Source organism: Octopus sinensis, linkage group LG22 (genome assembly GCF_006345805.1).
Source record: "Octopus sinensis linkage group LG22, ASM634580v1, whole genome shotgun sequence".
Lineage (NCBI taxonomy): Eukaryota > Metazoa > Mollusca > Cephalopoda > Octopoda > Octopodidae > Octopus > Octopus sinensis.
In genome coordinates, this window is record NC_043018.1 from 5632287 (window position 1) to 5756956 (window position 124670).

Consider the following 124670-nt stretch of genomic DNA (forward strand, 5'->3'; position numbering starts at 1 on the left):
ATATACATACACACAACAGCAGGGTTGTATGTTGTGATTAAGATATTTACTTTCCAAGTATGTGGTTTCCAGTTCAGTCCCACTGTGTGACACTTTGGGCAAGTGCCGTCTTCTATAGCTTCAGACCAACCTTTTGAATGGATTTAGAAGACAGAAACATGTGTGTGTGTGTGTATGTATGTATATATATATATATAGTACAAAGATAGGGGTTATGAATGTAACCCACTATGGGATATTTATCCAATATACTGTTGGTAAAGTACCCAAATTCTTAATACATAAATGTTTTTAATTGCAATGCAATTCATTTATTGTATTAAACGGGTGAAGGTAAAGAAATATTTTTACTGTAAATTTATAATACAAATAAGAAAATATATATATATACACACACACAGCTTCTCCAGCTGTGAGGTCAGTATACAAGGTTGACTTGCTCTACACACATCACTGAGAATGTGTGTGTACCTGTATGTGTGCATCACTAAAAACTGAGAATGTGTGTGTATCTATGTGTGCATCACTAAAACTCGAGAACTACCCAACTGATTTCATTCAAATTTTGTACATGCCTTACTTAGAGTCCATGCAGTGTCACGGGCCAAAAAAATTTTCAAGCAGAAATTGATATCCTAAAACCATGATGCTACCTAAAAAGCATTGGCGTGGCTGCCGGTACAACATAAAAATCACTGGTCATGGTACCATGTGAAAAAACACCCAGTCTACTTTTGTAAAGTGGTTGGCATTAGGAAGGGCATCCAGCTGTAGTAACCAAGCCAGAACTGACTATGGAACCTCGTGTGGCCCCCTAGCCTTACCAATTCCTGTCAAGCTGTCCAATACTGCCAACATGGAAAACAAACTTTGTTGTTGATGATGATATTTTATTTATTTTATCTAGTTTCAGCTCAAGAGCTGTGGCCATGCTGGGGCACCGCCATTTGGTGTTGCTACATGATTTTACTTCACAAATGCTTTTTAGCAATTGCTATTTGGTGCATGAGAGTTTGATGCAGCTGCCCTCATCTGCACCTCCTGCCGTGAAGTTGGTTCATCTGGGACACCTGACAGGAAGAGATCCAGTTTTATTTTAAAGATATCTGCATCCACCCCATGCAGGTCTCTCAGGTTCTTTGGGAGGATATTGAAGAGCTGTGGGCCTCTGAAGCCCAGGCTATCACAGTATCTTGTCCTACATCTTGATGGTAAATTTTCTATGTATGAGAGGCTAACAGCAACTTTTTTTTTTCAGTGGACATAAAAATGATGTTGATATATGCCCATACATGCTTAGCCTTGTATATGTGTTTTTTTTGAGGAACACACACCGAAAAGAATATCTATTAACCAATTTAATGCTGAGTTTTATTCTCTAAAATATACACCTGCAATGCATAGAAAGTAACAGAACGGAATTAAATTAAATTTTTAAAAAGCGATAAGAAATATGACAGATTTCATCTTTACTTTAACAATCTTGAAAATTTAGATGCAAGATTTAATGTTAGATGGTAGTAAGTGGATGAAATATGCATATATATTAAATTAAATTAGAGATAAAGTGGTTTTATCTCTAATTTAATTTAATATATATTTATACTATAAAATTAGATTTAATGCTAAATCTAATTTTTCCCTGTAAGTTTGGATTTACTCCCTAGTATTATTATTAATTATATATATATATATATATATATATATATTGTGTGGAGGCGCAATGGCCCAGTGGTTAGGGCAGCGGATTCGCGTTTTCAATTCCCAGACCGGGCGTTGTGAGTATTTATTGAGCGAAAACACCTAAAGCTCCACAAGGCTCCGGCAGGGGTTGGTGGCGACCGCTGCTGTACTCTTTCACCACAACTTTCTCTCACTCTTTCTTCTGTTGGCCTGCTCGCTTAGAAGATATGTCATGCTAAGAATTTCTAATTTTTGAAGACCCCATAATAGGTAAGCAGCAAAAAATTTAATGTGTATTCTTTGCATCCTTATTTGTCAATTTCAAATTCAAGGTTCTAATCCTACCATGTTACAGAGAAATGATTATCTCTCTTGTATTAACTGTCTACTAGAGGGCACCATGTGTTTTAAAAATAACTTCTGCATGAAAAAAAACGGCATAATATTAGCTTCAAGTTTTGGGCACAAGGCCTGCAATTTCAGGGAGGGGATAGGTCAATTACATCAACCCCAGTGTTCGACTGGTACTTGTTTTATTGACCCCGAAAGGATGAAAGGCAGAATCAACCTCAGCGGAATTTGAACTCAGAATGTAAAGACAGGCAAAATGCCACTAAGTATTTTGCCCAACCTGCTAAGAATTCTGCCAGCAGAAACAACATGATATTAACCCTTTCGTTACCGTATTTATTTTGAGATATTCTGTGTTTCTTTCAATTACATTAAATATAACAAAGAATTTAGTAAAATAACTTGGTTATCATTCAGCTAGTGTTAGGAACATAAATTGTGACTAAGGTTTGGTAGAAGATTTTAATTCAAAACAAGACATTTGTACTCAAAGCAAGAACCGGTTTGGTACTTAAAGGGTTAAAATGACTATTTCAAGAGCAGAGAAGTAAAATATTTCTAGGATTTATTACAGATTATTATTATCTTTTGTTTTGTTGTACAGTGTATCACAGGTACCTCAGTGTTTAATTTTTTCTTTTTTTTTTTTATAGAATAGATGAACATTTCACCTCTTTTCTGCTTGCATTCTTTTTTTTTTCTTTGATACATACATACAAGACAAGTAATGAAAATAGAAATTTATTTATTCATTTATTTTTTTTTTGTAAAATAAAAACTAAAAAAAAAGTTTTCAGAGGAAAAAAAAGAAAAACAGTCGTAAGTGAATAAAGCAGAACAGGGAGGCTGGTGGGGCAACATAGATTGCACTGGAATGAGTTAGCATTTTCACCCTTCTAAAGTCGATAAATTTATAGAATGAGACAATTCTATTTGGACACTGATGATCTGACACGGCTGACTGGACATTGAAGCTGTTTGGGTAACAGCACTCTTTGGCACTGGAGGCAAACCTATGCAAGTCGCACAAAATATGTACATACAGATAGAAAGTGTAAGAGAATGAGATATTACAATACAGATACAAAACCAACTTTGCAGACATTAATGGTTCTGGGACCTTTTCTAATCCTCACCACTCTACCTGCATTGCATTTAATTTATCATCATTTAACATCTATTTTCTGTGCTTAATTCATCATCATCATCATCGTTTAACGTCCACTTTCCCTGCTAGCATGGGTTGGATGATTGACTGAGGGCTGGCAAACCAGATGGCTGCACCAGGCTCCAATCTTGATCTGGATGCCCTTCCTAACACCAACCACTCTGAGAGTGTAGTGGGTTCTTTTACATGCCAGTCAGGCGGTAGTGGCAACGACCTCACTCAAATCTTTTACACATGCCACTGGCACAGGTACCAGTAAGGTGATGCTGGTAACGATCATGCTCAAATAGTATCTTTTACGTGCCACCGACATAGAGGCCAGATCATGCTCGGATGATGCTCTTCATACCCTACTAGCACGGGGCTCAAGTGCCAGTAAGGTGACGCTGGTAACTATCACGCTTGAATGGTGCCTTTTGAGTGCCACTGGCATGGAGCTGGTTAACCGCTCTGTCAATGATCATACTTGTATGGTGCTTAATTATTTAAATTAATATTTAATCTTTTAAATGAATTAATATTTAACTATTTAAGTAAATTAATATTTAAGACAGCTGTGTAAAGAAGTGCCAAGCTCTAATTGTGGAGGGTACTTGTGGAAGAGGTAGACCCAAGAAGACGTGGGACGAAGTGGTAAGAAAGGATCTTTGGTCACTGAGGAAGTGAAAAGGGACCGGGAGATGGGGCTATTTGCTGCACTTGGTAAGATGCATTAAGCTAAGTAAAATCAATGTCTTCCACATATACAGGCTTGACCTTTCAGGTGATGGGGCCTCATAAAAAGGTCCCATGCCAGTACTGTGCAAATGCATCCATGCCGGTGGCATATAGAAAGCACCTAGCAACACTCTTAGGCTGTTGGCGTTAGGAAGGGCATCCAGCTATGGAAACTTCTTACAGCATTCACCCGGGGTGGGTTGAGCTGGCTTCATTTATCCTCAATGCTGCATCTCTCACAAACGCCGACCAGGCCTGGCGATTTGAGGCTAACGACCACGTGATCTCCAACCACTCCCTATTCCAGCGGTGAACGCCATAGATATGGGGGCCTAGGTTGGGTTCCAGATCAACCATGACAGTCATCAGCCAGGTTTTTCGTTGTCCACCATGCTTTCGTAGATGAATTCTCTTGGTTGACGACGGAGGGTATGACCCAGCCAACGCAGACATCTCGTTAGGATGACTTGTCGGAGGGAGGTGATTCTGCACTGGTGTCGCACCAGTGTCTCCAACAATTCAGTGTGACACCAGCTATGGAAACCATGCCACAACAGACAATTGGAGTCTGGACAGCTCCGTGTCAAATCATCCAACCCATGCCAATATGAAAAACAGATGTTAAACAATGATGATGTTGAATATTTAATTAAGTAAATCTAATATTTAATTTAGAGTGTGTTGATCAAGGTGATCTCCCTTGGTTCTGAAAACAGTTACCTGTAAAGGCTTTGATACCAAAGATTCCAGAAAATCCAAGTTATAGCTGTATGTTAGTTAAATATGATTGACATAAGCACTTTCCTCTCCTCAAACGCATAAATGGAAATATACTCACACACATAAACAGCAAGAGGTGGGGCGTGAAGGGGAGAATCAGAGAAACATTAAAATGTCAGATGTCCAAACAAGTTGGTGTCAAATCAGCAACACTGAAATAGCTGTGCCAAAACATATCCATAAATTTAGAAGCAATTATATATTGGAGGTTAATCTAATTAAATTTAGCTTTTTTTAAGTTAGAAATTATTATTATTATTAGTGCATAAGACACACATTAGCCATGAATTTTTAGCACTGAACACATGGTGATGAGCCAAAGTCTATAACCATAATATTGTGACTGTTGTGTCTCTGAGCAAGGAACAGATTCTGCTTGACTGACAAAACATACTCCTACTTCAGAGATGAGTGATAAACAACAGGCAAAAAAAAAATGGCTCAAACAAAGAATTGTTTAAACTATCCTGGCATGACTGATCATTATTGCAAAATATATCTACATCCATTCTCTGAACCATGAACATGACATCATCTGCCAGACTGACAAAATATACTGCTACTTCACAGAAGTGATTGACAACAGAAAATAGGAATGGCTCTGCCAAAATATTCTATCCAAGCATGACTGATATCATTATCATCATTTAACCCTTTCATTACTGTATTTATTTTGAGATGCTCTGTGTTTTAAGTATAACAATGAATTTAGTAAAATAACTGAGTTACCATTAAGCACATAAATTGTGACTAAGGTTTGGTGGAAGGTTTTAATTCAAAACTTTTGAAAACAAGACATTTGTACTACAGAGCCAGAGCTGGTTTTGGCCAGGTTGGTAATGAAGGGATTAACATCCAAGTTCCATGGTTTGACAGGATTTGATGTGTCCAAGGACTGCACCTTGTTTGAATTGTCTGCTTTGGTATGGTTTCTATGCCTAGATGCTCTTTCTAATGCAAACCACTTTACAGTGCATACAAGGTGTGTTTTCATGCCACTATTGTAGTTGTAATACCAGTGCTGGTGGCACATAAAAGAACCATCCGAATGTGATCATTGCCAGCGCCGCCTCGACTGGCCTCCATGCCAAAAAGCGCCAACCGATCGTGGCCGTTGCCAGCCTCACCTGGCACGTAAAAAGCACCCACTACACTCATGGAGTGGTTGGCATTAGGAAGGGCATCCAGCTGTAGAAACACTGCCAGATCAGACTGGACCTGGTGCAGCCTCCTGGCTTCCCAGACCCTGATCAGACCGTCCAACCTATGCTAGCATGGAAAGCGGACATTAAACGATGATGATGAGAAATAGCGAGGTTGTTATACAGTTCAGAAGATTGTCTTCATTCCTGATCTTTCTCACCTTGTGTTTCCTCTACAGCAAGGCACCTGTATTTGTCTCTATAACCTTTTCGTCATCACCTCCTTCAATGCCGTCTCCCCGGTTTTTGTCTTGCAAGTACTTGGTAACCCTGTCAGTGCAGGTGCCACTTAAAAGTACCCAGGTGGTTGGTGCTTGGAAGGGCATCCAGCTGTAAAAACCCTTGCCATGTTTGTGCCACATAAAAAGCACTAAGTCCATTCAGCTGAGTGATTGGTGTTAGGAAGGGCATCCAGCTGTAAAAACCCTGCCAAAACTGACCTTGCTAGTGCTTGTGTCACGTAAAAAGCACTAAGTCCACTCAGCTGAGTGGTTGGTTGGTGTTAGGAAGGGCATCCAGCTGTAAAAAGTCCTAAGTCCACTCTGCTGAGTGGTTGGTTGGTTGGTGTTAGGAAGGGCATGCAGCTGTAAAAATCCTGCCAAGACAGTCACAGATGTCTAGTGCAGGCTTCGGCCTGAACAGCATGTGGTACTGTTCCACCCATGCTAGCATGGAATATAGACATTAAATGATGATGATAATGAAGACTACAATATTTGGGTCTACCTTACAGAAAGAAGTCACGTAGCAGTTATCTCAAAGATATTCATCTACTTAGGAAGCTGGTGAAACTGAATTACTAAACTAAATGCTTTACAATATCTAGTTTGGGTTTCAAATCTCAAAGTGAGTAGCCAGTAATACATTTAATTTACTTCATTAAATATAAAAATATACTTCCTTAATTGAGAAATTTAAGTGTGTTTTTTTGTTTGTTTTTTTTTTGTTGCTTTTTACGAAATCAGGAATGGTGGATTGACAGATGTGTCAGAGCATTGAAAAAATAGCCTTAGTGTTTGTTCTGGCTCTTTAAGTTCCGAGTTCAAATTCCACTGAGGTTATGTCTTCATTTTCCTCCCAACTTTTTTTTTTTTTAGCCCTAGGGCTAATAAGGCCAGTTACTTGACATGTAAGTGACCAAGATCACAACACTGCACCGGTTGGGAAACTAGTTCATTATAAGATTGAAGGCCAGCAATTTTGAGGGTAAGGGACAAGTTGACCACATCAACCCCAGTGCTTGACTAGTACTTTATTTTATTGAGCCCTAAGAAAACGAAAGGCAAAGACTCCTCTGGAGTTGCTAAAGTATAGTACCAGTCATATACTAGTGTTGATGTAATCTATTATTCCCCCGCCCCATATTTCTAACCTCAGGTCTATGAAGTTATTATTATTATTATTATTGCTATCAGCAGAGTGGAAGAACTGTAATATCACACTAAATACTTTGCATCATATAATTACATCATCATCATTGTTTTAATGTTCACATTTCCATGCTAGCATGGGTCACACATGATTCATTGAGGCAGATTTTTCTATGGCTGGATGCTCTTCCTGTGGCCAACCCTCACTTGTTTCCAGGTAAGGTAATGTTTCTACACAACCGGACATGTTTACACGGAAATGAATGAACTACTTGTGCGACAACAGGAGACCAATGTGTATGATACACAAACTAATAAGTGTATGTGAACGTGTTTGTGTATTATAAAGAGATATGCTCAACAGCAAATGATGGGTATATGTTGAAAAAGTTATAGGTGGATGTCACTCTTGGTTCTAAACTCTTGTCAGAACAAAAACTATTTTTGAAATATATCTGAATTTTAAAAAAAGGTATTCTAAGGCATTCTCCAAGACAAAGTCTTCAAGTAGGCCCCTTATAATCTAATGGATTTCACCACTGGTTCTAATTAAGAATTACTTTACAATACTAAGAATTACTACAACACAGCTGCAGGAGGGGCTGTGTGGTAAGTAGCTTGCTTACCAACCACATGGTTCCGGGTTCAGTCCCACTGCGTGGCACCTTGGGCAAGTGTCTTCTACTATAGCCTCAGGCCGACCAAAGCCTTGTGAGTGGATTTGGTAGACGGAAACTGAAAGAAGACCGTCGTATATATGTATATATATGTGCGTGTGTGTTTGTGTGTCTGTCCCCCTAGCATTGCTTGACAACCGATGCTGGTGTGTTTACGTCCCCGTCACTTAGCAGTTCGGCAAAAGAGACCGATAGAATAAGTACTGGGCTTACAATGAATAAGTCCCGGGGTCGAGTTGCTCGATTAAAGGCAGTGCTCCAGCATGGCCGCAGTCAAATGACTGAAACAAGTAAAAGAGTAAAGAGTAATAACAACTGGCATTCTGTCAGTTATGACGATTAGGGTTCCCGTTGATCCTATCAATAGAACAGCCTGCTCTTGAGATTGATGTGAAAGTGGGTTGAGCACTCTACAGACACACAAACCCTTAATGTAGTTCTCAGTGAGATTCAGCATGACACAGAATGTGACAGGGCTGGCCCTTTGAGAAAATAGATACAACTCATTTTTGCCAGCTGAGTGGACTGGATTAACATGAAATAAAGTGTCTTGCTCAAGGACACAATGCACTGCTGGGATTCGACCTCATGACCTTACGATTATGAGCTGAATACCCTAACCACTAAGCCATGTGCCTTCACTCTCCAATAGTAAGGCTCGCTTCAGTGGGTAACAAAGTTATTTCGTCTCTAAAAATGGATAATATAATCCTTTCTATTATAGGCACAAGGCCTGAAATTTAGTGGGGGGAGGGGACAAGTCGATTACATCAACCCCAGTGATTCACCGGTACTTAATTTTTCGACCCTGAAAGGATGGGATGGCAAAGTTGAACTCAGAATATAAAGATGAACGAAATACCGCTAAGCTTACTGCCTGGCATGCCGACCATTCTGCCAGCTTACCACCTTCATCATCATCATCATCACCGTTTAACGTCTGCTTTCCATGCTTGTATGGGTTGGACGATTTGACTGAGGACTGGTAAACCAAATGGCTGCACCAGACTCCAATCTGATCTCGCAGAGTTTCTACAGCTGGTATGCCTTTCCTAACGCCAACCACTCCGAGAGTGTAGTGGGTTCTTTTACGTGCCACCAGCACGAGGGCCAGTCAGGCAGTACTGGCAACGGTCATGCTCAAATGATGTTTTTTACATGCCACCTGCACAGGAGCCAGTCCAGCGGCAACTGATAATGACCTCACTCGAATGTTTTTTCACGTGCTGGTAAGGTGATGGTAACGATCACGCTCAAATGGTGCTTTTTACATGTGTGTGTGTATGTGAGTGTATACACACACACACACACACAGATTTATATATAATAATAATAAAAATAATAATAATGGAATGTGTTGTTAAAACTAATGCTAACAGGTTTAAATTTCCATTAGATTTTTACTATTATTTTACTTATGCTGTTTTATCAAGCATTCATCAGTGGAAAAATTGTTGTTATAGATATGTACATGTGAATAAATGTTGGAGAAATTTCTTTTTACAGACAACTTGATGTCTCTCTGTTCCTGTGAAGTAGGCTACCTGTCAGGTAAAGCGGATTAAAGTAGAGTCCCCTGACTCAACAAACATATTCAACTCAGAACCACACAAAACTATTTTAGGTGTTGTTCCAAATGAAATACTAACCCCACGACCATCGCCACATAAAAAATATAATTTGTAGCAATTAATGATATAATTATTAGCAATTTATATTAATTGAAATCCTTTTTTAAAACAGAATTTGAAATTCATGTAAATAATACCAAATACCAAATTTAAATGTAATTAAAAGAAGAAAAATTTGTTTTAAATATTATTTAAAATGGAAATGATGATAACGATTTCAAATTTTGGCACAATGCCAGCAATTTGGGGGAAGGGGCTAAGTCAATTACATCGACCCCAGTACGTAACTGGTACTTATTTTATCGACCCTGAAAGGATGAAAGGCAAAGTTGACCTCAGCAGAATTTGAACTCAGAACGTAAAGACGGGACAAAATATCACTAAGCACTTTGCCCGGATTGCTTAATGTTTCTGCCAGCTCCGCTGTGTTGAAAATAATATTAAATAATGATAATAAAGATAAAAATGGGATAAACTATCACCAATGTGTTGATCAACCAAAACATTTTGTTTATATTTCACACCAGGTTCAAACTGTTAAATACAGTTAAACAGAGTGTTAAAACACAAGCAACACAACTAAAAATGTTAGCATGTAGAATATATATATATATATTAATAAATAAAACATATGCATTTATATATATACATATATGAGCGTACCAACCTCTACATGTATATATACATGCATATATGGGTACAGGACACCAAAAAAACGTCGAACACTATGAGAAACGAAAACATAAACACAAAACCCAGGAACTGGACATTTTTCTTAAACAACAAAAAAATAGAGTACAGTCCTTGTGTTATTTGTCCTGTACTCTATTTTTGTTGTTGTTTAAGAAAAATGTCCATTTCCTTGGTTTTGTGCTTATGTTTTCGTTTCTCATTGTGTTCGACATTTTTTTGGTGTCCTGTACCCATATATGCATGTATATATACATGTAGAGGTTGGTACGCTCATATATGTATATATATATGCATATGTTTTATTTATTAATATATTATATGACGGAACGCACGCATCCATTTCTAAGTAAGATTGTTCTTGATATATATATATATATATATATATTCATATTTGAAGTTCTGTTTAGGAATGTAGCCATTCATAGTGTATTATTATTATTATTATATGTACAATTGCGAACATTTGGTTAAAAACCTGACTAACATGTCATACCTCCCTCCCATGATAAAAATATTTAGAAATTTTAAAATGTAAAGAAAGAATGTTTTGATACAAAAACTTCTTCCTTTTTCTGTTTTTTTTTTTTAAATGATTATACATACATATATCATATGTATATTAAAGAGACTGTATATAACATGTTTTATAAATGTTTGTTATAGTTTTGAATATATGAGATCACAGAATTTTAAATGATAAATATGTATATGTGTTGTGTGTGTGTGTGTGTATGTATGTGTGTGCGTTTTGTCTTAAGTATCGTAATATTGAGACAATGTATTTTCATTTGAACAACAGACTGCTGCTTTGTAAGTATGTAATAAAAGACGAGGAAATCTGGATGTGAAATATTCAATAAACTCTGAAGGGAATGAACCTAAAGACTTTTGGACTGCTTCTGGAAGTTCTTTATAATGATTTCTCTGGAAAAAGAAAAAAAAAGAAAGAACATATGAGAAACGATATTTAAAAATAGATTTTGTTATATGTATGAGTGTGTGTATGTATACACAACAACAACACACACAAACCAGTTATATATATTGCAAACTCAAATATAAAAACACACACACACACACATACACTTACAAGGGGGGTGATGAAAAGTTCCTGGCTTTGAGTAAATACAAGAAGATCAGTTAATTATGGAATTTATTCAACAGAAAACTGAAGGACTGCTGCAATAAGTGTGTGATTCAGAGAGGAGGAAGAAGAAGAATAGGAAGAAGAAGAAGGAGAAGAAGAATAGGAAGAAGAAGATGTTGATGTTGTTGTCATTAAGTGTAATAAAAAAAATGCTTTTACCTTATTTCTCATTGCTCGGATTAAATCTTTCACCAATGCGCCATTATATGTACGGAATTTTCTCAAGTCTGAGAAGAAAGGAGGAAAAAGAATTAGCACTCAAGGAGCTGAATCACAGAAGATTGCTAAATTATTATAAAATCCAATATTTTGGTCAGAAGGAATTTGAAGCAAAGACTTGTAAACGACCGTGCGAAGGAGAGGTGACGAGAATGGCTCCTTTAGTACACCCACGGTTGATTACAATAAATATGAAACGTATGAATGGGTACAAGTGCCAGAAGGAAAAGAGAGACAAAAGTGCGCCAATACCAACCAATCATTGTAGTGGACACAACAGGGACCAAAAGGGCGGCCGAAGGCTAGCTGTTATCTACTACGTCCGTACTTATGTATATATAACAGAGAGAAAAATTTCCCTAAGCGTACGCTACAGACTAAACATGTTTTTCATGGGAGACTAGATATGAACATCACCTGTATGATGATGAGGCTTACTTTCAACCAATATGGGATGTACACACATACATATATATATATATATTTATTTATATATATATATGTGTGTGTGTGTGTATGCATGCCTATATATGTGAGTGTATACATATCATCATCATTTAACGTACGCTTTCCATGCTAGCATGGCTTGGACGATTTGACTGAGGACTGGTGAACCAGATGGCTGCACCAGGCTCCAATCTTGATCTGGTAGAGTTTCTACAGCTTGATGCCCTTCCTAACACCAACCACTCCAAGAGTGTAGTGGGTGTTTTTACGTGCCACCGGCGCAAGGGCCAGTCAGGTGGTACTGGCAATGGCCACGCTCAAATGGTGTTTTTTACGTGCCACCTGCACAGGAGCCAGTCCAGCAGCACTGGCAACAACTATCTTTTATCATTTACTTGTTTCAGTTGTGAGACTGCAGCCATTCTGGAGCATCGCCTTGAACGATTTTAGTCAACGAATTTATCTCAGTATTTATTTTTCTTTAAAGCCTGGTACTTATTTTATTGGTCTCTTTTGCCAAACTGCTAAGTTACAAGGATGTAACTACACCAACACCAGTTTCAGTTTCCGTCTACAAAATCCACTCTCAAGTCTTTGATCAACCTGAGGCTATAGTAGAAGACACCTGCCCAAGGTGCCACAGTGTCACACATCTACGTACAAAATGAAATAATGGTCATAGCTGAAACCTCTTTTATCATAGGTTTGCTCCATCGGGGCTGACCTACAGCCAACAACAACACAAACTGATCAGATATCAGACTGTTTGTTGTCTCTGGATGAAACTACATCTAAATACTACATCCAAAAAACGTTAAACTTGTATGAATTTTTAGAAACATTAAAAAAAAAAAAAACTACTTCCATTGCCAAAATCTGTTAGAAGAAAGTTGAATAAAGCTTGTGAAAAATATGCAAAAAAATAAAGGGTTAACCAACCTTCTTGAAGTTCTTCAGTGATATGTAGCTTCCAGTTGTCTTTGATAATAACTTCACTGCCAATTTCTAGTCTCTGGATAATTTCACAGGTCTCTGCTTTCTCTTTTTCTATTCTATCACTAACATCCTGCAACACAAAATACAAAAACCACACAAAAATTAAGCTTCTTTTTTTTTTTTTCTAAGCTTCAATATACCAATCTATTTACAAGTGACCAAGACCTTTGGTGATTTATTCTTTGTAAGCTTAGTACTTATTCTATCGGTCTCTTTTGCCAGAATGCTAATTTATGGAGATGTAAACACACCAACACCGGTTGTCAAGTGGTGATGGGGGAACAAACAGATGCTAGGCTTTGGTCAGCCTGAGGCTGAGCCTAGAACCATGTGGTTGGGAAGCAAGCTTCTTACCTCACAGCCACACCAGCGCCTATATATTATAAATAATATAAATGATGTTTAGACAACAAGAAATATATGCTCTGTAGTCCAACACACTGACATCTGAGCTTTTTGAAGGTTTAAAATAATTATGCAGCACGGAGTTTTGTCAGTGGTCTCAAAGCAACGAAAATATTTTGACAAATTAAATTTAAATGTTGAAGTGAATCTAACAGTTTTTGTGTGTTTCTTAAATGGCTTATAAACACCTCCCATGCTGCAATTGTTTTCGTTTCAGCACACGATCTCAAATCAGGTCACTTGCTATGCAAGTACATCTCCATAAAATAATTATTACATTTCAAATATTACCCACTTTTTTTATTCTTTATGATCCGAATAAACCTCAGGTGAAATTGGCACTAAACATTGGCTAATTTTTGTCAGATAGATGCAAGGATGGTTATTTACCTGAAAAAATTGCAACTGTTGCAGTTGGTTCCAAAAAAAGGGATGTTTAAGTACACTTTTCGAAGTTGGTCGGTCACGGGGGTTAAAAGAAATCATTTGTTGGACTAAGCTGCGGCACATAAAATAACCTGGAAATGAAAAAGAAATAAATAACGAGAATAGGGAATCATTAAAAGCAATTTTGTTTTCCTTGATAATAATAAACTAGAAAAGAAGAGAGTAGGGTCAGTGCTGGCAGTGTCCATGGTGTTTGCAGGCCCTCACAAAGTGGTGAGATGAAAGTAATCAATGAAGGCGGCGAGCTGGAAGAGACGTTACCATGCCAGGCAAAATGCTTAGCGGTATTTCATCTGCTGTTACGTTCTAAGTTCAAATTCTGCCAAAGTCGACTTTGCCTTTCATCCTTTCGGGTTCGATTAAATAAGTACCAGTTACGCACTGGGGTTGATATAATCAACTTAATTCATTTGTCTGTCCTTGTTTGTCCCCTCTGTGTTTAGCCCCTTGTGGGTAATAAAGAAATAGGTATTTCGTCTGCCGCAATGTTCTGAGTTCAAATTCCGCCGGGGTCAACTTTGCCTTTCATCCTTTCGGGGTCGATTAAATAAGTACCAGTTACATACTGGGGGCGATATAATCGACTTAATCTGTTTGTCTGTCCTTGTTTGTCCTCTCTGTGTTTGGCCCCTTGTGGGTAGTAAAGAAATAGAAAGTAATCGATGTGAGTGCTTAAGCTGCTGCACTTCCAATCGCAGGATAACGGTTTCAATTCCCAACCCAGGTGATGTGTTGTATTCTTGAGCAAAACACTTCGTTTCAGTTTGTTCCAGTCCACTCAGCTGTAAATGAGTAATCCTCTGATTAACTGGCATCCAGTTCAGGGCAACGTTGTGATCTTCCATGAAGGAAGGTTGTAATCTTCCATGAACTGGCAGAAACGTTAGCACACCGGGTGAAATGCTTAGTGGTATTTCGTCTGCCATTACGTTCTGAGTTCAAATTCTGCCGAGGTCGACTTTGCCTTTCATCCTTTCGGGGTCAATTAAACAAGTACCAGTTACGCACTGGGGTCGATATAATCGACTTAATCCGTTTGTCTGTCCTTGTTGTCCACTCTATGTTTAGCCCCTTCTGGGCAATAAAGAAATAGGTATTTTGGCTGCCATTACATTCTGAGTTCAAATTCCGCCGAGGTCGACTTTGCCTTTCATCTTTGTCCAGGTTGATAAATTAAGTACCAGTTACGCACTGGGGTCGATGTAATTGACTTAATCTGTTTGTCTGTCCTTGTCTGCCCCTCTATGTTTAGCCCCTTGTGGGCAATAAAGAAATATGAAGAGCACTTGGGAACGGGTGAGGTTTGGCAACAGGAAGGACACCTGGTCACAGAAAATCTGCCTCAACAAATCTCATCTGACTCATACAAGCATGGGAAAGTGGACATTAAAATGATAACAACAATTATAAATGCTTCCCTGAGGTGTTTTCTTGCATTGTCCATACTGTTGATATTCAAAATCCATAATCAACGTCACTACATCTCATCTACTTCTCTCTCTATATTAATTGCTCTTAGTTTTGCTCACTGATTACAATATCCTTTGCTGAGGAGGTCTAAAAAGAGGAATGAAACAGGGTCTTTTACTTTCACTAGTTGGCTCTAAAGACCAGACTTCCTCCCATGCATTTTATGTGGTTTTCAAATGTTTCAATTATTTGATCTTATTGCAGTTATCCTCTGCTTGAGGAGACACATCAAACCAAGTAAAAGCATAGTTGTCCCCTACATCCCTCTTCAGCTGACCAATCCTAATCTTGCAGGCTCGTGGGTGGTTGGTGCCACATAAAAAGCACCCATGCCAGAGCTGTGTCAAAGCACCCAGAGCAGCATCCAGCCGTAGAAACCATGCCAAAGCAGACATGCAGCCTGGGCAACCTCCTGGCTGACCAGATCCTGACGAACCGTCCAACCCATGCCAGCATGGAAAACAAATGTTAAATGATGATGATGATGTTTGTTTAGCTCAGATGGTAGAGCGCTCGCTTTGCATGTGAGGGGTACCGGGATCGAAACCTGGATTCTCCACATTACCCAATCATTTTGTTAATCTCTATATCTATATATATATATATATATAAAGCTGAAGTTGTCTGCGTATGGCAAGTTTGGTAGCCTTCAACTAACACTATCTCCTCCGAGATCCTGCGGTGCAAGTTGACCAAAATTGAGAGTATGATAGAAGAAGGCTTGCTCTTCCTTCTGTCCAAAGAAAAAAATTCAAATCGGACCATGTTAACACCAAAAATTATTTACATCAAGAAGATGCATTTTTTTCTATGAAAATCCCTATTTTTTACGAATTTTTTACTGCTGTGTCACCATTTTTCGGTGTATTTCAACCAGAAAAAATGTTCACTTAAAGAGAATAACAAGCTACATAATGCAAAATTTTTACTTTTCAAAAATTCCAATTCTAAAGGGTTGAAACAAACCCGTGCAATGCCGGGCGATACTGCTAGTTCTAATATATTTGTTTTAACGGCAGTGCATTAGCATGGCCGCAGCTCTGAGCTGAAACTACAGAAAAAGAAAAAAAAAAGAAGTTAAAACACACTCTAGATGGAATTTTTGTCAATTAATCACATGAATACTCTCTTCTGTATTTGACAAGATCTCTACAACAACAAGAACAACAACATTAACCCTTTAGCATTTAAACCGGCCAAAAGTATTCTGCTTGTTTTATGTTCAAACTGGCCATATCTGGTCTCTTACACCAACCCTACAATATCATTTTAAAAATTAACAGCTTCCTCATCAAAATCTCATAGCTACAAGATAATGCACAATTAGTTCAAAACAATGTGGATAAAAAAGGATTAATTTTAGCAGAATAATGTGAACACTAAAGGGTTAACAGTGAAAAAATTAAAAATGATTCTTACTTTCATCAGCAAGACAGCTTAAATTAAAATGTCCTGCCATAATGTTAGCTTGTCTTTGTAGACTGTCACCAAACAGATGTTGACCTTTGGTCACTACATAGTATATTACACAACCAGCGGAAAATATGTCGACAGCACACGTCTGAAAAAAAAACCCAGAGAACACTGATGCTTATTTTTCACAATTTACTTTCTCCATTCAGACAAATGGCCGATCGTGTTTTTACAGAAGACTGAAATTGAAGGACACTGCCTGTATGACAGTGACGCTCGTTTACGACTATCGTGCTGTGTCAAACAAGGAGATACACATATACGCACACATGTACACGTATACAAAGGGCTTTTTTGAATTTCTGTCTACCAACTGCACTCTCAAGGCTTTGCTCAGCCTGGAGCTATAATAGAAGATACTTGCTCAAGGTGCCATGCAGAGGACAGAAGCTAAAACCATGTGGTTGGGAAGCAGAGTTCTTAGCACACAGCCATGTATGCTCCATCACTTTAACACTTTCGTTACTGTATTTATTTTGAGATGCTCTGTGTTTCTTTCAATTACTTTAAATATAACAAAGAATGTAGTAAAATGACTTGGTTATCATTAAGCCAGTGTTAGGAACATAAATTGTGACTAAGGTTTGGTAGAAGATTTTAATTAAAAACAAGACATTTGTACTCAGAGCCAGAGCCAGTTTCAGCCGGGTTGGTAACGGAACGGGTTAACAATAAAGAGCGCCGCCTTGACTGGCTTCTGTGCCGGTGGCACGTAAAAAGCACCGCCCAATTGTGGCCGATGCCAGACTCCCCTGGCACCTGTGCCAGTGGCACGTAAAAAGCACCCACTACACTCACAGAGTGGTTGGCGTTAGGAAAGGCATCCAGCTGTAGAAACACTGCCAGATCAGACTGAAGCCTGGTGCAGCCTCCTAGCTTCCCAGACACTGGTCGAACCGTCCAACCCGTGCCAGCACGGAAAACGGATGTTAAACGATGATGATTACAACAATAAAATTAGCATAAAAATAAAACAAAAAAACTTACTATTTTCTGGCTGCCAGAACAAGCAATGACTTCCGGTGCAATCCATCCATCAGTACCGGTCACTCCAGGCCGATGTGAGAGAGAACCTTGGCCAGCAGTTAACTTCTTGCACAAACCAAAGTCAGAAATCATAGCTCTTGGCTCATTCTGGACACCGGATATTGAAAGAAGAACATTCTGGGGTTTGATATCTCTGTGAACTAAAAATGAATAAAGAAAAAGATAGAAGTAACAAGTAGAGAACAATAGGTATTTCTCTCTCCTCTCATACTCTCCCTCTCTCTGACCAGGTAATCATGTACCTCCTCTATAGCAAGACACCGGTTTCTATCCCCCCGTCTCTCTGACACAAGATCCCCTCCTCCAATGCTGCTCCCCTCTCAAAAATTCCATGTCTTGCAAGTTACTTGGTGACCCTGCCAGTGCTGGTGTCATGTAAAAAGCATCCAGTCCACACTGTGAAGTGGTTGGCATTTGGAAGGGCATCCAGCTGTAAAAAAACTATGCCAAACTCTATCCTTTCATCATTTGACACAAGATCACCTCCTCCTCTCAAAAATTCCTTGTCTTGAAAGTTGCTTGGTGACCCTGCTGGTGCTGGCACCATGTAAAAAGCATGCAGTCCACACTGTGAACTGGTCGGCATTTGGAAGGGCATCCAGCTGTAAAAACCATGCCAAAACTGACCTCATCTCTGCTGGTGCCACATAAAAAGCACTATTTCTAGTCCTGTCTTTGTACATCTCAAGTTCCCAAAATGAAAGCCCAAATATTTCCTGATGAACTATCCTTCAGAAAACTTATTTATTCACATCAGTTTTAAATTAATTATCCATTATTGCATAGCTTCAAGATTTCAAACGATGTGATTGTTTATTTTTAGAATGGCATTGTAGGAGAGACATGAGAGGCTGCATCTGGCCAGTTTGAACATAAAACAGATAGAATAATTTGGCTGGCGAGCTGGCAGAAACGTTAGCACGCCGGGCAAGATGCTTAGTGGTATTTCGTCTGCCGCTACGTTCTGAGTTCAAATTCCACCGAGGTCAACTTTGCCTTTCATCCTTTCGGGGTCGATTAAATAAGTACCAGTTACGCACTGGGGTCGATGTAATCAACTTAATCCGTTTGTCTGTCCTTGTTTGTCCCCTCTGTGTTTAGCCCCTTGTGGGTAGTAAAGAAATAGGTAGAATAATTTGGCTGGGTGTGGCAGGTTTAAATGCTAAATGGTCAAGAATAAAAAAAAAGCACATCTTTACACATTGGACAGTATGGTAACTCATTGTTCATTAGAAGTCACAATGTCATCAGTGACCACAACTTACCAATGTCCAGTGAGTGCAAGTGTTGTATACCGGAAATAGCTTGATGCAACAAAGACCGCTGGTCAAATTCCTTCAGTAACGGACATCGATCTTCAACATAATCTGCTAGAGTTGCTGTACCTAATTGCAAAGCTATGTACCGAAACTGGGAATCAGCTTCCTGAAAAAGAAACAAAAATTGCTTTCTGTTAATATCATCATCATCATCATTATTATTGAGTGAAAGAGCAGTTCATGCCATCAAAGTGACACTGGAGTAAAATATATGAAGCCCAATATACCCATCATGACTACCCGTCTGATAAAGGTACACCAGGCACATGCATCACAACCATATGTGCGCGACATGGTGATCTCATATCAAGATAAACAGCACATGACCTTGCAGATGGGGCCCAGTTAGAATTTTCTTCAGGTTGAGTAGCCCATCCCGCTCAAAAGGTCCCTGAATAAGGGTTGTTTAACCCTTTCGTTACTATATTTCTGACCAAAATACACCCCTTATGTGTTTCAATTAATTTCTAACGTAATCATAAATTTAGTCTGGTTTCATTAAACAACTATAACTTTTTTATTTATCAATATATTAATCTGATTTTTGGAAGATAATTTAATGAAATGTTCTCAACCAATTCTATACTATAATTTTTGTCACAAAGTGACTCTAATTGCAGGTAGATACAGGTAAATTCAACAAAATATAAAATTATTAAAATTTTGTTCAAACATCGCTATAGAAAATGGGTTATTAGCTAATATTCAATTGGGTATACAACAAAATTTTACAATAGAATTTGTTATTCTGGGTAACTTTCTGATACCCATAATAATATTTATGGCAAAATAGTCTTAATTTCATTTAAGGTTATGGGAAACCACTAACTATCTTTTCTTTCGCTTTGTTTACGTTTAGCGTAACGGTTCGTTTCCGCCGTAATGATTTCAAATAGGCTCATTCGAAAAAGTAAAGAGAAATAGTCTAAGGCTTTACTCTCCTGGGAAAGTCTGTGGCTTGGTCCAGTTTCTTCAGAAAAATCACTGAAAGAAACAGTTTTTAAATTTTCACTCCATTCAGGTGCCAATTCATTTTCTTTATCGCTGTCGGAGATCTCGAATTCACTGTTTTCACTTTCGGAAAATGAAACATCAGATTCATTATCAAATACCTCGTGCTTTTTTTTTCAGTCATAGAGTTAGGTCTTCAGTAGAAAATCCTTCGAATTCTGACTCGCTGCTTGATATAATGAAATTCGTATCCATTTTTTGTCAGAATTACAAATTTTGAAAACACAATAGGAACAAATTTCGGAAAAAAATCTCCCAAAATTCACGGAATTAAAATTACACTTCGATTGTTGTACAAAACTGTAGTTGAACTGTTTACGAAATATAATACGTGTTTTCACGAATGTACTAAAGAGATTTGCTCTAATATTCTCATTTAAATATGAATAGGTAAATTCGGGCAGGTTTGGGCAGTTTGGTCACATTAACCAAAATTTTTTTCGGGCGGCTTTGGGCGGTTTGGTATCGAAAGGGTTAAGGATGTTGAAAGAACCACCCATGTTTCCAGAGGTGAATTATTCAAACCCCAAAGAATCCCTCTCAACACACAGCAATGATGCTCTCCCACTACTTCTGCTCGTGATCAGAGATGCACATATCGTCAGCCACTAAGGGACATGCTCAACTGGTTAAGGCCAAACAACTGACAAGCAAATCTGTGGTATTGAGCAGAGTATTTATAATTATTATTATATTATTATTATTATTATATTATAAGGCAGTGAGCTGGCAAAAGCATTGGCATGCCAGGCAAATTGCTTAGAAGTATTTCATCCAACTTTATGTTCTGGGTTCAAATTCAACCCCTTCATCCTTTCACAAGCAATAAAATAAATACCAGTTGGGCACTGGGGTCAATCTAATCAACTTACCGCCTTCTCTGAATTTGCTGGGCTCATGCCAAAATTTTAAACAGTTATTATTATTATTATTATTATTATTATTATAAAAGGTGGTGAGCTGACAGAATTTCAGATAAGGCGGAGAGCTGGCAGAAACGTTAGCACGCTGGGCAAAATGCTTAGCGGTATTTCATCTGTCATTACGTTCTGAGTTCAAATTCCGCCGAGGTCGACTTTGCCTTTCATCCTTTCGGGGTCGATAAATTAAGTACCAGTTATGCACTGGGGTCGATGTAATCGACTTAATCCATTTGTCCCTCTGTTTAGCCCCTTGTGGGTAATAAAGAAATGGGTATTTCATCGGCCGTTATGTTCTGAGTTCAAATTCTGCCGAGGTCGACTTTGCCTTTCATCCTTTCGGGGTCGATAAATTAAGTACCAGTTACACACTGGGGTCGATGTAATCAACTTAATCCCTTTGTCTGTCCTTGTGTGTCCCCTCTATGTTTAGCCCCTTGTGGGGCAATAAAGAAATAAGAATTTCAGGCCTTGTGCCTATGGGAGAAAGAATTATTTAAGGTAGCGAACTGGCAGGATCATCAGCATGCCAGACAAAATGCTTAGCTGCATTTCATCCGTCTTTATGGTCATCTTTAAGTTCTGAGTTCAAATTCCGCCTAGGTCAACTTTGCCTTTCATCCTTTCAAGGTCAATAAAATAAAGTACCAATCTAGTATTGCAGTCGATGTAATCAACATTCACCCATCCCCTGACATTGGACCAAAATTTTAAATTATTATTCTTACACTTTTATTCTTTTGCTTGTTTCAGTCATTTGACTGCAGCCATGCTGGAGCATCGCCTTGACATGAGATTGAACCAAAGATCACACCGTTGTATAGAAAGCTTAACCACACAGCAATGTCTGTACCTTTTTTTTTACTGTTTCTTCCTAAAACTTTCTCTAAAAGATCAATTAACTTCATCCATCCATTTCTCTTCTCCACCAAATATTCCTAGGAAGGTCATGAAGGGTAGAATCCTTAAGGCACCTCTATAGGGCCCTATCAGAAGCAATCCTCATTACAATTTCTTCCTGGAGTCCCAAGCATGACCAGCTGAGACTATGGATATTATGGCACCCAACAATTCTACACATGACAGCTCAGCGCCAACAATTCAGCACCAACAGTTCCATGCAAGAAAATTCAACGCATCTTCTACATTTTGAAGTTTTCTATCTAAAGGATAGCAAAATCCATTTAATAAAACGTGCTTATGCCCTTCCTCTGATAAAAACCCACTCCATCACTGCTTGACAACTGGTGTTGGTGTGTTTATGTCCCTGTAACTTAGTGATTCAGTAAAAGAAGACCAATAGAATAAGTACTGGGCTTGAGAAAATAAGACCTGGGGTTGATTTGTTCGACTAAAACTCTTCAAGGCAGTGCACCAACATGGCTGCAGTCATGTGACTGAAAACAAGTATAAAAAAAAAAGAAAAAAAGGAAAGGCAAGACAATTTTAAGTTCCTTACCGTACAGAAGTATCTAACAACATTTGGATGTTGGTCAGATTCTCTCAGCAACTCAACCTCACGGTCAGCCAGGCTGAAGCATTCTGGCAACAGACGCTTCACAGCAACATCTCGACTATCAAATAAACCCCTGCAAAAACCCAAATGGGAAAAATGTGAGACTTCTCAAGATATACATAGGAAAATACCCAGATAGCTACAGACTTTAGTTGATCATATCATCATCATTTAACGTCCGTTTTCCATGCTAGCATGGGTTGGACAGTTTTGACTGAGGACTGGCAACAGATGGCTGCACCAGGCTCCAGTCTTGATCTGGCAGAGTTTCTACAGCTGGATGCCCTTCCTAATGCCAACCACTCCGAGAGTATAGTGGGTGCTTTTTACGTGCCACCTGCACGGGGGCCAGTCAGGCGGTACTGGCAATGACCTCGCTCTAATCTTTTTACACATGCCACCGACACATGCTCGAATGGTGCCCTTTTACGTGCCACGGGTACAGAAGCCAGTTGGCTGCTCTGGCAACGATTACAATGATCACGCTCGGATGGTGTTCTTGGCACCCTACTAGCACAGGCATAAGTGCCAGTAAGGCGACGCTGGTAACAATCATACTCGAATAGCCGCTCTGTCAACGATCACACTCGTATGGTACTCTTTGCACCCCGCTAGCACGAATGCCAGTCATCGAAATGATTTTGATTTCGTTTGCCTCAACAGGTCTTCGCAAGCATATATACTCAGCAATATATAACATATTTACAGGCAACTCATTATCATCATCGTCATCGTTTAACGTCTGTTTTCCATGCTGGCATGGGTTGGACAGTTTAACAGAGGTCTGGAGAGCCAGTAGCTGCACCTGGCTCCAATCTGATCTGGCAATGTTTCTACAGCTGGATACCCTTCGAAATGCCAACCACTCCATGCCAAAGAACAGGAGCCAGTCAGGCAGGCCTGGCATACTGGTACCATTTGCGTGACACCAGTAGCTTTCCCAACTGCGGTTTTACTTGGATTGATGGGTCTTCTTCTCAAGCACAACATAATGCCAAATGTTTCGGTCATTTGTGAGAGACAACACTTGAAAGGAGCTTTTCACGTGTCACCAGCATCAGCCACTTTGCCTCCATGAGGCCCAATGCTTGAAAGGTGCTTTTTTTACATGCCACAACCACTCCAAGAATGTAATGAATGCTTCTATGTGCCACTGACACAGGTGCCAGTTGCATGACACCAGTATCTGCCACGACCTCAATTTCATTTGACTATTCATCATCATCATTTAATGTTCATTTTCCATGCTGGCATGGGTTCGACGGTTTGACCAGAGCTGGAAAGCTGAGGGGCTGCACCAGACTCCAATCTGATTTGGCATGGTTTCTATGGCTAGACGCCCTTCTTAATGCCAACCACTTCACAGAGTATACTAGGTGCTTTTATATGGCACCGGAACAATTTACTTAACCATTGAGACCCCCTTCGGTCATGACTGACCATGGGATTGCACCTAGAATGTTACCCTCCCAGGCACAAGTCCAGGCAAGGTTGTTTATGGAAGACCAGCAGTCACTCATGCATACCGGCCTCCCCTCTCCACGCCACCAGTGTTATCCAAAGGAAAGGCAAAGGCCGATACAGCTTGACACCCATGACGTCGCAACTCATTTCTACAGCTGAGTGAACTGGAGCAACGTGAAATAAAGTGTCTTGCTCAAGAACACAACACGCAGCCCGGTCTGAGATTTGAACTCACAACCTGACAATTGTAAGCTTGACACTCTAACCACTGAGCCATGCGCCTTCACATTTAACCATTGTCATTGTTTTCATGTCTACCTTTCCATGATTGCATGATTCAAACAGAGTTTATTGATATAGAATTGTTTGGCAGCCAGACACCCTGGTGGCCTTCCTGTCACCAATCCCCACCTGTTTCCAAGCAAAGTACTACTTTCCCATGATCAAGCATGTTTCCACGGAACAGTGGAAATGTAAGCTGCTTGTATGACAGGAACACACATTTACAACTATCACATGTATTCAAGATAAGGAGACACAAACAGACAAATATAAACACACACATACACACACGATGGGCTTCTTTCAGTTTCCATCTATCAAATCCACTCACAAGGCTTAGGTTGGCCTCGGGCTACAGTAGAAAACACTTGACCAAGGTGCCATGCAATGGGACTGAACTTGAAACTATGTGGCTGAGAAGCAAACTGCTTAACCACACAGCCATACCTACACCTTAATTAATTGTAGAAATTTTATATCAAGTAGCATTAAGGGTATTCTGTGTTTTATTAACTACAAATACTTACTTGAAGACAATTGTGCCTTCTGATCCATGTCCGAGAATGTCTCGTGGGTAAAACAGAATCTTGCCAACTCTGACTGCACCGTCTGTAAAAAAAAAAAATGCATGGAAAAAAACTAAATAAACAAAGAAAATTGAATGACTATAAAATGAAAGAATATAAGATAAAAAAGAAATAGATTGATGGATTTAAAGAGACAGAGGTAGCTTCTGTCTGGATGATGAGGCTGCCATCTTGGCGATGAGCCAGTGCACTGTGGGTCACTGTGAGTCTGGAACCTTTCTGAGACACTGGCCTGCCAAGGGTGACCCTACCAAGAGCAAAACTCCAGATGGTAAGACACTCTTGAACCTATAGAACATGCAAGCCCCCTGGCTATAACAAGGCCAGGAGGGGGCACATAGAGTACATACATATAAATATTAGTTCATCCATTGTTGTTGACAATGACCAAGGACATCGCATGGGAGAAGAACAGAAGACACAGTGCGCCTGGCTGTGGCCAATCAGTCCAACATGTGCTCAGAAGGCTCTGCCACAGGTTGGACACTGGCGGCCAGCAAGGACTGAAGACAAGGAGTAGGCTCTGGACTTGAATAGTTCACATTTTCCTTGTGCTCTGAAATCTTACTCTGTTTATAGGAAGTGACACCACATATAAATAGATATACCTATTTCTTTATTACCCACAAAGGGCTAAACATAGAGGGGACAAACTAGGACAGACATAGGTACTAAGTCGATTACATTGACCCCAGTGTGTAAGTGGTACTTAATTTACCAACCCTGAAAGGATGAAAAGTAAAGTCGACCTCGGCGGAATTTGAACTCACAACTTAACGGCAGATGAAATACCGCTAAGCATTTCGCCCGACGTGCTAATGTTTCTGCCAGCTCGCCGCCTTATAAATAGATATACCACTGTATCGACCAGACTACTGGAGTTGTTATAGACCACTGGTCACAATGTCCCTCTTCACATTGTTGTAACTTTTGAATGATGCTACCTTGGTACCTAAGCGAGCAGGATAGTATTCTCCCTCAACAGAATGCCAACCTGTCATCTGGTTACACATTTACAGCAGAATGGACTGGAGCAACCTGAAATGAAGTGTCTTGCTCAAGAATACACTGCACTGTCTAATCAGAGAATCAAAACCACAACCTTGCAGTAGTGAGTGCAACAACCTAACCACAGTGCCATGCACCGGTCAGATAAACTTAGAGATGAACACCATGATTTCACTTGACTTGATAGGTCTACTCAAGCATAGCATATTGCCAAACATCCTTTTTTGTTTGTTCCTTCTCGAGCCCCGCCTGGCTCATAAGGACCGGAGCCGCGTGGAGCTTAGGTGTTTTCGCTCATAAACACACACATGGCCTGGTTTGAGATTCAAACCACGAGTTCACTGCTCTAACCATTAGGCCATGTGCCTCCACACCAAACATCTTGGTCACTTACCATTGCCTCCGTGAGGCCCAATGTTCAAAGGATGCTTCGTACATGCCACCGGCACGGGTGCTGGTTACGCGACACCAGCATCGGCCATGACTTAGATTTCACTTGGCTTGATGGGTCTTCTTAAGCACAGCATATCGCCAAAGGTCTCAGTCCCTTATTATTGCCTGTGAGGCCCAACATGGGACGAGGTGGTGAAGCATGATCTTCAAACGTTAGGCCTCATAGATGCAATGACAGGGTGGCTGAGCCCTTTAGTGATATGCCATGCTTGAGTAGACTTGTCAAGCGAAGTGAAATCATAGTCGTGGCTGATGCTGGTAGCATGTAACAAGCACCCATTACACTCTTGGAGTGATTAGCATCAGGAAGGGCATCCAGCTGTAGAAACCATGCCAAATCAAGCTGGAACCTGGTGTAGCCCTCCAGCTTACAAGTTTCAGCCAAACTGTCTAACCCATGCCAGCATGGAAAGCAGACGTTAAATTATGATGATGACAGACAGAAAAAAATGTTCAGTACCTGGTAAAGATTCACTTGCGTTTTCAGACTGATTTAACAAAGGGGTTAGCTGTTGGATTGTTCTGTCAGTTGAGTCACTGGAATCTCTGGAAACCTCTTGGACCTGGTTAGTTTGCTGAAGTAATAACTTCTGTAGTGATGTGTCTGAACTCTAAGAAAAAATAAATTTCAGGTTTTAAGAAGGGATCGAAAATACTCTTCTCTATTGGTTAAATCTTTTTAGAAAGCAAGCGTGGATGTGCGGTAAGAAGTTTGCTTCCCAACCACATGGTTCAAGATTCAGTCTTCAACTAGTTTCTTCTACTATAGCCTAGGGCCGACTGAAACCATGTAAGTGGACGTGATAGAGGGAAACTGAAAAAATCCTGTTGTGAGTGTGTTTGTGTCTGTTTGTCCTTCACCAATGCTCGACAACCAGCATTGGTGTGTTTACTTTCTTGTAACTTAGCAGTTCAGCACGAGAGACCAAAAGAATAAGCACCAGGCTTTAACCCTTTCGTTACCAACCCGGCTGAAACCAGCTCTGACTCTGAGTATAAATGTCTTGTTCTCATAAGTTTTGAATTAAAATCTTCCATCAAAGCTTAGTCACAATTTATGTTCCTAACACTAGCTTAATGATAATACTAAGTTATTTTACTAAATTCTTTGTTACATTTAAAGTAATTGAAAGAAACTCAGAGCATCTCAAAATAAATATGGTAACAAAAGGGTTAAACAAAGTACTGCGGTACACTCATTAGACTAAAAATTATTTAAGAATGGTGCCCCAGCATGGCCACAATCTACTGATTGAAATAAGATAAAAGAAGATAAAGATAAAATGTGTACTCTTTGGTACCGAATAATCGTATGATATGTATCAGAAAGCAATAAAACAAACTTGTAAATTGACTAAATATGCATTTCTTGTCTAAATCTGTCTGACTATGAGGAAAGCCTCAGGAAAGTCCTCTGAATAGGCAAGTTTTTGATCTCTGCTGCACAAGACAATAAAAACATCAGCACTTCAAGAGGGAAAAAAGTTGACAACATGTCTGCTGGTTTAACACAACTGGAAGGCAAGCAGTAAAATATCTGCTTTCTCTTCTCAAAAATAATAGAATACAAAGAAAATAACATCACTGCTCTTACTATGATTGAAAGGCAAGCAGTAAAAAATTTGCTTTCCCTATGTTTCTGTTGACCACTTTATACTAGGAAATGAAGGAATGCTACAATGAATCTAATGGGAATTACCAATAATCAATTATATATTACACAAAAATTATTCATCGTGGTAAAATAGTAAGGCATGCAGTTCATGTGTTGCATACATACACCCTTCACCCCTAAGATATATATATATATATATATATTGTTGGACTGACTTTTCAGTTAAGTGACTGGAATTTCTGGAAAAATTCTAATACCTGATTGGCATGCTGAAGTAGGAACTTCCGAAGTAACTGGGCTGTTTGCTGAAAATATAAATTTAATAATAATAATAATGATAATAATAATAATAATAATAATAACAATAATAATAACAATAATAATAATAATAATAACAATAATAATTAATAATAATAAATAATAATAATAATAATAATAATAATAATAATAATAACAATAACAATAATAATAATTTCAAATTTTGGCACAAGGCCAGGGATAAATCAATTACATCGACCCCAGTACTCAACTGGTACTCATTTTATCAACACCGAAACAATGAAAAGTAAAGCTGACCTCAACAACATTTGAACTCAGAATGTAAAGATGGACAAAATGCCACAAAGCTTTTTACCTGGCATACTAATAACTCTGCCAGATTGCCGCCATTTTAATAATAATAATAATAATAATAATAATGTGAAAATCCTCTGGGATTTTGACTTCCAGACAGACAAGACATTAGAGCACCGAAGGCCGGATATAGTAACCTTTAGGAGGGACAAACAAGAGTGCCTGATAATTGATGTGGCAGTGCCAGGAGAAACCTGAGAATGGATATTGCTAGGATGTGGCAGCTACGAGAGTCAAACATAAAGACTATTCCTATTGTCTATATTATTTACATTTGATGGATATTTGTCCTCATCTTGTTTCTTGTTAACACAACGTTTCGGCTGACATACCCTCCAGCCTTCATCAGGTGTCTAGGGGAAACTTCGAACCTGGGTTCTCATTAATAAGGCATTTTTCGATGTTGTTGATGTTATTATTATTATTATTATTATTATTACTTTATTATTATTCAGGTCACTGCCTGGAATCGAAATCAAAATCTTGGGGTTAGTAGCCCATGCTCTTAACCACTATGCCATATGCCACGGACATATGGCGTAGTGGTTAAGAGCATGGGCTACTAACCCCAAGATTCTGATTTCGATTCCAGGCAGTGACCTGAATAATAATAATAATAACATCGAAAAATACCTTAGGAATGAGAATACCTGAAATAAACTCGACCACTCTCACAAATACTCAAATAATTTTAAAAACTGGAAAAATAATCCAGAATCCTTTTCCAGCACTGGATCGATCCCAAAACCTCATCAGTTCATGCCAGTCATGGGGCCAAACATCCCTGAAAGTTGCATCCAAATCCATCCAGCGGTTCTCGAGATATCTTGTCCCCGGACTAACAAACAAATATGACTAAAAACAATACCTTCACCTTTGCTAAGGCGGAGGTAATAATACCAATATGTATTCTTAAAAAGCAAGATAAGAGACAACTTACCCATGGTATGTAAAAAACAATCAAGACAGCAACTCCGAAAAGCACAAGGAGCAGAGTGATTAGGATTTTCGTCCCGTCGAGGTCGTTATTTGACAACGGTGAATCACTGGAATTATCTTTTATTTCCTTGTTGTTGGCCTTCTTCAAGGAACTTTTGTGTATGTTGTCTTTTGTGTGAGAAGGCAGACGATTCTCGCCAGTAATTTGGTAGGCGTGGGATATACGTCGCAACGCCAATTCTGGTACTTCGTGGTAACCTGAATTAGGAACAAATGCAAGAACAGAAATAAGATTTCTCTTTTTTTTACTTGTTTCAATCATTTGACTGCAGCCATGCAGAAGTGCTCCAGCATGGCCACAGTCAAAACAAATCGACCCCAGAACTTATTCTATTGGTCTCTTCTACCATACCACTAAGTTACAGGGATGTGAACACACCGATACCAGTTGACAAACGATGATGGATACACAGACATACACACACACATATGTATATATACAATGGGCTTCTTCCAATCTCTGTCTCCCAAAATCCATTCACAAGGCTTTGGTCTGCCCAAGGCTGTAGTAGAAGACACTTGCCCAAGGTACAATGCAGTGGGAGTGAACCTAGAACCATGTGGTTGGGAAGAAAGCTTCTTACCACACAGCCATGCCTGTGGCTATATTATTGGTTTTTGGAGAGCAAAGTGACTGTCTTAGTAGTGCGACAAACGTGGCACTATCCTAAAAGAATTTATTATTGATAAGGATTATTTCTTTTCACAAGACGCATGGCTCTGTGGTAAGAAGTCTGTTTCCCAACTACATGCTTCTGGTTTCAGTCCCACTGCATGGCACCTTGGGAAAATGTGGTCTACTCTAGCCTCCAGCTGATCAGAGTCTTGTGAGTGGGATTGGTAGACGGAAACTGAAAGAAGCCCATTGTATATGTGTGTGTGTGTGTGTGTGCCTTTGTGTTTGTGTTGGTGTGTTTACTTTTACTTGTTTCAGTCATTTGACTGTAGCCATGCTGGAGCACTACCTTTTGTCGAGCAAATCGACCCCGGGACTTATTCTTTGTAAGCCTAGTACTTATTCTATTGGTCTCTTTTACCGAATTACTAAATGATGGGGAAGTAAACACACCAGCATCGGTTATCAAGCGATGTTGGGGGGGGGACAAACACAGACACACACACATACATATATACGACGGGCTTCTTTCAGTTTCTGTCTACCAAATCAACTCATAAGGCTTTGGTCGGCCCAAGGCTACAGTAGAAGACACTTGCCCAAGGTGCCACGCAGTGGGACTGAACCCAGAACCATGTGGTTGGTAAGCAAGCTACTTACCACACAGCCACTCCTGCACCTAATTTAGTAGTTCAGTGACAGAGACCACTGCATTGTACCTTAGGCAAGTGTCTTCTACTACAGCCTTGGGCTGACCAAATCTTTGTGAATGGATTTGGTACACAGAAGCAGGAAGTCCATTGTATATGTGTGTGTGTGTATAACAACAAGTTGTACAGAGCCCTGCATGCATAAATCAAGGTAGAACAGAAAGAACATGACAAATGGAAAGCAACAAAACACAACACGGGGGAAAAATGGACAATAACACGACAAATGGCAAACAGGACAAAAACAAGATACTCGGATCATTTGCAGCCGGAAACCTCTTATGTTGGAATCCAGAATGTTTTTGTAGTTTTGCCTCCTTATCTCTGATACGACTCGAATCCAGCAGGGCCAGGGGACTTAAGCTAAAGGCATTAAGCCTCTGGGAAAGCCAAACGAATGTGTGCAAGAATGAAAACAGAAATGGAAACGAAAATGAGAAGCATGTTGTGTTTTGTACTTTCTGTTCTACCTTTGATTTGTGTGTGTGTGTGTGTGTGTGTCCTCCCATCAGGCTTAACCCTGTCGTTACCAACCCGGCTGAAACTGGCTCTGTAGTACAAATGTCTTGTTTTAGTAAGTTTTGAATTAAAATCTTCCACCACACCTCAGTTACAAATTATGTTCCTAACACTAGCTTAATGATAATATGAAGTTACTTTACTAAAGTCTTTGTTATATTTAAAGTAATTGAAAGAAACTCAGAGCATCTCAAAATAAATACGGTAATGAAAGGGTTAAATAAAAAAGAAAGTACTGGAGTCGATTCGTTTGACTAAAATTCTTCAAGGCAGTGCTCCAGCATGACCGCATTCCAATGACTCAGTTAAGCGATGATGATGATGATGATATATATATATATGATGGGCTTCTTTCAGTTTCCTTCAACCAAATCCACTCACAAAGCTTTGACCAGCCTGGGAGTTATTGCCGCCACCGCCACCACTGCCACCACCACCACCACCACCACCACAGTCTAAATTAATCAAATATTAAATTCACTTATAGGCGCAGGAGTGGCTGTGTGGTAAGTAGCTTGCTTACCAACCACATGGTTCAGGGTTCAGTGCCACTGCGTGGCACCTTGGGCAAGTGTCTTCTGCTATAGCCTCGGGCCGATCAATGCCTTGTGAGTGGATTTGGTAGACGGAAACTGAAAGAAGCCTGTCGTATATATATGTATGTGTGTGTATATGTTTGTGTGTCTGTGTTTGTCTCCCTAGCATTGCTTGACAACTGATGCTGGTGTGTTTACGTCCCCGTCACTTAGCGGTTCGGCAAAAGAGACCGATAGAATAAGTACTGGGTTTACAAAGAATAAGTCCCGGGGTCGATTTGCTCGACTAAAGGTGGTGCTCCAGCATGGCCGCAGTCAAATGACTGAAACAAGTAAAAGATGAAAAGATAAAAGATTATATAATAAAATCAAATGGTGTATATTATGAAAGGTGCCAAGGCATCAGTGCCTGGAAAGTCCATGAGGTGCTTGCATTAATGAACTACATACCTATGATGAATAAAGCAGAATCATGTTGGTAGTTGGGGCCGGGTTCAGAGAGGTTGGCTTTTGTTTGGTTCTCTAGATTAAACATAGATGGGCCTTCGATTAAGCGGACCTTGTTCTTGGGCTAAACAAATAAAGAAAAAACACAAAAGAATAAAAACAAATCAATAAAAAGGACGAGAAATATATACTAATAAAATTATATATTTAGTAAAATTAACAGAAGTCTGATTGCTGTTATGGTTGGTAGGGGTATGGACGATGATGGCAAGTAGTGAAGTAGGAGTGATGACAATGAGAAGGGGGGGGATAATTAAATACAACAGAGGTGATGGTCATGCAATGGAAGGGTAAAGAATTACTTAGAGGAAAGGTTTCAGTCAAACCGTCCAACCCATGCCAGCATGGAAAGCGAACGCTAAATGATGATAGTGAAAGGTGGAAGTGAGTGTGAAAATAAATGAGTGAGAGTTGGAGGGAGGAAGCTTGGAAAGAAGGAAGGATGGATGGGGAGAGGGAGGAAGGGAAGGAGGGAGGGAGGAGGAGGAAGGGAGGGAGAGGAAGGGAGGGAGGGGGAATGAGGGAGGAAGGAAGCTTGGAAAGAAGGAAAGATGGATGGGGAGAGGGAAGGGGAGGGAGGGATGGGGAGGAAGGGAAGGAGGGAGGGGGAGAGGAGGAGGAAGTGAGGGAGAGGAAGAGAAAGAGGAAGGGGGAGGAAGGGAAGAAGGAAGCTTGGAAAGAAGGAAGGATGGATGGGGAGAGGGAGGGAGGGAGGAAGCTTGGAAGGAAGGAAGGAACGAAGGAAAGAAGCTCAGCGGGATCTTATCTCACAAAGTGAAGTATGATCAATCCAGTGGAACTTAAAATATAAGTTATAATTTTCTTCCGTCACCCATGCTTCAAACCATGGAGGTTTGCGGTTGGAAGGAATAGTCATCTGAGAGGTCACTGACAGAATGTCGGAAATGTTAGAAATTCAATTATTTATGAGGAAGCTTAGAGAGACAGCAGTCCTCCGTGAGGATGGAGCAATCATTATGTAAGTAAGTGTATATGTATGCATGTATGTATGTATACATGCATGCATACATGTATGTTGGTTGGTTGGTTGGCATCCTTTCTGTCTCGGGAGACAATGGAGTTGCGCATGAAGTAGTCTAGTCCGGCTTTTATATTTCATGTCCTGATACATTTCCTGCTGTGGCTGTGTAGTCCTATCCTGGACAAACACTCCCTCTGGCAGGTACCGCAAATGTAGCAAAGACTGTTCCTGGCTGGTTGTAATGCCATAGCTTCTTGTTGACGTCTTTTCTTGTCTTTCCATTTCTCCTCTCTCTCTCTCTCTCTGTCACTCCTTTGTATTCCCACTTTTACGGTACGTCGCCATTCTCCACGGTTGCCGGCAACTGCCTCCCAACCGCTAATATTGATGTTGCAGGCCTTCATGTCTCTTTTGCAAACATCCTTGTAACGTAAGATCGGTCTACCCACAGACCTAGTACCCCTAGCAAGCTCTCCGTAGAGTATGTCCTTGGGGATTCTGCCATCTTTCATACGGCTAACATGCCCAAGCCATCTCATACGTCTTTGTGTGAGGAGTGCAAACATGCTTGGTATTCCTGCTTGCCTGAGGACATCTTTGTTGGGGATATGATTCTGCCATTTGATGCGGAGGATTTTTCAGAGGCAGTGCAGGTGAAAGATGTTTAGGCGACACTCTTGGCGTGTGTATAGCGTCCAGGTCTCACTTCCATACAGTAGAGTGCTGAGTACACATGCCTGGTAGATCTTCATTTTCGTGGTCTTGGTCAGCTTATTGTTGTCCCAAGCCCGTTTGGAGAGTTGGGCCATCGCAGCAGCTGCCTTGCCAATGCGTATATTGAGCTCAGCGTCAAGGGATAGGTTGTAGGTGACGGTAGAGCCCAGATAGGTAAACTTCTCCACCTCTTGTAATCTGTGGTCTCCAATATGTATGTTTGGGATGTCCGATGTAGCCTGGCCCATGATGTTGGTCTTCTTAAGGCTTCTTCTGTGTGTGTTACCAGAGCGGCATCATCAGCAAATAACATCTCCTTGATCAGGACGTTTCTGATTTTGGTCTTGGCACGCAGGCGCGAGAGATTGAACAGTTTCCCGTCACTTTTACTGTGCAGAAACACTCCATCATCTGATGTCTGAAAGACATGTGAAAGTAAGAGCGAGAAGAAGATGCCAAACAATGTAGGAGCGAGGACACAACCTTGCTTTACCCCGTTTTTTATTTGGAAGGCGGCTGATGTTGAACCGTTGTGCTGTATGGTGCCTTGCATGTCATCATGGAAAGACTTGATGATCCTCAGCAGCTTTGGTGGACATCCGATTTTTTGGAGCAGGATGAAGAGGCTTTTTCTACTTACCAAGTCAAAGGCCTTTGTCAGATCAATGAAGGCCATATATAATGGCATTTTCTGGTCTCTGGACTTCTCCTAAAGTTGGCGTATGGAGAATATCATATCGATAGTTGATCTGCTTCTTCTAAAGCCACACTGTGATTCCGGATAGATTCGAGAAGCAAGTAGTTGTAGCCTGGCCAGGATAACGCGGGCAAAGGTCTTTCCAACAGTGCTTAGAAGGGATATACCACGGTAATTGTTACAATCACCACGGTCACCTTTGTTTTTGTAAAGCGTAATGATGTTAGCATCCCGCATATCCTGAGGGACTGTACCCTCTTCCCAGCACTGACACAGAAACTCATGAAGGTGCCGAAGCAGGATGGTGTTTTTGCCGGCTTTGATGATCTCTGAGGGGATGCCGTCTTTTCCCGGAGCCTTATTTCTTGCTAGGGAGTCAACAGCCTTGGTGAGCTCTGCTATAGATGGCGGACTGTCAAGTTCGCACATGACTGGCAAGATCTTGACACTCTCGACTGCAGCCTCAACCACTGTGGCTCCTGTGAGTAGAGATCCTGGTAGTGCCCCACCCATCTATCCATTTGCTTGCCTTGATCCCTGATGAGATCTCCAGTAGTTGATTTCAGAGGGGCTGACTTGGTTGCGGAAGGACCGAGGGCCTTCTTCAAACCAGCATACATCCCACGGGTGTCGCCCCTGTCAGCAGCTGACTGGATACTCTGACAGATTTCCTGCCAATACCTATTTGCACAGCGTCTGGCTGTCAGTTGGGTTTTATTTCGTGCCTTTCTGAGTTCTTCAAGTGACTTTGTAGAAGAGTCACTCTTGTATTGCACCAGAGCTGCACGCTTTGCTTCGATAACTGGCTCCAGCTCTGAGAGCCCAGCATTGAACCAATCTGGGTTTTGCCTTTCTCTCATGCCGAAAGTATCCAATGATGTCGTATACAAGGCTTCCCTGATATAGTCCCACCTACTTTCAGCAGAGGAGGTTGGGCAGCTACTGAGGGCAACCTTGATAGAAGCAGCAAAACATTTTCGCAGTGCAGGGTCCGAGGTTCTGGCGGTGTTGATGCGTGGTCGGCCCACTTTCTTGGAGCGATGGACTTTTTTAGGCAGAATCCTCACCCTGCTTCTAATTAGTGAGTGGTCTGTGTCACAATCCGCGCTGTGGTAACTGCGGGTCAATAGAGTAGAATTCAGAAAGGATCTCCGTGTAATGATGAGATCCAGCTGATGCCAGTGGTGAGATCTTGGATGTCTCCAGGATGCCTTGTGGGATGGCTTGTTGGTAAAGAATGTGTTTGTGATGCACAGGTTGTGGTATGTGCAGAATTCGAGTAGTCTCTGACCATTGTCATTCATGTTGCCAATACCAAAGTGTCCAACACAAATGGGCCACGAATCATGGTCAGATCCCACGCGAGCGTTAAAATCCCCTAGAAGGTAGATATTTTCAGTCGTTGGTATATTTTCTATGACACAGTTGAGATCTTTGTAGAACTGGTCCTTGGTCTCCTCTGAGCTGTAGAGAGTGGGAGCATAGATGCTGAGTAGATGTACTGAGCCAGAAGAAGTCGAGAGGCGCAGTGAGAGGATACGCTCAGTGCCTCCCGATGGTGGTTCTATTGAGGAGAGTAGTGAGTTTCTCACTGCAAAGCCAACGCCATGTTGACGAGGTTCTTCTGGATCTCTTCCCTGCCAAAAGAAGGTGAAATCCTGCTCTTTGAGTTTGCCGTTTGAGGGAAGTCTTGTCTCCTGCAGCCCAGCAATATCTATGTTGAGCCTCTTTAGTTCACGGTCAATGATGGCCGTTTTCCTTGTGTCTTCAATCCTGAGAAGATCATCAGATATTCCAGGACACATGGTCCTGACATTCCAGCTTGCCAACCGCAGAACTGGTGTTTTCTTGACTTTTAGTTGCTTGCTTGGTGCAGAGGTTGCAGGCCGCTTTTCGAGGAATACTCTTAGCTCCAAGCACCCAATGGAGCAGGCGGCTTGTGGCGGGTCAGCACCTTATTAACTGGGGGCTGCCAAGCTTGAGGTGGGCAGTAGCTAATCAATAGGACACGGAGGTCCCTCCCACCGTCAGAGGTAACCTGTAGCGCCCATATTTTATGCCAATCTGAATGGACTTATCACTCGTGACTGTTACCTCCCGTGTTGTTTCTGCAGCTTTTTACAGCAGCACTGAACTGTCCTCTCCAGTTCTGCACAGGCCTGGGCTATAGATAAGAAAGTCCTGGGTAGCCCAATCGTCAGGTTTCCTCTCTCGACCTTGCTGATATAGTCCAGTGGAGTGCAGTGCATTACGTTTGGCACCAGCTTGGTTGCAGGAGCTGCCGGAAGAGTGTTGAGTCGAACACTAGACCGCCTTCGGGGCTCCACTCCGGATTTCTTTGAAGGTTGTCTCCTTTCCGTAACCCTGGATAGGGGCCCATACCGGGTACTGTCAGCCAGAGCCAGCTGAGCCCGGGACTCATGTCAGGCAGGGTCGTCACTCCCTGAAGTAGTGAAGAAGTTCGCTACCCACTACCTTGTATGTATATATATATATATATACTAGCAGTATCGCCCGGCGTTGCTCGGGTTTGTAAGGGAAATAACTATAAAGCATTTTTAGAGAGTTACAGCCAAAAAACAGCAAAAAGATGGAAAAAAATGATAGTAAATTTTTTTTAAAGTTAAAAAAGGTGGAGTTGCGTCTCCTAGACAGTTTGCGGTTTGTGTTTCTGATTCTCGACCCCATGTCGAATTTATCGATTTTTTTCAGAACTGGAGGAACTTTTCAAAATTTTCGCTGCGTTAGTTTTGAATTATGACATTGGGCTATGTGTGTGTCAAGTTTCATCAGAATCGGTTGAAAGCCGTGGTCAGGGTGAGGGTACAAGAAAACAGACACACAGAAACACGCACAGACAAACTGCCGTTTATATATAGAGAGAGATATATATCATCATTGTTTAACGTCCGCTTTCCATGCTAGCATGGGTTGGACGATTTGACTGAGGGCTGGTGAACCAGATGGCTGCACCAGGCTTCAATCTTGATCTGGCAGAGTTTCTACAGCTGGATGCCCTTCCTAACGCCAACCACTCCTAGAGTGTAGTGGGTGCTTTTACGTGCCACTGGCATGGGACCAGTCAGGTGGTACTGGCAACAACCTCGCTTGAATCTTTTACACATGCCACAGGCACAGGTGCCAGTAAGGCGATGCTGGTAACGATCACGCTTGAATGGTGCCTTTTACGTGCCATTTTATATATATATATATATAATATATATATATATATATATATATATATGCATGTATACATGTAAATAAGTGTGTATATATATATGCATATATACATGCATGTAAGTATGTTGGTAGGTGTGCATGTAGAAACGTCCCTCAAATTATGGAAGCATTACATTTCTGAAAAATCTTGCAATAACCTAGATTTTCATAATGTTGAATTCTTTCATCATCACAGATTTACTGTCCATGCTCACATGGGTTCCAGAAATGGTTGAGGCAGATTTTCTATGGCTGGATGCCCTTCCTGTCACCAACACTCAAGTAAGGTAATGTTTTCCCCATGGCCAGACATGTTTTCACAGAAGATTGGAAATGAAGGACACCGCCTGTATGACAGTGACACTCGTTTACAACTATCACTCAAAGTCAAGACAAGGATACAGAGTGTTAAGGCCTCGTCCCCTAGTGAAAAGGATTAATCTGCAAGAGTCCTGGGCCAGTACAATGTAAAAAGCACTAATGCTAGTGCCATAACAATCGGATGTTAAAGGAGGATGATGATGATATACACACGTTTGTGAAAGTATATTTGAATGTAAACCTGTGCATGTGAGTGTGCATGTATGTGAATCCATAGAGAATTCATCTACAAAGCAATTGCCCCAGCTCCCCTTCAGGGTTGGCGAAAGCAATGTGGTGGACAATGAAAAACATGGCTGATGACAGTCAAGACCGATCTGGAACCCAACCTAGGCCCTCATATCTACGGCGTTCACCGCTGGAATAAGGAGTGGTTGGAGATCACGTGGTCGTTAGCCTCAAATCACCCGGCCTGGTCGGCGTTTGTGAGAGATGCAGCATTGACGATGAATGAAGCCAGCTCAACCCACCCCGGGTGAATGCTGTCAAGTCAAGTCATAGAGATGCCTATATGTTTTTGCAGATGTATGAATACTTACTGAAACTGTCACTGTATTTTCATCAACATAAGAGTCCAAGGCATAGAGGACATGTTCGTACTCGCCCACATAGAGAGTACGGCTGTAAGAGAGAAAAAAGAACAAATAAATGCAAGCAGAGGCCTTCAGTGAAACAAATAAAACTTACTTGAATTTGAGTTGATTGTAATCCAAAGTAAAGTGGTAAAAGATCCTCTTTGGTCATGAATGACCGTGGAACTGCATCTAGAAAGTTCCCCTCTGAGATACAAATCTGGGCAAGGTTGTTTTATGGAAGACCAGCAGTCACCCATGCATACCAGGCTCCCCTCTCTGTGCCACTAATGCTATTATCCAAGGGAAAGGCAAAGGCCGATACAGCTTGGCACCTTTGACATCGCAGTTCATTAACGTGCAAGTGGCTGAGCACTCCACAGACACGTGCATCCTTAACCAGCAGTCACCCATGCATACCAGGCTCCTCTCTCTGTGCCACTAATGTTATTATCCAAGGGAAAGGCAAAGACCAAAACAGCTTGGCACCAGTGACATTGCAACTCATTTCTATAGATGAGGGAACTGGAGCAACATGAAAATGAAGTGTCTTGCTCAAGGATTAAGAGCCCGATGCTCTAATCACTGAGCCATGAGCCTTCACAATGTAAAACAAATGTTAATTATAAAAACGCTGGATTAACCCTTTAATATTTAACCCTTTTGATACAAACTCACCTTACCCCTGCTTCTATGATACAAACTTCCTGTTTTAAAGTTATCTAAATTAAACTTTCCATCAAAGTACCAGCTTATTAATAACAAAATTATTTTACTAAATTACGCTCTTTACTCTCTCTTTTACTCTTTAACTTGTTTCAGTCATTTGACTGTGGCCATGCTGGAGCACCGCCTTTAAGTCGAGCACATCAACCCCCCAGGACTTATTCTTTGTAAGCCTAGTACTTATTCTATCAGTCTCTTTTGCCGAACCGCTAAGTTACGGGGACGTAAACACATCAGCATCAGTTGTCAAGTGATGTTGGGGGGACAAACACACACACACATATATAATCAAGGTACAGAAATGGCATATTCCGAATGAACAAGGTAATGTAATCCAATGGTAGAAAGAATTCCGCGAATTAGGTACTCCAAAGTCAGTCGGAAGGCCAAGAGTCCGAATGAGTGGGCGGTAAATAGTTAATCCCCCACAAAAAAAAAAAAAAAAACGAAGAAAAAACACATCAGCGATTGTTTTTCCTCTGTCTTCTTTTCTCTTGAACTTTCCCCTGTCTCCTGTGTTAAAGAAAAGCTTTACTCGAAATGTAAAACCACCTTTCTTTCCTTCCCTGAGCGTTTGTTAATACTTTACATGTACTATGTCCTTGTGTTCTCTTTTTTTCATGTGTTTTTTTCTTCATTTTTTGGAATATATATCAAATATATGTAGCCCAGGAATTATCTGCTCTATTCCTTAGCTCTTGTATTGTATTTGCATAACTGGCAACCCTGCCTAACTACCGAAAAATATAAAACATTTTCTCAGCTTACCATACTTCAATATGGAAAAAATCCACAACCTTCTGCCTCAATAAACCATTATTGTTCCTGAAAGTTGTTCTTTATATTTTTCTACTGTTTGATTGAAGCTAACCTTCTTCCTACACCTTGATCCTTGAATCTTACATTTATACATCATCATCATCATCGTTTAACGTCTGCTTTCAATGCTGGCATGGGTTGGATGGTTTCTCTGAAAACTGGTAAGCTGGTGGGGGGGGGGGGCTGCTGCACCAGGTTCCAGTCTGATTTGGCATGGTTTCTACAGCTGGATGCCCTTCCTAATGCTAACCACTCTGAGAATGTAGTGGGTGCCTTTTATATGCCACCGGCACGGGTGCCAGTCAGGTGGCACTGGCATTGGTCATGATTACAATTTCATTATATATCATCATCATTTTTTAATGTACCCCTTCCATGGTGACATGGGTGGGACAAGTGTGTGTGTATGTGTGTGATCCTACAGCATGCTGGTATGCCTCCTATGATTGAAAGCCTCACTGACAGGAATTTATGTTGGTTGGGTCACATACACAGGTTAGACGGACTCCCCAGACAAATCCTTTACTCCCAACATAAGCCAAACAAATTCTCAGACGATTTAAAGTGGATTGATAGTGAAAGGGTCAACTGGATTTATCAACACAATCTGAATGTATACTTACAAAAATTCTTGCTGTTTTCCATGGTCAAGAAATCTATCCTTCCACAGAGTATCAGACAACTGACCGGTCAAGTGGTCCAAGGTTTCAGGAGCAAAGCTGGTGAATGGAACTTTCCGAAGACCTTCCTGTCCTAGGCTGTACATGGCCACAACTGGAGAGTCGTAATTTTTATACCAAAGAATTTCTCCTGGAAAGAAAAAACAAGGACACACATATACAAGGTTAAGAACACAATCAGTCTTTGACAATGTCAAATGCTTTAGCATAGAAGAGATATTGGAATAGTTAAACCCCTTCTGTCTTAAATCTGTTCAAAGAATGGAAAATACCCGATTACCAAAACATATACTATATTCACAGCTGGCTAGATTCTAACTGTTAATATAGTAATGGTTTACCTAGCTCTGAAGGTGCGTGGCTCAGTGGTTAGAGCGTCATCAGGCACACAATTATGCAGTAGTGAGTTTGATTCTTGGACCGAGCTGTGTGTTGTGTTCTTGAGCAAGACACTTTAATTCACATTGCTCCAGTTCACTCATCTGTAGAAATGAGTTGCAATGTCACTGGTGCCAAGCTGTATCGGCCTTTCTCTTGGATAACATCAGTGGTGTGCAGAGGAGAGACTGGTATGCATGGGCGACTGCTGGTCTTCCATAAACTAATTTGCCCAGACTTATACCTTGGAAGGGAACTTTCTAGGTGCAATCCCAGTCATTCATGACCAAAGGGGGTCTTTACCTTTACCTAGCTATAATCATATGTCCTTAAACACCTCCTTCTATCACAGGTGGGTGTCTCTTCGACTGAAATAAAAGGAGTTTGTTTAACACAGTTGGATCATAACAGAATAGGTCAGGACAGTAACCATAAAAGGAGAGCAACCTACTTTTGATACTGATTTAAAACTCTCTCTTTGGGGAAGAATAGTGATGGAGAGGACACAGTCATTGCTGATAGTGACTAACAGCTGATGCTGAGCCTGGTAACTAATTAAACTTTGCAGCTTTAATGAACCACTGGTTTCATGGCATAATATATTCCCCACCTGGACAGGGTTACTCATTTTTGCCAGGTGAGTGGACTGGAGCAATGTGAAGTGAAGTGTTTTGCTCAAGAACACGTGTCATCCAGTCCAGGAATCGGAACCACAATCTCATGAGCTGAATACCCTAACCACTAAGCCATGCACCTCCACCAAAGACACAGACTGGCTAGGGAGGACACAGCTCAGAGGATTATCTGGGACGAACCAAGCAAATACCAACAAATGATGGATGCAGTGACACACTACAACAGAATTGGCTCCACCACCACCACCTCCACCATACCTGACCTGACCTGTAATGTGGGTATAAAGTCGTATTAATGTTGAAATAAGGAATTTGCTGCAATGACTCAATAAGGAAGATTTAGAAGTCAGTAGTAAAGTCTGTCTTCTGAGACACATGCTAGTTAAAGAAAATCATAAGATTATAGAATTGCTAGGTATTGCTTGCTTGCTTCATGTTCTTGTTTGATGAGGTTGGGTTCATCCCAAGTTAGTAGTCCCAGAGATGTCATTATGCGTCAAGCCAACCATGTCCATCAGTACTGCTGATGGTCCCGTACCAGCCCCTCTGGCTCATCTAAGATGACATCAAACCTCCAGAGATCTTCCCCAATCATGTCCAGCCATCTGGTGCGGGGATGTCATGAGGCTTCTTCCAGCCTACAGCTACTGCATCAAATGAGAGTACAAGCACCATACCAGTGTGATCGTTTGACAGAGCGGCTAATCGGCTTCCGTGCCAGTGGCACATAAAAGGGCACCATTCGAGTGTGATCATTACCAGCGTCGCCTTACTGGCACTTGTACCCGTGCTAGTAGGGTGCCAAGAGCACCATCCGAGCATGATCGTTGCCAGAGCAGCCAACAGGCTTCCGTGTCGATGGCACGTAAAAGGGCACCATTCGAGCATGATCGTTATTAACATCGCCTTACTGGCACCTGTGCTGGTGGCATGTATAAAAAGATTCGAGAGAGGTCATTGCCAGTACTGCCTGACTGGCCTCCGTGCCAGTGGCACGTAAAACGCACCCACTACACTCTCGGAGTGGTTGGCAGTAGGAAGGGCATCCAGCTGTAGAAACTCTGCCAGATCAAGATTGGAGCCTGGTGCAGCCATCTAGTTTGCCAGCCCTCAGTCAAAATTGTCCAACCCATGCTAGCATGGAAAGCAGACATTAAACAATGATGATGAACATATCCTCTGTCCCCTGCTAAACCATCTTGGTAGGATGACTGAGCAGGAGACAGAGGATGTCCGCACAAGCGTATGCAACAGATTGCTATGTTAGGATAGAATAACAAAAGTCATCTTCTTACCTGTTTTGCCATCTAACGTAACAGCCAGGCCTTTGGAACTGCCCGAAAAGTGACGTAGATCTGAAAGAATTACAAATTTATTTAAGATTAACAATAAAAGCATCATCATTTTGCAGATATACCGTATTTTAACGTGTATAAGGAACCCTCATGTACAAAGAACCCCCTAATTTTTAGGGCTTAAAATTTGGGAAAAAATGTTTTGTAAGGGATTATAATACTGTTCATGTATAAGAAACTCCCGTATTTTTGTTAACCAAATTTTTGACTAAAATAAGGGCTTCTTCCTTAGAGTGAAAGGTAGAGTGTATGATGCCTCTGTATGTACAGCTATGTTACATGGCAATGAAACTAAAGAGGACTTGTAAAGGCTTGAAAGAAATGAAGCTAGAATGCTCCACGGGGATGGGTAATGTTAGTGTGCATACACAACAGAGTGTAAATGATTAGAGAGAAAAACTGGGTATAAGAGATATTAGATGTGTGCAAGAGAGAAGACTGCACTGGTTTGGTCATGTGGTGCATATGGATGAGGACAGCTGCGTAAAGAAGTGCTGAGGTCTAATTTTGGAAGGTATCCGAGCGTGATCGTTGCCAGAGCAGCAAACTGGCTTCTGTGCTGGTGGCACGTAAAACGCACCATTCAATCGTGATTGCTACCAGCGTCGCCTTACTGGCACTTGTGCTGGTGGCACATGAAAAACCATTTGAGCGAGGTCGTTGCCAGTACTGCTGGACTGGATCCTGTGCAGGTGACACGTTAAAAACACCATTTGAGCGTGGCCGTTGCCAGCTCCGCCTGACTGGCCCTCGTTAAAATATGGTAATATTTTATCTATTATCCTTTACTTGATTCAGTCACTAGAATGCGGCCATACTGGGGCACCACCTTGAAGAATTGCAGTCGAATGAATCAACCCTAAAAGTTTTTTTTTTCTTTTTTAAGCCTGGCGCTTATTTTATTGGTCTCTTTTGCCAAATTGCTAAGTTGCAGTTATGGGGATATAGACACACCAACTCCAGTTGTCAAGCAGTGGAGGGGTGCAAACACACACACACATTGATATATGAGATCTTACAGCATGCTGGGGGAATCCTCATTGACAGAAATTTACATTGGTTGGGTCACATACACAGGATGGATAACAGCAGACTCCACAGACAAATCCTTTACTCCAAACGATGCAAGAGCTGGGAGGGAAGAAACCATGGAAGACCTAGACTGAGATTCAAAGGTACTGCAGAAAGGAATATGAAGCAGAAAGGCGGCGAGCTGGCAGAAACGTTAGCACGCCGGGCAAGATGCTTAGTGGTATTTCGTCTGCCGCTACGTTCTGAGTTCAAATTCCGCCGAGGTCGACTTTGCCTTTTATCCTTTCGGGGTTGATTAAATAAGTACCGGTTACGCACTGGGGTCGATGTAATCAACTTAATCCATTTGTCTGATCTTGTTTGTCCCCTCTGTGTGTAGCCTCTTGTGGGCAGTAAAGAAATAAGAAAGGAATCGATCATAATAAATGGCCAAACCCAAGCAAAAAAACTGACCAGTATGGAAGAAGCCTTATTAAGTCATGCCAAAGCCATGAACAGTCATGGTTGCATCAACTGCAGATAAGTAAATGAATCATCATTATCATCATCGCAATTGTTTAATGTCCACCTCCCATGCTGGCATGGGTTGGACGGTTTGACATGGAGCTGGCCAGGTAGAAGACTGCACCAGGCTACTGTGTCTGTTTTGGCATGGGTTTTATGGATGGATGCCCTTCCTAAAACCACAATTAGCTTCTTTCAGTTTCCATCTGCTAAATCTGCTCACAAGATTTTGATCAGCACAAGATTATAATAGAAAACTCTTGTCCAAGTGCCATGCAGTGGGACTGAACCCAGAACAATGTGGTTGGGAAGCAAACTTCTTACTACACAGCCATGCCTGCACATATATATTTTGGAGTAATTGGTTAAAAAAAGTTCCCTGACCCCTGGCTTACATAGCCACACAGCCATGGCAGTTTAATCTGTTGGACAATCATCCACCAGATTATGTGTATACATGCGTGACACAAACACACACATGGGGTTTCTGTATGTGTATCAACGCACGAATGAGTATGTGCAACAATGGATAGGGAGAGTTGACGATAAAAACAAAAGACGAAGACAAGTGGTGTACAAAACAAACAGATGTATTAGTATAACGCTCAGGAATAGAAAAAGTGTTTTACGTTTCGAGCCTACGCTCTTCTACAGAAAGGGACACAGAAGAAACAAGGAGAGAAAAAAATGTGTGTAGTGGTGAACGATCTATCGTGGCGATATATATATATATTGTTACGAGGGGACTTCCGTCGAACGAAAGCTGTTACAGAATCCCTCACACAGGCCCGTTCGATTAGCGAATGTTCGCCACGGAAACTCGGAGAGGAGAGAGATAACGACAACAACAACTACAACAGCAGCTGCATAGAGGCAATCGAGAGATACACAGAAAGCAATTGGCTCACATTTAACAACTAGTTTATATGACTATTAATTGTTACAACATCAAATACATATCAGATACATTTAAAAGAGGACATGCAAGTAACAACTCAATACATCATACAGGTATACCACAGATCAAAGCATTTAAACTGTCCGGTAACAACACATCAAATTCAATAACAACAGCATTTCAAGAGTACACGTCCGGAGACAACAGTTCTGTTTCAAATCACATTAAAGTTACAGTTCAAAGGACATTAAAGGCCTATACAGTTCAATGTTCATTACACAGTTCTCTTTCCAACAACTCTGTACACAATGTCTTTACACAGTTCACATTGCTCTTTTCACTGTCTCATTTCTTTTCAACAGTCTCTTTACATCGATTCTTTTTCCTTCTTTTTCTTCACATATCAATACACAATTCACGTACCTTAGTTCCTACTAGAATAACCAGTGTCTCATATTGCACCTCATCTCTCTCAGTACTGCTAACTCCAACTTGCTAAACGCCTACCTTGAATTCCAAATCCTCGCTCCTAAATCCAACCGCTCACCTTGACGACCAAATACCGACTGCCAAAAACCTCTTGCTCTGTCACTACCCTCAATCTCTCTCTTAGCTCTAATACTCTCTCTATCGCCGCTCAGATTCCTTAATCTGTCTGTCCTCATCGATGCTGTCACTGTCACTCTCTCTCTCCCAGCTCTGCAATACCATCTGTCTGTCCTCCTCTAGAATGAACTTTCCCTGACAGGCAAAAGGGTAGGGGTCCTTCCAAAAGCCATTACTCTTTCGTGAATCCGACAGAACAATCGGTTTACCCCAAAAGTAGGTCACAAGAAGTACTGTACCAGCTGAACCACAACAATATATATATATATATATATATATATATATATATATATAGGGAGAGTTTATGAAAAAAACAAAAGACGAAGACAGGTGGTGTACAAAAACAGATGTATTAGTATAACGCTCAGGAATAGAAAAAGTCTTTTACGTTTCGAGCGTATGCTCTTCTACAGAAAGGGACACAGCAAAAACAAGGAGAGAAAAGAAATGTGTGTAGTGGCTAACGAATGGATATATGTGTGTCGGTTAAGATATGTATGAGAACTTGCCATAATCAGAATCTTGTGCTATGTGTGAAGAATAGTCCATAAACGTAGCATTCCACCTGAAAAGAATCGAGAATAAATGATAAAATAAAATAAAAATAGGCATCAAAATCATATTTATGAAGAAAGAATGCAATTAGAAAGACGCCAACTAAAAACAGTGAAATATCAAAAGTGAAAAGTAAAGACCATGGGATTGCACTTAGAAAGTTCCCCTCTGAGACAGAAGTCTGGGCAAGGTTGTTTATGGAAGACCAGCAGTCGCCCACGCATACCAGCCTCCCTTCTCCACACCACCAGTGTTATCCAAGGGAAAGGCAAAGGGGCCAATACAGCTTGGCACCAGTGAGGTTGCAACTCATTTTCTACAGCTGAGCGAACTGGAGCAACATGAAATAAAGTGTCTTGCTCATGAACACAACACACAGCTCGGTCCGGGAATTGAACTCACTACCAGACATTCTAATCACTGAGCCATGTGTGCCTTCACTTATCAAAAGAGATAATCATAAAACACAAAAAATTCTTAGTGAAAGGTAAATTGTATGAGTGTATGTACAAAGTGTGATGCTGCTTTGTATGTAGTGAGATATAGGCCTTCCTTAGTCTTCTCTTTCATTGGAAGCCAGTTTGCTGCTTTGGCAACAATCACGCTCAGATACCTTCCAAAATTAGACCTCAGCACTTCTTTACGCAGCTGTCCTCATCCATATGCACCACATGACCAAACCAGTGCAGTCTTCTCTCTTGCACACATCTAATATCTCTTATACCCAGTTTTTCTCTCTAATCATTTACACTCTGTTGTGTATGCACACTAACATTACCCATCCCCGTGGAGCATTCTAGCTTCATTTCTTTCAAGCCTTTACAAGTCCTCTTTAGTTTCATTGCCATGTAACATAGCTGTACATACAGAGGCATCATACACTCTACCTTTCACTCTAAGGAAGAAGCCCTTATTACAATTAAATTCATAAAAATCATCATCTTCATTGATGGTGAAGAGAGGAGAAAGAGAGGGAGAGAGAGAGGTAGAGAAAGAGAAAGAGAGGGAAAGAGAGAGGTAGAGAGAAAGAAAGAGAGTGACCATCACCTTTAATTGAAGAGTACTTTTCAATGGTGCTCAAAGGGAAAATGTTCATTTGTTGACTTACCTCCTCATTCCATTCTGCACATCAAACATGGAGACAGTATATTCTAGTAAATAAATAAACAAACAATATTAATATATAAAAATAATAAAACATTAATTAATATATATTCTATATATTCTAAATAAGATATATTTTTCAATTGTAAATACTGAGAGAACAGCATATCTCTATATAAACAGCAAAATGTCTGTCTGTCTGTGTGTGTGTCCTTTATACAAATCCACAATTTTTCAGTTAGAGAGCTCGCACTTTCTATGGTCACTCAAAACCGTCCAAGGGTGGTCATGCACATCTTTACATTTCCCCAGTCACCCCACAAAGCCATTTAAAAAAATCAATAGAAGTGATCTTTTTGTGAATTTTCTATCCAAAACCTAATCAAAATGCCCGAAACTTGATACGCCAATTGAATGCCAGCTAGCTGTATGTAATTGGTCAGAGATTTGGACAGTACTCGCGTGTATGTGCGCACGCATGCAGCACTATGACCCGGCGTTGCCAGGGTCATAATGCTAGTATAGGATAAAACCCTTACAGAGCAGAAGAATCTGTCAGCAACCATGTACTACAATATATTTCAGTGCTTCAAAACAAGCTTGTGATTGTTTACATATGACATCATTTATATTACATCTATTAATTAATATATTAAAAATAGGCACAGGTATGGCTATGTGGTTAACAAGTTTGCTTCCCAAGTCCCACTGTGTGGCACTTTGGGTAAGTGACTTCTACTATAGTCTTAGATTGACCAAAGCTTTGTGAGTGGATTTGGTAGACAGAAACTGAAAGAGGCGGCGAGCTGGCAGAAACGTTAGCATGCCAGGCAAAATGCTTAGTGGTATTTCGTCTGCCGCTATGTTCTGAGTTCAAATTCCGCCGAGATCGACTTTACCTTTCATCCTTTCGGGGTCGATTAAATAAGTACCAGTTACGCACTGGGTTCGATATAATCGACTTAATCCGTTTGTCTGTCCTTGTTTGTCCCCTCTGTGTGTAGCCCCTTGTAGGCAGTAAAGAAATAAGAAACTGAAAGAAGCCTGCCATGTGTGCACATGTTTGTTTGTGTGTGTGTGTGTGCGTGAATGTATGTATGTGTGAGTGTATATATCTCTTTGTTGTGATATCATGTGACTGTTGTAAATGAATGTCCTTCATTTCCACTATTCTGCAAAAATAGGGTCTGGCCTTGCTAGGAAACTGCTAAGGATTGGTGACAGGAAGTTCATCTGGCCAAAGAAAAATCAGCCTCAGTAACCACCGTCCAGCCTGGGCAAGCACGAAAGAGTGACTGTCAAAAACAATGATGACAATGATGATACCTACCTGTACGGCCAATGAAAATGATATTTTCATTTGTAGAAGGACACACGTTCTCCGTCCCATCCATTTTAAGTGTATAAAGTTTGCTGCCAGTCTTTGGATCCACAGCAATCCAGACATCTTTTTTGGAACCTTCATTGAGAAAGAAGGAAAAAATATATATATAAAACTCAACTTGTGTGTCTGTCTGTGTGTTTAACTTCCCGGCACATCTCCTAGCCAACAAATCGTAGAACCACCAAAAATGGGTCACTTAAAGTTTAGGCGAATGAAAATTGAACTGCGCTATTTCTGTTCCAAAATTCATCTCGCAAGTGCAAAAATCGATAATGTGTTAGTTTAGGCCTTATCCCATGCATTGAATAGTGAACTTTACTCAGCTGTTTGACGTGAACTGTGTTCACCACGCTTGCAAGCATGCATAAATTGCATGAAAAATAAAAAATCAAGATATAAAAACGAATCGCCGTAAACATTGTTGAAATTCGGCAAAGAAATGAATTTTCAGGATGTAGCCTGGAGGGTTTTTTCGTATTAATCGTTTGGACTTTGTGAACACATACCAATTGTTTTCATAACATTTTTAACGCTTTGAATTAAATGTGACCATTTTGCAAAGCCGGGCAATACTGCTTGTATATAAATAAAAACAGATAAAAACCAAAATCCATGTAGTATTTTGGATTAACATCCTTTCCTTTTTATAAAATTGATGAGAGACAGTGCACCTGATAATCAGGTGTTTATAATTTTGACGCTGTTTTCTAAACAATGTTTCATATATTAGAAATTTAATTACATAAGTTGATGGGATAGCATGTATGCCGGCATCAGTTGTTAGTTGTCGGAGCACTGCATCCTTCAAAACTTCCATGCTTCCTCAGAGTCACCAACACTACACCTGATTTTCTCCCCTCCATACACACGCAAGCATGTATCTGACTCATACACTGTTCACTTCCCAGACATTTGTACATTATTGCATATGCTTTATATGTACTTTTGACAAGTTGTGGTGCACCTGAGCACTGTATACAATAATTTCATTATTATTATTATTTTTCCTTCTTTCTTCAAATTTTCTTCCGTTTCTTGCCGAGTGTTTTCCGTACACCTAGAGCAGGGAAGCTCATTGTATGCATTCCCAGATTACACACGCAAATTCACAGGTAAAATATTTTAAAAATTAATAAATAAATAAATTCATGAATGGATGTTGTTATTATTATCATTATTATTATTATTATTATTATCATTAACTCCTTTAGCATTTATGCCAGCCATATCCAGCCAAAATATTCCGCCTGTTTTATTTTCAAACCAGCCAGATTTGGACCCTCACACCTATCCTATGATATCCTTCTAAAAATAAACGATCATATCATCAAAATCTTGAAGTTATGAGATAATGCTTGCTTAATTCAAAACAACACGAATGCATACGCATTACATTTGAAAGAGTAATCCAATTTTATGTTTAAAGTAGCCAGATCCAGCACCTCATACCTACCCTACAATTTTAGTATAAAAATAAACAATCACATCATCGAAATCTTGATGCTCTGAGATAACGCATGAGTACCCCTTTAGCATTTAAACTGACTATATCTGACCCACATATAATGGTGTGGAGAGGGGAGGCTGATATGCATGGGTGACTGCTGGTCTTCCATAAACAACCTTGCCTGGACTTGTGCTTCAGAGGGTAACTTTCTAGGCACAATCCCTTGGTCATTCATGACAGAAGGGGTCTTTACCCTTTACCCTATGCACATATAATGGTGTGGAGAGGGAAGGCTGGTATGCACGGGCAACTGCTGGTCTTCCATAAACAACCTTGCCTAGACTCGTGCCTCAGAGGGGAACTTCTAGGCGCAATCCTATGGTCATTCATGACCAAATGGGGTCTTCACCCTTTTTACCCTGTATCATCTTAGTCAGGTAAAACTACTGAACTTTGCTAAAGGAAAAAAATGATTTCCCCAATGAAGAAATAAATTATATTTTTGTGTTTGATTTACAACATTCTTGATGTGACCTAGAGTATTAAAACATATGATGTTATATCTTAGGAGGAGCATTATGCCAATAATAAGCATACACACACACTGGTTATATTTTACTTCATTTATTATTATTATTATTATTAGCCAACTGGTTAGCTATATCACCAATTAACTAATCCATTGTTTGATTAATCGTCCAGTCAATCAATCAATTATTCAGCTAAATTTACTGAAGTACTTTTGCCACCATCCACGACCTGTTCAGTTACATGTCAGGCCTGAAGCAGATGAAGTAGAGAGGGCACGTGATTGAGGATGCCATAAATGACTTTCACAAACATAACCAGTCAATTAATCAAACAATCAATTAGTTAATTGGTTAAATATTAACCAACTGACTAATAATAATAATAAAAGAAGTGAAATACAACCAGTGAATGTGTTTATTGGCATAATGACGTTCCCAAGACAACAAAAGAAATAAATTAGAATTTTTTTTTTCAATCAGAATTATGATGGCTTTCATCAATCTTCTTTGTATTTTAATAAGCAAAATGTTGCTTGGAGACTAACCAGAATAAAGCATTCCATCACTACTTTTACAAGGAGCTGTCGACACAAGTTCTGGAATGGTAAATGGGAGCCTCTTGATACCCACAATGTCTTTGGTAACAGCATAAAGAGTTCCATCGGTGGGATCTGGTAGAAAGTAACTGGGAGCCCTGAAGAGAGAAATAAAAATTAAAGAAACCAATTAATACTTGTTTTGAATTTTATTTTAAAGTCCTACAACCATCCCAAACTGATATTCAACAATTATCATGCTGACCCCATATCTCCATGTCGCAGTTGGGAATCCAGTCAGAGAGTGTGATGATGGTGGATTCTGATAGGACCCTGTGGAGGAGGGGCCAGAGAACTCTATCCCACGAACCCTCCAGAAATAAGAGGATGGAGAAAATGGATGGATGGATGAAAGCATTCTTACTGCTAACCATTCCAATGTTTCTGTCACGTGCAAAGCTGACCTTCTCAGTCAGCTTGCACATGATCCCTGTACACATCTTGAGCTTCCATAGTTTACAATAGATATACCATATGGAATTCCTGTCCACTTGTACATACTTGTGTGTGGAGGCTTAGTGGTTAGGGTGTTAGTATCATGATCGTAAGATTGTGTTTTCGATTCCTGGGCCGGGTGATGCACTGTGGTCTTGAGTAAAACACTTCATTTTACATTGCTCCAGTCCACTCAGCTGGCAAAAATGAGTAAAGCTGTGATACACTGGCGTCCCGTCCAGCTGGAGAACACATACGCCATAGAAACCGGGCCCATGAGCCTGGCTAGGCTTTAAAAGGGTGCATTTATTTTGTGGAGGCGCATGGCTTAGTATCATGATTTTAAGATTGTGGTTTTGATTCCTGGGCTGGTCAACGAGTTGTATTCTTGAGCAAAACACTTCATTTCACATTGCTGCAGTCCACACAGCTGGCAAAAATGAATAATACTGCAATGGACTGGCGTCTTGTCCAGCTGGGGAACACATACGCCATTGAAACCGGGAAACCAGGCCCATGAGCCTAGCTAGGCTTTAAAAGGGAGCTGGCAGAATTGGTAGCACGCCGGACGAAATGCGTAGCCGTAACATTCTGAGTTCAAATTCCGCCAAGGTCAACTTTGCCTTTCATCCTTTCAGGGTCGATAAATTAAGTACCAGTTACGCACTGGAGTCGATGTAATCGACTTAATCCGTTGTCTGTCCTTGTTTGTCCTCTCTGTGTTTAGCCCCTTGTGGGTAGTAAAGAAAGTAGGCTTTAAAAGGGCGCATTTATTTTTTTAATTTTTGTACATACTTGTAGATAATTTGCAGTTTTTTGGGGTTTTTTTTTTTACCTCAACAAGAACAAACAGACCTGAAAAGCTGCATGCTACTAATCCACTGGATGTTATTCAGGGCTTGGAATTAATTCATAGTATGCATTAACACACACACACACTCACTCACATACTGAAAATGTTAAAATACGTAAGGCAGATCTGTCAGTCTGTATGAATATCAGTTTTGTAAACAAGTATATTAATTTTACTACAAGGCAAACACATCTGTGACAATACCTTGTCTCTTAAATCTAAATTAATACACACATTTAACATGTGTGAAGCATGTATGTGCAGTTTTCTATCGACTGCAAGTGATCTAAAAGCCATTAGATGCTGCATGTATTATTAGTCAATTACTAGTAGTGATTAAAAGTGCAATTAGTCTATTTATTCTGGACATAGATCACAGAAAAGCCTTGCTATGATGTCTATGATTCTAGATATGGATCAGAGACACCTTGCTATAAGATCTATGATTTCAGATATAGATCACAGGAGAAGCCTTGCTATGGTTCCAGATAAAGATCATAATGATATCATGCTATAATTCCAGATATGGATCACAGTGATATCTTGCAATGATTCCAGATATAGATCATAGTGATATCATGTTATCACTCATATTGCTATGATTCCAGATATAGACCCCAGAGAAACCTTGCTCTAAGCTCTATGATTCCAGAAATAGATCATAATGATATGATGCTATAATTCCAGATGTGGATCACAGTGATATCTTGCAATGACTCCATATATGGAATGCCTTGCTATGACATTTATGATTCTAGATACAGATGGTAGAACCATATTGCTATATTTGTTCGTTCCATACGTAGAATATAAAACTACAGTTATGATGTCAATAGTTCCAGACACAGATCACAGAAACACATTTATGGTCCCAGGTATCACATTTAGCAGTGGGGCCCTGGTTCAAGAGTTTCAAGGTTCTGAGGAGTATGGAACCACCTCTTAGCCAGTATTGTTCCTAGCTCTAGTCTGACCCAGACAGGCAGCACCTGTCAGGTTCCCAGCTATGAGTTAATTGGCATATCACAGAAGTGCTTCAAGAAAAAGGGCACTCACAGGTACCACATCAGACCCAGAGAAGATGAGGCTCTTCGACTCTTTAGCTGATTATCTAAGAGAAGGTAAAAGGGCAAAGACCCCCTTCAGTCATGAATAACCATGGGATTGCACCTAGAAAGTTACCCTTTATGGCACAACTCCAGGCAAGTTTGTTTATGGAAGATCAACTGTCACCCATGCATACCAGCCTCCAATCTCCATGCCACCGATGTTATCCAAAGGAAAGGCAAAGGCTGATACAGCTTGGCACCAGTGACATCGCAACTCATTTCTACAGCAAAAGAGACTAATTAAATAAGTAGGTAACAGACTTTTAAAATCATAAGCACTGGAATCAATTCATTTGACTAAGACCCTTTAAAGCAGTGCCCCTTCTTCTTCTTCTTCTTCTTACAGCATTCACCCGGGGTGGGTTGCGCTGGCTTCATTCATCCTCAATGCTGCATCTCTCACAAACGCCGAGCAGGCCCGTTGATTTGAGGCTAATGACCGCGTGATCTCCAACCACTCCTTATTCCAGCAGCGAATGCTGTAGATATGGGGGCCTAGGCTGGGTTCCAGATCAGCCTTGACTGATCTGGAACCCAACCTAGTGCCCCGTGAGGACCACAATCAAACAACTGGAACAATTAAAAGAGAAACAATACCTCAGGTATTTTTTAGACTGTAATAGGAATTGGCTTTTTAATGTTGATACACCTGTAAGAAACACTGCATCTGTTAATATTACCCAACACACCTGCTGGTAATAACAACAAGGCTTTGCTACCTTCTGTCTGTGACACCTCCTGCCTTCTCGAAAGACTACCTATTTACAGGTATAACTGTCATATTTCAGACAGCCCAACTGTTCTTCACTATCATAACAATGGTAGTGGTGGTGCCGTCGTCAATCATGATATTACTGTTACCTCTTGCTGCTCTGGAAGCAGTAAAATCAGCGGTGGTGGGAATGGTAGGACATTCCACTCATATCCCAGCTATATCGCTGTTGCTGTTGTCATTGTTGTTTTTCTTCTTCTTCTTCTGGTTCAACTGTGCAACAGCTGTTGCAGTTTGTTGTCTTAGACACCTAACTTAGGAATTTGCCATTGAAATTAACAAATAAACTCTTGTATCTATCACCATTTCCAATGTTGTTATTGTTGTTCTTGCTACTGCACTTGTTGCTGTTATCTCTATATATATAAATGGCAAAATGTCTGTCTGTGTGCGTGTGTGTATCCTTTATACAAATCCACAATTTTTCAGTTAGAGGGCTCGCACTTTCTATGGTCATTCAAAACCGTCCAAGGGTGGTCGTGCACATCTTTACATTTCCCCAGTAACCCCACCAAAGCCATTAAAAAATCAATAGAAGTGACTTTTTTGTGAATTTTCTATCCAAAACCCAATCAAAATGCCCGAAACTTGATACGCCAATTGAATGCCAGCTAGCTGTATGTGATTGGTCGGAGATATGGACAGTACTCGCATGTATGTGCGCACGCACACAGCTGTATATGCATGCACTTGCACCATGACCCGGCAACGCTAGTCTTTTATATTTTACTTCTTTCAGTCACTGGACCGCAGCCATACTGGGACACCACCTTTAAGGATATTTTTTTTAGTCAAATGAATCAACCCTGGTACTTATTCCATTGGTCTCTTTTGCCAAAACTGTAAAGTCACACTGACTTTAACACACCACCATCATCATTGTTCGACCGTGGTCGAGACAAAGGAATTTACTATGTTACGCCAGACTTCACGGTCCATCATAGCATTACGGAGATCCTGTTGCTGGATGCCTGTATCCCTGGAGGTTACATCAGGGTAGGAGAGTGTGTGCCCTCTGGTATCGCGAGCAGATGGCTTCCAGAGGAGAAGAGTAGAAATTACCTCGTTTTCAGCTCTACAACAATGTCCAGCAAACTGGACTCTTCTACCTTTCACAAGAGATGATACAGGTGGTAATTTCCCATATATTTGTATATTAACACACCAACACCAGCTGTCTAGAAGTGACAAGAATTAAAGATAGACACAAAGGCACACACACACATTTGGTGGAATTTGAACTCAGAACATAAAGACAGACAAAATGCCACTAAGCATTTAATACAGCATGCTAATGATTCTGTGGAGACATGTGGCATAGTGGTTAGGGTGTCAGCATCATGATTGTAAGATTGTGGTTTCGATTCCTGGACCGGGTGACGTGTTGTGTTCTTGAACAAAACACTTCATTTCACGTTGCTCCAGTCCACTCAGCTGGCAAAAATGAGTAACACTGTGATGGACTGGCGTCCCGTCCAACTGGGGACCACATACACCATTGAAACCAGGAAACCGGGCCCATGAGCCTGGCTAGGCTTTAAAAGGGCGTAGAAGCTAATGATTCTAATAATAAATACCCTGATGCAGTACCAGGCAGTGGTTCTCATGACTTCTGATCTTAACTGATTGCAAGTGTTATCATGTACATGTTTTGTCTTGGTATAAAAGATGAGCTACAGAAATATACCACAGATTTGCTTGTCAGTCCCATGGTGGCTGACGGTCTGCGTATCTCTGATCATGAGCAGAAGTAGTGGAGGAGCATCATAGCCATGTGTTGAGAGGAATTTTGACTAATTCACCTCTGGAAACATGGGTGTCTTTTTCGTCCTTAATCCTTTAGTATTTAAACCGGCCATATCCGGCCAAAATAGCTAATCTGTTTTATGTTCAAACTGACCAGATCCAGGCTCCAACACCTACCCTACAATGTTATTCTACATTAAGTAATTACACCATCAAGATCTTGAAGATATGAGATAATGCATGATTAATTCAAATCAATAGGAATCATCATCATCATCATCATCATTTAACGTCCGCTTTCCATGCTAGCATGGGTTGGACGATTTGACTGAGGTCTGGCGAACCAGACTCCAATCTGATCTGGCAGAGTTTCTACAGCTGGATGCCCTTCCTAACGCCAACCACTCCGAGAGTGTAGTGGGTGCTTTTACGTGCCACCAGCACGAGGGCCAGTCAGGCAGTACTGGCAACGGCCACACCCAAATGGTGCTTTTTATGTGCCACCTGCACAGGAGCCAGTCCAGTGACACTGGTAATGACCTCACTCGAATATTTCGTGTGCCACCAGCACAAGTGCTAGTAAGGTGATGCGGTAACGATCACGCTCGAATGGTGTGTTTAATGTGCCATCAGCACGAAGGCCTAAGCATTATGTTAAAGGGTTAAACAAACCTTATTCAAGGCCCTTTTGACTGGAATGGTTTACTTGACCTGAAGAAAATTCTAACAAGTCCCCCACCTAACAGGTCATGAGCTGTTTATCAGAATGTGAACACAGACAAAATGCAGCTAAGCAGGTTAGTGATTCTGCCAGCTCACCACCTTATTGATGATGATGATGATGATGATAAATAATAATAATCCTCTCTCTCTTTTGGAGAGGCACAAGCAACATGGGTGGTTCTTTCAACATCCTTAAACAACCCTTATTCAGGGACCTTTTGAGTGGGATGGGCTACTCAACCTGAAGAAAATTCTAACTGGGCTCCACCTGCAAGGTCATGTGCTGTTTATCTTGATATGAGATCACCATGTCGCACACATATGGTTGTGATGCATGTGCCTGGTGTGCCCTTATCAGACGGGTAGACATGATGGATATATTGGGCTTCGTATATTTTACCCCAATGTCACTTTGATGGCATGAACTGCTCTCTCACTCAATAATAATAATAATAATAATAACTCACTTTGATGAAAAATCAATGGGCATTTTCAGCACAGGATCTGAAAAATATAAAATAAACCAAAAAAGTTAGTTTTTTTTTTTTTTTTTTGATAATTGTGGTCTAGATAAACCCGAAAACGGTGTAAAACTGGTACCTAAACTGCAGGTTTAGTACTAATAAGAAAATGAAACAAGTTATCCAGGATAGAATGTCAGATTACCGAAAGTGACATTTGGTATCTGTTCCCTGAAGAATTTCGGTAAAGAAAAACAGTAAATCTATAAGATATGACTGAGGGCCCTTACAGTATAGCAGTATAGCCTGTGCCAGCTTATGGGAGGTTATGAGACGAGATGGTTTTCCAACCAAGCTCCTCAACCTGAGGTCCAGTCTTGATTGCCATGTGCTGGCTTGTGTTCTTCAATGACCCTGAGAGCTATGCCAGTAGAGTGCAAGCTCTCAGTAGGGCCTACTATGCTGGACAGGTCAAAAGACAGAGAAGCAAGACTAGTAGTAACCACCTCTTCCCTGAGGTAAAAAGAAAAAAAAAATAGCTTTGCATAGGGCCAACATTCTTACCTAGAAAAAAAAAATGCAAAGTTACAGAAACATCAATGATAATTCGAAACCAAGAAGATCTGGGAGAGGAGGACACCACTACCATGGCAGTGACACTTGTTTCCCATGCCGCGTCAAGGCAAAGAGACAGCAACACACACAGACCCAGACACACACACACACAGATACATACATATATGATAGGCTTCTTTCAGTTTCTGTCTTCCAAATCCACTTAAGGCTTTGATCAACCCTGGGCAATAGCATAAGACACTTGCCCAAGGTGCCACACAGTGGGACTGAACCCAGATCCATGTGATTTGGAAGTCAACTTCTTACCACAAAGTCATGCCTGCACCTATAAATAAATATATGTGCATGTGTATGTATGTGTGTGTGTATATATATATATATATATATATATATATTTATTTTATAGAAGGAGCTTCTACAGGACTAGAACTGTTTCATATTGAGTACCTTATTTACTGTGGTTAACCCCGACTCAACCCGGGACCTACATATATATATATATATATATATATATATATATATCTTTATATATAAAAGTCAAGTTGTGTGTCTGTCTCCTACGATTTAGATTCCTAACTACTCCCACATTTTGCAGTGCAGTATCTTATAGTCGTGATTCATATCGAGCCCTTCTGGGTATTAGCGCGCGTCTACGATGAGTCTACGATTTAAAAAAAAATTTACCATAATTTTTTCCCATTTTAATGCATTTTTTCGCTATTATATAAGGGAAGTAACTCTCTAAAAAAATGTCTACGATGAGTCAACGATTTAAAAAAAAATTTACCATCATTTTTTTTTTCCATTTTTAATGCATTTTTTGCTATAACTCTCTAAAAATGCTTATATAGTTATTTCCCTTACAAACCCGAGCAACGCCGGGCGATACTGCTAGTATATATATATATATATATATAAATATTATTGGTGAATTGAAGAAATGGAGCTGAACGAAGATTGCACAGAAATCGTTTTATTTCATTCTGCACGTGTTTCGAAAGGCACAATTTACCAAAATCCGATTGAATAATGAGACCATATTGTGTCTTTCTCTTCAGGAAGAAATAAGAAATCCGTTGGAAAAAACAAAAACAGAACAGAGGCGGAGCAAAACAAATTGAACTAGGCTCCTAAGAGCCCATGGCAAAACTTCGTTCAGCTCCATTTCTTCAATTCACCAATAATATTTTAATTTCAATTATCCGCACCAACGCACGGTTGCAACACCATATGGTTGTACCTCCAACCGTGCTGTCTTCTGCTGTGATTTTTGCTACCAAGGTATCGGTTAAACTTTTGATTAATCTGCTACAAGATTATTCATCTTTCTATTTCACATATATATATATATATATAAATTTAAAATAATAAGGGTGAAAAATTGAATATTAATTTGATTAATATCAATTTAAAACCAGTGGTCTAGCATAGTGAAAAATCTGAAGATTCAGAAAAATTATATTACATGCATATAAGAGGGATGACTACTAAGTGGACATCCATTATGCTAGAAGTAGACCCCCTATAGTCTTACCACTAAGAAAGGTTTGTTCTCAAGAATCCTTTCTTAGTGGTAAGATCATAGGGGGTCTACTTCTCGCATAATGGATGTCCACTTAGTGGTCATCCAGCTTATATATATATGAGAGGACCAAGATTCCTGGTGGTTTTCTGTGCTGGAAAAGACATATCAAGCTAAGTAAAAGCATGGTTGTCCTTCCATACAAATCTGCCCCCTTCGTCCCTTTCCAGCTGAACATTCCTATCCTTGCAGGCTTGTGGGTGCTGGCACCATGTAAAAAGCACCCATACAAATGCCACATAAACACACCCATCCCGGTGCTACGTAAAAGCACCAAGTACACTCTGTAAACTAGCTGGCATTAGGAAGGGGCATCCAGCTGCAGAAACCACGACAAAATGGACAGGAAGCCTGGGCATCTCTTCAGCTGACCAGCTCCTGTCAAACCATCCAACCCATACCAGCATGGGAAGCAGGCATATGATGATGATGATATATTCTTATTCTTTTACTTGTTTCAGTCATTTGACTGTGGCCATGCTGGAGCACCGCCTTTAGTCGAGCAAATCAACCCCGGGACTTATTCTTTGTAAGCCCAGTACTTATTCTATCAGTCTCTTTTGCCGAACCGCTAAGTGACGGGGACGTAAACACACCAGCATCGGTTGTCAAGCAATGCTAGGGGGACAAACACAGACATACAAACACACACACATACATATATATATATATACACATATACACGACAGGCTTCTTTCAGTTTCCGTCTACCAAATCCACTCACAAGGCATTGGTCGGCCCGGGGCTATAGCAGAAGACACTTGCCCAAGATGCCGCGCAGTGGGACTGAACCCGGAACCATGTGGTTGGTTAGCAAGCTACTTACCACACAGCCACTCCTGCGCCTATATGACAGGCTTCTTTCAGTTTCCATCAACCAAATCCACTAACAAGACTTTGGTCAGACCGGAGCTGTAATAGAAGACATTTGGCCAAGGTAGGGACTGAACCTGGGACCATGTGATTCACAACTAAACTTCTTAACACACAGCCATGCCTGTGCTTATCTTGTCTAAATATTACTTCCCTAACAACTGCAATAGTTTACATGTTGAGCTCTATCAACACTTTAGCAAAACTATATTCAGGATACAGATTACACAAGCTTTGGCAAGCCTCTTCCTGTCATGTCAGAAACAGCTCTCATGATCATTATTCACAAGCTGGCCATCGTTATGGTTGTACTACAGCTATATCAATTCCAACCTAAGCACTAATTGCTCCTCAACTGTTCTGCTACACCTGCCTTATCTCTAATTTTTACATCCTTTTTTTTTTAACTGTCTCAAGTTCTCAAACTCACGGGCAGGTTATTTGATGTCTATGGTATTGGTGTGAGATCGCACAGTTTTCTTCCTGGATGGGCCACCAGCCTGTTGTGAGGTCACTCATTTACAGCAGAGTGGACTGCACTAATGTGAAACACAGTGTTTTTACTCAAGAACACAATACACTGCCCTGTTCAAGAATTCAAACAATAATCTTGTAATCATGACTGCAACACCCCAAGGTTGTGCGCTAATGCTCCCTAATGCTCAGCTAAAATACCTATTTTTTTATTACCCTCAAGGGGCTAAACACAGAGGGGACAAACAAGGGCAGACATAGGTATTATATTGACCCCAGTGCGTAACGTACGGCAGATGAAATACTGCTAAGCATTTCGCCCGGCGTGCTAACGATTCTGCCAGCTCACCGCCTTAACTATCAACTAAAATACCAGCTGATAGTTATCCACACTGAACAGTTTGACCACAAAACATCATTGATAATATACCACATGAACATTGAGAAAATAAGGAAATAGTGTGGATCACAATAGCCATCTATGTATCATACTTAATACATACACATGGTTAATAGGCTATTTACTGCAGTAATTGTCCTGAGATAACATCACCTATGAACGTGTTAAAAACATAATAAATATCAAAGAGAGACAAAAATTCATCCCAGCAAAGAGTGTCAGATATATTTTGGTTTATTGGGCCCTTTCAAAGAAGCAAACTCACAGCCAGCCACAAGCACAGATGAGAATTCATCATCTCTGATATATGTGTGGATTCCATCTTCAAAACAAGGTAAGCAGAATTAAATATCGTACTAAATTTTTTTCTCTACTTGAATCCAATGTTATCACCATCATCATTTAATGTCCATTGTCCATGCTGGCATGGATTGGATGGTTTGACAGGAGTTGGTCAGAGGGAAAGCTGCCCAGGTTCCATTTGTCCGTTTTGGCATGGTTTCTGTGGCTGGATGCCCTTCCTAATGCCAACCACTTTACAAAGTGTACTGAGTACTTTTATATGACACAGGGGCTTTTATGTGACACCAGCAGGTGGGGAACCTATACGCCAAGAAAACCAGGAAACCGGCCCTTATGAGCCAGGCGTGACTTGAGAAGGAACAAACATTTAAAGTTTTATCTTTCATCCTTTACTTGTTTCAGTCACTGATCTGTGGCCATGCTGGGGCAGCACCTTGAACAGTTTGGTGAGACAAATCAGCCTTAGTATCGTTTTTAAATTTGCCACTTGTTCTATCAGTCACCTTTGCCAAACCATTATGGGGACTTAAACAAACCATCACCAGTTGTTGAGCAGTGTAGGGGACAAACACAAATCCCAAGATACACACACATACATATATATATATATATATATTTATATATATATATATATATATATTCATGTCCTAAACATGCCAGCATGGAAAAAGGGATGTTAAATGATGGCACATGGCTTAGTGGTTGGGGTGTTGGACACATGATTGTAAGATTGCAGTTTCAATTCCTGGACCGGGCGACACGTTGTGTTCTTGAGCAAAACACTTCACTTCACGTTGCTCCAGTCCACTCAGTTGACAAAAATGAGTAAAGGTTCGATGGACCAGCGTCTCATCCAGGTGGGGAATTCATACACCTCAGAAACCAGCCCACATGAATCAGCATGACTCGAGAAGGTAACTATATATAGACAGGTTGAAAGCTCAGTGTGTATGTGAATATAGATAAATAATATATATATATATATATATATATACACACACACACACGAGTTTCTACATGGTTCCACTCAGGTAATTTCACCTTCCTCATACAAACACAGGAAAGAAGAGTTAAAAACAACAGAAATGATGTTGACGATGGTAGTGGTGTGTGTGTGTGTGTGCGCGTGCGTATTTGGTAAGGTAAGGCATATTCTCAACCACTGATTATCACAGCAACTGAAGCATAAAAAGGCATTGATTCTCAAGTGTAAACATGTGAACAATTTTGAATTTACTGAAGCACGGCTTTATGCATAAACCATGACTGTCTGAGATTTTTGCCCAAGATGTTGCTTTTTCTTCTAACTCCAACAGATTTCCTGGAGATTAGTAATTTTCCACAGTTTTTGTTTTCTATTAACACATTCATCATCATCATCATCGTTTAACGTCCGTTTTCCATGCTAGCATGGGTTGGACGAATGACTGAGGGCTGGTGAACCACATGGCTGCACCAGACTTCAATCTTGATCTGGCAGAGTTTCTACAGCTGGATGCCCTTCCTAACGCCAACCACTCCGAGAGTGTAGTGGGTGCTTTTATGTACCACCGGCACGGGGCCAGTCAAGCGGTACTGGCAACGACCTCGCTCAAATCTTTTACACATGCCACAAGCACAGGTGCCAGTAAGGCGATGCTGGTAACGATCACGCTCAAATGGTGTCTTTTATGTGCCACCAGCATGGAGGCCAGATAGCTGCTCCAGTAACGATCAGCCACTCCAGCATTCCCAAGCAAGCAATAACAAGTGCTGGTTGAAAAAAAAAGATAAAGTAAAGAGTGTAGATTTTAGAACTTTTAAAAAGAGGTTAAATGAAAGAGGTCCTAATATCCAAGTCAATAGGTACAGGAATGCATGTATGGTTAAGAAGCTTGCTTTGCAACCACAGGGTTCTGAGTTCAATCCTAGCAAGTGAATCTGAAAGACGGAAACTGTAAAGAATCCCACATATAGATGAGGACAGCTGCATAAAGAAGCGCTGACCTCTAATTGTGATGGGTATCTGTGGAAGAGGTAAACCCAGAAAGACGTATGACGAAGTGGTGAGGAAGGATCTTCAGATGCCAGGCCTCACTGAGGATATGATAAGGGACTGAAAGATGTGGCAATTTGCTGTATTTGGTAAGACCCGGCAAGCTAAGTAAAATTGTTGTCTTCCACACATATAGGCTTGTCCTTTCAGGTGCCAGTTCCCCTTTAAAAGCACCCTTGCCAGTGCTGCATTAATGCACCTGTGCTGGTGCAATGTAAATGCACCCAGCACACTCTAAGTGGTTGGCATTAGGAAGGGCATCCAGCCATAGAAACTATGTCACAGCATGGAACATGGATATTAAATGGTGATGATGACAATAGTGAAAGAATAAAATAACATGATCAACACTTTACCTTCTTTAAGAATCCAGAGAATTTTCCCAGTATTTGGTACTTGGGCATATAAGGAACCACTAAGTGTTGAAACCACAAGGACATTATCATGGTTGCCAGCAGGAAGTATCTGGGGTGAGAAAAAAAAAAAGAAAAAAGATCAAATACAATAATGGAGATAACAACATGGCAAATCTATTCTGGAATGAAAGAATAGTAAATGTTCGGTGAACAGGAACATGGAGAATGTTTAGGGGTATTAGTCTAAATCTAAGAAATTATAAGAAAGAATGTGGCACAAGCATAGCTGTGTGGTTAAGAAGTGTGCTTCCACCTAGCCATGTGGTCTTGGGTTCAGTTTCACTGCATGACACCCTAGGCAGGTTTCTTCTACTGTAACCCCACACCAACCAAAACTTGTGAGTGGATCTAGTAGACAGAAACTGTCTACCAGACAGGCGGTGAGCTGGCAGAAACGTTAGCACGGCGGGCGAAATGCGTAGCTGTATTTCGTCTGCCGCTACGTTCTGAGTTCAAATTCCGCCGAGGTCAACTTTGCCTTTCATCCTTTCGGGGTCGATAAATTAAGTACCAGTTACGCACTGGGGTTGATGTAATCAACTCAATCCGTTGGTCTGTCCTTGTTTGTCCCCTCTGTGTTTAGCCCCTTGTGGGCAATAAAGAAATCAGAAACTGCTGAAAGAATCCCAACACACGTATGTATATATGTATGTGTGTGTATGTGTTTGTTTACACACTCATAACTTAGTGGTTCAGTAGAAGAGACTGATAGAATAAGTATAAGCCTTTTAAAAAAGAAGCACAAGGGATGATTCATTCAACTAAACTCTTTAAGGTGGTAGCCCAGCATGGCTGCAGTCCTTAGAAAATGAACTCTTCTGCCAAGAAAAGGATCATCAGAGGCAAATAATATCTTAAATCTGAATGGTGATGATGATGTTCATCATCATTTAAGGTCCTTTTTTCCATGGCACTCTTCAGGGTGTCCACTCTGCAGGATGGTCATCCAGCCATAAAGACCATGCCAAAACAGACACAGAAGTCTGGTGCAGTCTTCTGTCTGGCCAGCTGAAAGCCATTCTGAAAACCATTCAAATATATGAACAATCTGCATTAAAGTATGGCATCAACTTCCATAAATATCAGTTAGAAAATTGGAGACATTATTTGGCTGACTGCCTCATTTTGTGAACCCATAGTGCTGACCAACTTAAGGATTTCAAAACCCTACTTCATAACACAAACAACAACATACAAATCCCAGTGGAATACAGTCAGCACCCACTACCTCTTGGATATTTTAATGAACCGTCCAGCCCATGCCAGCATGGAAGGCAGACGTTAAATGATGATGATGGCAAACTGGAAACAAACATCATTGCTGGTATGATGGTGATGTCTACTTACAACCATCACATGATGTGAAGACAAAGTTACACACACACACACAATGGGCTTTTTTCAATTTCCATCTACCTAATGCATTCACAAGGCTTTGATCAGCCTAGGGCTATAGAGAAAGACACTTGCCCACCCTAAGAACCATGCAGTGGGACATTATTTGACCAAGAGAGGACGAAAGATTGAGAAATGACCTGAAGTGATTCAATAAAAAAGAAAAAAATACCTATTTCTTTACTACCCACAAAGGGCTAAACACAGAGGGGACAAACAAACGGATTAAGTTGATTACATCGACCCCAGTGCGAAACTAGTACTTAATTTATCGACCTCGAAAGGATGAATGGCAAAGTCGACTTCGGCGGAATTTGAACTCAGAACGTAATGGCAGACGAAATACCGCTAAGCATTCCACCCGGCGCGTCAATGTTTCTGCCAGCTCGCCGCCTTAAGAAAAAAATACCTTACACCTCCTAGCCAATAGATTTTGAGGTCAGGTACCTGGTATCTTGCACAATTATTGTTTCAGAAGTCAGTGAGAAAGAGTACCTGACCTCACCCTCAGCCTAAGAGGTTGAAAGAAAGGAACATTCTATATGATATACAATAGAAGACCCCCATGCAATGCAAAAGAAAAAGCAATACCTAGTGACTTTGCTTTGATCTGCTTTACCTGACAACTAACCTACTTCACAGTTAGTAACAGAGAGACATCAAGCTGTCTGTAAAAAGCAATTTTTATTCCCATGTACATATTCATAACGACACTTTTCCCAGTGATGAATGCTTGATAAAACAGCATAAATAAAATAATAGTAAATCTAATGGAAATTTAAACCTATTAACATTAGTTTTCACAACTCACTACATCATCATTATTATTATTATTATTATTATTATTATTATTATTACTAAGACAGCAAGCTAGCAGAGTCGTTAGCATGCCGGGCAAAATGCCTAGCGGAATTTCATCTGCCGCTACGTTCTGAGTTCAAACTCTGCTGAGGTCAACTTTACCTTTCATCATTTAGGGGTCAATAAAATAAGTACCAGTCGAACACTGGAGGATGGGGGGGATCGATGTAATCGACACATCCCCCTACCCAAAATTGCTGCCCTAGTAGCAAAATTTGAAGCCATTATTATTACTATTATAACTTTCATCCTGTTTTGTCCCTTTATGTTTTAATTGATTTTTGTTAGCCCTTGTGGCCAATAAACGAACAAATTATTATTATTATTATTATTACTATTAGCAGCAGCAGCAGTAGCAGTAGTAGTAGTAGTAGTCATGTATTAGTAGTAAAATAGTTGTCTTCCACACATACAGAATTGTCCTTTCAGATGCTGGTGCCACATAAAAAGCACCCGTGCAGGTAGCATGTAAAAGGCACCCAGCACCCTCTGTTAGGTGGCTGGCGTTAGAAAGGGCATCCAGCCATAGAAACCATGCCACAACATGCAGCTCCCAGCCGGGCAGCTCCATGTCACACTGTCCAACCCATGCCAGCATGGAAGGCAAACATTAAACAATGATGATGATTATCATCCATTTTTAGAGAAGAAATCTCTTTGTTACCCACTGAAGCGAACCATACTATTTTAGAGTGAAGGCACATGGTTTAGTGGTTAGGGTATTCAGCTCATGGTCGTATGGTCATGAGGTCGATTCCCAGCAGTGCCTTGTCTCCTTGAGCAAGACATTTTATTTCATGTTAATCCAGTCCACTCAGCTGGTAAAATTAGTTATATCTATTTTCTCAAAGGGCCAGCCCCGTCACATTCTGTGTCAAGCTGAATCTCACTAAGAACTACATTAAGGGTTTGTGTGTCTGTAGGGTGCTCAACCAACTTTCACATCAATCTCAAGAGCAGGCTGTTCTATTGATAGGATCAACGGGAACCCTAATCGTCATAACTGACATAATGCCAGTTGTTTGTTATTATTGTAAAGTAATTCTTAATTAGAACCAGTGGTGAAATCCATTAGATTATAAGGGTACTACTTGAAGACTTTGTCTTGGAGAATGCCTTATAAAACCAATAGAAGTGTCCCAATGTTCCCCTAAGATAGATTTGATCTCTGTATAGCATAGATTGGCATATTTCGGTCATATTATGCAGAGAAAATCCCTGGAGAAGGACATCATACTCGGAATGGTCAGTGGCAAGAGAGGAAGAGGCCGACCAAGAACCCACAGTCTTGACACCATCAAGAGTGATACCGGAATGGACATAGCCAATCTGAAAGAAGCAGCTCAGGATAGAACTGACTGAGAGTCGACTTCGACTGAGCAGATAGATAGATAGATAGCAAGATGATGAAGTACTTCTTATACACTGAATACTTTGTAGTTAGTCCATGAAATATTGTGTCTAGGGAATACATTTTCATAACTGATAATGATGGTAGTTATAAGATTTAAAGATAAAAATAAGAGGTTTATTACTGTTTCAATACCACAATGCTGTTATCAAGAAAGCATATGGTGTTAGTACAATAGAAATATTGATATATTCAGTCCAATTATGTGCCAGCATGGCTGTGTTGTTAAAAAACTTGCTTCCTAATCATGTGGTCTCAGGTTCAGTACCTATTTCTTTACTACCCACAAGGGGCTAAACACAGAGAGGACAAACAAAGACAGACAAACGGATTAAGTTGATTATATCGACCCCAATGCGTAACTGGTACTTATTTAATCAACCCCGAAAGGATGAACGGCAAAGTCGACCTCAGCAGAATTTGAACTCAGAAAGTAAAGACAGATGAAATACCGCTAAGCATTTCGCCCGGCGCGCTAGCATTTCTGCCAGCTCGCCGCCTTTTCTCAGGTTCAGTACCACAGCACAACATCTTGGGCAAGTGTTTTCTACTATAGCACTGAGCCAACCAAAACCTTGTAAGAGGATTTGGGGATTTGGTAGAGAGAAACTGAAAGAAGCTCATCCTCTGTGTGTGTGTGTGTCTTTGGGCTTGTCCCCTGCTCACTGTTTGACAACCGGTATTGGTTTGTTACATGCTCTAACAATAATGTGTTCGGCTCTCCCAACTTCGCTAACAATAAGCGAGCTGGCAGAAGCGCTAGCACGCTGGGCAAAATGCTTCACAGTATTTCCTCTGCCGCTATGTTTTGAGTTCAAATTCTGCCGAGGCCGACTTTGCCCTTCATCCTTTCGGGGTTGATTAAATAAGTACCAGTTACGCACTGGGGTCGATGTAATCGACTTAATCCGTTTGTCTGTCCTTGCTTGTCCCCTCTGTGTTTAGCCCCTTGTGGGTAATAAAGAAATAGGTATTTCGTCTGCCGCTATGTTTTGAGTTCAAATTCTGCCGAGGCCGACTTTGCCTTTCATCCTTTCGGGGTCGATTAAATAAGTACCAGCTACGCACTGGGGTCGATATAATCGACTTAATCTGTTTGTCTGTCCTTGTTTGTCCCCTCTGTGTTTAGCTCCTTGTGGGTAATAAAGAAATAGGTATTTCGTCTGCCGCTATGTTTTGAGTTCAAATTCTGCCGAGGCCGACTTTGCCTTTCATCCTTTCGGGGTCGATTAAATAAGTACCAGTTACGCACTGGGGTCGATATAATCGACTTAATCTGTTTGTCTGTCCTTGTTTGTCCTCTCTGTGTTTAGCCCCTTCTGGGTAGTAAAGAAATAGGTATTGGTTTGTTTATGCTCTCATAACTTAGCACTTCACCAATATCAGGCTTAACAAATAAGTGCCAAAATTGATTTGCTTGATTCAACCCTGCATGGCAGTGCCCCAGACTAATGACTGAAACAAGAAAAAGATAAAAGCTATCATGAAATATTCCAGTCCCAATTCCAAGATGTAGTTGCCTCCGCTCCTGCTCCCTTTCTCAATGCCTTCCCACAATGAAGAACAGGAAAGCAAGCAGAGAGAGAATAACATGTCTTTTAACCCTTTACCATTCAAATATTTTGAATTAATCTTGCAGTGTCTTGTAGTTTGAGATTTTGATGAGGTAAATGTTAATTTTTTAGAATGATATTGCGGGGCTAGAGCGAGAAACCAGATCTAGCCAGTTTGAACATAGAACAGAGAATATTTTGGCCGGACATAGAGGAAACCTTAGATTCATTCTTTGAGATGCTGTTCCCCCCACACAGCTGTAGAGCAACATAAAATGAAGTGCTTTGCTCAACAACACAGCACACTGCTCAATCTGGGAATTGAACCTACAATCTGACAATTGTCAGAGCAACACCCTAAACACTAGGCCATGTGACTTCACAATGTTTGACTACTTACTTGACCCTTTAGTATTTAAACCGGCCATATCCGGCCAAAATAGCTAATCTGTTTTATGTTCAAACTGACCAGATCCAGGTTCTCACACCTACCCTACAATGTTATTCTACATTAAGTAATTGCACTATCAAGATCATGAAGATATGAGATAATGCATGATTAATTCAAATCAATGGGAATCAATAGGCATTATATTTGATTGAATAATCTGAACACTAAAGGGTTAAACAAGGGAGTGCAATCAATTATTGTAAGGACTTACAACCACACCAACACACTTCTAAGATGCCTACAAATGCCACACAAAAAAAATGGTTAAACATAGATCATATATGTCAAAAAACCACAGCTGGTTGACACAGACTATGGCTACAATAGCAAACATTCTGTGTCTAATGAATGGAAAATTCTTGTTAGGAGCCAATAAATTGGCCTTGTAGTTGGTCAAGTTTGCTTCCCAACCATGTGATCCTAAGTTCAATCCCACTGAATGGCACCTTGAACAAGTGTCTTCAAGTATAGCTCTGGGTTGATTGAAGTATTGGTAGTAGATTTGATAGATGGAAACTAAAGGAAACCTGTCACATATATGTGTGTGGATGTGTATATATGTATATATTTATATGTGTGAATGTATATCATCATCATCATCATCGTTTAACATCTGTCTTCCATGCTAGCATGGGTGAGTATATATGTATATATTTATATATGTGAAAGCGCATGGCTCAGTGGTTAGAGTGTAGAGCTTACGATCGTAAGATTGTGAGTTCGATTCCCAGACCGGGCTGTGTGTTGTGTTCTTGAGCAAGACACTTTATTTCACGTTGCTCCAGTTCACTCAGCTGTAGAAATGAGTTGCGACATCACTGGTGCCAAGCTATATCAGCCTTTGCTTTTCCCTTGGATAACATCAGTGGCGTGGAGAGGAGAGGCTGGTATGCATGGCGACTGCTAGCCTTCCACAAACAATCTTACCCTGACTTGTGCCTCGGAGGGTAACTTTCTAAGTGCAATCCAATGGTCATTCATGACCGAAGGGGGTCTCCTCCTATATATGCGAAAATGTATATATGTATATATTTATATGTGTATGTGAAAGTGTATATTGTATATATCTATATGTGTGTGAATGTGTATATATTTATATATGTATGTGAATGTGTATATATGTATATTCATATGTGTGTGAATGTGTATATATGTATGTATTTAGATGTGTGTGTAAATGTGTATCACTGTCATTTAACGTCCACTTTCCATACTGGCATGGGGACAGTTTGATTGAGGTCTGGCAAGCCGGGAGGCCACACCAGGCTCCAATCCGATCTGGCAGTGTATATATGTATATATGTGTGTAAATGTGTATACATGTATATATTTATGTGTGTGTAAATGTGTAAATATGTATATATTTATATATGTGTGTGAATGTGTATATATGTATGTATTTATGTGTGTATGAATGAGTATATATGTATTCTTGTTTCAGTCATTTGACTGTGGCCATGCTGGAGTACCACCTTTAGTCAAGCAAATCGACCCCAGGACTTATTCTTTGTAAACCTAGAACTTATTCTATCAGTCTCTTTTGCCGAAATGCTAAGTTATGGGAACATAAGCGCACCAGTTTCAGTTATCAAGCAATTTTGTGGGGGAAAAACACAGACACACGAACATATATATGCAACAATGGTGCATCAGCATAGCTGCAGCACTGAGCCGAAACTACAGAAAAAAATAACATATGTAAATATATATATATATATATTGATTCCGAATTCCTTTTGCCAAGACTGTCCGTAAACGAAGTGATCCCAAGATAAGAAATCCTTGAACTTTAATTCATCCCGTATTTCTATTTATTATTATTATTTATTAATTATTATTATTCTGATCCCCCTAGACGCCACTCTGTTTACTATTTCAGCCTCGCCTCGTTTTTGCATATTCTGTATAATTCACTAGTTATCGTTATAGATATTTAAGATCTATTCTCCCTTACAGGGCTGATAGAAATTGGCTGCCGATTCTTCGCGCCCTTCTCTCCCCCTCTTTTTACATTGTCTGTCTGGACTCCTATGCATACTTAAGCTAGTAACCTGCCTCATTCTTGATTCCGAATTCCTTTTGCCAAGACTGTCCGTAAACGAAGTGATCCCAAGATAAGAAATCCTTGAACTTTAATTCATCCCGTATTCTATTTATTATTATTATTTATTAATTATTATTATTCTGATCCTCCTAGACGCCACTCTGTTTACTATTTCAGCCTCGCCTCGTTTTTGCATATTCTGTATAATTCACTAGTTATCGTATAGATATTTAAGATCTATTCTCCCTTACAGGGCTGATAGAAATTGGCTGCCGATTCTTCGCGCCTTCTCTCCCCCTCTTTTTACATTGTCTGTCTGGACTCCATGCATACTTAAGCTAGTAACCTGCCTCATTCTTGATTCCGAATTCCTTTTGCCAAGACTGTCCGTAAACGAAGTGATCCCAAGATAAGAAATCCTTGAACTTTAATTCATCCCGTATTTCTATTTATTATTATTATTTATTAATTATTATTATTCTGATCCCCCAAGACGCCACTCTGTTTACTATTTCAGCCTCGCCTCGTTTTTGCATATTCTGTATAATTCACTAGTTATCGTTATAGATATTTAAGATCTATTCTCCCTTACAGGGCTGATAGAAGTTGGCTGCCGATTCTTCGCGGCGCGCCCGCCCTACCCACCCCCACCACCAATACCGAATATCTCTATTTGCTCCAACTATACCGGATGTCGTTTCTCCCACCACCATTATAGGTGTCTACTCTTTGAACCCCCCTCTTCAATACGCTATTTCACCATGCATTACCCCTCTCTCGATATCCTACGTTCTACTTGCCTAGAACCTGTCCTCTGAACCACCCCTCCCACTGGTGTTCCCCTATATTTCTGCACCCCCCACCACCATTATAGGTGTCTACTCTTTGAACCCCCCTCTTCAATACGCTATTTCACCATGCATTACCCCTCTCTCGATATCCTACGTTCTACTTGCCTAGAACCTGTCCTCTGAACCACCCCTCCCACTGGTGCTCCCCTATATTCTGCACCCCCCCCCACCACCATTATAGGTGTCTACTCTTTGAACCCCCCTCTTCAATACGCTATTTCACCATGCATTACCCCTCTCTCGATATCCTACGTTCTACTTGCCTAGAACCTGTCCTCTGAACCACCCCTCCCACTGGTGCTCCCATATATTTCTGCACCCCCCCACTACCATTATAGGTGTCTACTCTTTGAACCCCCCTCTTCAATACGCTATTTACCATGCATTACCCCTCTCTCGATATCCTACGTTCTACTTGCCTAGAACTGTCCTCTGAACCACCCCTCCCACTGGTGCTCCCCTATATTTCTGCACACCCCCACCACCATATAGGTGTCTACTATTTGAAGCCCCCTCTTCAATACGCTATTCACCATGCATTACCCCTCTCTCGATATCCTACGTTCTACTTGCCTAGAACCTGTCCTCTGAACCACCCCTCCCACTGGTGTTCCCCTATATTTCTGCACCCCCCACCACCATTATAGGTGTCTACTCTTTGAACCCCCCTCTTCAATACGCTATTTCACCATGCATTACCCCTCTCTCGATATCCTACGTTCTACTTGCCTAGAACCTGTCCTCTGAACCACCCCTCCCACTGGTGCTCCCCTATATTCTGCACCCCCCCCCACCACCATTATAGGTGTCTACTCTTTGAACCCCCCTCTTCAATACGCTATTTCACCATGCATTACCCCTCTCTCGATATCCTACGTTCTACTTGCCTAGAACCTGTCCTCTGAACCACCCCTCCCACTGGTGCTCCCATATATTTCTGCACCCCCCCACTACCATTATAGGTGTCTACTCTTTGAACCCCCCTCTTCAATACGCTATTTCACCATGCATTACCCCTCTCTCGATATCCTACGTTCTACTTGCCTAGAACCTGTCCTCTGAACCACCCCTCCCACTGGTGCTCCCCTATATTTCTGCACACCCCCACCACCATTATAGGTGTCTACTATTTGAAGCCCCCTCTTCAATACGCTATTTCACCATGCATTACCCCTCTCTCGGTATCCTACGTTCTACTTGCCTAGTACCTGTCCTCTGAACCATCCCTCCCACTGGTGCTCCCCTATATTTCTGCACCCCCCCCCATAAAAAGCACCATCCGAACGTGGCCGATGCCAGACCCCTCTGGCACCTGTGCAGGTGGCACGTAAAAAACACCCACTACACTCGCGGAGTGGTTGGCGTTAGGAAGGGCATCCAGCTGTAGAAACATTGCCAGACTAGACTGGAGCCTGGGGCAGTCCCGAGCTCCCCAGACCCCCGGTCGAAACCGTCCAACCCGTGCTAGCGCGGAAAACGGACGTTAAATGATGATGATGATGATGATATATATATATATATATGATGGGCTTCTTTCAGCTTCCATCTACCAAATCCACTCACAAGACTTTGGTCGGCCCAAGGCTATAGAAGACACTTGCCCAAGGTACCACACAGTAAGACTGAACCTGGAACCATGTGGTTGATATATGTGACAGTGTATATATATGTATACATTTATATATGCATTTGTGTATAACATTATCTGGACATCACGTGATCATTGTAAAAATGAGCATCACCAGTCTTCAGTGAAAAACATGTCTGGCCAAGGAGAAATACCACCTTACTTAGACACAGGTGAAGGTTGGCAGCAGGAAGAGCATCGAGCCATTGAAAAACCTGCCTCAACAAATTTCATGTAACCCATGCAAACATGAGAAAATGGGAATCTTTTCGGTTTGAACGGCAGTTTTTAACATAATTTCTAGGTAACTAAACACTTTTAAATTTTGTATACTGGTAGAATGTGTTTATAAAACATCTTTTTCTCTTGGCTTTATTGAGAAAATTCTATAGTTTGTAAGATATTTGTTGTTTTTTTTTCCTTCAATTTCAACCAATCAGCAACGTCTATTGAGGTAAAAAACATTCTGTGCCATATGAATATGTCCCTCGTTTAAGAAACAGATTGGGTTTTGTGAAGAAAAAAAGATACCCTCCCCCCCACCCATAACTAACCCTAACCCTAAAACAGATTGAAATGCAATAGATCGATACTAGGGTCATAAGTGTGGGTGATAATTTCATATGACACTGCTAGAAAAAACTGCCGTTCAAACTGAAAAGATCCGTAAATGGACTTTCAAATAGATGATGATGATGATAGACATATGTTTCATTAAACAAAGATGTTTAGAAGAGAAATGGCTGACATGAAACTGCTACAATGACACAACAATAAATCATTCTCGTCTTCCTATCAATATTGTATAAAATAAACTTTTATAGGTTCATAAAACAAAAACGATACACTTTTTTAAAAAGAAAAATAGTAATTAATAGCAACAGAGATGACATGGGACCAAGAGACTTCTGGTAGTTTGCTGTGCTAGAGTAGACGTGTCAAACTAATTAAAATCATGGCTGTCTTTATACATACAGGCAAGTCCCCAGCATCTCTCTTGAGTCGAGTGATCCTAATCGTGTGCGTTCATGGATGTTGGTGCCACGTAAAAAAACGCCTGTGGCAGTGCCACGTTAAAGCACGCAGTACACTCTGTAAAGTGAGTGACATTAGGATAGGCATTCAGCTGTAGAAACCATGCCAAAACAGACACAGAGTTTGGGCAGCTCTCTTCAGCAAGCCAACTCCTGTCAAACCTATTTCTTTACTACCCACAAGGGGCTAAACACAGAGAGCACAAACAAGGACAGACAAACGGATTAAGTCGATTATATCGACCCCAGTGCGTAACTGGTACTTATTTAATCAACCCCGAAAGGATGAAAGGCAAAGTCAACCTCAGCGGAATTTGAACTCAGAACGTAATGGCAGACGAAATACAGCTACGCATATCGCCCGGCATGCTAAATGTTTCTACCAGCTCATCGCCTGTCAAACCATCCAACCCATGCCAGCATGGAAAGTGGACTTTAAATGATGATGATGACACAAATATACACATATTCAGACACAGGTACACACATAAGTACAAGCTTACAAACACATACATATTTAAACACATATACACTTAAATACATGCACACGCATAAATATACACACACAAACACATATTTAACTCGTTAGCATTTAAACCGGTCACATCCAGCCAAAATATTCCATCTGTTTTAAGTTCAAACTGGCCAAATCTGATATCTCATACATACCATACAATGTCATTTTTGAACATAAATCGCATCATCGAAATCTCAAAGTTACAAGATGAAGCATGATTAATTCAACACAATGTGAATAAATACGCATCACATTCGACAGAATAATTTGAATGCTAAAGGATTACTGTCCATTTTTTTCATGCTTGCATGGGTCAGATCGAATTTGCTGTGGCAGATTTTCTACGGATGGATGCCCTCTCTGTCACCAACCTGTTTCTATGTGAGGTAATGTTTCCCCATGACCAGACAAGTTTTTCGAGGAAGACAAGATACAAGTGACATTGCTTAACACTTTAGCACCCAGATTTCTTTGTCAAACATAATACAAATTAATCCACAGGGTTTTGAATTAATCATGCATTATATTGTAGCTTCAAGATTTCAATTCTGTGTTTGTATATTTTTAGAATGACATTGTGGGTTAAGCATGAGAGGGTGAATCTGGTCAGTTTTAACAGAAAACAAGTAGAATATTTGGGCCATATATGTGCGGATTAAATGCCAAAGGGATAAATCACACTTTGAAGTGTAAAAAAACCAATGGAAAGGACACAATAGATACCCCTAAAAAAATATAACTGGAATGCCTTAGATCACAATCTGTTCCATCAAGATTAACCTGGGGTTAAACAACAACTCTTTTACTTGTTTCAGTCATTTGACTGTGGCCATGCTAGAGCACCGCTTTTAGTCGACCAAATCAACCACAGGACTTATTCTTTGGAAGCCTAGTACTTATTCTATCGGTCTCTTTTGCCGAGCTGCTAAGTTACGGGGACATAAACACACCAGCATCGGTTGTCAAGCGATGTTGGGGAGACAAATACAGACACACAAACATACACATACATATATATATATATGCACATACATATATACGACAGGCTTCTTTCAGTTTCCGTCTACCAAATCCACTCACAAGGCTTTGGTCGGCCCAAGGCTATAGTAGAAGACACTTGCCCAAGGTGCCACACAGTGGGACTGACCCCAGAACCATGTGATTCGTTAGCAAGCTATTTATCACACAGCCCCTCCTACGCCCGCCTGATGAAGAAATCTTTGTCTACGAAAATTGATACCCAAGTTTATCCCTGTTATCATTTAATTAACACACTATGAACATGATAGAGTGACAGATGTTATTTATTACATTGTTGATTGTAATGCACACAGGAAGAGGCTAACTTCTCTTCGCATTGCACTTCAAACAGAGATGAAAAGAATAAGAAAAAATTACACGAGACAGCCTCAAGAAACCCAACACACATGATTACAAATGAAGTCAATGGTCATTCATTAAGTGGTCACTATCCTGAGTCTGCACAGAGTTATAGATAATAAAATAAGCATTATTAACCAACAAGAGAAGCTAGACTAAATGAAATTTAGTGAAGATTGCTGTTCCAAAGGGACAATGAGAAAGGGTTAGAGAGGGATCAGAGTTTTAAAACATGGCTTCAAAAAGGCTTTCCCCTACCGAATTGTTTTGAAATGTGTGATATGATACAAAAAAAAGAAATTGAGAAAATCCTAACCAAAACAGAGAAATTCAAACATATGTGCAACAGCCATTCTGCAAATTCACTGACACTGTTTATAACTAATTGATAATATTTATCCTTATCATTGATTTATGTCTGCATTCCATACTGGCATGGGTTAGAGAAGTTGTCAGGATCCAAGACAGTTATTATTCGGAATTACTGTTCTCCTGCAAGACAGGTTTGGGGATCACATTTTACTCATATGTGACATTTCTGGCATGGTTTCTATGGCTCGGAATTCTTCCTTCTTAACAACAACCTCTTCACAGATTGCACAGCATTGATTTTATCCTAACACCAGCAAAAGAGAGATGGATTTCATTGATTAGTGTTAAGCGGTTGTCCCTACATGTGGGTTTGTGGGTCAACTGAATAAATAATGTACTCAATATCATGCACTGAGTACACTCGTCTTGATTTGTTTTGCAAACTAGAGCGCATGCGTGTTTGTGTGTGTGTGTGTGTGTGTGTGTGTGTGAGTGTATGCATGCGTTTAATGTTCAATTGTGGTTTAACCATCATCATCATCATTTAACGTCCGCTTTCCATGCTAGCATGGGTTGGACAATTTGACTGAGGTCTGGCGAACCAGATGGCTGCCCCAGGCTCCAATCTGATCTGGCAGAGTTTCTACAGCTGGATGCCCTTCCTAACACCAACCACTCCAAGAGTGTAGTGGGTGCTTTTACATGCCACCAGCACGAGGGCCAGTTTGGTGGTACTGGCAACGGCCACGCCCAAATGGTGCTTTTTATGTGCCACCTGCACAGGAGCCAGTCCAGCGGCACTGGCGACAACCTTGCTCGAATGTTTCGTGTGCCACCAGCATAAGTGCTAGTAAGGCGACGCGGTAACGCTCACGCTCGAATGGTGTGTTTAACATTTCATCAGCATGAAGGCCAGCTTGTTGCTCTGGCAACGATCTCACTCATATGGTACTCTTAGTGCTCCACTAGCAACGGATGCCAGTCACTGAGTTTGATTTTGACTTCGATTTCACTTGCCTCAAATGGTCTTCACAAGCAGAGTTTAGTGTCCAATGAAGAAAAGCACGCATAAGTGGACTGGTTACACCCCTAGCATAGGCCACAAGGTTTTTGCATTCTTATATATGCAAGTGAATTTCGTAGATAGAAACTGAGAGGAAGCCAGTCGCGTGCGTGCGTGTGTGTGTGTGTGTGTATTCTTATATTTGTTTACCCCACAACCAGTGTTGGTTTGTTTATATCACCATATCTGAGCAATTCAGCAAAAGAAGGCATCTGATGGGGGCCAATTTATTACAATGAAAAAAAAAAATTGAAGACGGTGCCCCAGCATGGCTGCATTCCAATGACTGAAACAACAAAAAGAAAGACTTCCACCCATTTTCTCCCAAATTTGTTTATTTTCTAATTTTTTTTTTGCCAAAAACCCCCGTTTTCAGATACGGAGGTTCCAGAAAATTGCCAAAAATCGGCATTGTTAGATTCCCCCTCCCCCTAATTCTTCAATTTTGACTTTTTTCCCCAACACTAAACCCCAACCCTAAAACCCTAACCGTAACTACAGAAATGTTTTGAAATTTTTGTCAAAATCATTATGTCCGTATTTTTCCGCATATTTAGAAACAAAAATTCTTTAAAAAAATTTTTTACGAAAATTTGGGGAAATTTTTGTTGGAATCATAATCTCCGTATTTTTCCGCATATTTTGGGGGAAAAAAAGTTCTTAAAAAATTTTTTAAAAGAAGGAAATAGGGGTGGGGAGGGTGGAAATTTTAAAATGCCGATTTTTGCCAATTTTTTTTTTTTGCAGATTCGTATTCCCCGTAGCCGAAAAGGGGGTTAGTGTCAAAAAAAAAATTTTTTTTTAAGGGTAGTTGGGGTGGGGGCTGAAGTCTTGGTCAACTAAAAGATAAGACACAAAAAAAGGTGTGTGTGTGTGTGTGTTCGGAAACAGAAATACGATGATTAATTAGACAGCACATAAAACAATAAACCAGATGTTGGTTGGAACCGATAAAAATAGTAAAATAAACAAAAATATAATTTCAATCAACGATAGCACCTAATTAATTGGTATCAAACATTGGCAATAGACCAGCAATTTTGAGGAATCTGTTTTATCGACCCGAAACGATGAAAGGCAAAGTCGCCCTCAATGGTATTCGAACTTAGAACGTAAAGAGCCGGAAGAAATGCCGTTATTCATTTCGTCCGACGTACTAACGATTCTGCTCGCTCGCCTTCTTATTTCTTTGTTGCCCACAAGGGGCTAAACACAGAGGGGACAAACAAGGACAGACAAAGGGATCAAGTTGATTACATCGACCTCAGTGCGTAACTGGTACTTAATTTATCGACCCCGAAAGGATGAAAGGCAAAGTCGACCTCGGCGGAATTCGAACTCAGAACGTATGTCTTACAATGATTTCAAATTTTGGTCCAGGCCGAGCAGTCTTTTGGTGGGAGGGGTAAATCGATTACATCGACCTTAATGCTCAATGATCATTTATTTCATCGACCCCGAAACGATGAAAGGCAAAGTTGAGCTGAGTGGTGTTTGAACTCAGAACGTAAAGCGTCGGAAGAAATGGCGTTGAGCAATTTCGTCCGACGCGCTTACGAATTCTGGGAGGTCGCCGCCTTCTTTTAATGTCTAAATAATAAACGTACACTTCTCTACAAAAAGGGTCCAATCGATATATTTCCCCCCCATCGATTTACTGGCATGATCGGAAAACTTCGTTATTTAAATACGGAAGTAAGTTTCAAAACGACTCATTTCTTGATAACATATCGATTTGAAAAAAAAAAACGTTTTCTGGAAAAGGAAGTTTATTTAAGTATGTGTCTGTGTGTGTGTATTTTCTTTGCTTCTCATTGTTTATTTTAGATATAGGTTGTAGATCAAGTTTTATTTATCATCAACTCGGCATTGAGAAAACCGTATAAAACCATAAGTACATACTACCGGTGTGTGCCCACCACCACCCGACTTTGTTTCCTCATAACTTTCTGGAAAATGGGTATTTTTTAACGAAATTTTCTACAAATACCTTTCCGATGTTGTAGATTACGATTATATCTGAATTTAATGTGAAAAATGTTTTCGGAAGATACAGAGAAGGGAAGCTTTGGTTAATTCATACGCCTTAGCTTTTCTTATTTTATTTTTCTCATGACTTTCCCGGCGGTTATTTTTTCTCACGAACAACAAGAGGTAGGACAACTTGAAAGAATGTTGCAGTGTTGGCAGCTCATAAATTGACCTCTTCTGGTCCCATATCTCTCTCAAATATAAAAGCAAAATGCCAAACTAGTCCCAATAATATCAGGGGTATTTCTAAGGCAAATTGAAACTGTATTGCAGCATTAGTTTCCTAGATATTTAACTCGTCTGGATCTATATTTCTCAAATATAAAACACAATTTTATGCAGGCGTGGTTGTGTCGGTAAGAAGCTAAACCTAAGACCGCATGATTTCGGGTTCATTCCCAAGGTGCGGTACCTTGGGCAAGTGTCTTTTGCTGTCGCCAGGCCAACCAAAGACTTATGGGTGGATTTGGTAATTGGAAACTGAAAAAAGCCTGTCGCAGCAGAAGTTGATTCAAGGTGACTGTGGATCGGGAGGTGTGAGTCCTGGAAGGAGCAATGCTACAAGGACTCAAAATGGGGCTTGATCCCAGAGTGGGGGTTAGGTCGCCAGGGTGAAGGTATCAAATTGTTGAAAGACCCGAAACACCGAATGACCCCAGGAAATATTGATTGATGATATATCCGTTTGTATCACAAGGACGACGCATGAAAAAAACTGTCCGTGCTTGTCGCCAACACCGCTTGAAAACGGGTATTAGTTTAAGTCCCTGTAACCTAGCCGTTCGGCAAATGAAGCCGATAGAAGAAGCACCAGACTTTCAAGAAAATAAATTTAAGTGGAGTTAATTTGTTCGACAAAAAAAAAAACCCTGCAAGGCAGTACCCCCAACATTGAGGTACTATCCAATGTCTGAAATAAATTGTAGCTGTGTGGTAAGTAGCTTGCTTACCATCCACATGGTTCCGGGTTCATTCCCACTGCATGGCACCTTGGGCAAGTGTCTTCTGCTATAGCCCCGGGCCGACCAAAGCCTTGTGAGTGGATTTGGTAAACGGAAACTGAAAGAAGCCCGTCGTATATGTATATGTGTATATATATATATATATATATATATATATATATATATATTATATATATATATGCGTGTGTGTGTTTGTGTATCTGTGTTTGTCCCCCTAGCATTGCTTGACAACCAATGCTGGTGTGTTTATGTCCCCGTTACTTAGCGGTTCGGCAAAAAAGAGACCGATAGAATAAGTACTGGGCTTACAAAAAAGAATAAGTCCCGGGGTCGAGTTGCTCGATTAAAGGCGGTGCTCCAGCATGGCCGCAGTCAAATGACTGCAACAAGTAAAAGAGTAAAAATAGAGATATAAAAGCTACGTAAGGGTACCCACCTGTTGTTTGGTTCCTTGCTGCAAAGTTGCTTTAAGTTGTTGCTGTTGTTGTTGCTGACAGCTGACGAACACAAGCAACAACTTGAATATTACAAGCGTAATCCGTATGAATGATCCACCACCGGACATTGTCCAAATTCAATCAATGGTTAATTGGTGATAGATATGTTATGCTTTGTATGTGTATACATGTAGGTAGGTAGGTATATATACGTATACATATACCCGCAAAGATCCGAGTCTTCCAAAGGAAAATAGTTCATGTAATAACATATACAGGTGAATCTGCGTTAAGAACGATACATATTTTCTCTTTATACATACATACACAATATAGGTAGGTAGAGAGAGAGAGAGAGAGAGGTAGATAGATAGATAGATAGATAGATAGAGAGAGATATATAGGCAGATAGATTGATAGACATTTAGATAGATAGATAGATAGATAGATAGATAGATAGATAGATAGATAGATAGATAGGTAGGTAGGTAGGTAGGTAGATAGATAGATAGATAGATAGATAGATAGATAGATAGATAGATAGATAGATAGATAGATAGATAGATAGATAGATAGATAGATAGATAGATAGATAGGTAGATAAATAGGTAGATAGATAGATAGATAGATAGATAGATAGATAGATAGATAGATAGATAGATAGATAGATAGATAGAGAGGGGGAAAACTTCGAAAGAAAAAAGATCAAGAGAAAATGGCTATATATTCATATACATTCTGCATGTTAAAATATGAAAAATAATTTTTTTCTAAATAATTAAGATATAAAATATATATTTAGAGAAATAAGAAGCATTTTTTTAAAAAAAATCTCAGAACATTCTCTTGCTATTAGCTAGTTCTTACTATAAATGCCCATGTGTGTATATATGTGGGTGTGTTTAAACATATGTAGGTATGCATAGATGTTTATATACACATACAGGTGTATATATTGAAGCAGGGCCGTTGAGTTCGTCGAATATTTCCACATGTCTGTCTATATACATACACATGCGTATATAGCAATCAGTTTAAACCATTATTTCTACACGAGTATATATATTATATACTGGTATATATATATATAATAAGAAGGAAAAGCTTGGAGCTTGATGTTTCCACATGTCCAAAAGTATTTCGATTTCAGTGTTGTGAATAGGAAACGGAAGTCAGGGGGAAATATAATTCAAAATGAGAAGAGACTGAATTGTTGCAAAGTGATTGGATAAAAATAGTTTTGTATATTTCTAGAAAATTAAATTATTTTCAGATAATTGCTGGGTTTTTTTTTTTTTTTTAGAAAAACTCCTCTTTGTATTTTGGAAGTATTTAGAAAATACATTTTAAAGAAAAATTTCTATAAATAGGATAAAATAGTTTTAGGTACTACAAGCGAACAGTGGTCCAGGTGCGCGCTGCGCGCACTTGCGCATCCTCGCTAGCTAGTTGTAAGTAGTCGATCCTACAATTTTTTTAACTAAGTAAATAAATTATTTTTATAAACAAACTAGGGTTAGGGTTAAAAAGTCGTTGGAGGATCGACTACTTACGACTAGTAAGCGCAGATGTGCGAGTTCGCTAGTAGTACCATAGTTTTATGTATTTTTTTTGCATTTCCAGAAAATTGAATTATTTTCAGATAATTGCTGATTTTTTAGAAAAACTCCACTTTGTATTTTGGAAGTATTTAGAGAATACATTTTAAAGAAAAATTTCTATAAATTTTTCTAAACATATGTTGTACTTTTTTCTGATGTTCATTTCTTACGGCACCCTTTCGACCATGATAGTGGTGATGGTGAGGCAAGAGATATATATAGAGAGAGGGGGGAGAGACAGACAGACAGAGAAAAAGAGATAGAGAGAGAGACAGACAGATAAAGGAAAAGAGATAGAGAGAGACAGACAGACAGAGGGAAAGAGATAGAGAGATAGATATCTTTTCTTCAACCCGAAACGAAAATATGAGTGGATTTGGTAGACGGAAACTGAAAGAAGCCTGTCATCTATGTGTTTGTGTGTCTGTGTTCCCCTCCCCCAGCATCGCTTGACAACCGTTGATGTGTTTACGTCTCCATAACTTAGCGGTTCGGCAAAACTGACTGATAGAATAAGTACTAGGCTTACAAAGAATAAGTCCTGGTCGCAGTCAAATGACTGAAACAAGTAAAAGAATAAAAGAAAAGAATTATATACATATATGTTTTTTTTTGTTGTTTTTTTTTAATGTAACCCCTTGTGAATCATTGGCGGTTTCTTTCCTCTCTCTTCTTCTATTGGACTTTCCTCTGTTTCTGAAGAAACCACCTTTCTTTCCTTCTCTGAGCGTCTGCTAATACTTTACAAGTTCCACGTCCGCGCGTTGTTTTTTTTTGTGTTTGTTTTTCGTTTTTTTTGGGCGGGGGATTTACTATATATATATATATATATGTATAATTGATATAAGATAAAATTTTTTCGGGAAAAAATTTTTATCAATGACCAGCATATCAAAAATTGCCTTTAAAGGTAAAATTTATATTTGGGGTACTTAAGTCTGCTCGGGACTTGGTGCTTGCTTCTTCCGTGGGTATGAATAAGTATTTCATTTATATCTCGGGTATGTGCTGCTGAAGAGGGGAAAATTTCTTGTGAATTAACCCCGAAATTGGACCAATACGGTAATAACGAATTTTTTAGAGATTTCTATCGGTTTGTTTCGAGACGCATAAATTTAATGGTTATCGACAATTTTTTGTTTTCGCCGTATCTGGCATTAGAATTTTTCTTCTGCCCTTATCTTGTAAATTATGTATATATATATATATATATATATATATATATATATATATATAGAGAGAGAGAGAGAGGAGAGAGAGAGAGAGAGAGAGAGATGGATAGATAGATAAGTTAGAGATTAAGCAACCATCTCAGAGATAGTGAATATCCTAGTTACTACTTGATGCATATCTACGTATTTATATCCAAGTGTTTACTATTGCAGTTGAATACTAGGTAAGGGTGGGGGTAAAAGAGAAATTTACCCAGAATTTATAAGGCAAATAAGAAAATAAGAGTAGTCCTGGGTTTAGCCCAATTGCATGGCATCCTGAGCCAGTCTTCAATTGTAGCCCTGGGTCAATCAAAGCCATGCAAGTTTATTTCAGCCCTTCACCTGTGCTGCCTCCATGAGACCCAAAGTTCAAAGGGTGCTTTTTTCTTATTTGCCTTATATATATATGTATATATATATATATATATATATATATATATATAGTACAAAGTAAGATAGGGGTTATGGGTGTAACTCACTATGGGATAGTATTTATCCAATATACTGTTGGTAAAGTACCCAGATTCTTAATACATAAATATTTTTAATTGCAATGCAATTAACTCATTCATTGTATTAAACGCGTGAAGGTAAAGAAATATTTTTACTGTAAATTTATAATACGAATAAGAAAATGGAGAAACAAATTTAGTTTGTTCATCAACTTTCAGATATAATAATGTTATTATATTATGACTTTCATAATTTCTATTCTTATCTTATATCTTATATGTATTGAATTATAAGATGCATATTTATACTATTAAGGTTCTCATTTTGTTAAATGAATAAATAATCCAACATTATAATATCTGTAAGTTGATGAACAAACTAAATTTGTTTCTCCATTTTCTTATTTGTATTATATATATATGTGTGTGTGTGTATGTGTGTGTGTGTGTGTGTGTGTGTGTGTGTGTGTAAATTTACTTCTAATATAAGGATAAAATTTTAATTGCTTTAACACTCATTTTTCATGCTTGCATGGGTCAGATGGAATTTGTTGATTCAGATAAAATTTGACTGGATGCCCTTCCTGCCACCACCTGTTTCTAAGCAAACTAGTATTTTCCCCATGCCTTAGCATGTTTTCACAGAAGACTGGGAATGAAGAACGCTGCCTGCATAAAAATGACACTCAATTACTTGTCAAGACATACACACACACACACACATGTATATTTCATCATCATCATCGTTTAACGTCCGTTTTCCGTGCTAGCAAAGGTTGGATGGTTCAACCAGGATCTGGGAAGCCAGGAGGCTGCACCAGACTCCAGTCTGATCTAGCAGTGTTTCTACAGCTGGATGCCCTTCCTAACGCCAGCCACTCCGTGAGTGTAGTGGGTGCTTTTTACGTGCCACTAGCACAGATGCCAGGGGAGGCTGGCAGCGGCCACGATCAGTTGGTGCGTTTTACGTGCCACCGGCACAGAAGCCAGTCAAGGTGGTGCTGGCATCGACCACATTCGGATGGTGCTTTTTACGTATCACCAGCACAGGTATCGTAACTACAATTTCCATTTGATATTTATTTTGATATTGATGTACTTGACTCAATAGGTCTCCTCAAGCACAGCAGGTCACCCTACGATCCAAGGTAAGAAATATAGAAATATATTCTGTAATCCAAGGTACTTTGGATGGGCTGGGGCCATGCGAAACTGGTGCAGGAAGCAGCCCGGGTCTTTGCAGTCACAGCATATCTCCAGAGATCTCGGTCGTTCATCATTGCCAATCATCATCATCAACATCATTTAACATCTGTTTTCCATGCTGGCATGGGTTGGACAGTTTGCTCAAGGTTACAATCTGATTTGGCATGGTCTCTACAGCTTCATGCTATTTCCTAACACCAACTTTTTAAGTGCCTTTTAAGTGTCACTGGCACAGTTGCCAGTTACAAAACACCAGCACCAACCATGACTGTGATCCCACTTGGCTTGCTATACTGCCAAAGTTCTCAGTCACTCGTCACTGCCTCCATGGGGCCCAAAATTCAAAGGGCGCTTCTTTTTACATGCCACCAGCACAGGTGAAGGGCTGAAATAAACTTGCAGGGCTTTGATTGACCCAGGGATACTCTTTTACTTGTTTCAGTCATTTGACTGTGACCATGCAGGAGCACCGCCTTTTAGTTGAGCAAATCGACCCCAGGACTTATTCTTTGTAAACCTAGTACTTATTCTATCAGTCTTTTTTGGTTGTCAAGCGATGTTGGTGGGGACAAATACAGACACACAAACATATACACACACATACATACATACATACATATATATATATATATATATATATAATACACACATATATATACGACAGGCTTCTTTCAATTTCCATCTACCAAATCCACTCACAAGGCTTTGGTCGGCCCGAGGTTATAGTAGAAGACACTATCCCAAGGTGCCATGCAGTGGGACTGAATCCGGAACCATGTGGTTCGTAAGCAAGCTACTTACCACATGGGCCAGTGTATTTATATATATATATCTTTTCTACTCTAGGCTCAAGGCCTGAAATTTTGGGGGAAGGAGCCAAGTCAATTATATCGACCCCAGTATGTAATTGGTATTTAATTTATTGACCATGAAAGGGTGAAAGGCAAAGTTGAACTCGGTGGAATTTGAACTCAGAATGTAAAGACAGACACATACATATACACACAATTATGGCAAAGGTAAACAATATGCACTCCCTAGTGTTTAGGGTTAGGGTTACACCGAAAATGGGTGCTGTGCATATTCTTTATCTTCACCCACAATTATATAATATATATTTATGTTATAGAAATATATTCAATGAGAGAGAGAGTGAGAGAGAGAAAAAGAGATACATAGACCCATATATCTATAAACATGTGTGCGCATGTATTCATGTACATATATATATATATATATCATCATCATCATCATCGTTTAACGTCCGCTTTCCATGCTAGCATGAGTTGGACGATTTGACTGAGGACTGGCGAACCAGATGGCCGCACCAGGCTCCAATCTTGATCTGGCAGAGTTTCAACAGCTGGATGCCCTTCCTAACGCCAACCACTCCAAGAGTGTAGTGGGTGCTTTTATGTGCTACTGGCACGAGGGCCAGTCAGGCGGTACTGGCAACGCCCACGTTCAAATGGTGTTTTTTTACGTGCCACCGGCACAGGAACCAGTCTAGTGGCATTGGCAACGACCTCGCTCGAATGTTTTCCACGTGCCAGTAAGGCAACGCTGGTAACGATCACGCTTGAATGGTGCATTTTACGTGCCACCGGCATGGAAGCCAGAGCTAATGCTCTGGCAATGATCGTTCTTGGATGGTGCTCTTAGCACTCCACTAGCACAGAAGCCAGTCATCGAATTTGATTTCGATTTCAACTTCACTTGCCTCAACAGGTCTTCACAAGCAGAGTTTAGTATCCAATGAAGGAAAGGTATGCATAAGTGGGCTAGTTACACCCCTGGCATAGGCCACGCAGTTATGGTCTCATTTGGCTTGCCAGGTCTTCTCAAGCGCAGCATATTTCCAAAAGTCTCAGTCACCAGTCATTGCCTCGGTGAGGCCTAATGTTTGAAGGTCTTGCTTCACCACTTCATCTCAGGTCTTCCTGGGTCTACCTCTTCCACAGGTTCCCTCAACCACTAGGGTGTGGCACTTTTTCACACAGCTATCCTCATCCATTCTCGCCACATGACCATACCAGCACAGTTGTCTCTCTTGCACACTACACCTGATGCTTTTCTCTCAAGGTACTTACACTCTGTCGAGTATGCACGCTGACATTACACATCCACCGGATCATACTGGTTTCATTCCTTGTGAGCTTACGCATGTCCTCAGCAGTCATGACCCATTTTTCACTGCCATGTAGCATGGCTGTTCATACACATGCATCATACAGTCTACCTTTCACTCTGAGCGAGAGGCCTTTTGTCACCAGCAGAGGCAAGAGCCCTCTGAACTTTGCCCAGACTATTCTTATTCTAGCAGCTACACTTTCAGCACACCCTCCCCCGCTACTGACGGGGTCACCTAGGTAACAGAAGCTATCAGCTACTTCTAGTTTTTCTCCCTGGAATGTAACAGAAATCGTTCTTTCTCGCTCTCTCTCTCTCTCTCTCTCTCTCTCTCTATATATATATATATATATATATATATATATATACTGCTGTGTCTGGGGAGAGTCACTCTCTTCTAGTGCACTACAACTCAACACACTCACCAGTAAAACTTCCACCCATTTTCCCCTTATTCCTCCAAAATTCCTACTGTGTCCTGCAACCCCTTCAGTCAAAACTACTGAAAAGGTTGCAAGACGCAACAAAAATTTTAGAAAAATAAAAAAGAAATAAGTGGAAACTCCACCGGTGGACGTGTTAAACCACAAAGTACCAAAAGAGAATGACTCTCCCCAGACACAACAGTATATGCTGTTGTGTCTGGGAACAAACTCACCTAAAGAATCTTGTAAACCAAATCCAAAAACGAAATATATTGGGTTGTCTGGAAAGTTTGTGCTGATTTTTAAAGGAAAGAAAAAGGTCAATAAATACTTGCCATTACATTTTTAATCAACCAAATATGAACCATTTTGTTGCACAATGCGTCTCCATCTTCCCAGAATTGAGATGGTTTCATGGCAAAGAATTCATCAAGGTATCTTTTTACGTCATCCAAGGAATTGAAATTTTTACCATTAACAATATTCTGCAGAGACCTGAATAAGTGGAAATCCAAAGGAGCAATATCTGGGGAATATGGAGGGTGGGATAACACATCCCAGCCGAGCTGCAGCAATTTTTGTCTGGTTCCCAAAGCATCAAGTACCAAAAATGAACTTTCTTATCTTCCATTTTAAAGGGTTACAGAATTAACACAGATTATAGGAACATAAATCTTCTTCCATAAAACTTAGCAGTTCAGCAAAAGTGACCGATAGAATAAGTACTAGGCTTACAAAGACTAAGCCCTGGGGTTGATTTGCTCGACTAAAAGGTGGTGCTCCAGCATAGCCACAGTTAAATGACTGAAACAAGTAAAAGAGAGATCTGTAAAAGATCAGTAGTTGCCCACACATGCCAGTTTTCCTTCTTCAAACTGCCGATGTAGACCATGGGAAAGGCAAGGGCCGATACAGCATGGCACCAGTGTCTTTGGCAACTTACTTCTACAGCTGAGTGAAATGGAGCAACATGAAATAAAGTGTCTTGCTCAAGAACATAATGTACTGCCGGGTCCGAAAATCAAACCAACAACTTTACAATTGTAAGCGCAACCTTCTAACCATGCACCTACACACACACACACACACACACACATACATACATGCGACAGACTTCCACACAGTTTCCGTCAACAACCAAATTATAGAATTATAGAATTGGATCTTTTCGGTTTGAACGGCAGTTTTTTCTAGCGGTGTCATATGAAATTGTCCCCCATAATTATGACCCTAGTATCAATCTATTGCATTTCAATCTGTTTTAGGGTTAGGATTAGGTATGAGGGAAAGGGTATCTTTTTTTCTTCAGAAATGTAAATAAACCCAATGTTTCTTAAACGAGGGACATATACATACGGCACAGAATGTTTTTACCTCAATAGACGTCATTGATTGGTTGAAATTGCAGAAATTGAAGAAAAAAACAACAAATATCTTACAAACTATAGAATTTTCTCAATAAAACCAAGAGAAAAAGATGTTTTATAAACACATTCTACCAGTATACGAAGTTTACAAGTGTTTAGTTACGTGGAAATTATTTTAAAAAAACTGCCGGTCAAACCGAAAAGCTCCTAATGTACTGTCTGGTCCGAGAATCAAACTCACAACTTTACAATTGTAAGCACAACCTTCTAACCACTAAACCACACACATACATGCGATAAGGCTTCCACACAGTTTCCGTCAACAACCAAATTATAGAATTATAGAATTTTTGGAGATTTCTCTTTTGTTCTTATTATTTCCTTTGCCATATAACTTATATCATCTGACAACATTCGAGTTGAACGGCTAGACTCACGTGTTTTCTACATTATTATCCTCATGTGATCGATCAAAATCCGATGATTTCCTATTACCACTCGTCAAACACAGATCTTTAACCTTTATCTCTCAATCATCTTAAATCATTAATTCTTCTACTGGACATCATAAAATATATTTAATATTGCACTTCCAAAGTTACACGAATACTTTTATTTACAAGCCTGTATGATAGAAATTATCTATCAGGCCTTGTTTGTAAAGAAAAAAAGGCTTTGTTCAACGAAATTAAGTTTTGTTGTTTATTTTTTCTCCAATAACAAAACTTTGACGATAAAAGATAAAAATGCTTAGAAACATTTTAGTCACTAAAAAAAATTGTAAATATTGAAAAAGTTGCAAGACGCAACGAAAATTTCAAGAAAATAAAAATAAGAATTTGTAAATTGCTTCTGTGTAAATAAATCGACAGTAAGTTGGACGACATAACAACAAAACAAGTAATTCATCGTTAGGTTAAGATTGACCTACATTTGAAACTATGTAACTAAAAATAAGAAGAAATGAATATTATATAAAGCTAGTAATAATAGACGTAGCGGGAAGTTGCACCATCAAATTTCTTGATAGATCTAAAGTTTTGGTGGTACTTGGTTGACCATTTATTGGGGGTGAGATAGGTATGCAATGAATACAAGAAGAATCAGGTTTCGATTCCTGAGCAAATAAAATATGTTGTTAGTAAATAAATTACGATTAGAGTTTAGATAATAGAATTTGTATGAGTTATTGTAGGTTGTGATGTGGTTGGTGTTTAGCCCAGGGGGGTCTGCTCTGAATGAGTTGAACTATATTCAAAGGCGTCCTAGCCGTGACCAGCCTGTGTAGGTTTACTTTCTTTATCTAGAATAACATGGTTAAATGAATCACTTTATTTTTTTTTTTAAAAAGATGGCAAGGTAAATTTTAGAGAATTTAGTTGCTATTTCTCGCATGTTGAGTGACTTTGTAGAGGTTCTCTTGTTGAAAGTTAAATGAATGTGTGTGTGTGTTGTGATTACGTTAAAGTAAGGTGTTAGTTAAAGCGGGTGTATTTTTATAGTTTTCAGTAACAGGTTGTAAATGTATAATTAACTTTTCTGTTTTATTTTGACAAGAAAAGTTGCAATGTGATTGTTTATCGAATATAAACAAGCATAAAATAAATGATTATTTTCATATTCCTCACGCACACACATGCACGCGCATAATATACAGAAGATTCGAAATATGACGTGGCGGTTGACCCAGTGGCCAAAACGTTCGGCTAATCATGTGTACCGTATGTGTGTATCAGAAAATTAAATGACAAAGGAAATAGACAATTATCTTATGAATTCCATTAGCTTACAGCTGTTTCTACTCGAAGATGCTGTCGACTCATAGTAGAGCGCTAGATATATCTATATATATAAAACTCTAGTTGTGTGAGTGTCTGTCCCCTTCGATTTAGATTCCTAACTCCTCCCACACTTTGCGGTGCAGTTTAACCAAATTCGGGTATCTTATAGTCGTGATTCATATCGAGCCCGTCTGACTATTAGCGCGCGTCAACGATGAGTCTACGATTTTAAAAATAATTTAACATCATTTTTTATTCCATTTTAATGCATAAAACGCATCGTATGTCGATGGCGGCGGAGTTGGCGTCCACGCTCACAGCTGCACCTGTTTGCTTCTCCCCCTTCCCTCCCTCGTGAAGCTGTGGGGAAGGGAGTGTAAAGAAATCAACGTCGTAATGCGTTGTGAAGAAACCAGCGTTCTTTTAGAACAACGACTTCATGGCTTGAAGACACCAAAACAAAAATGGCTAAGAAAGCCCGAATTTATAAGGGAAGTAACTCTCTAAAAATGCTTATATAGTTATTTCCCTTACAAACCCGAGCAACGCCGGGCGATACTGCTAGTCTATATATATAAAACTGTAGTTGTGTGAGTGTCTGTCTCCTACGATTTAGATTCCTAACAACTCCCACATTTTGCGGTGCAGTGTAACCAAAAGCGGGTATCTTATAGTCGTGATTCATATCGAGCCCTTCTGGGTATTAGCGCGCGTCTGCGATGAGTCTACGATTTTAAAAATAATTTACCATCATTTTTTTCCATTTTAATGCATTTTTTCGCTATTATATAAGGGAAGCAACTCTCTAAAAATGCCTACGATGAGTCAACGATTTAAAAAAAAATTTACCATAATTTTTTTCCATTTTTTTTTGCTATTTTTTTGCTATAACTCTCTAAAAATGCTTATATAGTTATTTCCCTTACAAACCCGAGCAACGCCGCGCGATACTGCTAGTATATATATATATAGTCAATAATAATAAGGGTAAAATTAATTAATTAGTAATTAATAATTTGACCAAGCAGTGTTCAGTATGTAAAAGGACCATTTACAGTAAATTTAAACATTACTTTATATAATTAGGGTTCAGCAAAAAAATTTACTTTGCCACACACCGAACTTTTAGAAATAGCAGCCAAAGTGTGTGGTAAAGTAAATTTTTTTGCTGAACCCTAATTATATATCTCTCTTTTTCTCTTTTACTTGTTTCAGTCATTTGAACTGCGGCCATGCTGGAGCACCGCCTTTAATCGAGCAACTCGACCCCGGGACTTATTCTTTTGTAAGCCCAGTACTTATTCTATCGGTCTCTTTTGCCGAACCGCTAAGTGACATATATATATATATGTATGTATGTATGTATATATATATATTCTCTTATATGTTTCTGTCCAATGACTGTGGCTATGCTAAAAAATAAATGCGCCCTTTTAAAGCCTAGCCAGGCTCATGGGCCCTGCTTCCTGGTTTCAATGAAGTATGTGTTCCCCAGCTGGACGAGACGCCAGTCCATCGCAGCGTTACTCATTTTTGCCAGCTGAGTGGACTGGAGCAACGTGAAATGAAGTGTTTTGCTCAAGAACACAACGCGTCGCCCGGTCCAGGAATCGAAACCACAAACCTACGATCATGGTGCTGACAGCCTAACCACTAAGCCACGCGCCTCCACACACACGTGTACAGGTAGATAGACAGACAGACAGGTAGATAGATAGATAGATAGATAGATAGACACACATACAATGTACGAGTATATATATGTGTATATGTATGAATGTATACACACACACACATACCACATGTGCATGCTAAATAAGCTTTGCATGTGTGTGTGTGTGTGTGTGCACGTACGCGTGTTGAATCATTACTGTAGTGTTAACAACGGTTCGTTTCGTTGCTATCATACCCGACATAGCATATCTACAGGGTTGTTTTTTTTCTCTTTTAGCCACTCTTGTCAGATTAAACGACGATTGTAAGTAATTCCGTCTGTACAATATTATGATTTATACAGACAATTAAAAGAGAGAAACAGCTGTATAGATTCTTCGACACTTTTGCGGGGAGTCGAACATCAACCACAAACAAGCATGTGACTTGACAACATGTACCATACCGACTACACCCAGCGGAATAGTCAGGATGAGACAGCTTGTGTGTGTGTGAGAGAGAGAGAGAGACAGAGAGAGAGAGAGAGACGGTGCGCCTACACGTGGTTGGCATTAATTACAGCTGAGTAGAGTAAAAAATTAAGTGCCTCGCTCTCACACACAATGTGATACGCTTGTTCCTAGAAATGAACACCTATGTGTGTGTGTGTATGTGTGCGTGCGTGTGTGTGTGTATGTGTGCGTGCGTGTGTGTGTGTATGTGTGTGTGTGTGTGTGTATGTGTGCGTGCGTGTGTGTGTGCATGAGTGTGTGGTATTAATTGCAGCTGTGTAGACTAAAAAATGAAGCGCCTCGCTCTCAGAAAACAATGTGCCACGCTCATGAACACCTGGCCTTACTTATTACTATGAACCCTCACTGTGTGTGTGTGTATGTGTGTGTGTGTGCATGAGTGTGTATTACTCTTTATACTCTTTTACTTGTTTCAGTCATTTGACTGCGGCCATGTTGGAGCACCGCCTTTAGTCGAGCAAATCGACCCCGGGACTTATTCTTTGTAAGCCCAGTACTTATTCTATCGGTCTCTTTTGCCGAACCGCTGGTGGTATTTTTGCTTTGGAATGGATCTCGAAGCACATATTAATAAATAATCTTTTCAGTTATAAGCACATGGCCAGCAATTTTGGCTTGACAAAATTTTGGAAGCAGGAGAGGTTGAAAAGGCCTCCCTAGCAGATATTCGGGCATTCCTCAGAAAGGAGCTCCTGATGCTGATGAAAATTGGGACCCAAAGAAGGAGACGAAAGGGGAGGACAAGGGAGAGAGACCTGCGTCCCTGGCTAACCCCCACAAATTGATAAAGCAGCTCCTCGGTCAGAAGACGACCGGTCGATTGGCTTGTTCCAAGGAGTATCTACCAGTGTTTAGAACGACAGTGGTAGATACCAACCACTGAACTCGTGCAAGGCATTTATAACGTCACTTCAACCAACATCATCATTGTTCGACCGTGGTCGAGACAATGGAATTTACCATGCTACGCCAGACTTCACGATCCATCATGTCATTACGGAGGTCTTGTTGCTGGATGCCTGTATCCCCGGAGATTACATCAGGGAAGGAGAGTGTGTGCCCTCTGGTATTGCGAGTAGATGGCTTCCAGAGGAGAAGAGTAGAAATTACCTCGTTTTCAGCTCTACAACAATGTCCAGCAAACTGGACTCTTCTACCTTTCACAAGAGATGATACAGGTGGTAATTTCCCATATATTTGTACTTTGGTTGGGTGACACTTCCACGAGAGATTTTGAGCTCTCATAAGGAGGCAAGTGTAAGTTCCATCCAACCGCCTCTCAAGCTTCTTTGATAACGTCCAGGTTTCTGAGCCATATAGTGGAATTCAATTTGGAGGAACCTTGCTTGAAAGAACTAAAAGCGGTAGTAAGAAGAGTAAGATCTAACTCAGATTTGGGTCCGAGTGGAATCCTATACAAGGTCTATAAGAACTGCCCAAAGTTACTCTATTGGCTGCAGGATGCCCTGAAGATAATCTGAGAAGAGGAGAGGTCGCACGTGTGGAGATATGCTGAAGTGATATACATACCCAAAGGGAGAGAACTGAGAATATCGACCAATTTTGCATTATCCCTTTGTTGAGAATGGAGTGCGAGATTTTCTTCGGCATTGTATTTGAGAGACTCGCCAACTTTCTGCTCAGCAATAATTACATCGACATTCGGCATGTCAGTACAGACGTGGGACACATCGACAGTCTCTAGTTGCCTTGAACACAAAGCTGTGATAATCCTGCTCATTAGGGAGACACAAAAAGAAAAGGGGGAACTTGGTTGTGTTGCGGCTGAACCTGGCCAACGCCTCTACCTCGATCCCACATAAACTGGTTGAATTTGTACTAGAGAGAGGAGAAGCGTGAAGGAGAGAGAAACAGAAATAGACAGACAGAAAGAAAGATAGATAGATAGATAGATAGAGAGCGAGAGAGAGAGAGAGAGAGAGAGAGAGAGAGAGAGAGAGAGAGAGAGAGAGAGAGAGACCATGTATCCAGAAGATAAAAGACTAAGTTGAGGGTTTACTCTGACCATCTGACATTAGGTTTGCACCAACCAGAAATGGGAACGATCACTGGGTGCAACTTCTTGGTCAAGTCAGTTGAGGAGATGGTGCTGGGGTATCTTGCGCTTGACAAAACTAAGGCAAACCACCCATCTGAGCCTTCATCGATGAGCTCACAGTCCAAAGAGCTAAATGGACCCTCGGGACAGTAGAGAGCTGGCAGAAACGTGAGCACGCCGGGCAAAATGCGTAGCCGTATTTCGTCTGCCGTTACGTTCTGAGTTCAAATTCCGCCGAGGTCGACTTTGCCTTTCATCCTTTCGGGGTCGATTAAATAAGTACCAGTTAAACACTGAGGTCGATATAATCGACTTAATCCGTTTGTCTGCCCTTGTACAGACGTGGGACACATCTAGACACAGTCTCTAGACACATCAACAGTCTCTCTGCGTTTAGCCCCTTGTGGGTAGTAAAGAAATAGGTATGGGCTGGGATGAGATTCAAACTTGCAAAATCCCCACTTGCATGTTTTGAAGAACCCCATCCTGAAACCCCAGAAATATTACTAATAATGCAACCCATAGTACCCATAAAGATTATCTTAGAGCGTGTTATTACACAAGGGACAGGTTTACAGTTACCACAACACAATCGTAATACCAACAATATTCTATCTACTACACATATGCATGATCTAAAATGTGTGTGTGTGTCTGTTTATGCATATATATTTCTTTACTGCCCACAAGGGGCCAAACATAGAGGGGACAAACAAGGACAAACAAAGGGATTAAGTCAATTACATCGACCCCAGTGCGAAACTGGTACTTTATTTATCGACCCCGAAAGGATGAAAGGCAAACTTGACCTCGGAGGAATTTGAACTCAGAACGTAACGACAGACGAAATGCCTATTTCTTTATTGCCTACAAGGGGCTAAACACAGAGAGGACTAACAAGGGCAGACAAAGGGATTAAGTCGATTATATCGACCCCAGTGCGTAACTGGTACTTATTTAATCGACCCCGAAAGGATGAAAGGCAAAGTCGACCTCGGCGGAATTTGAACTCAGAACGTAGCGGCAGACGAAATACCGCTAAGCATTTCGCCCGGCGCGCTAACGTTTCTGCCAGCTCGCCGCCTTTATGCATATACGTGATCCAGTACATATCCTCAGATAAAATATCAATTAAATATTATTAATCCGTACGTTGGTCGTTTAATCATGTGTTATAGATTGAATATGTGCAACGTCTGCATCGAAACGCATGAGACACAAGGGAAATAATCATTATTGTAATTCCTAAATAATTACATCCCTTTACCCACTTAATTGGTTTCAAATTTTGGCACAGGGCCAGCTATTTGGGGGAGAGAGTGAGACGATTACATCCACCCCACTGTTTATCTGTCCCTGAAAGGAAAAAAAAGGCAAAGTCAAATTCTACAGAATACCCTCTATTGCTATGACAACTGCAACACCATAACCTCGTTGTTGTTGTTGTTATTATTATTATTATTATTATTATTATTATTATTATTATTATTATTATTATTATTATTATTATACACATCCAACGACATACAATCTCTTTCGTATCAATAAAACTATATAAAAACTATAATTACACACCCTCTTTTTTTTTACTGCAACTATACACACACACTCATATGGCACAGAGGGAGATACATATATGTACACATATATGTACATATATGTACACATAAATATACATACATGTGTATGTATATTTATATATGTATATATATATATGTGTGTGTGTATGTATATTTATATATGTATATATGTATGTATATATATATATATGGGTGTACATGTATGCACATGGGTGTATACATGTATGGATGTACATGTATACACATGTATGTATGTGTGTGTGTGTGTACGTGTATACATGTACACCCATGTATATGTATGTGTACACATGTATATAATATAATATATATATATATATATATATATATACATTCATATATATATTACACACACAAATTGTATGTATATATGTGGGTATATATATATATTTACACATGCATGTATATTTATACACACACACACACACACATATACATATATATATATATATATATACGGAGAGAGAGAGAGAGAGAGGGGAGAGAGAGATAGAGAGAGAGAGAGAGAGAGAGAGAGAGAGAGAGAGAAGCTACAGCATGGCCACAGTTCTCGAGCCGAAACTAGTAAAAGAATGTATATAGTCAATAAAGCGGGTCGTATCTGGTGTAGCTGCGATAGTGAAAGTAAGAGGGTGTGTCTATCTAATGCGATACATTCAGCGGAAGTAGTATCTTATAAAAAAAAAAGTAATCAGCAGCAAATGTAGTTTACACTTCCAATGAAACAGAGAAACTACTTTAGGCGAACAGAGAAAAAAAAAAGAAAAAAAAAAGCTAACTCTATTTGATAATACTTCGGAAAGAAAGCAGATACAGGGGGGAAAAAATACCTAACTCAGCCTAAGATGGTTAAAAGTCCGTGTGAATCTAGTCAGAAGAGGAAAGGCAGGAGACAGTAATGTTTGCCATTGTCCAGAGCTTGATGTCCTTAAACATCATCACTTATGTTATTGTCAAATCCATCCCAGTTTTTTAAAGTATTTCTAGGTATGTATAACAAATATTGGTATTTTTTTAGGGACATTGGAGGTTACTGTTGTCTTCTGTGTTGGTTCAGTAACCTGTTGTATGTATTAATTTATTTATCTCTTTATTTGTGTGTTTGTATGTTTTGCTATTAGACGAATATTTTTGTTTGTGTGTGATTATACCTACCTATCTGTACATCTATCTAGCCATCAATTCACCTAGCTATGTTACTGTGTTTGTATCGTGTGTGTCTATATATATTTATATATTTTTATAGATTATATATGTATATTTATATATTTTTTACATATATCTTTATATGTTTGTATAAATATATATTTGGTGTGATTGATCATATAGAGTATATATATGGATCTATATATATATGTATATATATATTTATAGATATATATATTATAGTATATAGTATTATTATATTTATATGTATATATATAGTTATATGTATATATAGTATATTAATGTATATATATAGTATTTATATGTTATAGATAGAGGGTATATATATTGATGGTATATATAGAATATTTTATATATTATATGTATATATATATATATATTTATATGTATAGATATAGGAGTTAGATGTATAGTATATATGTATATTATATAGTGATATGGTTATAGATATATATATATATATATTATAGATATAGTTTAAGATAGTATATATATATTTATATGGATATTATATTATATTGATATATATGGATATATATATTTATATATATATGAATATAGGATATTTATGATATAGTGTATATATATGTATATATATATGTATATATATATTATAGATTAGATGTATATTGTAGTATTTATATATATGTATATATTTGATTATATATATGTATATATATATTTATATATATATGTATTATATTAGATGTATATAATATGTATATATAGTATGTTATATATATGTAATATTATGTATGTATATAGATAATATATAGATATGTATATATATAGGTATATATATAAGGGTATATATATATAATATATAAGGTATATATATATTGTATATATATGTATATATATTTTATATATATATGGATATTATATTTATAGATATATGTAGTGGATATATATATATATAGGATATATGTTATATATATATTTATATATATATGTATAGATAATTATATATAGTTACTAGATATATTTATATATATGTATAGGATATATTGTTACATATATGTAGATAATATGTTATATATATGTATATATAGATATATATATTGTATATATATTGTATAGAGATAGTATGATAGAGGTATATATATATTTATATAGATGTAGAGTTATTATATGTATATTCTATATATGTAGATATATATATATATATATGGATTATTTATATATATGTATATATAGATTTAATATATGATATTTAATATGTATATGCATAGATTGTAATATAAGAGGTATATTTATTATATGTATATATATATTTAATATAGGTATGTTATAGATGTATATATATATTTATATATATGTATATATTTATTTATATATAGGATATTTACTATATAGGTATATTTATTTATAGTAGTGAGATTTATATATATGTATATAGATTTATTATTTTATATATGTAGATATCTATGTATATATATATGTATATATATGTATATATATTTTATATATATGTTATATATATTTATATATATGGTATATATAATTTATATATATGTATATATATATTATATATATGTATATATAGTATTTTATATATATGTATATATATATTGATATATATGTATATATATATTTATATATATATGTATATATATATTATATATATGTATATATAGATATTTATATATATTGTAGTATATCTTATAAGATATTATATATATATTTATATATATGTTAGATATATATATTTATATGTATATATATATTTATATATATAGATATACAAATATTATATATGTATATATATATTGTATATTTATATATATACTTATACATATATAATATGTATATATATATTATATAATATATACATATATATATATGTATATATATATTTATATATATGTATATATATATTTATATATATATCTTATACATATATTTAGATAGATGTATATATATATTTATATATATATAATATACATATATATGTATATATATATTTAGATATAGTATATATATAGATTATATATAGATTATAATATATACATATATATATATGTATATATATGATTATTATATAGTATTATATATATTTATATATATGTATAGAGATATATATATATATACATATTATGTATATATTATTTATATATATGTATATATATATTTATATATAATATATATACATAATATCTATGTATATATATATTTATATATATGTATAGATATATGTATATATATATGATATATATATTTATATATATGTATTATATATTTATATATATGTATAGATATATTTATATATATGTATAGATATATTTATATTATATATACATGTATTATATAGTGTATATATATATTTATACATGGATATATATATATGTATATATATATTTATATATAGGTATATATATAGATATATATATATACATAGATATATATGATATGTGTATTAGAGATTTATACAGGTATATATATTATGTATTATATAATTTATATATATGTATATATCTATGTATATATATGTATATAATATTATATGTATATATATATTTAATATAATATATATATATTAAATATATATATAGTATATATCTATATATATGTATATGTATATTTATATATATGTAATATATAGATATATATAGTAGATTGTATATTATTAGTATATATGTATTATATAGAGATAATATATATATATATGTATTATGGATATTTATATATATGTATATATATAATATATATATATATATGTATATGTATATTTATATATATGTATATATATATGTATATATGTATATATATATGTAATATATATATTTATATATGTATATATTATATATATATGTATATATATATTTAATATAGTATATATATATGTATATATATGGATATATAATTTATATATGTATATATATATTTATATATATATATTTATATATATGTATATATATATATTTATATGTATATATATATATTTATATGTATATATATATATTTATATATATGTATATATATATTATATATATTTATATTATATTTTTATATTATATATATATTTATATGTATATATATATATTTAATATATGTATATATATATATTATATATATGTATATCTATATATTTATATATATGTATATATATATAGTTATATGTATATATTATATTTATATATATATATGTATATATATTATATATATGTATATATATTTTATATATATGTATATATATTATATATATGTATATATATATATATATATGTATTATATTTATATATATGTATATATATATTTATATATATGTATATATATATTTATATATATGTATATATATATTTATATATATGTATATATATATTTTATTATATGTATATGTATATTTATATATATGTATATGTATATTTATATATATGTATATGTATATTTATATATATGTATATGTATATTTATATATATGTATATATATATTTATATATATGTATATATATATTTATATATATGTATATGTATATTTATATATATGTATATATATATTTATATATATGTATATATATATTATATATATGTATATATATATTTATATATATTGATATATATTTATATATATGTATATGTATATTTATATATATGTATATGTATATTTATATATATGTATATTATGTATATGTATATTTATATATTGTATAGTATATTTATATATATGTATATGTTATATTATATATATGTATATGTATATTTATATATATGTATATGTATTATTTATATATATGTATATGTATATTATATATATGTATATGTTATTTATATATGTATATATTATTTATATATATGTATATGTATATTTATATATATGTATATGTATATTTATATATGTATATGTATATTTATATATATGTATATGTATATTTATATATATGTATATGTATATTTATATATATGTATATGTATATTTATATATATGTATATGTATATTTATATATGTATATGTATATGTATATTTATATATATGTATATGTATATTTATATATATGTATATGTATATATATATATGTATATGTATATTTTATATATATGTTATGTATATTTATATATATGTATATGTATATGTTTATAATATGTATATGTATATTTATATATATGTATATGTTATTTATATATGTATACATGTATATTTATAATAGTATATTTATATATATGTATAATGTATATTTATATATAGTATACATGTATATTTATATATGTATTTATATTATATATATATATAGTAGGTATGTATATATTATATATGTGTATATTTATAAATATACATATATATATTCATATACACATATATATTTGTATATATATACATATATTTAAATATGTATATATATATCTAAATATGTATATATATATTTATATATGTATATATATGTGTGTGTGTGTGTGTGTGAATGTATATATATGTGTGTGTATATATATACATATATGTGTGTGTGTATGTATATATATATATATGTGTTTATGTATATATATATATGTGTTTATGTATATATATATATGTGTTTATGTATATATATATATATGTGTTTATGTATATATATATATGTGTTTATGTATATAATATATGTGTTATGTTATATTATATATATGTGTTTATGTATATATATATATGTGTTTATGTATATATATATATATGTGTTTATGTATATATATATATATGTGTTTATGTATATATATATGTGTTTATGTATATATATATATATGTGTTTATGTATATATATATATATGTGTATGTATAATATATGTGTTTATGTATATATATATATATATGTGTTTATGTATATATTATAATGTGTTTTGTATATATATATATATAGTGTTTATGTATATATATGTGTTTATGTATATATTGGTGTGTATATTTATGTGTGTGTGTATTTTTATGTGTGTGTGTTGGTATATTTATGTGTCTATATTTTTATGTGTGTGTGTGTATATTTTTATGGTGTGTGTGTATTTATATATGTGTTGTGTGTGTATATTAATATGTATATATGTGTGTGTGTGTATATTTTTATTATGTAATAGGTGTGTGTGTGTATTTATATATGTATATATGGGTGTGTAATTTATATATGTATATATGTGTGTGTGTATTTTATATATGTATATGTGTGTGTGATATTTATATATGTATATGTATAGTGTTTGTTTTTTTGTGTGTATATTTATAATGTATATGTTGGTGTATATTTATATGTATATGTATATGTGTGTGTATATATATATATGTATATATGTGTGTGTGTGATGTGTATATTTATATATGTATATGTGTGTGTGTATATTTATATATGTATATATGTGTGTGTGTGTATATTTATATATGTATATATGTGTGTGTGTATATTTATATATGTATATATGTGTGTGTGTATATTTATATATGTATATATATGTGTGTGTATGTATATTTATATATGTATATATATATATGTGTGTATGTATATATATATATGTATATATGTGTGTATGTATGTAGTATGTATGGTGTATGTATGTATATATGTATGTGTGTATGTATGTATATATGTATATATATGTATATATATATATGTATATTTATGTGTATATATATGTGTATTATATTATGTATATGTATATATTAGTGTATATTATATATGTATATATTTATGTATATATATATATGTATATATTATGTATTATATATATATGTATATATTTATGTATATATATATATATATATGTATATATATATAGATATATATATGATATATTTATATATGTTTTAAGTTTATATATTATATTAGGTATATATATATATGTATATATATATATGTATATATTTATGTATATATATATGTATATATTTATGTATATATGATTGATTGATTCTAGTTTCAGCTCACGAGCTGTGGCCATGCTGGGGCACCGCCATATATATATTTATATATGTATGTATATATATATTGATGTATGTATATATATATTGATGTATGTATATATATATTGATATATGTATATATATATATATATTTATATATGTATGTATATTGATATATATATATATGTATATTGATATATATATGTATGTATATTGATATATATATGTATGTATATTGATATATATATGTATGTATATTGATATATATATGTATGTATATTGATATATGTATGTATATGTATATTGATATATGTATGTATATGTATATTGATATATGTATGTATATGTATATTGATATATGTATGTATATGTATATTGATATATGTATGTATATATATATTGATATATGTATGTATATATATATTGATATATGTATGTATATATATATATTTATATGTGTGTATATATTGATATATGTATGTATATATATATTTATATGTGTGTATATATTTATATATGTATGTATATATATATTTATATGTGGTATATATTTATATATGTATGTATATATATTTAGATATATATATATTTGTATATATATATTTATACATGTATATATGTGTGTGTGTGTGTATATATATGTATGTGTGTGTGTTGTGTGTTGTAAATATGTGTTGCTCAGTGTATGCGGGCAAGTTAGCATCTATCTGTCTGTCTGTCTGTCTATCTGTCTATCATCGTTATACACATATATCTCTGTGTGTGTATAGCATACATGTATGCATTACTGAATAGAAACTCATTTTTCTTTCCATCGAACACAAGGTTTATATACAATTCTGTCGCTCTTTCTCTGTCTGACTCTCCTCTTCGCCCTTAACAATACACAATTATTAAAATTCCACACACTTGTAACAACAGATGGGTACCGAGCACTTTAGCTCGAAAACAAACGTGTATAGATGCTTGTGTGTGTGTGTACACGGGGAGTGGAATCTGTGCTTCTCTCATCAATGAAAAAGGCATGAACGACGATGAATTGCTCTTTGAAAAATGTCTCATTCTGCTGTTCCTAACCAAGAATTAGTTTTGATGCCATATATATATATATATATATATATATATATATATATATATACACATCCATGCATACCTATACGAGAAAATAAACAAACGAAAGCACTCAATACATTTTATTAGAGTTTCGTATATTTAATAACAGTTTGATTTCAGCATCATTCACAGTTACTTAGTGTTCCGTGGGCGTAAATCCATTTCATCATATATACATATATATCTATATATATACATACATACATATAAAACACACTCTCACACGTAAGCGGTGCTCCAGCGTGGGTTTTCGTCTTATTCAATACTTTTAAACAAATTAACGAGCATTTGTTCAATATTATTTTTTGTCCTATTTCGTTCCGAGTCCAAAAATTAAATTCCGTTTTTGTTTTAAATAAGTCACCATATCGATTACCCACTCCCTCTCAAAATTATTGGACTTTATACCTAAATTTGAAACATTATAATAATAACAATAATAATAATAATAATTATTATTATTATTGTTATTATTATTAAGGTGGCGAGCTGGCAGAATTGTTAGCATTCTGGGCGAAATGCTTAGTGGTATTTTTCGCCCGTCATTACGTTCTGAGTTCAAATTCCGCTCAGGTCAGTCAACTTTGTCTTTCATTCTCTCGGGGTTGATAAAATGTGTATCAGTCGATCACGGGTGAGGAAAGGGGGTCGATGTGATCGATTTACCTCCTCCCCAAAATTACTGGCCTTGTTCCAAAATTTGAGAACTTTATTGACTGGCAGAATCGTTAGCATGTCAGAAGAAATATCATGTGACATCATTCTCTCCGGCTCATTGCGTTCACAGTTCAAATCCCAACGTAAACTTTTGTCATGCATTCCCTCTGGTGTGGTGGTGGTGGTGGTGGTGGTGAGGTCAATAAAATAAACTATTAGTGCTCAACGGGTACTTAATTTAAGAGTTGATGTTAATGACTTATACCCTTACCTCAAAATTGCTAGCCTTGTCGTCTGTACCTTCAGGATTGATAAATTAAGTACCAGTTGAACACTGGGTTCGATGTAATCGATTTAAACCCCCACCACCACCCCTCGCAGAATTTCAAGCTTTGTGCGTAAAGTAGAAAGATTTACTGTTACTTAGGCACCGAGCTGGCAGAATCGTTAGCACGCCGGGTGAAATGCCTAGCAGTATTTCGTCAGACGCTGCGTTCTGAGTTCAAATTCTGCCGAGATCAACTTTGCCTTTCATCCTATCGGGGTCGATTAAATAAGTACCAGTCATGCACTAGGGTCGTTATAATCGACTTAATCCCTTTGTCTGTCCTTGTTTGTTCCTTCTGTGTTTAGCTCCTTGTGGTTAGTAAAGAAATAGGTATTTCGTCAGCCGCTACGTTCTGAGTTCAAATTCCGCCGATGTTGACTTTGCCTTTCATCCTTTTGGGGGTTGATAAATTAAGTACCAGTTACACACTGGGGTCAGTGTAATCGACTTAATCCCCCTGTCTGTCCCCTCTGTGTTTAGCCCCTTGTGGGCAATAAAGAAATATGAGTCGTTAGCATGCAGGGCAAAATACTTAGTGGCATTTTGTCTGCCCTCTCGTTCTGAGTTCAAATTCTACCAAGGCCAACTCTGCCTTTCAATCTTTCAGGGACAATAAAATAAGTACCGGTTGAGCACTAGGATCAATATAATCAACTTACTCCACTCCTTCTGAACTTGCTGGCCTCATGCCAACATTTGAAACCATTATTACCTCCACCTTAGCAAAAGCGGAGGTATTGTTTCCAGTAGTATTTATTTGTTTGTCTGTGTACAAGATATCTAAAGAACCACTTTATGGATTTGGTTGAAACTTTCAGGGATGTTTGACCTCGTAACTGGCATGAACTGGTTAGATTTTTGGAATCGATCTGGTACCAGACAAGGATTCTGGATTATTTTTCCAGTTTTTGAGAGCAGTCGGGTTCATTTTTAGTATTTTCGTTTGTGAGAGCTGTCGAGTTTATTTCAGATATTCTCATTTTAAAAATCATCTCCGGCTAATCATTGAGAGGGCGTTGGTGTTGCCTTGGTGGAGTTTTGCACTCTTTTAAGTGCTCTTGTTATTATTTTAAGTTTGTTAGCTGACAGAATCGTTAGCACACCATACAAAATGCAATCCATTGCAGGGTTAATCATTTTTGCCAGCCGAGTGAACTGGAGCAATGTGAAACAGTGTTTTGCTCAAAAACACATGTTGCCTGGTCGAGGAATCAAAATCACAGTCACATGATCATGTGTCCAACACACTAGCAACTTAGCCATGTGCCTCTACACCCTCAAGTTACCGGAAGATGATTTGCATAAGTGGTACAGAGGATTAGAGAAGGCGGCGAGCTGGCAGAAACTTTAGCACGCTGGGCGAAATGGTTAGCGGTATTTCATCTGCCGCTGCGTTCTGAGTTCAAATTCCTCCAAGGTCAACTTTGCCTTTCATCCTATCGGGGTTGATAAATTAAGTACCAGTTATGCACTGGGGTTGATGTAATCGACTTAATCCGTTTGTCTGTCCTTGTTTGTCCCCTCTGTGTTTGGTCCCTTGTGGATAGTAAAGAAATAGGTACAGAGGATAGGATAGGGCAAATGGATAGGTAAGTTTGTGAGTGCAAAAAGGGAGTGGATGATAGAGGGGAGGGGAATGCAGTAAGTGGTTAACATGGGTGGAAGGAGGAGTTGTTGAGTTGTGGGGGAGAGATCTATCAGGGACAGATTGTATGCAAGAGCATAGACATACATGTGTCTTTAGGGCAGGACTGGCCAACCTGAGGTCTGCAGGTCACATGTGGCCCGCAGACTTTTATCTTGCGGCTTGCTTGATACTTTCTTGAAATAGGTTTATTTAAACAAACATTTTAAAAATTTTATCAAAGATTAAAGATTGTAATGAAAAGTAAAAAAGAAAGACACTACTGTTTTTGCAACAATAATATTTCATGTTGCATCAATGATCATTCATTCATTATTGCAATAATAGCATGAGAAAGCAAAATGCTTTCAATTCTGTCAGTATACAAGTGGTCCTCAAAAACTTTCTGTGACTGAAGTGGTCTGTAATGTAATTTGAGTTGGTCAGGCCTGCTTTAAGGCCTTGTTTCTTTTACATGAGGCTAACCGGCTTCCGTGCTAGTGGCACATAAAAGGTACCATTCGAGTGTGATCGTTACCAGCATTGCCTTACTGGCACTTGTGCCCCATGCTAGTAGGGTGCTAAGAGCACCATCTGAGCGTGATCGTTGCCAGAGTGGCTAACTGGCTTCCGTGCCAGTGGCATGTAAGAGGCACCATTCGAGTGGGAACGATACCAGCATCGCCTTACTGGCACCTGCACCGTTGGCATGTGTAAAAAGATTCGAGCGAGGTCATTGCCAGTACCACCTGAATGGCCCCCGTGCCGGTGGCACGTAAAAGCACCCACTACACTCTCAGAGTGGTTGGCGTTAGGAAGTGCATCCAGCTGTAGAAACCCTGCCAGATCAAGACTGGAGCCTGCTGCAGCCATCTGGTTCACCAGCCCTCAGTCAAATCGTCCAACCCATGCTAGCATGGAAAGCGGACGTTAAACGATGATGATGATGATGGATGGGACTTCTCAAGCGCAGTGTATACAAGTTGGGAAAAGGTAACTGCAAGAGTTATATTTTTAATTCATTGAGAATATTATCATTCTTGGATATTCCATGCTTTTCGTATGTAGGCCAATGGAGCTTGCTCTCAAAGAATGTTATCCAAGAGTGGATGCTACTCTCAATTATCCATTGATCAGTACAGGACAAGAGGACACAAGCTAGCTTAGAAATATTGCAACTTAAGTTAGAATTTGAATTTAGCCATTTACCATTTAAATTGGCCATATCTGGCCCAAATATTCTACCTGTTTTATGCTCAAACTGTTAAGATCTGGCCTCTTATGCCTATGCTACAATGCCATTCTAAAAATATACTATCACACCATTGAAATCTCAAAGCTACAAGCTAATGCATGATTAATTCAAAACAATGTGGATAAATAAGCATTTCATTTAACAGAGAAGGTGCATGGCTCAGTGGTTAGAGCTCATAATCATGAGGTAGTGAGTTCAATTCCTGGAGTGGGTTGTGTTGTGTTCTTGAGCAAGACACTTTATTTGACATTGCTCCACTCAGCTGTAGAAATGAGTTGTGACATCACTGGTGCCAAGCTGTATTGGCCTTTGCCCTTCCCTTGGATAACATTGGTAGTGTGGAGAGTGGAGGCCGGTATGCATGGGCGACTACTGGTCTTAAATAAACAACCTTGTGACTCGGAGGGTAACTTTCTAGGTGCAATCCCATGGTCATTCATGACTGAAGGGGGTCTTTACCCTTTACTCTATGTACATGTACTGGTGTGGAGAGGTGAGATTGGTATGACGGGCAACTGCTAGTCTTCCGTAAACAACCTTGCCTGGACTTGTGCCTCAGCGGGTAACTTTCTAGGTGCAATCCCATGGTCATTCATGACTGAAGGGATTCTTTACTCTTGACCTTATATATATATGGTGTGGAAAGAGAAGGCTGGTATACATAGACAACTGCTGGTCTTCCGTAAACAACCATGCCCAGATTTGTACCTCAGAGGGTAACTTTTCTAAGTGCAATTCCATGCTCATTCATGACCGAAAGGGGTTTATTTTACATTTGACAGAGTAATTTAAATGCTAAAGGGTTAAATTAGTCTTTTGGTTGGGTTTCAGGTAGAAGAAATTAGGGAACAGATCAAAGAGAAGACTAGTATCTGCTTGAACTGTATGTTGGTAATATTGTTAAATTTGAAGAGCAGTTTTCTCTCCCCCATCACCACAGCATCTGCTTATGTCCATGTCTTTTATATCTCACCTAATGATTTATGCTGAGCTTGGGAAAGATAAATTAAGTGTTGTGCACTTTTGGGGAAAGGGAATTTTGTTGTTCAAACTTTCAATGGCTCAGAAACCTGGATGTTATCAAAGAAGCTTGAGAGGCGGTTGGATGGAACTTACACTCGCCTCCTTATGAGAGCTCAAAATCTCTTGTGGAAGCATCATCCAACCAAAGTACAACTATATGGGAAACTACCACCTGTATCATCTCTTGTGAAAGGTAGAAGAGTCCAGTTTGCCGGACATTGTTGTAGAGCTGAAAACGAGGTAATTTCTACTCTTCTCCTCTGGAAGCCATCTGCTCGCAATACCAGAGTGCGCACACTCTCCTACCCTAATGTAATCTCCAGGGATACAGGCATCCAGCAACAGAACCTCTGTAATGCTATGATGGACCGTGAAGTCTGGCGTAACATGGTAAATTCCATTGTCTCGACCACGGTCGAACAATGATGATGATGGAGACAGGTGTTCTTAGATATTGGAGAACTGAAGAGCATGCGATTTCCAGAGGTTTGTGGGTTATAGATTCCAAATCCTTTCTCTTTAATGGGGATAGATTTTTCACTTTTTAATGAGGAAAACAGTTGATCTTATTAAAATCACCATTTATCTCCCATTTTTTCAAAGTTAACAGGCTCCTGCTACCCATTTTAACTGTTTTCAGTCAAGTTAAAGCGCCTCATCACTCTTTTCCTACTTCTAGATGAGCTCATATTTCTGTATGTTTACAGTCAGCTTGGCTATACAAATGTTTCAGCCACTCCCTTCCATCATAGGCCATTTTATTTTATAGGGTGCAATTATAGGAAGCTCCATATAGAATTTTCATTGTTGGGGTTGTTAGAGTCTAAAGAGAGTGTATACTTTTACATTTGAATGAAACTATAAACAACATATTTTACTTCAGTTTGGATTTCAGCTGTGATATTTTAAAGCTTTCACCTCTTGTCCTGTTCTTGCCAAAGTTTAGTTAATTATTGAATATTGGTTTCAAATTTTGGCACAAGTCCAGTAATTTCAGGGAACAGGGTAAGTTGATTAAATCAACCCCAGTCCTCTACTGGTATTTCTTTTACCTACCCCAAAGTTGACCTCAGTAGAATTTGAACTAAAAGTGTAAAGCTAGACGAATGAAATACCATTAAGCATTTTGTCTGGCATTTTAACGACTCTGTCACTTTGCTGCCTTAGTTAATATGATGCAAAAAAAAATATAACATAAACACAAAATATAAAAGAAATCAAACAAATTAAGTGTTTAGGTTTGTGCTTAACAAATAGAGCTAAAAAGGAAAGGAAAAGTCTTTTACATTTCCAGTATACACTCTTCTAAAAAAATTGACAAGAAAAAAATGGAAAACAAAAAATGTTATATTATGATATTTTTATTGCTAGTTCACTCTTTTTACAGTTTTTTTTTAGATTTGTGAAAACCTAAAAACTAATTGTTATTCAGACAAAACTTGAAAAGTATGAAAGCTAAAAAAACTGAATTTTCTCTCAAAAAGTTAAAATTTTATAAATTTATAAATAAAGGTAAATTATATAAAAATGCCAATAAGGAACTCTGGACAGAAGTTAATATAAGAGCAGTAGATGGCTTTAATAATCCTTTCTACTATAGGCACATGGCCTGAAATTTTATGAGAGGGGACTAGTTGATTACATTGACCCCAGTGTTTCACTGGTACTTAATTCATCGACACCAAAAGGATGAAAGGCAAAGTCAACCTCAGCAGAATTTGATCTCAGAACGTTAAGATGGGTGAAATACCCCCTAGTATTTTTCCTGGGGTGCTAACTAATCTGCCAGCTCACTCTTTGCTGTACTATGTACCAGATATGAGTCAAACAGTTTGAGGCAAAAGGGGCCTGATCACATTCTCAAGAAACACCTTGAAACTGTGAGTCCCCTTGTTAACATGGTGTTTGGAAATGGAAATTTTAGATGTCTGAAAAATGGTCTTAATTTTTTCTAAATATGGTTGATATGGACACCACCACCCTCATTTTAATTCTCACTACATTCTGGGGGCTGCAATTCTTCTTATGAAAAATGCTGGTATGATGTATCCTGTATGTGAATGGAATTATAATTGAACAACTAAGAAACAAGTTAAGTGGTTGGGAATGGTTTGAGTTGAGAGCAGGAACCAATTGCATGTCTTTAAGAATTTGTATTTCTTTACTACCCACAAGGGGCTAAACACAGAAGGGACAAACAAGGACAGGCAAAGGGATTAAGTCGATTATATCGACCCCAGTGCGTAACTGGTACTTTATTTATCGATCCCGAAAGGATGAAAGGCAAAGTCGACCTCGGTGAAATTTGAACTCAGAATGTAAAGACAGACGAAATACCTATTTCTTTATTACCCACAAGGGACTAAACACAGAGAGGACAAACAAGGACAGACAAATGGATTAAGTCGATTATATCGACCCCAGTGCGTAACTGGTACTTATTTAATTGACCCTGAAAGGATGAAAGGCAAAGTCGACCTCGGGGCAAAAAAACTAGTGAAGTATGTTGTTCTGCTCGTATTTACTTACTTTGATCCCAGTGCGTAACTGGTACTTATTGTTTTTTTTTGCTGGATGAAGTTTTACCTTGTGTTTATAAATAATAACAGCTCTATTATTTGAACTGGTGTAAAGTCCAGATAAGATAAATAATCACCCTAATTTCTATATTTAATGATAATAGGAGTTAAACTTTTTTTTTCTTTCTTTATATATATGTATGAATGTGTGTGTGTGTGTGTTTCTCTCTCTCTCTCTAATATATATATTACTTATATATATATACTTATATATATATTATATATATATATATATATATAATATATATATATATTGTATAAGTGTGTCTGTAGATAATAAAGTACTTTGTTAGTTTGAATACTTTGTATTTATTACACATAAGTTTCCTGATTGTCTGCCTTCGTTATGAATCGGCTGTTGTTGTGAAACCAAGATAACTGAACTTTCTCTATTGTCTCAAAACGTGTGTGTGTGTGTGTGCATGGGAGTGCTCTGTGTGTCTGTGCGTGCGTGTGTAGGATGGTTCTATGTCTGTGTGTTAAAATTAAACTAATGGGGTGACAGAAAAAGTAGTGTGATAGACTAGCATAATTTTGTAACATATTGTTTCTGAGTTACTTTCTTTCTCTTTTACTTGTTTCAGTCATTTGACTGCGGCCATGCTGGAGCACCGCCTTTAGTCGAGTAAATCGACCCCGGGACTTATTCTTTGTAAGCCCAGTACTTATTCTATCGGTCTCTTTTGCTGAACCGCTAAGTGACAGGGACGTAAACACACCAGCATCAGTTGTCAAGCAATGCTAAGGGGACAAACACAAACATATACACACACATATATATATATATACATATATACGACAGGCTTCTTTCAGTCTCCGTCTACCAAATCCACTCACAAGGCATTAGTCGGCCCGGGGCTATAGCAGAAGACACTTGCCCAAGATGCCACACAGTGGGACTGAACCTGGAACCATGTGGTTGGTTAGCAAGCTACTTACCACACAGCCACTTCTGTGCCAGATTTTTTTTTTCAAAGTTTTAAGAATACATTTACTATCAGTGAAGGCGTGTGGCTTAGTGGATAAGATGTTCGGCTCACAATCATATCGTCGTGTGTTCAATTCCTGGTGGCATGTTGTCTCCTTCAGCATGACACTTTATTTCACAATACACCAGTCCACTCAGCTGGTAAATATTAGTTGTACCTGTAACTCATAAGAGCCAGCCTCATAACATTGTGTCACACTAAATCTCCCTGAAAACTATGTCAAGGGTATGCGTGTCTGTGGAGTACTCAACCACTTGCATGTTAATTTCACGAGCAGGCTGTTCCATTGATTGAATCAATGGGAACACTTGTCATTGTAACAGAAAGCGTGTTCAGTAATTATCAGTAATATGCACAATCCATCCATCTTCTCCATCCACTAATCCTGGAGATGTTTTGGTGGTAGAGTCATCAGACACTCCTCTGTAATGTCCTATCAGAAGTGACCATCATTACACTTTCCGGCCGGAATCCCAAGCATAACCAACTGAGACTATGGATATCATCAGACCTATTTCTTTTACTACCCACAAGGGGCTAAACACAGAGAGGACAAACAAGGACAGACAAACGGATTAAGTCGATTACATCGACCCCAGTGTGTAACTGGTACTTAATTTATCGACCCCGAAAGGATGAAAGGCAAAGTCGACCTCAGCGGAATTTGAACTCAGAACGTAGTGGCAGACAAAATACCTATTTCTTTACTACCCACAAGGGGCTAAACACAGAGAGGACAAACGGATTAAGTCGATTACATCGACCCCAGTGCGTAACTGGTACTTAATTTATCAACCCCGAAAGGATGAAAGGCATAGTCGACCTCAGCAGAATTTGAACTCAGAACGTAACGGCAGACGAAATACGGCTACGCATTTCTTCCGGCGTGCCAGCTCGCCACCTTATTATGGATATCATCAAACCATCTTGGTGTTGGTCTAATTTTAGGCCTTCTACAATCTGTGAGGGTAGAGCCCTCAAGCACCTCCTCCATAGGGTCCTATCAGAATTCACCATTATCAGACTTTATGACTGGATTCCCAATCATGACCTATTGAGAATATGGATACCATCAAACCATCTTGCTCTTGGTCTTGGTCTACCCTTAGTTGGCTCATCTTGAAGAATCTGTTTTGTGATTCTTTTCTGTGACATTTTAATCACATCTGTAGTACTGAAGTTGTCACCTCTCAATGCATAGAAGTTGCGGTTCGACCTAGAGAGACTCCCTGGTCTTCAGGCTATGCCCTCTGTTGAGTAACATTACTTTAGAGATCCTTGAAAGGAACCCCGTTTTGGTTGCTTGTATTTGCAATTGTAGTCTTTCGGTCATTCTCCAACATTTATGACCATAGGTAAGGACTGGCACAAAAATCAAATTGAAGATAGCAAGTTTGGCTTTTTTTACCAAAATCGATAGAATAAGTACTAGGCTTACAAAGAATAAGTCTTGTGGTCGATTTGCTCAACTAAAGGCAGTGCTCCAGCATGGCTGCAGTCAATTGACTGAAACAAGTAAAAGAGTATCTCATAACTTAAAAATGTTGATGAAATAAATATTGTTTTATTTTTTAAATTGACACTGTGGGATAGGTGTGATAGGTAGGATCTGGTTCATTCAAAAATATAGTAGGCTGAATATTTTGCCCAGATATGGTCAGTTCAATTGCAAAAGGTTTAAAACTTCTCCCCTGCCTCAGTGATGTTCTACTAAAAAATGCAGAATGCTTTAGGAAGACTTTTTTTTTGAGAGAACCACTCTACTAAATTGTTGTGGTGGAATTATTTTATTGTCTCTTGGTTGAATTTGAATGTTAACAGATGGACTGAGATACTAAAAGACACTTGTTTCTACTACTTCACTGACTGAGAAATAAGCATTGGTGAAACATTGGTAGAAATATCGGATAAGATAAAAAAAAAAGTAGTACATGGTTTTTATCAGATTTTGTTTACATTTATAGAAGAATAAAAATTGAAAAGCAAAATACAGCTTAATGGTCTTAATTATGAACCAAAATCAATAATTTGTTAAAAGCTGGTTTAGCCATATTTATTTTAAGAGAAACAGAAAAAAGAAACAACAAAAAAAAAAAATAGATAGAAAGCAGAATGATTTTTTTGATTAAAAATAGACAAAGTTAGCAAGCTGGTAGAAGTCTTCGCATACCAGACAAACTGATAATTGGTGTTTTGTCGGTCTTGTTCTGAGTTCAAATTTCATTCTTTTGTGGTCAATAAAATAAGTGTGCCAAAATATGAAAGAATTATTAAAACTAGACAAACATAGGCAGAGGAATAGCTGTGTGGTTAAGCTTGCTTTGCAACCCACACCTGATATACATTGTTGTTTTTGCTTTTGCTTTAATGGAATGGATTCTTGCCTTCACATATAAGGGGGTGCTGAAAAGTTCCTGGTTTTAAGGGTGTTGCAAAAAGTTTGGTTGGAGGTCCCAGCCTTCTGACTCCTTTTACGGGGCTTAAAAAAACTGAAGGACCAATGCAATAAGTGTGTGAATTTGAGAAAGGAATATGTTGAATAAAATCATAATTAACTGATTCTCCTGTATTTTCTTTTACCCAAAGCCAGGAACTTTCCAGCTCCCCTTCATATCTTTCGTTTTCTTCAAGGGTATTACATATTTTTATGTTAGGGTGGCAAGCTGGCAGACACATTAGCACGCCGGGCGAAATGCTTAGCGGTATTTTGTCTGTCGCTACGTTCTGAGTTCAAATTCCGCTGAGGTCGAACTGAAGACCTTTTGAGTGATACCATTTTCCCAAATGAATAAATAAAATTGAATATTAAGTATTTATGAAATTTTGATTTACTGTCGGGTGACTTTTGGCCAAACCTGAGGATGGATGGATGGATGGATGGGTGGGTGGGTGTTTCATGTGCATTACTGTCTCCTTGCCCCTGACATTGCACTCTGTAAAAAACATTTCTGGCCTTGGGGAAATATTACCTTACTTAGGAACAGGTGAGAGTTGCCTTCCTTGGCAACAGGGAGGAAAGGCATCCAGCCACAGAAAATCTGTTTTGGAAAATTCTGTCTGACCCATGCAGACATGAAAAATGCAATGTATGAGGGAATTTGGCATCACTTTTGTCTCCAACAATTCGGTGCGACACCAGTGCAGAATCACCTCCAAGACGTCTGCGTTGGCTGGGTCATGCTCTCCATCGTCAACCAGGAGAATTCATCTACGAAGCAATTGCCCCAGCTCCCCTTCAGGGTTGGCGAAAGCGATGTGGTGGACAACGAAAAACCTGGCTGATGACCGTCAAGGCTGATCTGGAACCCAACCTAGGCCCCCATGTCTACGGCGTTCACCACTGGAATAGGGAGTGGTTGGAGATCACGCTGTCGTTAGCCTCAAATCGCCAGGCCTGGTCGGCGTTTGTGAGAGATGCAGCATTGAGGATGAATGAAGCCAGCTCAACCTACCCCGGGTGAATGCTGTCTCAAGACAAGAAAAGAAGAAAGACATGAAAAAGTGGACGTTAAAACAATTATGACGATGATACAGTAATCCATTTGTTTTCCATTTATTTATTGTGTCTTAGATCTAAAAGTCAATAAAGTAAGAATGAGAATCCCTTGGGAAATTCTCTCCTCCCTACGCCGATATCTGGCCACTTCATTTGACCCTTGAAACTATATACCACATCCTATCAACATGCAAACTACAAACCAATGCGTGAGCCTCTACATGGTTGCTCTGCCTGCTAGAAATTGCAGCCAAATTCCCTCATACATTGCATTTAAGCATTTGTGGAAGATTTGGCTGCTATTTCTATTTGTTACCACCCTGTCTTTATAAGGCTCTACGAATAGATGGACAACACTATTTAGTATCCTATAGTAGATAATATTGCATAGAACAACATTATTTAATTTAAGACAGTATAGTATGGCCTGAGAAAGATTTAGCTGCTATTTCTAGCTGTAACCATCCTGTATTTATTAGGATATATATATATATATATATTATTAGGATGATGATAGTACAACGTAAGTTAATGTGTCCATATAAAAAGACACTAGGGTATGATTTGAGGGAGATTTGGCTGCTATTTCTAGTCATAGGCTAATTACATGGAGTCTTCCTTATTGCTTCGAGTGCTTAAGAGTTTGTTTTGCTGGAAAACACATAGATGGTGTTTGTGTCCAGAAAGTGTTAAAATGGTTTTGTGATTATATTTTCAGAGCTTTACAATATTGTCGTATATTTTTTGACACCTATTAGCAGAGACATACTTTGATTACAAGTATCCACTAAACTTTATATTGACAGATAGTAACGCAGAGAAGACACTCAGTCAATCCATGTGTGAATTATATGGCCTGGCATAATGGATTATTTGAAATGACAAAGACTTTATTACCTTGGAGACCAACACTATAGTGACAGTCGTTAGTGGTAGCTGTCAAACAATTGAGGTTTTTTAGTAACCGATTAGAAGAAATATTAACAATATGTCTGGCTTTATTTACTTGTTTCAGTCATTTGACTGCGGCCATGCTGGAGCACCGCCTTTAGTTGAGCAAATCGACCCCGGGACTTATTCTTTGTAAGCCCAGTACTTATTCTATCGGTCTCTTTTGCCGAACACACCAGCATCGGTTGTCAAGCAATGCTAGGGGGACAAACACAGACAAACAAACACATACACACACACATTTATATATATATATATACATATATATGACAGGCTTCTTTCAGTTTCCGTCTACCAAATCCACTCACAAGGCATTGATCGGCCCGGTGCTATAGCAGAAGACACTTGCCCAAGATGCCACGCAGTGGGACTGAACCCAGAACCATGTGGTTGGTTAGCAAGCTACTTACCACACAGCCACTCCTGCGCCTATGATATTTTTTGTAAAATATTTTATGTTATGGAACAGTTAAGTGTCTGGGCATGGCTGAGTGGTAAGAAGTTTGCTTTCCTCTTTCATGGTTCTGGGTTCAGTTCCACTGTGTGGTGTCTTCTACTATAGCCTCAGGCTGACCAAAGCCTTGTAAGTGGATTTGGTTGACAGAAACTGAAAGAAGCCCATCGTGTTGATTTGTTTACATTCCTGTAACTTAGTAGTTCTGCTGAAGAGACTGACAGAATAAGAACAAGGCTTTAAAGAAAAAAAAAGACATGTTTTTCATAGAAGGCTGGAAATTTGCAACGTTGCTTGTATGAAGGTGATGCTTATTGAAAACTATGTCTAGAAAAGGGTACAGATACACACACCATCACCATCATCATCATTTAGCATCTGCTTTCCATACTGGTATGGGTTAGATAGTTTGACTGCAACTGGCAAGATGTAGAGCTGCACCAAGTTCCAGCTTCGTTTGGTATGGTTTCTATGGTTGGATGCCCCACCTAATACCTATTTCTTTATTACCCACCAGGGGCTAAACATAGAGGGGACAAACAAAGACAGACATAGGTATTAAGTCGATTACATCGACCCCAGTACGTAACTGGTACTTAATTTATCAACCCCGAAAAAGCACCATCCATACGTGGCCGATGCCAGCACTGCCTTGACTGGCTTCCGTGTCGGTGGCACATAAAAAGCACCAACAGTTCGTGGCTGTAGCCAGCCTATCCTGGCACGTAAAAAGCACCATCCATACGTGGCCGATGCCAGTGTTCCCTTGACTGGCTTCTGTGTCGGTGGCACATAAAAACCACCAACCGATCGTGGTCGTTGCCAGCATCCCCTGGCATGTAAAAAGCACCCACTACACTCACGGAGTGGTTGGCGTTAAGAAGGGCATCCAGCTGTAGAAACAATGCCAGATCAGACTGGAGCCTGGTGCAGCCTCCTGGCTTCCCAGACCCCAGTCGAACCGTCCAACCCATGCTAGCATGGAAAGCGGACGTTAAACGATGATGATGATGATGAAAGGATGAAAGACAAAGTTGACCTCGGCGGAATTTGAACTCACAACTTAACGACAGACGAAATACGGCTATGCATTTCGCCTGGCGTGCTAACGTTTCTGCCAGCTCGCTGCCTTAATACCAACTGCTCTAAGAGTGTAATGGGTACTTATTACGCACCACCATCGTGAGTGCTTTTATGTGCCACTAGCATGGATGGCAGTTACGGGACACTGGCATCAACCACATTTGGAAGAACATCCAACCATAAAAACTATGCCAAAGCAGACACTAGAGCTTAACATGGTCTTCTGACTTGCCGGTTCCTGACAAAGCATACGACCAATGTCAGCATGAAAAATGGGCATTAAATGATGATCATGATAGACATACATGCAATGGTTTTCTTTCAGTTTCCATTTATCAGTTCCTCTCACGGGGATTTGGTCAGCCTGGGGCTATAGTAGAAGATACTTGCTTGCAGTGCCGTCCAGCAGAACTGAACTCAAGGCGACATAGTTCAGAAGCTTGCTTCTTAACAACACAGCCACATCTGTGCCTCCACACAGCCACATCTGTGCCTCCACACAGCCACATCTGTGCCTCCACACAGCTCTACACACATGCACGCATGCACACACACTCACACACACACACACACACACAAGAAAAATCAGGGTAGTCAGGGTGACCAAATTAACAGGACACCAGACATAAAGTATTTAGTTTTAATAATATTTGTGGGTAAAACTTTATTTTTCAGTCATATGGTGGCAGGGGAATTGATAAAATAAAAACTCTACCAGCTGTTACTGTCGAGAAAATTCAGCGAGCTGTTCTGAGTTAAGCCAAACAAACGAAGCTTTTGGTCAGAATGTCTAAATATGACTAAACTGTCTAAACAAGAACTGAAATTTGGCACTGAAAACATGTTGATGTACCAAATAGAACGAACAGCTTTCTAAAAATTCTTCCATTTGCTCTCATAGTTCATAATATTATGGTTTGATGTTATCAGCTATATTGCTTCTTTTTTTTTTTTTTGTTATATATATAATCGACTTTCTGTAAAAATGCAAACAAAAACTATTGATTTTTGAAAAAAAAAAATTCTTTTTTTTTATCTTTTATTTATTTTATTTTATTTTATTTATATATATATATTTTTCACTGTTTTCTCCTTTTTCTGCTTCTTTCCCTTCAAGTATTTTGCTCTGCTACATTTCTTATAAATCATTGTGCTGCTATTCCCATAGGTGACTGGGTTTCAAATGAAAACTGAAAGAAGCCCATCGTACACACACATATTGTTGTGTGGACGCCCCCCCCCCAGATGATGAAGTAGGCTAGCCCAATACGTAGATATAGGGAGAGAAGTCTAGACGTCGGAAGTTGAGTAGAGGTCATCGGAATGTGCGATATAACATTGGCGACGAAGATGAGTTACTGTTATATCGCACGTTCCGATGACCTCAACTCAACTTCTGACGTCCTAGACTTCTCCCCCTATATTTACATAATGGGCTAGCCTACTTCATCATCTGGGGACATCCACACAACACATATATTTGATATATTTAAAGGTGGCGAGCTGGCAGAATCATTAGCATGCCGGGCGAAATGCGTAGTCGTATTTCGTCTGCCATAACGTTCTGAGTTCAAATTCCGCCAAAGTCGACTTTGCCTTTCCTCCTTTCGGGGTTGATAAATTAAGTACCAGTTACGCACTGGGGTCGATGTAATCGACTTAATCTGTTTGTCTGTCCTTGTTTGTCGCCCTCTATGTTTAGCCCCTGGTGGGTAATAAAGAAACACATATATTTGATATGGTTGCTCCCATCAATTTCGATGTATGAGTGTTTGAAGGCTGAGGGTTTAAAGAAAAAGAGAAAGCAACTTTATAAAACAACAGAACAAAAGAAGCTGCATCTCTTGTGCGATGTATTCATGAATATAATTTGAGTCCGGGAATGGATTTTGCCATGAAGTCACAATGTGGAGTCTGATGATTTTGATTTTGCCTACGACTGGACAAATGTGTCTATTGTTTGCAGGGTATAATTCTTTTATTGTTCCGTTTCTTCAACTGAAATTGTTTTGATCCATCACGACACATTTTATGCCATCAGTCTGGGCAATGACTTTCCCAAGATGTCAAGTTAAGCTGTAGGAATTTTTGTGGCTGCTTCAACTTATCCTTCTACCTAAGGATAGGACTTCCTTTACCACGGCATCACGCTACTTGTTAGCCTTGCAAAAGAGTTTTGGGAATTTTTGGTTGTCTTTCATTCAAACATGTCCTACCCGTTTGCACTGAATCCTCATCAGCACATAAAAAGCACCATCCGATCGTGGCTGTTTGCCAGCCTCGCCTGGCACCTGTACCGGTGGTACGTAAAAAGCACCCACTACACTCATGGAGTGGTTGGCGTTAGGAAGGGCATCCAGCCGTAGAAACACTGCCAGATCAGACTGGGCCTGGTGCAGCCTTCTGGCTTCCCAGGCCCCAGTTGAACCGTCCAATCCATGCTAGCATGGAAAGCAGACGCTAAACGATGATGATTATGATGATGGTTTGGATCCTGGAGATATATTTTTCTAAGATTTGACATTTGATATCTTATCTTGGCATTCTGTATTCCAAGATATTATGCAGACAGCACATGTGAAAGGTTTCAAGTTTCTTTATATGTCTGTAGTAAGAAGCCCATGGTTCTGCCCCATACAAAAGTGTACTCAAGATTGCTTTTACTCTCTTTTACTTGTTTCAGTCATTTGACTGCAGCCATGCTGGAGTACCACCTTTAGTCAAGCAGATCAACCCCAGGACTTATTCTTTGTAAGCCCAGTACTTATTCTATTGGTCTCTTTTGCCAAACCACTAAGTTACGAGGATGTAAACATACCACCATCGGTTGTCAAGCGATGTTGGGGCGACAAACACAGACACACAAACATATACACACACATACATACATATATATATACACATATATACAACAGGCTTCTTTCAATTTCTGTCTATCAAATCCACTCACAAGGCTTTGGTC

At 38.7% G+C, this 124670-nt stretch overlaps 2 protein-coding genes across 2 annotated transcripts in view; both read right to left on the reverse strand.

The window, feature by feature from the left end:
• Positions 1–10584: 10584 nt before the first annotated feature.
• LOC115223195 (serine/threonine-protein kinase/endoribonuclease IRE1) lies at positions 10585–83469 on the reverse strand. The gene is made up of 24 exons (XM_036512333.1): positions 83342–83469; positions 83119–83303; positions 65131–65239; positions 58538–58574; positions 52382–52530; positions 49806–49934; positions 48480–48522; positions 47326–47381; positions 43717–43776; positions 41352–41538; positions 39151–39232; positions 32562–32682; positions 29672–29928; positions 28356–28403; positions 26944–27094; positions 24963–25044; positions 22633–22762; positions 19189–19348; positions 17864–18063; positions 16823–16964; positions 13877–14004; positions 13025–13151; positions 11579–11646; positions 10585–11196 (listed from the first exon to the last, which is right to left on the reverse strand). Exons 2-24 carry the CDS (start codon positions 83245–83247, stop codon positions 11026–11028), a joined length of 2766 nt encoding a protein of 921 aa, XP_036368226.1. The 5' UTR covers positions 83248–83303; positions 83342–83469; the 3' UTR covers positions 10585–11025.
• A 13459-nt stretch (positions 83470–96928) lies between these two features.
• Positions 96929–124670, reverse strand: part of LOC115223331 (heparanase) — a 58099-nt gene continuing 30357 nt past the window's right edge. The window contains exon 10 of the mRNA XM_029793851.2: positions 96929–97214. Coding sequence (XP_029649711.2) covers positions 96929–97214 — 286 coding nt within the window. The remainder of the gene's footprint in view (positions 97215–124670) is intronic.

Bases quoted from the DNA above. Each gene is read 5' to 3' on its own strand.
- LOC115223195 (XM_036512333.1), bottom strand. From the start codon at position 83,247: ATGTCCGGTGGTGGATCATTCATACGGATTACGCTTGTAATATTCAAG. The intron at 47,382-48,479 runs GTAAGTCAACAA...GATTCTTTTCAG, and splicing joins GTGCAGAATGGAATGAGGAG to GTGGAATGCTACGTTTATGG. The intron at 11,197-11,578 runs GTAAAAGCATTT...TTCTTTTTCCAG, and splicing joins TCCGAGCAATGAGAAATAAG to AGAAATCATTATAAAGAACT.